Source organism: Neolamprologus brichardi, chromosome 12 (assembly GCF_056152115.1).
Source record: "Neolamprologus brichardi isolate AB-2024 chromosome 12, ASM5615211v1, whole genome shotgun sequence".
NCBI lineage: Eukaryota > Metazoa > Chordata > Actinopteri > Cichliformes > Cichlidae > Neolamprologus > Neolamprologus brichardi.
In genome coordinates, this window is record NC_142115.1 from 19175175 (window position 1) to 19300178 (window position 125004).

Sequence of the window (125004 nt, forward strand, 5' to 3'; positions counted from 1 at the left end):
ACACAAGTGGCTTCAGGAAGTTTTCTATAGCAAGTCCTCTATTTTTGACCAATTTTAAAGGAGCACTTACATTATGCATTACATTGATGTCAAATGACTATTGATAAACATGGATAACCTGGCATCCCCTTAGATTTTAGTTTATTAAATTCTCATTGATTTGTGTTACTTTCTCATATCTTATATATGATGCTGTGTGAATGTCAAAACACTTAGTTTAAGATTTTAACTAGACCTTGAGATCCATTGAATGACTTCCATCTTTTATATACAGTCTATGATATCTCAGTGTCTTTATGCCTCACATGAGCAAAACACGGAGTTGTATTCAACTAGCAGCCCATCACAATCTTCAATGAAAAACAAGACCACCACCACCCCACCCCCCCAAAAAAAGGCAAAAGACTGCATTGACACCACACTGTCATTTAATTAGATCCCTATGCAGTGTTTTATCAGTAAGCCATGCATTGGTGCATATCAGACACCTTGAAGGTTGCAGGATAATTATTTTTTTATGTTAGTAAGATGTTTTTTTTGTCATCACTCTTAACCATTTTTTGCTTTAGTTATTGAGTTATAGTGCCCTTTTCTTACGTTGCATAAATCACTGTGGCACATATTCACCCCGCTTTAAGCTGTGATAACCTCCAGCTTCATAATTACCAGACAAACTCAAGAGTAATGATTTGATCATCTAACATTTGGCAAGAAAGAGAATATGTGCATTTACCAAAATGTTCATCTGCTTCCAAAATATTTCTAATAAAAATCAAAGCCTAATACTACAAATACAAAAATCTTCATGGTGAGATTCAAACCGCAGAGCCAGACTTGTTGAAAATCAGTTTTGTTGACCTGAGTCAAGATGCACGAGTGATTGCCAATGAATATCAGTGTCTGTTTGAAGCACATCCAAAGCCACACAGACCACCAACAACAGACAGAGTCATAAATTTACAACAGATAGCCCTGCAGTCCAGGCCAACTAACTAGGAAGCCTGCCGTAACCAAGCATCCTCTCAATTTATCTCTGTTGGTGTTTTCAGAGGATGACTGTTGCTTGTGTTTATGAAGATGGATAGAGCAAGCAACATCTAAAGCACCTCCTTCCTCTCTCCTTCCCTCCTCTTCTCTTCTCCTCTGCACAGCGATGGGAGACACCATCTGGTGGTGAAACGTATCAGTGCGACTACAGTCTCCTCAAAAGCCTTCATGTCACATCCACAGGACAGAGAACAACAACAAACTCGCTGCGGTTACAGCAGAAAATGTGGCAGTTGAACAAATGCACTTTGTGTAGTAGAGAACAGGGAAGATGCAATGCTATTTTTAAGGATTTAAAGGATAAAAATCTGCCCGGTGACCCGAAGGACTCACACCTGCAGTGCTTTGCTCAGTGATCCACTTGAGAGATCAGTGCAGGAATTACTGCAGCTGAACGATGGTTCGGTGTGTGTGCGCGCTGGTGTGTGTGTGGGGTGCAAACAGAAAATAACACCAGAGACATGACAAAGTGCGTTCTGCATGGAGCCGGCCACTGTTGCCACGGTGACAGTGTGACTCAGAGCAGTTTGATTTAGGTGCCCTGTTTTGTGTGTGTGTGTGTGTGTGTGTGCATAAGCATTTTCCTGCATATACAGTATGTAAATGTTTTCATATATGGTTGCAGTTTGTGTGCTTTGTGAAAGACGGGGGGGGGGGGGGGGGGGGGACTGACTGACAAAATTTCCTCTGTGCTGAGAGTAATTTCCACCTCTCTCATGTCTCCTTGGTCACAGTTAGAGTCTTTGTTAGCAGATTGGCTCTGCCTGAGTCTTATTAATGATGCCAACACTTAGGTAATGTGCCTTTTTGATGAGAGTAGGCCACTTAATCTCACTATTTAGACTCCATCTCACACACACACACACGCCTCCCTCTCAATCCTCCTAATAAGCCTCCTCTTGTCTCCTGTAATTTGGCAGATGAGTCTATTATATGATACAGTCATATTTTATTAATGGACCCCCATAGTGAACACATACACCCCTTAGTGGATGAGATTATGTGGCGCACGGGGAGCGGTGTCTCAGTTTTAAAAAATGATTTCAACTCCTCTGTTAGTTTTCATCTGCGTCGTCCGTCTGCTGCGTTGTTAGTGTTGGGCTGGAAGGCAGAACCACAGGCATTTCTGCTGAAGCTGGCACTGTTCCTCCACACTTCATTACACTTCCATCAGCCCCGTGATAGCACGGAACAGTGCAAGCTTCAAAAGGCCGAAAACAGCAAAATAAAATACAACATTCAATTATTAACTTTAACATTTCTTGGATTTTAAAAAAAAGAGAAAGAAGATTTTTGTTCCATGTCTCTGTCTCTCGTTGTCTCTCCCACTTCTGCAGAGCTGTGCAGATAATTCATACCATATGTTTCAACAGTGCCAGGCAATTCGAGCAACAGTGGTGAAGCACGCTCATCCAAGACAAATTTTCTCCAATGCTATATTGCTTCAATGATATATTGTCTTACAAATTTGGGAGTGCATCAACTTTTCCTCTATGTGACTAAGTTCATTTAGAGTCTATGGCCACACAGAAGGCCTCTGTGTAAGTGTGCTTTGCACCAAATTGTAGTGTCATCAACCAAAGTCATGAGAAAATATTTTCTTGATATATCAAATTAAACATTTCTAGAATTCAGAATTTGGCTCAAATGCTATCAAATGTTGGTGATATTTTTAGTAGTTTATTATATACAGTTGCTAAAAGCCAATACAGAAAGAAGTGAATCTGAGAGCATTTGCATTACAGCATGCATGCATGCAATCTGCACTCTGAACGTTTTTTTCCTTCTTTCTCATTTTTTTGGGGGTGGTTGTCTAGTCCTGTTGGAAGTTATGAATAGATTAAGGTCTTTATCAGGCACTCATTCCCTTATTCTGTGATAAAGACAGGCCTGCAGTGGCTTGTCTTCTGCAAACAATGACAAGGATAAGCCATCTGATTGCTAAATTCCCAGGAAACGGTAAACCACATCTCAGCAACAATATCTGTTTGTATGTTTGTGCGTGTAATGTTATCTGACTAAACCGTCACTTTTGTGAACGCAGCCGTGCAGATTTGCACGTGTGCATCTCACATGTGAGAGTTCTTATAATAAAGACGAGTGAAGCTCTGAGGTGTCAGGAGTTACATGCTGAGAACAGACATATGATTAAAGTCACTGGACTGGAACTGAGTGGCTGCTCAATAAATGCATGGGACAATGTTTGGTTACGTACCGACATATAGAAACATTTTCAGGCAGTCATTAGATAAAAACACCTGTGCAGACGCTTCAGTCTGTCAACACAAGAGTCTGTGACAGAGAAGGATAGTTGAAAACAAGAGCTCTAGTCATTTTGATTTCTAGGCTAGGATATTATGTCCCCCTAACATTTGGATTTGTAGTTCACAGAGTATCAGTATCACCACCGTGGGAATCCCCATTACTGTTGAGCTACTGACACACTAACTCATACAAAATTCAGACTTGCACATACCAATATTATCCGCATTATAAGTTATCACAGAGTGGATTATATTACACTAATGCTAGTGGAGAACGTCAGAAACCTGGTTACTCATATGTTAATCCTCCTAGCAGTGTTAGCAACTGAACTGCAGATCAAAAAGCTTTAAATAACTCCAGGATATTTCAGAACCAGTTCCCCGCAGACACTTTTCCTTCAGTCTGTCTGCATTAGCTGGTTATTGTAGTGTAACAATGTGTGGTATGCACAGGATGTCAGCGGCAGACTTTCAAATGTCAGATTTATTAATCCCTAAGGAAATTACGTCTGTATGTATGATTAATGACAAAATACCTTCTCTCTCCGTTTAATGCCCCTCCAGCTGGCGATGCCCTAGGTGGCTGTCTAGTTAGCCTATAACAAAAAGTAGCCGCACAGGGCAACATTAATGTGCAAGCAATCACGCAACATGAAAGAAATCATCCAATGCATCCAATGTTTATGGCTACTTCTGCTCTTTTTCAGAGATTCTGGTTTTTAAGAAATGCATAGACTTTCCATAAAGGGATGCACATGCACAGGATGATAGCATATGAATCAATGAAGGTAAAATATATTTCATAAATAAGAAGAAAACATTTAACTCAGAAAATCCGGAGCACACACTTCCTGGATAAGCTGTTGTTATGTTTAAACTACAAGGGCATGTGTCAGATAATTAGACTGAAAATAATCTTAAAGGAACAGCATGGTTTAAAGCTCCAGACAAAAACCCCTCTAAACACTGAAGAACTCAGACTGCCCAGACTTCTGCTCACCCCGCAGTCCAGAATGAATGGGCGCTTTAGTGGGTGGCTCTGAGTCAGAGGATAGAGTGGTTTGTCTACCAATAAGAAGGTCGTGGTTCAATCCTTGGTTTCTTTAGTCTGCATGTAGAAGTGTCCTTGGGCGAAATAATGAACCCCAAGTTTCCCCCAATGCAATCATCTTAGTGTGAGTGCATGAAATGCTTCAAGACATAGAATAAACCACACTATGAATATATGTTTGGATTGGTGAATGTGGCTAGTGGTTAAAAAAAAAAAAAGCCCTCTGAGTGTTCAGTTAGAGTAGAAAACATCTGTATAAGTACCAGCTCACTTACCATTCAGCCCCAAAATCAAAATTTCATGGTCCAAACATGTTTTTGAGACAAAAGATGTTTTGATTTCAGGCATGAGGCCATCACCTGAAAGCAGTCACCTCTGACCACCACAACCAGTTGCTTCTTATACACATGTGTAGGTTTCATCTGCGGTTATCTAATGTTTCAAACATCCAGTTATCATCTGCAAACTGGAGCTATCGAGGGAATGTATATAAATCATTAACCAAAAAATAAGCAGAATGTTGGTTTTCCTGTAAGAAAATCTCAAAAGAAACTGAATATCGAATCAAAAAGCAGGTGTATATATTTATTGTATAGCTCCACTCACTCTCTGTCACTGATGACTCTCTAATGAAAGCGCTCTGCTGCAGTCCCAGCTGAATTGCAGCAAATTCTGCGACTGTGTTATTAATTAGGAAGTTGAACGACTCCTCTAGCCTGGCTCTGATGCAGTTCATTGAAAGCTAGTGGTAACAGCCACCTGTCAGTCAAAGCTGCAGAGGACCTGATTAAGCACAAGATTAAGCCTAAACTACATTTAAACAGTTGTTTTAATGGGGAAAATTAGCAGCAGAGACCCAGACCTGCTTTTTTTTTTTTTTTTTTTTGCTGTAAACTTAACAGTGGAGTCTCACCTGTGGAGCCAGCCTCAAGTGGCCCCTCAAGGAAGTGCAGTTTCTGACAGTTTTGCACTACCTTATTATTTTTCACCTTGGAAATTATCATGTGGGAATGAATTGTACAACTTTTGTTCCTCAATCCTGCAAAACTAGTTCTCACTGACTTTTTGGAGGATGGAAAGGAGGTCAAGGGGTTGGAAATATATGAGTGACACTGCTATAGAAAACAGTAGGTCCAGACTGACCTTTACTGCCCCAATCTGTGTAACCAGAGGTGTTTTTCCTCCCTCTTTGCCTGTTGCAGTTCCAGCCCTCCTGGGCACATTACATAACTACACTATTATTTTTCCATCCCCTGCCTCACTCTGTCTGACTGACATAGCGGGGGGAATATAGATCCAAACAAGGCAATGATAATGACTCGCTCCTTTCTTTTGATCACACTATTTGTCACATGCTCTGCTTTCTGCCTTTCTCTACTTTCTGCTATACCAAACTTTCCTTGTCTTGGTCTCATCTCTCTCATCTGTCCCACCACAAGTTGGTATGCCTTTGCACCCAATGTGGTAACGTTGCTTTCCATTAGTTCATTTCCCTTGCTTTGAGAATGCACTTGCACGCTGTGTGTACGTGTGTGTATGGACTGTCTGTGTGCATGCATACACACATGTGCGTGTGTCTCCAGAGTCTCAGAAAAGTATTATTGTAAACATATCATTTGATGGGGAGAGTGGTTCAGGTTGTTGGCCGGCTGCCCTGCTTTCATTTGGAACAGAGCTGCCAACATCTGGACTGTGTCAACACTCACTGACAGTGTTTGTGCATACGCAAGTGTGTGTGTGTCTGCGTGTGTACTGGGGTCCCTGCATCAGCCCCAGAGCTGTCAGGCATTGGATGGGGAACAGATTTGCTGAGATTAATCAAAGGTGTAGCATTAATAAAAGGAACCCTCTGTCTCCATGCCTCCATGCGGCCATTTTAAGAGCCTGGGAGAGTAGCCTTACATCCTCCAGGATGAGCAGCAGTCACAGGCAGCCTGTGCTTTTATCCCAAACAGGTAAAATATAAGATATAAATGTGAACACTCCGGAGGTGAATGCGATCTTTTGTTTATTTGTGGTTATTCTTTGGTGCTCCCTCTAGACAGTATGCTGAATTTCTTCTGGTGCCAAATGTGAAAGAAACCAAACTTTGTGGCCTCCAGCCCCCCCCCCCCCCCCCCCCCCCCACACACACACACACAAACAAATTCATCTGCAACACAAGTGTCATGTATTATTTGTTATTTATATGGTAAAAACATGCACAACCTCCCTCAATGATTTATTTAAATATAGGTCAGGATGTGCAGCCGATGCACACAGGCTCATTTCTCCTCTCTGAACTTTATCTCTGGCAAATGTTTTTTTTTTATGCTTGTGTTCTGCATGCATGTGCTTCTATATGTGTCCCCTGAATATGTGTGCATATAGAGTGTGAGAAAAGCTGCTAATCTCCTCCACAGCTGAGGCGAAAATCTCTGTCCAGCCTTCAGTCTGGGCTGCTGGCTCTGGCTAGCCATCTGATCTGTCCTCACTGGGCTGAAGATATTTGGGTGAAGCGAGCACTGATGTTATTCCTGAGCTCTGGTTAGAGCTGAGCTGGGATGTATTTGGGTTGGCTGGCTGAGGGATGAAGCCTGTTTGCCTACCGGGGCCGAAGACTCTGCAGGGGGCCCTGCCTAATCTGCTGCACCATCCGACAGCTTAATTAGTGTTTCACTGCTGCACTCACTTACAGTCTGCACACACACATTTCCTCCTTTTCCACACGCACACACACACACACACACACACTGGGGCATAGCTCATTAGTCTAATAAAGAGCCATTAGAAGGTTAAATGTGGGTCTCATTAAAGATTAGTCATTTACTACCATGCATAATAAGACTCTCTTGTGTGATTGTGTGATTCTGATAACTGCTCGTATTGCTGTGAAAGTGAAGACCACAGTCAATGTTAATTTACCATGCCATAGCCTGGGATTTGGCTCGTCTCCTGCTGAGAGTATAAACACCATGAGAAATGGATCCAGTCACTTCCAGTCAGTGTCTGAGGGCTTAAATGTCATTACATGATGGTGTCTTTATGTTGCGGCAATGCTCTACACACTGTAAATTGTTTGAGATGATTTTGACGAGCAGTGATCCAAGGAGCTTAAAGAGGAAGAAGCTTGAGAAGGATAAGCTGTATGAAGAGGGGTCTAGATTAGCTTGAATGGATTTGGAAGCCCTTGTGGTAGCTCGCACTAAAGGCTGTATTGAAATGTCAGAGATAATAATTTTAGTTCTCTTGTTCCTGAACATCCAAGTCCTAATACCGCTGCCATCTGTTTGAGAGCAGAGAAGAGGACATCCATCAGCGCAAGAGAGCGAGAAAAAGAAATGTAGAGAAAGCCGCACAGATTCATAGTTGCTCTTTCCAGCCCTCATCAAGCTTATCTGATCCAAATGGCGCTTTTGTCTTAACTTGGACTCTAATAACATTATAGTCTTGGTCACGGCCACATAAAAAACAGATGAGCATGAGGCATAAAGGGGAAAAATCAGTTTTCAAGAAGGAATTAAAATATTGGAGCTGCCAATGTTTAGACTTAGTGGATAAAGCCCCCAGGCAACTGGGGATGGAGGGGGAGAGAGCAAGAAGCTGTGAGAATGTCAAACAGCAGACGGCTTTACTGACTCAAGACTTGGATTAGCCATCTGAAGCCTTGTTTTAGGAGTTACAGTATCAGTGAACAGCCCGTGACTAACCTTCAGTGTAAGACAAAGTGTTAGCTGCATATCAATTAGAGAGATTTTCTTTGTAGACTCTAGAACTGAAAATGAGCTGTTAAACTGGCAGACAGATTTACTTTTCCACCTTTTATTTCTTCTTCTTTGCCTTCCAAGTAAGAAAAAAGAAAGAAAGACGTGTTCGCACTTGTAAAGCCTCCTGCTCCCTGTGACACTGACTTTGAAAATGCTTATGTCACACAGCTAAAGTAGAGAAGACGCGACTGTCGGCTGCTCCCGTATTCACAAGAGGTCACCACAGCGGTGGCAGTTTTTACACTGGATCCCCTTCGTGATGTGGCCCCAATGAGATTTGTGTCTCCTCCCAGGACTGAACCAGGGATCCTCTGCTTTTAAGGCAAATTTTGCTGTATTTGCTTTAATTTGTAGTTTCATTAGTTGATATACATTGCAAAGCTTTTCTATATGTCTTAACAATCAGCTCATTGATCACACCTGTCCAGTCCATCCCTTCAAAAAGGGAAAGTAAGGGACAAACAGCAGAGGGAACAGATGGGCAGGGTTGCAACCAAGGAAGGAAGGTAGGAAGGAACTAAAAAAATGATCCCAGGGCTCACAAGTCATGGAACCGCATCCTCTGGAATGAGCTACTGGCACAACAGAGAGGCTGGATCCAGGGTAGCTTGCACCTTGCAGCAACGAGAGCAACAACCAGTAATCAAAGTTTCTGCTGAGACTGTTGTAGCTGTTTATTTAATTTTTGCCTGCCAGTTTTTTTTTTGTTTTTTTTTAGAGTTGTAGTTTAGCACCTTTTAATTGAATACATTTGATCCTAGTTTATTTGGAATACTTGGAAACCATCCCCCTTTCTTGCTGTTCTTTACCCGATCAAAAAGGGACTGTCGCTTCTTTTTTACACCTACAAATAAAAAAAAAAAACCCAAAACCACAAACAAAGAAAAAAAAAAACCTGTCCTTTAACTGGAAATGCCAAAGTGTCATCCTGAGAGCAATAAGGGGAAGCTGTTCAAGGCTGTGATGTTCTGAGTAATGCAGTATTCAGCGATTTAATATTAGTTTCATTTTGGCAACCCATCTGTCTGCGTGCATGACGAGCTAATTTAACACTGTCATAACTGTTTGGAAACAAGCCCACACGAAAAGCAGGCTGATTTTTCCGTGTTTTGGTTTTTTTAAAATACAAATTGAAATGTCTGTCACCTCTTAATTAATTTTAATCGATTATTTGCAGCATTTTGGAGCAGTGCCATTGTTAACACGGATCTTCTTCGACTGTTGGCCTTGTTTGTTTTCTTTATGTGAGTGTGATGTGTGCGGATAAATTATTTTGACTGACACGATTCACTTGCAGGCAAACTTGCTAATTTACTGTCTCTCAAACAGATGTCACATCACGCCTCCTGCAGTCAGATCGTCGCGAGCGTATATCACATCTGCCCATATGTGCTTACATCGACTGTCAGAGAGTCTTTGTCGCCGGGAGTTTGACGTCTCCAGCTGACTTTCAACAACTCACAAGAGACTCATTACAACAGCATATAAAAAAGTTTTAATCATCAGCTAACTGTTTTCTGTCTCTATTAAACACAGACTATGTTCCTATTACTAAAGTGAGCTACTGGCCTAATATCATTCCCTTCATAATGCAGACACTGGTTATCTGCACCTTAGGGGGAGATGAATTGCCTGGAAAGTCTCTGCTGCAAAGATACATCTCTAACAGAATTATTTTGGCCCCTCAATCCTGCAGGCGGTATGACTGCATTTTATTTATGTTACTCACCTTCAGCAGTGAGCACAGGAAGGAATCTGCTCGTTACTGAGAGGAACAGGTCATTATTGCAATCTCACAAAGGATTTTTCACATTGAGCAACCGAGCATGTCACAGTTCCTAACATATATTGTCACAAACTACCGAGATCTAATGTTTATGGTGCACAACTCTCTCGAAAAGTGTGTGAATGTGTGTGTGTGTCTGTGTGTGTCTGAATAATATGAAAAGTTGGTTTGGCCAGGCGCCATGCAGCTGGAAGCCATCATAGAACCAATTACTTTCTGTCTTTTGCTCTCCTTTGCTCGGCCTCTTTCTCTTCTTTCCTTGCTTTGTCGTCCTCTTGATCTCTTCCTTCTGCTCCCATTTTCTCCGTCTGTCTGATTTTAATTCTTCTGCGTAGTCTTAACTCTCATTCTCCTCGCCCCGACAGATTTAACCCCTCCAGCACCACCAAAGCTCATGCCACTCATGCTTTTGTTTTACTTTTAATCCTTTCTTGCATGAAGACTACTTCACCTTCCTCACTGTTAGCTTAAATGCACTTTCTTTAGGTGTGATTCTCCTCCTGAAATGCAAAATGTTTGTGAGTCGCATGCTCCGCCAACACAGCAGACAAATTTACAGTAACATGTCGGAGCTGCAGCTCATGCCATGACGAAGGGCGTCAAGAGTGTAAACACTGATTACAGATTGTGGACTAAATGAATTGGAGGTGGGGGAGGGGGGCAGTGAAGGATGGAGGAAGTGAGAGACTTAACAGTGTAAACAAATGAGGAGTGTAATGAGGATAAAGTACCGCTGTGAACAAGCGAGCCTTTGTTTTCCCTTATACCTGCGGCTCTCCCTCGCTCTCCGGCTGTTGAACACACACACACACACACACACACACACAAACAAATGGCTGGATCATGTCTGGCTTTCTGGGAACTGCAGTTTATTAAATGTTAAAGAAAGCGAACAGCATCCAGAATAATGTTTGTTTTGTTTTTGTTTAAATGGAAACACCAAAGTACTGGTCAGAGATTTTTGGAACAACAGATGAATTCATCCAGTCATCCAAAAGTCATTTATAATTCATGTTGCATGGCTGTAGATACAGATATTTTGTGGCAGAATGCAGATTTAGTTTACTTTAACATGCTATTTTGTGTTTATTATTCACTTGACCAGTCTGAGCGCCCATAGCCTTTGTTTTTTCTTGAATTTAATTGTTCTGCAGTGTAAAACAATATACACACACTTACAGTACAACCTTGCACAAGCTTTCTCATAACTCCAGTGTGCACAGAGCTTTGGGTTTAAAGTACACAAAATATCTGCATAAGTGTTTTTCAGACTTTTTCTGGAGTGAAAACCCATTTCCATCCGAAGACAGAGTTATTGAGGTGTCCACCCCACCCCCAAATTAAGTGTCTACAAATGCTCTCATAGCTTGTGCACTGTGCGGTGATACAACACTGAAGTTGTGTTCTTGACAGAGAAGGGCTGGAGGTTTTTTATACGAAGTGTTGTCAAGTTTATTGTGCTAACTGCTTCATTCATTGCTTGTTTGCGGTCAGGTATAGTACTTTTAGCCTCAAGGCTTGTCTATGTATGATGCCACACATCAGCACAGCTAGCTCAGAGCATTGCAATTCTAAGTCTAAAATGGCAACACACTGCTCACCCAACTGTGCATTTTAGTAAAAGGTCAGCAAAGCAGAATATTCGTGGTAATCTTTCATAATCTAATCTGCCCTTAAACAACATATGCTTCTCAGACAATATCTGTGGTCACATCAAATTGTAGAGAAAAACACCACACAGCAGTATCAGTGGTATCTGATCTGCTCTACCTTTCCCACATAGATAATAAACAAGCCTTGAATGATTTCTGCAGGACTCATATTTGACCAGACATTTTTCACGGTGTATGTTATGTTTTGCAAGATTCTCAATAACCTGAAAAGCAAAATGTTTTTCTTTCTCAATCTATTTCCACATATTCTTTTTTTTTTGTATTTTACTGTCAGCATTTTAGGATTTTGAGGAGTCGTTTTGGTCATTAACCATAAAACTATAAATCAAGCAATTTATGCCATCATTTAAAAAAAACTATTTTCTGCAATTAATTGCAAATTAACTTGTTTTAACACCCTTTCCTTGACCTTCTGGCTTTGTCTCAGGCTCCCAAGTTAACTCTCAACATCAAGCCACGGATCATTAGGACTATAATATAACAGCTTTCTTCAAGTAAGAACTCATTCCCTTGCAATTCCTCAAACTATTGAGTTAATCAATAAATACAACAGTCATGCACCTAAGGCTTACTGTCACATGATGGCGCTGAAGGTGTGTTACAGGTGTGTAGGGAAGCAGGTCTCTGATACTGGACGGTTTTAGTGACAACAGCTCTAAAATTAAGATAGAGACTCTACACTCTATGAGAAGTTATAGCATGTTGTGTATATGTTAATAATGCATGCAATTAAAATGAGAAATATCTGTGCTGCAGGAGAAATCCAGTAATGCCGTTTTTAAAAACAGTCCATGCACGAGGTATCAGAGCTGATTTTTGTGCAACATGACTTTATAAAAGAAAGGACGACTTACCTGCAACCAGTGGTGGCGGTGACTTTTACAGAAATGCAGGTAGAGAGAATAACTACTATAGCTGAATAAATATTTACTATATTACCAAAGAATAATTATTATTAGCTAAACATGACAAAGTGGCGGAGGAATGTTTTCAAACCATTCCTTTAGAAAAAGAAGCAATAAAACATTAGGAGAACACCTCCCTACACATGAAACTGAATTATGAAAAGTTAAAATAATTATAATCCAGAAAAATGTTCCCCATTAGTGTTAAATAGATTAATATTACTTCTGCATAACTTTAGGGTTGAGCTCATTTATTTAAATATAAATTGACTATATAATTTAATACTATAATTTAGATTTTGTTAAATGTCCAGCATTATATTCTATAAATCATATGCCTGTGCCGTCCAGTGAGGAACATATATCTAGTAAAAAAAATTGTAAGTTTAGAAAGACAGACCTATATTTGATTTTTTTAAGGTATATTAAAATGTGTTTATTTAAAAAAAAAAAACTGCTGATTAAACATATTACATTCAGACATTCTCACAGATGCTAATTTAAAACTGTTGGCTAAGCCTACACCTGCTCTACTTGCCTGTTTTATTAAATGGGACACGGTCAGAGCTGCTGTCCCCACGCTGTCATGGTTATAATTATCCTTGTTGATGGCCAAGCACGTTAGCAAAAGGAAAACTCATTTGTTATAATGTTAAATCATTGAAGCTTGTTTAGTTGCTAATAGTAGCAGAGTTTCCATATTAGGCGCAGATTGTAACTGATCTCAGAGCAGCAAAAGCTGAGCAGCTTATTTATTCTACATAAATGTTATCCAGCCAGTCACTACATGGTAAAATTTAAAAGGGACATAAATACTAATTGTACTTTCTGTGGGGATCATCCAGAAACTGTGACACATCTTTTTTGGTACTGTTCTCTTACACAGAGATTCTGGAAAGGAATTTAGCAGGTTTGTTATTGTCCATATTTTAAGGAAGTTTTCTTTACGATGGGAAAATGTTTTATTCTGTTTCTTTAAGTTCCCCAAGAAGTATGATAAATGTTTTTTTATGATAAATTTGTCCAAAGACATGCAGTTTGTGGGGATAGGTTAATTGGATAATCCAAATTGCCACTAGGTGTGAGTGTGTGAGTGAATGTGAGTGCGAATGGTTGTCTGTCCCTGTGTGTTGGCCCTGTGACAGACTGGCGACCTGTCCAGGGTGTACCCTGCCTCTCGCCCTATGACAGCTGGGATAGGCTCCAGCGCCCCCCGCGACCCTGAAAAGGATAAGCGGAAGCGAATGGATGGATGGATGGATGGAAATTTGTTAATACTTTTAGCTAAATTTTTTATCCATAAATGTAAGCTTACTAACAAAACACCATATTTCTGTCATTTTTTTAAGGATGTGGAAATGTACATACAATCAATATCATACTCCACCAACAAAAAGGCTCTCAAAACAATATATGTATGTGAATTTTTGCGTGTATTCTTATAATTGTTTCTCTTTTCTTTTACCCCTGGCTTTTTGTGTTCATGTTCTGTTGTTTTGTATACTTCATCTGTTAGTATGTTGTATACTCATTGTTTGTTAAATAAAGTTAAAAAAAAGAAAAGAAAAAAAAAGTGTACTTCAAATGCATACTCCAAATGCGCCGTCTATTTCCCCAAATATCAGGTGTGGTCTGGTGCACGCTTTGTGGTCCCATATATCCCACAATTCATAGCGCGGCGGTGGGTGTGGATAATTTTGCCGCAAAATACGGCAGAAGGGAGCTGCCGAAGAGTGAACTGTCAAAAGTAAGTACTGAATATGATGTCACTTATTTATGTGCGAATGTTTAATAACGAAGAACATTAAAACATTACTGTTGTGTGACATTAGTGATGTTTGCACTTTCAGCGTTAACTTGGTTGTAAAGCCTATATATATATATATATATATACACATATATATATTAGAGATGGACCGATCCGATATTACGTATCGGTATCAGTCCGATACTGACCCAAATTACTGGATCGGATATCGGCGAGAAATAAAAAAAATGTAATCCGATCCGTTAAATATCAAAAAAGCACCTCACAAAGCTTGCTACACGGCGTAACTCGGCTCATAACCGTAGCACTCGCAGCAGTATACGTCACGTGATAGAGCCGCTGTGTGTATTTGTAGCCTTGCTAGCAAACCAGCATTTCATCTCCGAGGAAGTTTTCCCAGAGAGAAGTAAAGCAAGTGTGTAAGTTCATCTCTGAATGTTTGTAAAGCATTCCCACCTTAAGCTTAACAACAGATATATGGAGCGACTGCCTCTCTCTCTCTCTCTCCTGCTGCTACTTCAATGTGAAACTGCTTAATGATCAGCTGATCGGCTTTTCTGTCGAGAGTCCGTCTCTCTTCTTAGTTTTTGGCCCACTTCTCACCAGAAAGAGGAAACCAGCGGCTGAACAACAGCAGCACGTTTAACCTTGATAAGCTGTTGTTAGAATTTATTTAATATTACTTTCTAGACCAGGATCGTTTTCTACGTAGCTGACGGCTGGTAACTGTGCAGGGGCGGATCTAGCAAAGTTTAGCCAGGGGGGCCGATAGGGCATGAACAGGGAAAAGGGGGCACAAAGACATACTTTTCTTTCTTGTTCTCATTTAAAATATCTAGCTTTTAATAAATAATTATCTGACTCTTACACCCAAAGTTTTAATCTGATGTAAAATATATAGAAGTCCATTACTGTATATAGTAACTGTTAAGTCTAATATACCCTAGTAAGCTATAGTACTTTTTCCTTTGGGAAGATACCATATGTGCAGTCTGCAATTCTGTTGAAGAAAGATGTTGAATCTATTTAATTATTCTTGAAAAATAATTTCTTTCTGTGCATTTTTCCCCCTGCATCAAATTAAATTTGATTACATCGATTAAGCATCATGAGCTGGAGGGTGGGGGGTGGTTCCCTATTTTTTTTTTTGCTGGGAGTTTGCAACCCTATTAGTTAGGTTGCTTGATATTTCTGCTAAGTACTCTTTAAAATACTAGAATAGGGAGGATGGAGCAGGTTTACGTTTATTAGATTGATCAGTATTGCTGAACTATGAAATATTTTGGGCGTAGTGTATTTTTTACATACAGGTATAACAGAATAGCTTTAGTGTTGTTATTTATTTAAACTTGAGTATAAACTTATACAAAATGCAGCAAGATATTAAAAAAAAACGTTTTATTGATTAAAAAACACACTATATCGGATTCATATCGGTATCGGCAGATATCCAAATTTATGATATTGGTATCGGTATCGGACATAAAAAAGTGGTATCGTGCCATCTCTAATATATATATATGGTGCATAAGAAGGTGCATAAGAAATACAGCAAGCTGTCCATACCTGAGGCCTTGGAAACTGCCAAGCAAAGACTCACAGCCTTGGCCAGCCGCTTGAGGAGGTACACCAGAGAGATAGAAGGCAGAAGAATAAACCAGCTGTTCTCCACAGAACCAGCAAAGGTGTACTCTCAGTGGCAAGGGAACAATAATAAGAGAACAGCACCACCAAGGCTGGAGACGGAGCAATACTGGAGAAGGACGCAACCCATAACGGCAATGCTCAGTGGCTAGTGGATCTGAGGGCAGACCATAGCGACCTCCCTGAACAGGGTCCAGTAACCATCACAGTGGCAGATATCCAAGAAAGGGTCTCCAGTATGAAGAGTTGGACAGCACCAGGGCCCGACATGGTTCACGCCTACTGGCTAAAGAAGCTGACTGCACTCCATGAGCGTCTGGCAGCACAAATGAACCAGCTGCTAGTTAACGAGGGACACGGTAATGGCTAACCTGATCCCCAAGGACGGTCCTGATCCCCAAGGACCCCAAGAAGGGACCAGTCCCCTCGAACTACCGACCAATAACCTGCCTCAGTACTACATGGAAGCTCCTGTCAGGCATCATATCGGCTAAGATGAACAGGCACATGGGTCAATACATGAGCGGGACACAGAAAGGAATTGGCAAGAATACCAGAGACGCAAAACACCAGCTACTGGTAGACAGAACAGTCAGCCGAGACTGCAAGACCAGACTAACCAACCTGTGCACTGCCTGGATTGATTACAAGAAGGCCTATGACTCAATGCCCCACAGCTGGATACTGGAATGCCTAGAATTGTACAAGATCAATGGGACCCTAAGAGCCTTCATCAGGAACTCAATGGGGATGTGGCGTACAACACTAGAGGCAAACTCCAAGCCCATAGCACAAGTCACCATCAAGTGCGGGATCTACCAAGGAGATGCTCTGTCCCCACTGCTGTTCTGCATAGGCCTGAACCCCCTCAGTGAGATCATTAACAAGACTGGCTACGGATACCGACTACGGAACGGAGCAGTTGTCAGCCACCTTCTGTACATGGATGACATCAAGCTGTATGCCAAGAGTGAACGAGACATCGATTCACTGATCCACACTACCAGGCTATACAGCAATGACATTGGAATGTCGTTCGGGCTGGAGAAGTGTAGTCGGATGGTAACAAAGAGAGGGAAGGTAGTCAGAACTGAGGGGATTGAACTACCAGAAGGCAACATTGCAGACATAGAGGACAGTTACAAGTACCTGGGGATCCCGCAGGCGAATGGGAACCATGAAGAGGCCGCTAGGAAAGCTGCAACCACCAAGTACCTGCAGAGGGTCAGGCAAGTCCTGAGGAGTCAGTTGAACGGTAAGAACAAGATCCGGGCCATCAACACGTACGCCCTGCCCGTGATCAGGTACCCTGCTGGGGTAATAGGCTGGCCAAAGGAGGAGATAGAAGCCACTGACATAAAGACAAGAAAGCTCCTTACCATGCATGGAGTGTTTCACCCCAAGTCCAGCACCCTGAGGCTGTACGCTAAGCGGAAGGAAGGGGGTCGGGGACTGGTGAGTGTCAGCACCACAGTCCAGGATGAGACAACGAACATCCAAGAATACATCACGAAGATGGCCCCAACTGACAGCGTGCTCAGTGAATACCTCAGGCAGCAGAAACCCAAGAAAGAGGAGGGAGACGAGGAACCATCATGGAAGGACAGGCCCCTGCACGGTATGTACCACCGGCAGATCGAGGAGGTGGCTGATATCCAGAAATCCTACCAGTGGCTGGACAAAGCTGGACTGAAAGATAGCACAGAGGCACTAATCATGGCAGCACAAGAACAAGCTCTGAGTACAAGATCCATAGAGGCTGGGGTCTATCACACCAGGCAAGACCCCAGGTGCAGGCTGTGTAAAGATGCCCCAGAGACAATCCAGCACATAACAGCAGGGTGCAAGATGCTAGCAGGCAAGGCATACATGGAACGCCATAACCAAGTGGCCGGCATAGTGTACAGGAACATCTGTGCCGAGTATAACCTGGAAGTCCCGAGGTCAAAATGGGAAATGCCCCCAAGGGTGGTGGAGAATGACCGAGCTAAGATCCTGTGGGACTTCCAGATACAGACGGACAAAATGGTGGTGGCTAACCAACCGGACATAGTGGTGGTAGACAAACAGAAGAAGACGGCCGTAGTGATCGATGTAGCGGTTCCGAATGACAGCAATATCAGGAAGAAGGAACACGAGAAGCTGGAGAAATACCAAGGGCTCAGAGAAGAGCTCGAGAGGATGTGGAGGGTGAAGGTATCGGTGGTCCCCGTGGTAATCGGAGCACTAGGTGCGGTGACTCCCAAGCTAGGCGAGTGGCTCCAGCAGATCCCGGGAATAACATCGGAGATCTCTGTCCAGAAGAGCGCAGTCCTGGGAACAGCTAAGATACTGCGCAGGACCCTCAAGCTCCCAGGCCTCTGGTAGAGGACCCGAGCTTGAAGGATTGACCGCCCGCAGGGGCGTGCTGGGTGTTTTTTTTTTTTTTTTTATATATATAATCATAATAATCTGACAATACTATAATATTGGCCATATTGTATGTACACTACCACAGTGAGATGATTTTAGTCTCATGAACAACATTAGCTAATTGTTATTTACTAACTAATCTTGAAATGACTGTTCAGTACAGAAATGAAGCCCAACAATCATGTTTTACAGTCCCGTGGTCTCAGCCTCAGATACTCAACTAATCAAAGTGATGTCATGACAAAAATGAATGACCAACAAAACATTTTTCTCCTTCATTTCTGTCACACAAAGCTGTATGTAACGTTTCTCGCGGTTAGTATCATGGTTGCTAGGCAACCTGAATTATTTGTGCCACTCCAAAAAATAATTTCTGTCCACTATGAGATAAAGGAGAACAACAGCCTGATACCTGCAGGCCTGACAACAGGAGATGTATCACTCCTGTAACACCTGTAACATTCAGCAGTCGCCTCATTGTTCTGACAATAGTATTTAGCAAGGAAACCAAACATTGCATATATTTTTATCGTAACTCTGGTTTTACGTGACCTATCAACACAATTTAAAAACTGGAATAAAGTCCACACTTTTTCCGTCCATTGTTTGTACACGTTGTCATAAACGTGGCTTCACTCCACATCAGCCACGCCGCTTTGCTAGCTAAAACACCGGTGTCGGCACATAAGGACGCTGTCATAGCCTGTCAGCGACATTGATTAGCTGCGTATATACGAATGTAAATCGCATTATTGGCTGGACTATGGGATAAGGTGGCATCGTTCTAATCCCATGCGGAGCAGCCAGTCACTTACTGACTAACACTGCAAAACAGAATTGTTAAAGTATTAATCTTAATTTCAATTCAGGTTAGATTTCTTTTTGTGCGCAACGCAGATGTTCTGTGCGCAGAGACCGTGCCAGCAGTGCTCAATTGCGCACGTGCGCAGCTTAGACGGAACATTGGACACAGCCCCTGTTTCCTGTCAAAGACCTGTTTATCCATGATGCACGGGCAAACCACCAGAAACAAGATGCTGCTCAGTTTGCCTAGCTCCAATAATTGTTAACACGAGATGGACACAAGACCTCAGAGACAAAGACAACAACACTTTGCTATAAGATTGAAATAAGCACAGACTTCAGCAAGGACGGATGCACATATTCATTGACAGGTGAGGAGCTGTAAGACAGTGCTGTCTGAGATGAAAGGAGAGGGATCACTTTACTTTAGTATGTTTTAATTGACGTCTATAAAACGTACCAAAGCACTGCTTGTGTAACGATGTAAAAGAATGAATATGGTTTTGTTGTTGTTAAATTCCTGTTAAACTTGGGATCGCAACCATGGGTTTATTTCGAAACTTTTATTTTGAAAATCCGCAGCGGAAGTCTGCTACTGGTAAACGGTAGGGGTGCAACGATACAACAAAATTCACGGTTCGGTTCGGTTCGATACTTTGGTGTCACGGTTCGATATTTTTTCGATACAAAAAAAATGTTCATGCCTTTTTATTAATTTGTCATTTATTAAATTTTCACGGCACATTCTACACCACATCTCTGTGCGTTCATCATTTGTTTGAAGCCAGCTCACCTCCTGCAACCACTTTTCCGAGAATACGCGCTTCTTTTGTGGTTCGGACTCCTTCTGACATTTCTTTGGAGGTGGAGGAACATCACAGTAATTGCTTAAAGGAGCTTCTTCGACATCTTTAAGAGTTCTAAACAAATGTCTGTCCTCTTCCTTAAAATCTTATGTACGCAAACACGCGTTGCAACTTCTTATCTTGTGCGGGTTTTTATTTTGACAGCGAATGCGCACCTGCGGACCACTTATGTGCAGCCCTGGTTATTTAGCTCGTCATATTGCAGCCACAGAAATTCTTTTGTCCATGAAACCATAAAGCTGCACTTTCTTTTTGCCTTATAGTCTGATTTGTCATAACCTTTCCGTTTTGTCACTTCTTCACCCTGACCTGTCTTATTTGGCTCAGCAGAACTAAAATATATATCCTGCTGCTTTTACACACGCACTAACATAATGCTCAGCGATTCTCTGCGCGATCAACCTCTCACATGTTTAAGCTGCAGGAGATTTCACTTGTCATGTTTGCATAGTAAGCTAACGATTGATAAGACGATGTCAGAGGAATTGGTGCGCAAATTATCATCACTCACCAATCAGTACTGTCGCTTTCTATACACAGTTCACGCGATTGCAAAGTGAAAGCAAAAAACAAGCGCAAATTCAAACGCGATTTCAGTATGTCACATATTGACAGTGGCCGATGCCAATGACATAATTACCCAGCTACATTTCCGAAAGAATGCAAAAGCATTGACATATATTTTTCCTTCCTACGATAGGCCGACGGGCAGGGCAGAGATAGATTTTGGTAGCCCGACTGGAAAAAAGCCCCAGGACGTCGGGCTAGCGATTTTGCGAGCCCTGTATCTGATTGAGGAATCACTCATCTTTGGAAAAGAGAGTTTATTACAGAGGAATGGCTCTTTCCAAAATAAAAGCTATACTATACGCTTCTTCTGGGCTATATTCTCAGCAGCATATTAAACATATCAGGTCCCCATAAGGAGAATCATGTGCTAACGGCTGTCTAAATGACTCGGGTAAAGTTTGTAGCATGCGTGCTTGTTTTTGTCTGCTTCCACTTGTCTTTGCACTAGGATGATGTCGGAGTAAATGTGCAGTCATATTGGTTGTGTTCTCACTAGTGCTGTCAGCGTTAATCTGAAATGACGTTAAGGTCACAACACGGCAAATCTCCGTTAACGAGCTACCGCGGATCGCCTCATGAGTGGGGCTGGAAGACGTCAACACATTAACGAGCTAACTGCGCTAACACACTAGTTCCCACCAATTGAGCATTGCTGGCACATCCAACATACTGTTTTACTTTTGTCCATGACGTGCTTACCTTCAGGGTCATACGTCACATGAAAACCAAAATAGTTCCAAACGCCAGATCTGAATGAGGGTGGGGGAGGTTCAATTTGCCATGTTGCAACGAGCTTAACTTCTGTCTAGCTAGCTTGCCCTGCGCTCAGTGAATCTGTGTTCGACTACTCCGCCTAGGCTGCACTGTCGAGCGCAGATCCACTGAGCGCTCAACACAGACAGCATCGTCAGAAGGAAAGTTGATAAAATAAATTAAAAATGTTGTATCGTTCGATACATATGCATACCGAACCGAAAGCACTGTATCGAACGGTTCGATATCGATACGAGTATCGTTGCACCCCTAGTAAACGGGCTTTCCCTAAGCTTATCCGTTAGTAGCAATGATGCTTTTGCTGTGGTAAGTCCTTCCTCAGTCCGCCCTGACTGAACATGAGTTTAAAACATATTTGAAAATCCTCATTGAAGTTAACATGGCAGTGCATTAACAGCATGAACTGCCCATACTGTAGCATCTGAGTAGATTTCAGTTTTATGATCTTGTTTTGCAATTAACGGGTTAGACGGTAGGAAAAATGGACACGCTGAGCTAGCGGCTAACAGCTAGAGGAGACTGTCGTGTCTAATAACTTTGAAACTTCTTTTGATAGTTTGGGCGGAATCCTGTTGCTGGAAACCCATGGTTATGCATGTTCCCATGTTATTGCAGGTATGTGTATTTTGAAACATGTATTTGGTTGAGCTGCAGGCTAATTCTGTTTAAGAAATACTGCTTGTTAAGTTTTGCCCAGTAGATGGCAGCATTGTTCCATTTACTATTGTACATGAAAGGAAATTTGGCTTTGGTCTGGAAGTTTATTTATATTTACATGACCGTGCATTTAAGTGAATTAATTTCTCTTTTGTTACCTAAACCACAATGCAGTAATGTTTTTATTTTATTTTCCGTAATAAGTTTTGTTGCCATTTTATTTTTCAATCAATATTTGTTTTTTATGTATTTTAAGAAAACTGAGAGTTCCACTATACGATCATTAGCTTATCGTTAGTAGCAATGAAGCTTTTGCTGTGTTTGGGCGGAATCCTGTTGCTGGAAACCCATGGTTATCCATGTTCCCATGTTATTGCAGAGACCCACAAAAAGGGGAATAAACCACGCCTGAGCTCTACCCATCTCGAGTCTAGAGAGTTTTACTCATGCAGCACCGGAGATAGAGACTGAGGGGGGGTTACATTGGTGCCGTGAGCCGTCAATCAACTGTTTGGACGGTGGACTCCTCTCAGCAACGTGGGGCCAGTTTCAGCGCTGCACATTTGTGATTTATTGTTGTTCTTTCTGGCACATCTTTTTTTAAAGGAACAAATATAGCATTTTTGTTTTATTCTAGTCGCTGTGATGGACATCACAGAGGAGGGATCGAGTACTCCTAATGTTGTTGGTAGGGGTAGGGGGTTGTTATGTTCCCCTTTGCGTTTGCATTATGACACTCCTGTTAGTGGGCGTGGTTTTATTAGAGGGGATAGTCAGAGGATCCCAGGGTCCCAGTCTAGTGAAGGGGTTGTTGTCCCTCCCCCTAGCCCTGTGTCACACGTCTCAGAACAACAGTTCACCTTCTCCTAACCCAGATACTATTGCCACGGAGATTGTGAGTCAGATGGGGGATGTGATCCAGTTGGTTGGTCAGAGGGTAGCGCAGAGTATCTTAACCCAGCTCAGCCCGTCTGCTAGTACCCCTTTATCTGCACCTACTGCCACATCTTTCCATGCTGTGTCGTCTACACCTGCTGTTGATGCTGCGCATGTGCAGTTTGTGTCCCACAGGAAGCTTAAGGACCCACCATGCTTCAGAGGGGATGGTTCTGATCTCATTTCTGTGAGAGAGTGGGAGGATCTGATGAGAGCCTTTATAAAGCTGGGGAGTCTGAGATCTGAAGAACAAGCTGAAGAGATCCTTGTTCATTTGAGAGGCAAGGCTAAGGATGTGGTCCAGGTTGGCATTAGAAACAGTGTCGTAGATGTCACACGTGATCCTGAGGCTATTTATGGAATCCTGAGGAGACACTTTGACTCTGCTCAGTGCTCACCTCTTCCACTGGCAGACTTCTACACCACTCTCCCAGAGAAAGGTGAAAGTGCACAGGCTGCACCGTGCTGTTGATCTTGCTGTTGAGCGCCTGAAGGAACGAGGACAGGCGTTGGGTAGCCCCAGCACTGAGGTCACCCGAATGTTCATCAAAAACTGTCCCTCTCCTGAGCTTGCCATGATCTTTAGATCAAAGACAATTGATAGATGGACGGCCCACGAGGTCCAGGAAATCCTATGTGAATCCCACTCGGGAGGAACGTTGAATTCAAGCAGCATGACAACTGGGAGAGTTGCAATGAATGCACAGCAGATATCAGCAGCATTGCCTGCCCAGCCAACAGAGAAACACATTCAGCCACAGTCGACAGATTCAGCTACTTTGGAGCGGCTCATAGGCATGCTTGAGAAGGTTCTTCTGCAAGGATCCTTTCAGCCTGGTGTGACCACGCGGCCTAATTCCAGACGTTCCAGGATTGAGGGCCTACATGATAAACCCTGCTCCGTCTGTCATGATATGTCTCACACAGCTTTTATGCACTGCCGAGATCACAAACTCTGTTTTCTGTGCCACTCCCCTGACCACGCTAGGTGTGCTTGTCCTAGATCCTTGTCGTCTTCTGTCCCTCGACGGTCGGAAAACTAGTTGATCCACATTTGAGGGAGGAAGGTGTGGATCATCTGAGTGACTCTCCCATCTGCGACAGTGATGACCTGGAATCCATGTATGAATCTCTGTGTTCTGCTTCGCCACCTGGTATGACAGTTGTCTTCCAAATGACGCAAAGAATTAAGAAATCTGACAGTTTGTTTTACACAACTGTGGAAACTGTGGGTGGAGTTTCACTGAGAGCCATGATCGACAGTGGCTCTATGTCGTGCTCTATTAGTGAGGCTGCTGCTACGCGGCTTTTACAGTCCTGCCCTGATCTGAAGCTTGAACCAGCTAATGACATTGTTGTTGTTGGTGCTGGGGGTCACCAGTTCCAACCAAAAGCAGTTTGTGATTTGGAAGTGACTATTTATGGTTTCAAGCTGCTCATCCCCATGCTGGTTATTCCAGGCCAAAGTGATGACATGATTATTGGCAGTAACGCTATTAAGTCGTTGATTCATGTGATGAAGAATACGGATGAGTATTGGAGGCTTCTATCTATTTCAGGTGATGTCACCAATGATGACTGTAGCCAGTTTTTATCCATGCTTTCCAATGTTGAGCGTTGGAGGGGCGGGGCGGTGCCTGATAAGATTGGCACAGTGAAGTTGAGACAGCGTGTTACGCTGGAACCTCTTCAGGAACACCTCGTGTGGGGTAAATTACCTCCCTCTTCACCTCTATCAGCAGGCTGCACTGTTATTGTTGAGCCTACACAGTCAAGATGTAGACCCAGAGACATCCTGGTTGGCCGTTCCATCTCATCACTGTGGGGTGACAAATGGGTTCCCCTCAAGCTGATTAACCCCAGCAACAAGCGTGTGACTTTGAGGAAGAACTGTAAAATCGCTGATGTCTACCCTTGTATCACAGTTGAAGAGCTGTCTCCTCCTGAAAAGATCATGGCTAACAGCCACTCTGTTGAACAGGGTTCTGTGCCTATAAGGTCTGTTGAACAAAGGAAGGAACTCTTGCACAGACTAGGACTACAAGACTTGGACTTAGACAGTTGTGAGGTGTCTGACAGATGGAAAGATCAGCTTCTGCAGCTTGTGGAAAAGTATGAGTCTATCTTTTCTAAGGATAAAATGGACTGTGGAGAAGCTACCGATTTTGTCCACAAAATACACCTTGTGGATGAGAGGCCTTTTCGTTTGCCTTATCGCAGGGTACCGCCGAGTCAGTATGAGAAGCTGAGAACTGCTCTGAATGAGATGGAAGAAAGGGACATAATCCGGAAGTCAAACAGTGAGTACGCATCGCCGCTGGTCTTGGTGTGGAAGAAGGATGGCAGCCTGCGCATTTGCACTGATTTCAGATGGCTCAATGCAAAAACTGCTAAAGACGCGCACCCGCTGCCCCACCAAGCCAACGCCCTGGCTGCTCTCAGTGGAAATGTTTTCTTTTCGACAATGGATTTGACCTCTGGATTTTACAATGTGCCTCTCTACGAGCCTCACAAGAAATACACAGCATTCTCCTCACCCTTTGGTCTCCATGAGTACAACCGGATGCCTCAGGGCTTGTCGAACAGTCCGGCAACCTTCATGCGAATGATGACGTCGATCTTTGGTGACGAGAATTTCAGCAGCTTGCTTTGTTACTTGGACGACTTGATGGTGTTTGCGCCTGACGAGGTGACCGCCCTTCAACGTCTTGAGATGGTCTTCTCTCGGTTGAGGAGTCACAACCTTAAGCTGGCCCCTAAGAAATGCCATCTTCTTAAGAGGTCAGTTAAATTTCTTGGACATGTCGTTTGTGCGGATGGTGTGAGAACTGATCCAGACAAGGTTAACACCATTACCAACATTAGGGAGGAACAGCTTATGGAGAGCGATGGTGTGACTCCCTCCCAGAAGAAGATCCGGTCCTTCTTAGGAATGATCCTTTATTACCAACATTTCATTCCTGATTGTTCTGCGAAGGCCAAGCCCCTGTTCAGGTTGCTTTCAGGACGACAGGCAATTCCCCATGGGAGGAAAGGAAGGAAGCCCAGGAAGCGACCCTCTGCCAAACCATCTCTGACACCAAGTGACTGGACATCAGCGTGTCGCACATCACTTCAAACGCTCAAGATGGAACTGGCTAATGTTGTCACCCTTGCTCATTCAAACTTTAATGAGCCTTTCATCCTTGCAGTTGATGCCTCCTTTGATGGCATCGGGGCAGTGCTCTCACAAGTTTCTCCTGGCGAGACAGTGGCTCGACCTGTTGCCTTTGCCAGCAAGACATTGTCACGGTCTCAGATGAACTACCCAGCACACAGACTAGAGTTCTTGGCGCTTAAATGGGCCGTGTGTGACAAGTTCAGCCACTGGCTAAAAGGAAGGCACTTCACGGCTTGGACAGACAATAATCCCTTGTCCTACATCTTGACAAAGCCACGTTTAGATGCTTGCGAGCAGAGATGGGTGGCGAAGCTCGCGGCATATGATTTTGATCTAAAGTATGTGCCAGGGGTTAAAAATACGGTGGCTGATGCTTTAAGCCGTGAGCCATTTGTCGAGTCATGTATTGGTCATCGTTTGCTGAAAGAGCCTTATGTTGCTCTACTAGATGAGGTCAACGGGGTTGTGAGAGGTACTGTGCAGGATGCTTTTCGGCTGACTAACAATTGCCACATTGTTCAGGACACAGAGCCAGACTCACCAGACTCTGTTTCTGAGTGTGACCATCAGAGCGAGAGGGGTTCGATCGATGCTGATGAGGTGTCAGCTGTGCTGAGTGCGCAGTGTGACCCTGGTTTGACCAATGTCAATCCACCTTTATCACAGCTTCCTGAGGAGGATCCTGTCGTTCCTCTCCCACAAAGCCAGCTCTCAAGTCTTCAACAACAAGATCAGGCAATAAACAGAGTCCTTTTCTATGTGCGAAGAAAAAGGAAGGCTGCTGGGCGAGAAGCAGCTTTAGAACCAGGTGGCGTTGGTGGGCTTCTCAGGCAGTGGAAGAAGCTTAAAGTACAGAACGGCATCCTGTACAGGGTGATAAAGCATCACCGCTTGAGCAAGAAGATTTTCCAGTTTGTTGTTCCTGATAGCCTGAAGGTTCAAGTCCTCCTCAGCCTTCATGATAATGCAGGCCATCAGGGCCAGGCACGAACACTTTCCCTCGCCCGTGAGAGGTTTTTCTGGGTCGGGATGGAGAAAGACATAACCAACCATGTTCGACAGTGTGAGAGATGTGTGGTTGGAAAAACACCTGAACCTCATGCTTGTGCACCACTGGAAAACATCCAGACGTCAGAGCCAATGGAACTAGTGTGCATAGACTTTTGGACCGCTGAGCTCAGTGATAATAAGAAGGTGGATGTTCTGGTCGTAACTGACCATTTCTCCAAATTGGCACATGCTTTCCCCTGTCGAAACCAGTCTGCAAAACATGTAGCGCGCAGGTTGTGGGATGATTTCTTTTGTGTTTATGGCTTTCCTAGGAGGATTCATTCGGATCAGGGATCAAATTTTGAAAGCAGACTGTTGAAGGACCTCTTAGAGATGGCAGGTGTGCAGAAATCGCATACTACGCCATACCATCCTATGGGCAATGGGGTCACTGAACGGTTCAACAGGACACTTGGGAATATGCTGAGGACTCTCCCTCCAACAGCCAAGGCTAGGTGGCCTCAGATGTTACGCACTCTCACGTTCTGCTACAATTGCACGACTGGTTTGGCCCCCTTTTATGTCATTTTTGGGCGAGTTCCACGCCTTCCTGTTGACATAATGTTCCAACATGTGCTGCAAAATGATGATGTGATCAGCCACCATGAGTTTGTCTCACGGTTGCGGAAAGACCTGTTTGATGCCTCACAGATTGCCCAGAACCATGCTTTGCATGAGCAAGCGCGCCATGCCAGACTCTACAACCGTAAAGTCAAAGGCTCACCTCTGGCTGTAGGTGATAGAGTGTTGTTGGCCAATCGTGGTGAAAGGGGAAAAAGAAAGTTAGCCGACAAGTGGGATTCCACGCCTTATGATGTTGTGTCAGTTAGGTCTGGGATCAATGTGTACAGGATAAGAGAGAGCCATACAGGCAAGGAAAAAGTTGTACACAGAAACCTCCTTCTCCCTGTTAACTTCCTGGGCTTAGGTGTGGAGGGGAGCCCCGCCTCCCTTGTTGACTTGGGCAGAGGGAATCTGAATAATGGAGATGACCAAGGGTCTGTGAAGTCAACACAGATGGATCATCATGACAGGACACTGGACTGGCTACTGAAAACGCCGGAGATACAGGGTCTCGCTGATGATGAGCCGGTGGAAGTTGAAGGTTCCCTCAACGTGAGACGCCATTCTCTCTGCAATGTGGACCCCAGCAGTGGTTCTATCACAGCGGAGGACCCACCCCCTGAAGTTAACGCTGAAGTGTTTGAAAACTCCATTAGTGAGTCCCCCTTGCCTGCTCCCGTGATCAGTGATGCTGCTCTCCATTCAGGGGGGCTTGGATGGGCTAGCTACCACTAGGTATGGGAGGAGTGTTAGGCCTCCCAAGAGACTGATTTGTGAGATGGCGGTGCAGAAAGTTGAGGAAACTTCTTCTGTTTCAGGGTCAGTTTTTGCATTTCTGACTAGTATGTTTTAGATTTAAGGGAATTAACTTGGTTTCATGTATCTTTTGACCTATTTTTTTTGTGGTCCAGGATGTGATTTTGGGGTATTATTTTGTGTGCTCTTATATGTGATGTTAAGGAGGTGTAGATGGCATCTTCTCTAGTCTGTTGAAGGTATTGGGCTTGGTACCACCCAATGTCTTGACACTTTTATATAAAAGGATTCTGTATCGACGACGATTAATATTAGTGTATTGATTTCACCCCGAAGCACCTGCTGTTCATAGTTTCTTTTGTTTCTGGCCTTTGATACTCCTTTGAACTGGCTTGGAGTTTAACAGAATTTAAGGGGGGTGTATGTAACGATGTAAAAGAATGAATATGGTTTTGTTGTTGTTAAATTCCTGTTAAACTTGGGATCGCAACCATGGGTTTATTTCGAAACTTTTATTTTGAAAATCCGCTGCGGAAGTCTGCTACTGGTAAACGGGCTTTCCCTAAGCTTATCCGTTAATAGGAATGATGCTTTTGCTGTGGTAAGTCCTTCCTCAGTCCGCCCTGACTGAACATGAGTTTAAAACATATTTGAAAATCCTCATTGAAGTTAACATGGCAGTGCATTAACAGCATGAACTGCCCATACTGTAGCATCTGAGTAGATTTCAGTTTTATGATCTTGTTTTGCAATTAACGGGTTAGACGGTAGGAAAAATGGACACGCTGAGCTAGCGGCTAACAGCTAGAGGAGACTGTCGTGTCTAATAACTTTGAAACTTCTTTTGATAGTTTGGGCGGAATCCTGTTGCTGGAAACCCATGGTTATGCATGTTCCCATGTTATTGCAGGTATGTGTATTTTGAAACATGTATTTGGTTGAGCTGCAGGCTAATTCTGTTTAAGAAATACTGCTTGTTAAGTTTTGCCCAGTAGATGGCAGCATTGTTCCATTTACTATTGTACATGAAAGGAAATTTGGCTTTGGTCTGGAAGTTTATTTATATTTACATGACCGTGCATTTAAGTGAATTAATTTCTCTTTTGTTACCTAAACCACAATGCAGTAATGTTTTTATTTTATTTTCCGTAATAAGTTTTGTTGCCATTTTATTTTTCAATCAATATTTGTTTTTTATTTATTTTAAGAAAACTGAGAGTTCCACTATACGATCATTAGCTTATCGTTAGTAGCAATGAAGCTTTTGCTGTGTTTGGGTGGAATCCTGTTGCTGGAAACCCATGGTTATCCATGTTCCCATGTTATTGCAGAGACCCACAAAAAGGGGAATAAACCACACCTGAGCTCTACCCATCTCGAGTCCAGAGAGTTTTACTCATGCAGCACCGGAGATAGAGACTGAGGGGGGTTACACTTGCCTAGCTTGTTCTCATGAAACGTCAATACAAAGAAGTAAATAATAAATTGAATATAAATAATATTTTTACAGTCTGGTAAATGAGTATTTGACATCCTGAGGATGAAAACTGATAACTGTATTGGTTTCGCCTTGATAAAAACAGTCAGTATGAAACGCAGGATTTTAAATGTTTTTTGTTTTTTTTTTAAAAAAATCTGGCTTCACAATATGCCTTTTTCCCCCCCTGACTCTCCTGAGGAGGCAAAGGAGCTTACATATTTGACCATTTTTGTCCTGTTATGTCTTTTTAGCACAGCACAAATATGTCAGGAATGCAGAAAGTGCTGAGAAGTTGTTGTCATGAACATATACACACACTTGCACATTTTTCAAGTGAGTGTTGCACCATAAGAATTAGAGGTGTTTTTCACTTTAGAGCACATTGTACAGACTTGCAATTATTCGTAGCAAAACTGTTTTCTTGGCTAGTTCGACTTGGAGAGAACTCATGCAGACACGGAGAGAACATGTAAAAACCCAGGACCTTCATGCTGTGAAGCAACAATGCTAACTACTGCAGCTGTCAGCATTGTTTCTGTTCATTGAAGTTTCTGGACATTCATTTGTCTTCTCTTAAAGTCCCATCACAGCATTTCAATCAGGTCACCCCTCCATCACTGTGTTTGACAGCTGGTAGGAGGTGTTTGTGCTGATATGCTGTTTGGTTTTGCATACTGTGCCTCTCGGCATTATGGGCAAACGTTTTCACTCCAAATCTATATTGTACCAGAATTCTTGTGGTTTCCTCAGATGCTACTTTGCAAACCTAAGCCCTGCTGTCATCTTCTTTTTAGAAAGAAGATGTCTTGTTTTTTTTTAAATTGTACAGTCCTGAACTTTTAACATTTAAGATAAAAATCAGGGTCCATAGAGTCAAAAATGTGACTCCTGGATTTATTAAAATTTCTCTGAGCATTGTGCGATCTGACCTTGAGGTGAATTTGCTGTTCATTCTTGGGAAGATTATGGCAGAGTGAGCCAGAGCAGCAAAGTGCCAAAACGGTTTTTATAGATGTGCTCACACTTGCTGCTGATCAGTTAATCAAGTTTGATTAGCAGCTCATGGCTGCTACTTACCCACTTAATTCTTATGGAAACAGCCAGGCTTTTTCAAATGATTGTAGATAACACCAAATAACAGTTAAAGTTAGGATGGGTGGGTGTAAGCGAGTGAGTGAGTGAATGGCCTGTTTGTGTGTGTGTGTGTGGGTGTGTGGGTGGGTGGGTGTGTTTTTCTGCGTGTATGAGAGAGTGTGCATGGCTGTTGGACGTGGTCATAGAGAGAGGGGTTCACCCTCCCAGCTGCTGCCCCCACTGGGATGCAGGTGCTTGTTGGTTCCAGGGCGCATGGCTGTCGTGGTCATTGACCTGCTCCCTTGTGGTCCAGGGTGGCTTGGATCTCTTCCATATCAGGGGGGGGGTGGCTCTGCAGGGTACTGGGCTGCCTGACACCCCGGGACCCTGATCTCGGATTGCACTGGTATGGCCGGCCTCTAGTGGAGATTGCTACCCATGGCCGCTGGTCTTCTGGGAGTCCCACCCTTTGGTTGTGGCCGCACCATCTGGGGATTCCTTCCTTCTCCTGCTGGGATGGGCGCACAGATGACACCAAGATATGTGGCCGCAGGTCTTCGGGTCATCCGCAGCACCCAAGGCTACCGGTTCTCCTGGATCCATGTCTGTCTGCCTCTGCAGCTTCACAGCTTTTTTTTTCAAATACATTTCATGACAAAGACACAAGCACACTCACACTCTACTCTCTCTCTGTCTCTCTCACTCACACACACACCCCACAGTAACTTTGTTGATTTATGTACATCTGCATTTTCAAATTGTTGTGTTCCAGGTGTTGTTTATTTTTCTTACAGGTGCGGCTGATGGTGATATATTGTGCATTTCTATTTGTACTCCGTCCTTTTATTACATCTTCTCCTACCCCCTCCTTTTTTTTCTCCTTGTCTGTCTTGCCTTGGACATTGTCATACTGTATACTGCATATAATGTAATAACTGAAACAACACAAAGAGAAATGAAGAAATAAACAGATAAAAGAAACACCTGAACAAAAGAAGCCTATAGAGAATTTATAGAGCTGATCTTAGAAAAGCAAAATGTTTGGCACAACAGTGCATTCAGATCGTAATTGTGATTGCAGAAGCTGCCAGAAAGCACAAGATTTAAAAACAAAATTACAAAATAAATAGAAATAACCTTTAAGTTTGAAGTTGCATCACTTTATACAAGCTGACAGAACCAATAGAGACCTGCGATAATATTTTATAAAGTATGAATATGGCTGTTTATGTTAGTCCTCTGTTTAGTCATAATTTAAAAACTGCCATACCTCTCACCATGAAATAACACTTACATACCTTTTAAAGGGAATTCTTCTCAATTCTTCTCAGCCATCAAGAGTCTGTTTTGTCGCTACAACTCTACTATTTGGCTTAATTTCCTTCCAAAGCATTGCAAATAAAAGGGACAGCGGGTTAGCAAAAGACTGAAGCCCTGTTCATGCTTACTATTAAAATGCATTTTCAGCGATCTGATCATGAGTGAACAGCTCTCACTAAACAAAAGAAAAACAAATCGAACAAGCATCACACAAAGAATGTCTCCTTGTGCTGAAGGGGCCACTCATGAAAAGGGGGCAAAATAGTAACAAGTAACACTCTCATGCACACACAAACACACACAGATGGAGATGTGGCCGGGCGTCGGGCCAGACGCTCCGAGAGAAGGAAACTCACATTCTTGTGATGAGGAGTCATCAAGTATCAGGTTCCATAGACTCTGGCTGAGGCTGGAGCCCCCTCACCACCTCAGTGCACACACACACACACACACACACACACACACACAGAGCGGGACATAGGATAAGTCAAAGAAAATAATAAGAAGAGATAAACACACGCAAACACAGCCCACACCATTGTGTGTAGATAAAAATGCGCAAAAATCATGAACTGCTGCTTCTTGTAACCTTTTAAGACCTGTCTGTAGAGACATTAGGATAAAATGGTAGGTTTAGTTCTAATAGAGAAATGTTTATTTTTCTCTTTGAGTGTTTATACAATTTAAAAAAAAAAAAGTTAAACAGGTTGAATGAATGCAGAGGAATGTGCCGGGTTGTTGCAATGTGAAGCATCCAGGTCAAATAATCATTATGGAAGGTGGAGGTAGAGTAACGAAGGACTGATGTGTAATTCAACCTGGTTCCACTAGATGTCAATGTCACTCTGTCTTTTGCTTTAATCAGCCACCAGGTTGAATTCTTTAAGTGTGTAGTGTGAGTGTTTCTCATTAAATGAGTCCTTTTATAAAAGATTTTGTACACAGTTAGGTAAAAAGTAAAAGATTTGGGGGATAGTTTGGTACTGTGCATGGATTTGGATGATGTCTAACATGTGCTATTTAGTTGTATTTTAATCTCAGAAACAGCAAATTTTGACACTTTTTTTTAATAATTCAAGTATTTATTAGATTTTGCATTTTATAACAGCAAATACAAAGATGCAGCAACCAAAAGCAAGAAGCAAACAAACAAAACAAAACTAAAACAGTGAGGTTTTAACATATGTTGTATTAAGCTCAAATGTCCAAGTCAGGTAGACATGTAGGTGCAAAAATTGTCCCACTGTTCCACCGCAGCTTCCGTCACATGATGTAACTTTCCCAACATCTTTTTGCACGCAACATTCCCAATCATTCTTTCTTTCCACATTTTCAGCGTTGGAGTATGGGAGTCCTTCCAGTGTTCCAAAATGACACGGGCACATGTTACCAATGCAGTACTTAACACTCTAAACTGGTGTTTATTTAATTGCGGCACCTCTCCTTTGTCTCTTAGCAGACATAATTTAGGTGATCTGGGCAGGTTACAAAGTGTCCACCCCTGCAAATAATTCAGTACAGTGTTCCAAACTGGAAAAACCAGCGGGTATTCCCAGAGGGCATGTATCAGAGTACCTTTGGCTTGTTGCCATTTCCAACACAAGTCATCTCTACCAATGCCCATTCTATACAGCCTTGAAGGAATATAATAGTATCTGTTAAGAATTTTGTATTGAATTAATTTCCCCCTGGCTTCCCTAATGTATAATCCATTGTTCGACAATATAGAATCCCATGTACCTTCATCCATTGTATGCCCTAGATCCCTTTCCCATGCTTTTTTCAGGCTCTTATTTATATTATTTTTAATCCATGGGCAAATATTATACCATTTCGCAGCTGTGCACAAAAATGGGGGTAGTAGCATAAAATTCTCTATCGGGTTACTTTCACATGTTATTGTAACTCCTCCTTTTAAACAGTTTCTTATTTGCAAATACTTCCAGAAATGACTGTTACCCTCTAAACGAAACTTATTTTTAATATCCTCATACGACATGAAAACTCCCCCTTCAAATAGGTCACTAACAGTTCTGATACCTCTTCTTAGCCATTGTGTCCAGTAAACAGTCTGTTTACCAATTTTAATTTTAGGATTATACCACAAGGGGGCATACTTCTGTACATATGGCACAAGTTTATATTTCTTATGCCCCTCCAACCATACCATTTTCGAAAATTTCAAAATAGGTTTTTGCGTCCTACAGTGATTATTCACTTTTTGTGATAAAGTATCAATTGGTGTGAATGGAGATGTAAGCTCTTGTTCTATTAAAATCCAATCTATATTATTTTTCCCTGCCCAATGTTTGCCTAATATATCCATTTCAAAAGAGATGCTATAATACTCTATATTGGGCAGGGCTAGCCCCCCTTCTTTCTTAGGTTGGGACAGTCGATTAATGTTAATACGGGGTTTACCACCGTTCCAAAGAAAATCTTTTATCATATTATTGTAGCTTTGCAACATCCGTCGCGGGATACACATAGGCAGCATTCCTTTATAATAGTTGATGAGTGGTGCCACAACCATTTTAACTGTGTTCACTTTTCCCCACAATGTCAAATTTAGTTTACTCCATTTACCCAAGTTTTTATTGATCTTGTTTAATCATTTTCCCATACTGTTAGCCATAATATCCTCAATATTGGGGTTCAATTCAATTCCAAGATATTTCATTCCCTTGTCCACCCACTTAAAGTTAAAGCCCGATATTGAGTTATGACTGCAAGCCCGGGAAACTGGCATCGCCTCTGATTTATGCCAATTAATTTTGTACCCCAAAAACATTGAGTATGTATTAATCACCTCTAATAGTTTTGTGATAGAATTAGTTGGGTCTTGGTTTAATACCAGCACATCATCTGCATACAGGAATAATTTGTGTTCTCTGCCTCCCCCAAATACACCTTTAATCTCTGCATTTTCTCTGATTTGAATAGCTAATGGCTCTAAAAATATTATAAATAGCAATGGGCTTAAATTGCATCCTTGACGTGTTGATCTGGAAATACTAAAAGAAGGAGAAAGTACCCCATTTGTAAATACAGCTGCTTCTGGACCAGAGTACATGGTTCTAATTCATCTGCAAAAGTTGTCACCTATTCCAAACTTTTCCAGGGCTGTGAACAGAAAGTTCCACTCCACCCTATCAAAAGCTTTCTGTGCATCTAAAGATATAGCCAATACAGGATTTGTGTTATTTCTATTCAGCCACAGCAGGTGTAGTAATCTCATATTATCAGAAGCAGATCTATTTTTGATAAACCCTACTTGATCTTGATTAATAATTTGTGGTATTACAGCCTCCAACCTTGTTGCTAAAACTTTGGATAGAATTTTGCAATCCACATTGATTAAACTTATCGGTCTGTAATTACCTGGATCAGTTAAATCCTTGTCGCCTTTTGGAATTAGTGATATTACTGCCTGATTAAAACTTGCAGGGAGTCGTCCAAATTCAAAGGTTTCATGTAATACTTCAGTTAGAAAAGGACATAGCAAATCTATAAATTTATGGTAAAATTCTGCTGGGAATCCATCTATTCCTGGTGACTTCCCAGCTTTCATTGCACGGATAGCTTCTTTTACTTCTACCTCAGTTAGTGGAGTTTCCAATTTGTTCCTACCCTCTTATGAGATTTTTGGTATTTTCATTTTATCAAAGTATGTACTCAGCAGATCCATACTTACTTTGTTATTGGACGTGTATAAATCTTGATAAAATATATTTTTTAAAGTTTTTATCTTTTCCTATTTTTCTTAGAACTATAGCCTATGCACTTTCCACGAATAAATGCCTTCAAAGCATCCCATACAATGATCAGCCTGTCCGTAGATCCAACATTCACCTCTAAAAAATATCTTATATCCTCTTTTAGGGTTGATACAAATTTTTCATCCTGCAATATGCTTGAGTTTAGTCTCCACCTACCCGTTCTGTTCTTTTCAACATTTAGATTTATGTGCAATTCTACTGGTGCGTGATCTGTTAAAGCAATCACACCTATGTCACAGTTTACTACTAAATGGACACATGATTTAGAAATCAAAAAATAATCTATTTGGGAATATGTCTTATGCGAATGAGAGTAAAAGGTGTATTCTCTTTCCATAGGGTGAAACAGCCTCCAAATATCTACCACACTGAGATCTTCTTTTAAAGCATCTATCGCTGTCCCAGTTCTAGTACTTGAAGTTGCATTAATGGCACTTCTATCAATATATTCGTCCATCACATTATTAAAGTCTCCATCTAACAAGATGGGGCATAAATATTGCACAGAACAACCTGAACTCCATTAATGAGAGCCTGCAGAGCTAACACTCGCCCATCTTCATCCCGGCTTTCCTTCAATAATACAAAGTTTAGTCTTTTATTAATAAGTATCATGACACCACGACTCTTGCTTGATATTGAGTTATGAAATACTTTCCCAACCCAATCCCTTTTTAATTTCAATGCTTCATTTTCATTCACAAAATGCGTCTCCTGGATGTATGCAATATCAGCATTATGAGACTTGAGGTAGCTAAGCACTTTTTTTCTTTTGACTGGTGTGCCACAGCCATTTATATTCCATGACACAATATTAACGTCCACATTCCCCATGACTATGCCATGTTAAGGTATCTATAAGCCTTATATCTTCCAACCCATATACATAAGTTTAAACAAGAACAGTACCTCACCTATAGAATCTCTACCAAAAAAAATAAAAAATAAAAAAACAACAAACATAACAAAAGAAATAGCGCCATCCAAAAAAGGAACATGACAGCGCAAAAGACCTGTGGGCAAAACCGTCTCTGGTCCGTGATGGTCCCGTGGACAGTGAACTGCTGTCCTCCTGCTGTCCCGTCGACACCCCAGGGAGCCCACCCCCGTCTTATGAAATTATTAACGATGCGCTCCCATACACGTAATTTAGCTTACTAACCCCTTACTCCACCACTTCCTGAAAGTTCTTACACACAAATTTCTCTGCCTCCTCAACGCTGTCAAAGCTCTTCTGCTGGCTTTTCCATGTTAATTGAAGTTTTTCTGGATGTGCCAGGGTGTGCTTTATCTGATGCTGCAATAGCTTCTTCATTACTGGGGAGAAAAGCTTCCTCTGCGCCGCTCGCTCCGTGGTCATATCTTCATAAAATGACAAGCGGCAGTTCTCCCACAGTATTCCTTTCTTCTGCTTAGCAGTCATGAGAACTTTTTGTCGTGCAGTGTAACGGAGAAATCTCACCAGCACGATTCGAGGTGGCTGACCAGGTCCCGGGCGTGGTCTCGTACTTCTGTGGCATCTTTCCAGCTCATATTCCTCCCCTCGTAGACCTAGGCCATCCGCAAGTATCTTCATCACATAATCATTTATGCTGCCACCACTTTCCAGACCCTCTTCCAGACCGATAAGCGAACATTCTTTCTGCGGTTTCTGTTTTCCTGGTCATCTACTTGGGCCCAAAGTTGTTCAAGCTTTTTAGCGTTTTTGCCATTATCTTCTGTTATGCTCCTCATTTTGTCTTCCACATCTGAAATGCGGCCCTCATCTTCGGTCATCCGTATTTGAATTGCACTTATAGCGTTTTTAAATTCCACCATGTCTGACTTGATGTGAGATACATCGGCCGCAACACTAGTTAGGATAGTTCCAAGCTTAGTCATTTCGGCAAACAGGCCGCTTATATCCATCTTTGGCCCTTCTTCTTGGCTAGCAGGGCTAACCTTGGCACTGCTAGCATTACTTTCCCCCGCCGCCACCGTGGAGATTCGGGTTTGCATGCTCTTCTTCTTAGTTCCTGTGGCCATGTCTCAATAAATTCGAGGACACTGATCTAGCAAGTCACCGCAGTGAGGAAATATATTATTTGGGAGCGTTTAACCTTGTTTTAAAACTAATGTAGGGTCGACGGGGGTCAGAGACTCTCTATGGCGCGGCCATTCCCAAACGCTCCATCCGCGAATTTTGACACTTTAATATCTTTCGAGTTCAGTTTTAGTTTTAGTTTAGGTTTCCATTATCGAGTGACAAAGACAGATTACCATTACATTTTGAATTGGCGTCTGGTCCCTAAGTTGCGTGTTTATTTCCTATACATAAAGACGTGTACCACAAGTCGACTGTCCTGTAAATCTGAAATCATGCTGACCTGCTTGTCACAGCCCACTGAAGCCGTTACAGTACATTCAATAACACGGAAAGGTCCTGAAACGACAGATGAGATACTGATGGAGAACAGGGTGATCTATCTACTGCTGACACAGATTCCTGTAATGTCACCTTACTCATTCAATATGAACATTTAGTCTACTGAGTAAACTCAATGAGCTCAGAGCTGGAAAAACATTGAGCTACTTTAACATGGTGGGAAATAGTAGAAGCAGCTGTGGGTGGACTGGCCAGAGTTTCACAGTTTTTTTTTTTGTTGTTGTTGTTTTTGGCATTAGATTAGAAGATTAGCCTATATCAGAAATCAAACCATACCACCATAAATAAAGTACCAAACGAGCATTTGAATAACCATTCCTGGAAAGTTCTAGTGTGTTCTGCTTTGACCAAAATATTTTGCCAAACCCGTTTGTTCTTCATTTACGCCCTCATCTTCAAACTCATCTTTCACCTCCAGCAATGCGTAAAACTCTGCGGCGGCAATCAGGGCTGCTAATCATCTCTGCAATTACATCATAATTGTGTTTAATGACAAAATAAATGCTGAAGGAACAAACAAACCAATCTTCAGTTCTATCATTCATCTTTAAGTATATGTGTGTCAGCTGGTCGTGGTAATGCTACTTGGATACACGGTGACGGCGCTAAAGTGAAGCACAGTGGAAGTCATGCTGTGCTTCTGTTTTTTAAATTTACGAGCTCCTATGTGTGGTATGGCCTATTGCCAGTCATTCGGGAAGGTGGAGTACATTTTCCTGAGAAGGGTTTTTAAAGTGACTTAAAACAGTTTTGTTTTTTTTATTGTGGAAATGTTAGAGTTTTTCTTCCTTTGGAATTGAGTTCTGTTTCTAAGCGTGTCCAGGAAGATATGAGTGAGGCGGCGACTATCACTGCTGAATTCCAATGATTCCTGCAGAGGATGCACGTCAGATGAAGAGGTGGATGTGAGGGAGAGATGAGGTGGAGTTTTCTTTAGAGCCCGTAACTACAGTATAAAAGCCTTCAGCTGAAGGAGCTCTAGAGCAGCTCTAGAGAAGTTGGCAGCCGTCTCTGCCTCTGCCTTTTCTGGGACAAATGCCTGGACCGAACTGCACAAAGGTAGGGGCACTGGTGTTTAGCAAAGCCTCTGGAAGTCCAGCAGGGCAGTTAATTTTTTAACTTTTTAACTTTAAGATTTTTCTTTATGAGATTAACAAATATCTGTGGAAGATTAGAGGTCTAGTGTTAGCTCAGTCTATTTCATTAATTATAAGACAAAATTGATCACAAACTCTTGAACAGAATGTAAAATATAGCAATGTAAAGGCACTTTTATTGCCAAAAGAACAACGAATCATGTGGTAAAAAGTAATAAAATGTCACGGCTGCCGAGGCGAGCCGTGACAGAGAACCCAAAATGCAGGCGATGACTGATAATTCGAGTGATGTTTATTTACAGGGTGTTGTAGTGGCAAACAGGCAGTGAGGGATGACAAGGAACTAAACAAACCTAAACTGGAAAAACTAAATAAACCTAAGAACACACAAAACGGGGAGAGAGGCAGACGAGGAACAGGACACCGTGGAACACAGAGGAACCAGCAACAGGCAGGAGAACACACAGGGCTTAAATACACACAGCAGTAATCAGGGGATGAGAGACAGGAGGGCAACACACCTGGAAGAAGTCAGAGGTGACGGGACAGGGGAAACGTAAAGTGAACACACTGACACGAGACAGGGACCTTGAGAATAAAACAGGAAACTCAGACACAGAACCAGACAAGACACTGAACTAACTAAACAGACAGATTCACAAACAGACAGTGTGACACCATAAACAGACAGAACACAGAATTGGGAACAGGGTAAGCAAAGAACAGAAACCTAACAAACGGTAAATCATAACAGAATACATACTCAGGATAAACAAAAGCATAAAGAAACACAAAACACTGAGTCGGCAGACTCAGGACCATGACAGTACCCCCCCTCCCCCCCCCCCCCCCCAAACTAAAATCCCAGATAGTCATGTTCAGGGGGGCGACCCGGAGGCCGACAGTGCAGGAGGCCAAAACAGTTCAGTTCCGGAGGCCGACCGTGTGAAAGGCAGCGGGGCAGGTCCGGGGGCCAACCGTGCAGACGGCAACGGCGTGGAAACAGTTCTGGGGACCGACTGTGCAGACGGCAGCGGCAATGCAAGTCTGGAGGCCGGCCACGCGGAAGGCAGTGGCGGCGTTCAGGAGGTCGTCCATAGTGGCGATGATGCCCAACAAGGGGCCTGGCAGACAACCGACGATGTCGAGGCGGAGTCTGGACCAGGCGAAGCAGAAGATGAAGCGGAGGCTGGACCAGGCGAGGCTGAGGCTGACACGGAGGCTGGACCAGGCGACGCTGAAGCTGACAAGGAGGCTGCTGCAGGCGACGCTGAAGCTGACGAGGAGGCTGATGCAGGCGACGCTGATGCAGGCGACGCTGATGCAGGCGACGCTGATGCAGGCGACGCTGATGCAGGCGACGCTGAAGCTGACGCGGAGGCTGACGTGCAGGCGACGCTGAAGCTGACGCGGAGGCTGACGTGCAGGCGACGCTGAAGCTGATGCGGAGGCTGATGCGGAGGCTGATGCAGGCGACGCTGAAGCTGATGCGGGAGCTGGACCAGGCAACGGCGTGGGTGATGCGGGAGCTGGACCAGGCGACGGCGTGGGTGATGCGGGAGCTGGACCAGGCAACCAGCAGGCACACGGGCCTCTGGCAAACACATAGCAGACTGCAGCTGCGCTTAGCATTGACTCTGCTCAGGCAGCGACAGCCGGGTGCAGTCCTCAGCTGGCTTCTTAACTTCCAGGGGTCCAGAGTCAGCTAGGGGCTGAAACCCAGCCTCTGGGGAGGCCCTGGAGTGCATCACAGTCTCAGAACTGGCCAGTAGTGGTGTGCGATACTGCATATTTTGGTATCGATCCGATACCAAGTAAATTCGGGCCAGTATCGCCGATACCAATAGCGTTACTTTTCAATAAATAAAGTGGATGCCTCATTGAATTGCTAAATCGCAATTAATTTTTTTAATGACCTTAAGTGTTTTTTGTGATTTTTCCTTTTGTATTATTAATTACTTAAAACTCAGGACATAATTAGGAAAAATAATTTATTTATAATTAAATAAAAAATGCTTTAATATTGTGGCGGGCCGTGGTCTGCGATGCTGCTGCAGATGAGATGGACTCACCTTCACTGCATCTACAATCATGCCTCACCGGCTTAAAACCTGTGCGCTGCTTGTGCTGTTGTTGTTTTTGGTGTTGATGTGTACAGCTGGCAGCAGGAGGGCTGCAGCCGTTGAATGTAGGCTACTGTTACAGCAACCGGGTGATCACTGTAAGGGTGGACTTAGCTTGGGCTTAGGGTAGCTTGTTGTACAGGAGGAGTAGGTGAAGATGATGGCTGAATAGGTGGCTGAGCTGAGGACGACTGAAGTAAAGGTTGAGACAATAATGGTGGTAAAGTTGGAGACTGAACTGATGATAAGGCTAATGATTCTTCTGCCAACTGAGCTGTAGCATAGTCTGTAGTAAGTCTGGCTATGACTGTAACTGAGCTATGGGTAGTGAGACTGACTGTGGAGGAGGTGGCGACTGGGCTTCAGGCCGGGCGGCTAACAGAGCTTCAGGCCGGGCGGCTAACTGAATAAACACAGCCCCAGAATTAACAGTCCCAAAGTCTGGTGAAACAGAAAGAGTGTCTTTCTCACTCACCGCAGTTCTGAAGTCCCACCATCCAGCTGTGGGGTGAGGCGCCTACGACTAGGGATAGGTATCGTTTAGGTTTTATCCGATACCAGTACCAAACTGGTACTTTTGAAACGGTGCCGGTGCTCGAACCGGTGCTTAAAGAATGGAGAACACAAAAGTGGTCCAAAAACCTCTCATGTTTAACTATTTTTTTGTAAAAAGATAACAATGTTAGCCTTTTCTGCAGCTATAGGGGATTTATGGTATCACTCTTGGCTGGAAGCAGTGCTTAAACAATGGAAAAAACAAACTTTATCCAAAAACCTCTCATGTTTAGCTGTTTCTTTCTTTTTCTTTGGTCATTTTAGCCTTTTTGGGTGAAGGGAGTACCTGCCATCAAACAAGAAGTCAGCCGCATGTAGCTACGACTGTTTGCTAGTTCACCTTATATGCATTAATGTAATAACGTGGTTAGCCTACTCAACGTAAATTACACACGAACAACATTAAGCTAGTCAGGCAGAGAAGAACGGCTGCTGCTGCCATCATCATCGGTCATCATGTGCTAGACTGGCAGGGCTAGGGGCCAGTGTTGCCAACTCCTCAGTAAGGAAAATCACTATTGGTTGTCCTAAAAGTCGCTAGAAGTCGCTAAATGATGTCATCACCTAATTTGCATAACTGGTCATGCTAATGTAATTGTAACCTACGCTGCTGGAGAGAGAAATAACATCGTGGACGAGACATAAAGTGAGCAAAAAACGTCCTAAATGCATTTGGAATTTATTTAGAACTACAAATTAAATTTCTTTTAGCAATTATTGTTTTTTTATAATGTCTTACACGTCTTTTTTTAGCGACTTTTTTTTTTAGAAAAAAAGTCGCTAGGGGGTCTGAAAACTCGCTAAATATAGCGACAAAGTCGCTAAGTTGGCAACACTGCTAGGGGCCAGGACTCTACTCTTCGGGTTTTGGGGGGGATGTTGCTAACTCCGGGTCCGATAACAGGCAACCCACGCGCAGTAGACGTGCGCGATGTGAAGTCTCGCAGCAAGCTATCAAATACGGCGCATTTCTCGGCTTTTAACAAAATGCTATACGTCGCCAGGTGTTTCATCAGATTCGAGGAGTTACCTCTATTGAACAGTATCACCTTAAAGCACTTGTTGCAGGCTGCTGAGTTTGCATCTTTTGCTGTGAAGTACAGCCAGACTTTGACCGCTTCGCTTTGGGCATTTTTAATCTTTAGCTCTGCTCTAAAAGAACGTACGTACCTGGGCCCGCCTACTACGCTCGCAAAGGTAAAATGATTGGCTGGAATCCAAAGTATATGACATCTCAGGAAAAAAAAAAGCACCGAAATGTGTGCTGCTTTTCGGTCTGGTTACTACCGTTTATGTCAGAACCGGTACCCATCCCTACCTACGACGCAAACGTTGCTTCCTCCTCGGAGATCGCTTCAACGGGCCGGGTAACTCCACATCCGGCAGTCCGGACCGCATATCCTCCGTTGGGCTGAGCAGACGAGCTGTAGGGGGGTGAAGGTGCAGCTCGTTCAGAAAGAAATTCTGAACAAGTGGGTGGAGTGAGCGGAATCCCTTCTCCTCATGCTCCAGCCATAAATTAATTAAACTGTCCACAGAATAAATAATATCCTCCTGGAGCCTCCCGGAGCAAAATTGATCACAAACTCTTGAACAGAATGTAAAATATAGCAATGTAAAGGCACTTTTATTACCAAAAGAACAACGAATCATGTGGTAAAAAGTAACAAAATGTCACGGCTGCCGAGGCGAGTCGTGTGGTGTTGGAGGAAAGGAGGCCTCAAAATGCAGGCGATGACTGATGATTCAAGTGATGTTTATTTACAGGGTGGTGTAGTGGCAAACAGGCAGTGAGGGATGACAAGGAACTAAACAAACCTAAACTGGAAAAACTAAATAAACCTGAGAACACACGAAACGGGGAGAGAGGCAGACGAGGAACAGGACACCGTGGAACACAAACGAACCAGCAACAGGCAGGAGAACACACAGGGCTTAAATACACACAGCAGTAATTAGGGGATGAGAGACAGGAGGGCAACACACCTGGAAGAAGTCAGAGGTGACGGGACAGGGGAAACGTAAACTGAACACACTCACACGAGACAGGGACCTTCAGAATAAAACAGGAAACTCAGACACAGAACCAGACAAGACACTGAACTAACTAAACAGACAGATTCACAAACAGACAGTGTGACACCATAAACAGACAGAACACAGAATTGGGAACAGGGTAAGCACAGAACAGAAACCTAACAAACGGTAAATCATAACAGAATACATACTCAGGATAAACAAAAGCATAAAGAAACACAAAACACTGAGTTGGCAGACTCAGGACCATGACACAAAAGTAAAGACACTGCAAAAAAAGTACTGTAATTCCCTCCAGTAACACTCAAGTTTAAATACAAATTTAAAATAAAGGGTTAAAAGGGCTGCATTTAATCGAGCATGTAAGGAAAGAAGGCATTGATATATATTAAAATTTCCTAAGATATGAGATTGCATTTTTCTTTTTTTCTTTTTTACATGTTTTGATAGAACAAAGGTACAGACACAGTAATGAATCATTTATTGTCCCTCAGGGGATATTTCAAATGCCACACTTAATAATGATGTAGAATGACTTTGAAGCACAGAAACGTGACCGCTACCAATATACCAGTAATCATACTGAAAAACAAAACACATTCACGTGGGGTCAGTATGTATACCTATGGTGTACCTTGTTATATATAAATGGAGGAAGACTGTGTTTGCTCCTGAGTAACAGCTACATCTCTGCACTGTCAGGAAGTTCAGAAGATTACCAGCAGCTCCAGTTCTGACGTGCTGTCCTCCAGTGTTTCTGCCACCACCTTCACTGTTAGTCAGTATTCATATTTCACCTCAACTTATCATGACTCAAACTGTAATTCTGAAATTAATTACTGAACATACTGCTGACTTCAGGAGCTCCAGCCCCTGATGGCACACCCTGACTTACCGTCTCAGAATGGGAACTCCCAGGAGGACAGGCAAGAGGACCGAGTGCAACCTGCAAGAGCAACAGCCCTGCAGAAAGCCAGGGCCCGCTTCCTCAAAGGAGTGTCCTACTTCTCTGGAGACATGGAGGTGTTTGGAAAATGGATGGAAAGTAGGTTAACATCAGCAGCTTACTTCAAATTTAAAGTTTGGAACTAAATAGAAAGTAGTTTTGCCAACAGTGCAGGTGGTATAACAACCTGGGACATAAGATAGTTGTGTTAAGTAAAAAAAAATTTGGTCATGCTATTTTATAGAAAACTTTCTCACTGCTAATGCCGCCTTTTCATAGGAGCGTGCATGAGTCAGTTAATCAGCGTGTGGGTGTTGAAACTGGTAGGATTACCCAGTTAGCTTCTAAAATAGTGAAAAATACCAACTGGCATAACTGAAGTACTTAAATCAGAAAACATCAATAAAGCACTACCATGAAATTCCATGTATGACAGTATTCCCCAGCAGTGACAAAAATCATGACGGGAACTTGAAAATGTGCCCTTGAGACAAGCAGCACTATCGAGTTTAATGTGTAACTACAGACAATGTGTAACTATTTCCCTCCATACATGTGAGAGTTTGCATTGAAGAAGATGATTATGTTAGTAACCCTTTCACAGCCTTTGAAGATGTGAAGTGTTTGCTGGCAGTCAAATATCTCTCACTGTCGCATCTTTCAGAGCAGTTCTTCCTGCTGCGGCTGCTGGATTGGGTCTTGCGTGGCGCGGCCCAGGTGATGTTTGTCAACAACCCCCTGAGTGGCCTCGTCATTTTTGCCGGCCTCATCCTGCAGAACTACTGGTGGGCCCTAAATGGCTTTGTGGGCACACTCTTTGCAACCATTTCTGCTCTCCTATTGCAACAGAACAGGTGTGAGCACTCAGGTGTTTTTTTTCCCCCCCTAACTGATGCTATCTTTAAATACTGTCAGTCTTAATGCCAGAAGGTGGGCCGAGAAGTCATTCTTGATGATTATCTGCTTGGCAGTAAAAGAAAATTTATCATTTGGCTTGAGCTAGAAAAAAAAATGATTCAAAAAACTTTCCTTCAGGGGTGCAATAGCTGCAGGGCTGTACGGCTACAACGGGATACTGGTGGGTCTGCTGATGGCCGTGTTCTCTAACGCAGGAAACTGGTACTGGTGGCTTCTTCTGCCGAACATCTTTATGTCCATGATGTGGTAAGACCGAGAAATGGTGAAAGCCAATCATGAATCATGAATGCCATCCGTTGTCATTTTCTGTGTCATAATAGGTTACGTATTGTTCTGAGACATTGTAATAAAAGCAAACAAACGAATGAATAAATACATAATACAAATTATTTGCTGTAGTTAAGTAGACAAAAGAGACCATATCAGTCATATACAGATCTGTCATCTCTGCTGCTAAAAGCTGGAAATGTGTAAAAAGAATGATTGATCTACATCGATGAGTCATAACAATAAAACCACAGGATGTCTGGGTGCCTCCTGTAGTATTTAGCACTGGGATATTAAGAGCACTCCCTGGTATTATGGATCGGGCTTGTTCCAGGGCATCACGTTTGATCAGAGTGCAAAATCTTTGTCTACTCTTCAAAGCATTCCTGAGTAGTTTCTATAATGCAGTGGGGTGCATTGTTCTGCAGTGGGAGGGTGTTCCTGTCAGGGTGTGCTCCATCTACAACAATATTTTGGTGGGCAATATAAAGGCCAGGACCCAAGGTTTTTCCAGAAGAACAATATAGGTGTTATTTATGCTGCCTTTCCGTGATTTTAACATTAGCGCAGACTGGTGTGATTGAACATAGATGTACTTGGGTCATTTTGTAAATGTGAGTTAAATGTGGAGCAGATTTCTGATGTGATGCCTTTTCATGTCCAGCCCCATTGTGTCCAGCGCCCTGGCATCTATCAACAGTCGTTGGGATCTTCCTGTTTTCACCCTGCCCTTTAACATCCTGGTGTGTCTCCACATGGTCGCCACCGGCCACTACAACAACTACTTCTCCCAAGTCCTCATTCAGCCACGCTCGGAGCTGCCCAACATCACGTGGGCTGAGCTTGACGTAGCAAAGGTAGCTGAAAGGAAATGATGACATGCAGATTTCGCAGCCTTTTTAACTTCAGAAGTCATGGTCTTGTAGCCGAGGTTTTAGCACATCCTTTCAGCTAACAGGTTAAAATAATGTGGACCTATGTTGTTAACTATATATGCAACTTTAAGTTGTTCACAAGTTAAATACAGCTGCACATCCAATAAAGCGGGCTTTACATTTCTGCCTGTACACTTTCAGCTCTTCATGTCAGTGCCAGTAGGAATAGGCCAGGTCTATGGCTGTGACAACCCTTGGACTGGAGGCATCTTCATCATCTCCCTCTTTATCTCCTCCCCCATCACCTGTGCTCATGCTGTCCTGGGATCTGCAGTGGGAATGGTTTCAGGTGAGAGGATGTTGTCACAGTGTCTAACCAGGCAGCCGATATTGTAAAAAAAAAAAAAGGACATGCCATGTAAAACTTGTTGGGTTTCACTCTATTAAGGCATCATTTTTTGTTTTGTTTTTTTTACATATTGAAGGAATGAAATCTAGACACTATCAGTATATAGTAACTCCAAGATGGCCTGCAAAAAAAAAATGCTGGTGCAAAATGATCAGGAGGGTTTTAATTTACTAAGATAAACCAATCTTTGGGTGAACTCTTCTCTGGTAACAGTAACTAAATATTTTGCAGGTCTGGCCCTGGCGGCTCCATTTGGAGACATTTACTTTGGCCTCTGGGGGTACAACTGTGTGTTAGCCTGCATCGCTATTGGAGGAATGTTTTATGCTCTCACCTGGCAAGTGCATCTGCTTGCTGTCACATGTGGTGAGTAAAAAAAATTATAAAAATGCATTCTCTTATCTGCAAAATAAGGCCAAATGACAAGCAACCATGTGCAACCTTATCAAACAAAGGCTGTTATTTGTAATCACACTTTATCATTTACGTCAAACAATTTTTCCCTCCTCCTCTGCAGCTTTTTTCTGTGCATACCTTGGCTCAGCCATCGCCAACATCATGTCCAGGGTAAGTACATTTTATTCTCACTCCTATTTTTATACAAACTGTTAAAAAAAACATTAAAATATGTTTCACAACTGTTTTTTTTTAATCCACAGTTTGGTCTTCCAGCCTGCACCTGGCCTTTCTGCCTGTCTGCCCTGACTTTCCTTCTCTTAACCACGGGGACCGAAAGGATCTTTAAGCTGCCACTGGCCAAAGTGACGTACCCTGAGAAAAACCTGAGATTCTTCTGGAAGCTGAAGAAGCAGGAAAAGATGGAGAAGGCTGAAAAAGAGAGGAGAGAGAGAGAGGAGCAGTAGAGAGCTATTGAGGAAGAAGTGATAATAAATGAGAAAGAGCAACTTAAGATAGAGCTAGAAAGAATGGAGCAAGGGGAAACAGAAAATGAGGCTCAAGAGGTTAAAAATGACTCGACGGAAGTTGAAGTACCTTAGACAGCCGAGGGACCTGGAGATGAAAGAAACACGGAAAATGATTTGATCGAGGTCACGCTCACTGATTATCTTTGAAGCTAGATTTATGTATGAGCAATGTATGAGTAAATATGTGGTAAATTTCATTCAGAGATAATGTATGTTTGAATATTCTGGTGGTTCTTTGCAAAGTTTATACAAATATGTGTGGTTTTATATATTTAAAATACCTTTTTGTGTGTGTGTGTTTCATTCAGTGCTTAATAAAAACAGAAAAAAACGCCCTAAAGTCACATCAAATATACTCAGGTTTCGCATCGGTCAATCCCCAACTGGCGAAATACATTGGTCAAGTAATAAAGCTGTTAAAAAGAAGGACTTCTTAGTTATTTTTCTCCTTTTTTAATATAATGTAAAGAAGTTCACCCACCTTCATTTCAAGCTGTTAAGACTACCATGATCTAGATGACTGAAAATCTATGCAGACATAAAAAAGCTGTTTTTCATACAACAGTTGTTGGAGTTCAGCTTTTTAGAGCAGTGTGTTTGATCAGTTTGAGCTGTACTCCAGCGTTTCGTGATAAGAACTACTCTCTTATCACAAAAAACTTCCTCTGCTCTCTTAAAGCTTAATGGCGTTATCTAGGTTTGAGTTAAATATCCACATTAATGTTAGTTTCAGAGCATGTAAAGGCTACGCTGATCTCCAGGGTTCACGGCAGATTTGTGGATTTGCTGTTATCTCGTGTCTGCTTATGTATTTGGGTTACATAATGAGCTTTAAGCATTCCAGAGCTTAATGAAGCTTGCAGTTCCTGCGTTGGACTGTTGTACTTGGACAGTATAATCTCCATTGATCTAAGGACGCAGCATGTTGCACTTAAACCTGATTTAAATGACAGAGGTACTGGTGCAGCTGGTTATAACCCTGGTAAAATGTGAATCTGTTAATGCAAAACCCATGTAGGATTGCTGGTTGGGCCAGTCAAAGCAATAAATAAGTAAATTATTAATTTCCTGACACTATTAAGACTAGACTAATTGAAGGTGGTTTATTAATATCCTTATGGGGGGAAAAAGGGAGGGGAAAAGTCAGCTGCAAAATATAACAGAAAAAGGTGGACACACTCATAAAAAGTGTCGTAAAACTGATCCATGGTGGTAAATAGCTTCCAATGAGGAAGTTATATTGGAAGTAATAACTTCCAATGAGGAAGTTATTTACCACATAATAAGGTCGCAAAATTTAAGTAGTATGTTAAACTACAGTCAAGGTAAAGAGAAGTATGCCCTCAGTTAAGTTTTAACTTATTTTCAGAATATGAGAAAAATAACCTGGTCTTCCAGACAAATGACCTTGCATTTGACTCTGGAGTACTTTGATAGGAAGAGGCGCTCATGGTCAACTCAGTGACTCCAAGGTGTCCAGATCCATGCTTGATAGTTGCAGATATGGTGCGTTTCGTCTTCACCAAACACGGTCTCATCTGTCCAAAGGACATTGTTCTGTGATGATGAGATTTCTTTTTAGAGAGAAAATGCATTCTCATGGCAACCCTTCCAAAACAGCCTTTTTCTAAAAGAATAAACTGTCTGCTACTTAATCTTCTTAATTTCTATGGAAGTAATAAGGCTATACCACTGCTGTGTTTTCACTTGCTTGAGGTTGTATTTACCCAATTACATTTTTTTTATTTAATTTTACTTTTGTATTATTATTTTTGCTTTGATAGTAAAACCCTGCAATTTATTGAAGGTGTACTTTCGTTTAACCTGAGATTCTGTAACTTTAACCTTTCTAGAAGCTTCTGGTGCGTTCTTCCTTGAGCCAAGAATGTGAGATCAAAAATAAAGATAGTTCTTAAAAAAACATCAGATAGCTGTAGGTATGTATGCCTACTCGGATCCTTTCAGCAGTCGGTCCAGAACACTGATAACAAAAGAGCCAAGTCCCTTATCTCAAATTCAGTGGAGCCAAATATGAGACGAACAAAACCATCTCAGGAAGATTTGACTGGATTGTTTTCTGTTAAATATTTGTGATTTCAAGTAATGTTTTACATCATGGCGTGATTGCACTGTCACTTTAAAAAAAATCTTGTGGAGTCTCAATCAGCTTAGTATTTTAACAGTTGTTTGTTTGTCATTTCTTTTCTTTGCTTTTGTCTAAAGATAATGTTTTTTATTTTGCAAAAGTAACTACTATTAGAATGAGTTACTCTACATAAAGTGAAACTATCTAGAGGTGACTGAGAGTGTTTGTGATGCGGGTTTTGAAAAACAGCCCTGTGACTTTGTAATTACATAATTTTATATGATGTGGAACATGATTACTGTGACCTGAAATGACTGCGCTTGCTCATCTAATCTACTGAATATTTCTACAACATTTCCGGGTGTCTTTTAGTTGACAAATGAGTGTTTGTCAGTGTAATTGCACGGCATGATCTGAACATTAAAATCGTTTTATTTTAATGCACCGTTAACATGGCATGCACAAAAATGTATTTGCTTACCAAAAAAGAATCTTTACACCACATTATTAGGTACGCCTGTTCAGCTGCAATTTGAAGAAAATATCTAGTCACCCGATTATATAGCAGCATCTGCATGCAGGCATTTAGACATGGTCAAGATGATCTGCCGATGTTCAAAATAAGCAACAAAAAGAAGAAGAAAGGTGATTTAAGTGACTTTGAACATGCCATAGTTGTTGCTGCTAGACTGTAATTCAGTAATTCAGAAACTGCTGATCTACCCAGCCACCTGTGGGTTTTACAGAGAATGGCCTAAAAAAGAGAAAATATACACTGAGTGGCAGTTCTCTGCATAAAAATATTTTTATGCCAGAGGTCAGAGATGAATGGCAAGACTGGTTTGAGCTGATCAGAAGGAAAAAGTAAGTCAGATAAAACCAAGTATGCAGAAGAGCATCTCTGAATGTCAAACTCTGAAGCAGATGGGCTAGAGCAGCAGAAGACCACACCAGGTGTTGCTGCTGCAACATTCAGCTGGCAGGGTCACAATTTAGTGTAAACAACATGAAAGGATGAATCCATACTGCTTTGTATCAACAGTTCAGGCTGCTGATGGTGGTGCGATGGTGTGGGGGATCGTTTCTTGGCACAAATTGGATCCCTTTTGGATACCAAACGAGGATCGTTTTTAAACCCATAGCCCTACACTTCACCAATCTTCTGATGGCTGATTATATCATTCCAACTGAGCACCTTAGGGACGTGGTGGAACAGGATATTCTCATTATGAATGTGCAGCTGACCAATCTGCAGCAACTATGTGATGGTATCATCTTAATATGGACCAAAGTCTCAAAAGGAATGCTCCCTGTTGAATCTATGCTATCTTTGATTAAAGCAGTTCTGTCATTTTTATTGTTCAGTTTATTGAAAGGCTTTTAACATTTTATTTCATCTGCCTGTTCAGGGTAAAACCTCCCACAGCATCTGCTAACACCTTCTCATAAAAACGGATTATAATTGCACCCTGACCATGTGTGTCATCTGAGTTCAGGAAGCTGCTCTCAGATCACTGCTTCCTTGTACTCTAGTGTAGAACAAAGAAATGCTAAAAATCCTTCATTCCCTCGGCTATAACACCTTCTTTGTTCAATTTTAGTTCATTTTATTCAATTTAATTATTGTATTGTTATTTTTTATTCTTTTTTAAACATTATTGTTTGTTGAGCTTTGCCTTGACATGCTACAGTATTTATTGCTTGGTGTTTAAGGACTCTAGATTATTTGAGTAAGTTGTGCAGGTAACCTCCAAGCAAATTGCCTTTCTTTGGGATTAATAAAGTTATCTGAATCTGAAAATGGGGTTCAATCCAGTACTAGCAAGCTCTACCTAGTGACTGAGTGAAATATAGAATAGTTTTGTCTCTGTTACTCTACCTTATTAAATGTGCTAATTTGCCATTTAGAAATACAACAATTTAGACTGATATGAAGAGCGGCAGTTTGGCAGGACTGCAGAACCCACTGTGTTGTTAGTGTCACCTGAGACAGGTCTGCACAGAAACTACACAGTGTTCTGTCAATTATGTAATGTGAGGCATGTTCACTATCTAACATCTGTGTAGCACAAAAGTTATCAAAAGAGCTGACGCAGCCGTGGAAAACTAGTTACATAATTGTCAATGAAAATCCCCAGATACCAACATAAAGCTTCACATGTACAGTTCTTCATGAAAAACAACATATCACCATTATTCAGCAGTGATCTGACACCAAAAATGGCAGTTTAGACAAACACCCACATTAGATGACGAGTCTTTGCTATTGTCTCACTGAATGAGGACCTGCAACACCTGCATCCCCGTTTGGTGACATTTTACATTCTCAAAAGCTTTCAGCTACTTTCAGCATCTCTGCTGCTTTGATTTCCTCACCAACTGTCACTCAGCACTGGATCCTCACAGGGCTGCATTCTCAGCCCCTTGCAGTTTGCCCTGCACACATATGACTGTACACCAATCCAACCAACCAACACCATCTTCAAGTATGCCGATGACACCATCGTAGTTGGGCCCATCTCTGATGGAGATGAGACAGCATACAAGGTGGAGGTAGAGAATTTGTCCTGCTGGTGCTCAGAAAATGGCCTGAAGCTAAACGTCCGCAAAATGAAAGAACTCATGGCAACACCGTGGCCCTGGTAAAGAAGGCACAGCAGCACCTGCACCACCTGCACCGCTTCTGTGTCGATTCAGATCAAGTCATTTCTTCGCACTAATTACAAGCACTTCGCAACCCTTTCCTTTTAATGTGTGCTTTTTCTATTGTTTTGTGTATATTCCTATTGTTTTGTACATATACATATAATTTTGCATATATTCCTGTGGTTTGCTATTTATTCCTTCAGTATTACTATTTATATTTTATTCCTGCACAGTTGCTGTGGAACACTCACAAATTCATTGTACATATACAATGACAATAAAGAGATATTTGTGAGAGGATAAGGCTCACTTGTTAAACATAAAAACAGTAGCAGTCACAAATTCATTCAAATTCTTCAGAAAAGAGCAACTGAGAAGAAAAACAAATAGATGCAGGTATTAAAGAACAGAAGTTTGGATAATTAGCAATAGTTTGAACGTGTCTGCTTGATAGACATCTGATCAGTTCGTTGTGTTGCACACGTCACTCACATTTCCGCATTCATAGATCATACAAGAGATCAGAGTTTATGTAATGTTTTCTCGTGAGTTATGTAATGTTTCGAAGTGCTGATTGAACTTATGTAACGCTGATCCGGTGACTGCGTCAGCCTCTCCTTGTCCTCAGTTGGGCGTCATAGGTCACAAGATTGCTGTGCTTTTGAAAGAAAATGAAACATATGTGGTCATGTGACCTGATAGTTATCTTTGGTCTGCATCTGTGCATATGTTGAGTAAACAGAATGAGATGCTTTGATTGCACTTTATGTATCAAAACATCAAAAAAAAAAAAAAAGTCACCTGGCCCGCCTGGGTCTTAAATTAGATTAACACAACCTCAAACGAGCAACATTTTTACAGTGCTATTTTTTACATTATTTAATAAGCCAAAATGCAAAAGCAGTGTGTGAAACAAATAAGTGCGACCTCAGTGCTTCCATAGACATCGGGAGGGTAAAAAGCATCTAGGTTGAGCGTATCAACTGCCTCTATAAAAGCTTTTTCAGATGTGTGTTAACACAACGCCCAGAAAGAGATCAGAAGTGAACTTAGTGAAACAATTGTTGCTGCCCATCAATCTGAGGAGGGTTACAAGGCCATTTCCAAATATATAGATATAAGAAAGATTTTTCACAAGTGAAAAACATTCAAGACAATTTGCAGCCTTCCCAGCAGTGGCGTTCCAGCAAATTCACCCTAACGTCAGGCCTTACAATGCTCAGAGCAACTACATCTCACATTCTACAGGCCATACTTAGTATGTTAAATGTTAAAGTTCATGACTGTGCAATTAGAAAACGACTGAACGAGTCTGACTTGTTTAAAAGGGTTGCCATGACAAAGCTTATTTTGTCTAAAAAAGGACATGACAGCGTGACCTAGGTTCACAGAGTTGCATAAGAAAAAAACAACGAGACTTCTGGAACAATTTTCCTCCTATAGAGGTGACCAACTTGGAGAGGTTTTTCCTACATGCACCGCAGCAATGTTGGTGAACCCAAACACAGCGTGTCAGCACAAAAACCTCATACTAAATATCAGCATGGTGGTGGAGGAATGATGATTTGGGCTTATTCTCCAGCCTCAGGATCTTGGCACTTTGCAGTTGACCATAAACTCCTCAGTATACCAAAATATTCTAGAGTCAAATGTTTGGTCATGTGTCTGACAGCTCAATTCCAACAACACCATGAGCCAGTCAAAGCTCGCAAACCTCAATGAATGAAGCAACGTTGTGTAGAAGAGTGGGCCAAAAATCCTCCACAATAATGTGAGACACTGACAAAGTCATACAGAAAACAATTACCACAAGTAATCGCTGCCAAAAATGGTTTTACACACCACTAAACAACTGGGTGCACTTTTTGTGTCTTTGGGCTTGTTGGATGGATGGAAATAATGACACAGTGTGTGACATGTGTTCACCTGAAGTTGCATTTGTCTAATTGTTAGACTTGGTAATGGATGGATCATTTTTCATTATGTTCTGATATATAAAACCACAAAAACGACAGAAGCTGCATTTTATTTTTAACCATGACTGTATAACACAGAAATACTTCAAATCTAAAACTTTGCAGTAATAGCTGTTTTGTTTAAAACACTTAAGCTTCTTTTCATTTGTGGTATGAGTACTGCTGCATAGAGAACAAACTGGAACACTAGTAGCTTCAACACAAGCACTGTAGGTATGCAGATTTTACAGTCATGTGACCTGATTAACCTCAATCCTATCAAATTGGGTACACTGTCAAACCCGCATTTCACGTGTTCTTTATACTACCCTAAAATAAAATAAAAATACCTATAATTTGCGAGTTTGGGACCTATCCAGTTCAATCGGTATCACACAGTATATCGATATGCAAGGTACACCAAGCTTCGAAGAATGCTTGATTTAAAATAAAAATGACAACTGAAGTTTGAATGGCTGGATTTCTGCCAGTTCTTTTATACATGGAGCCAAACAACCAAACAGTCCTGCTTTACCTTCCCACTGTAAGGATCGGGCATCTGGGTTTTACATGAATACATCCAAACATAGTCAGTACCAGTATCAATCAATCTCGGACTGTAAGAGCATGAATTAGGGCCAGTAGAAACATTTACAGCAGAGCTATGATGGCCTCTGGTGGTGCAGCGGAGAAGTATCATTGATGACTTCCGGTTGTTTAAAGCTTCCAGGTTTCCAGGCTGCTCTAGTGCCTGCTGTTTTCATACTGCCATTTGTCTGCACATCAGAGAACATTCACTGACTCAGAAACCAATTAGATCAATGTTCTGCTCATCCACAAACCGTTCCTGGTCGCCGGGCAGACTTTAAGTTTGATTGTAAACAGATCTTATACTTTTCTTAATACTGAGCGAGCTTTAGTGTGATTTTATATTCTATTTGGATCTGTCCCTACATAACCCTAAACTGTGAGATTCTCTTTTACTTAAGTCATGTACGTAAGACTCAATGGTGCAAACTTATTTCATAGAGTTACTTTAATTAAATTCACTACGGCTGTCAGTGATGGTCTGAAGAGGCGTATTCACAGAAGGATGCACAGACCTCTTCAGGCTAGGCACCAGCACCCTGTCTGCCATTAGGTTTCAGGATGAAATCTTTTGATTGTCATAAAAACTTCTGAGTATCATTTGGTTTTGGTTGTTTGACTTTATGTAATGATTTGGTATCCTTTCATTACTAACACATTACCCGGTCCATATTTGCATAGATATTCAGCATGCTTTTCTTTTTAACCACTGAGATCTGATGTGTTTTCGAAGTGTTTCTTAAACGTTTTTGAGCAGTATATAAACTATACAAACCTTTTGGAGGAAGAAAAAAAACCTTTATTATTTATATTTTTATTCAAATGAAGAGCAACAAAATGATAAAAGCATCTACAGCATTTCATTAATGTGCAACAAAAACAAAGACAGTCTGACTGGCTTTACTGCACATGTGGTCCTCTACTGTAGCCCTATCATCACATACTATGATTGCCAGGACTCTGACAGAAAATGAGACATGAAAATCAAACTCTCCGGCTGATGTAACAAGACAGTAAGGCCTTTCTAAACAGACAAAGGAAAATGAGCCAAAATCATCAGGAGGATAAAAATGCAAGGATTCCAAAATATTTCTGTAAAGTCATTATAGATATAATGGAATAAATAAAGGGGGAAACTTTACTGGTAAAATGTAACCAAATCGGTACCATCTCGGTTCTTCACAGTGCTCCGTACACCATCATTCTTACCTATTCACAGGAAAAGTTGCATTCTCCGAAATAAAAAAGACCACCATTACCAGCAACTGTGCACAGACGCCTTCGTAACAACGGTCTGTACTACTGTTTGGACATTGGGTTTTTTTGTGGGGTTTTTTACATCAATGGAACAAACAATATTATGACCACCAAAAAAGAGATGCAGGCCTCCTGAATGTAATGATGATCACATTTCACCTGCCAATCATGGAAAGCAATAGAGTGAATAAGTACCGCTTTGGCTGAGGGTACAGCTGTACTTAAATAACATCTTGTTGCAAAACTGGAGGAGCTATCTCAAGACAATAAATAGTGAACATACAGAGGTGGTTAACACTGGACCAACTTTAAACTTTCTGCATTCCTATTTTTGGCTGACAAGTAACAGCTTACTGAGCAAACTATCAACATGGATTGTTCTTCTGTATACTTTGGATACTTAAATATGCACATTAGCCCTTAAAAACACAACATTCATGAGCAAATGACCTCCAGGTGTTGTCTCAAATCAAGAGATGCAGTAAAACACTCTAAGCAAGACTCCTGATCAGGTAGATGTGTACAGTTCCTCTTTTTACACGCACACACACGCGCGCACGCGCACACACACACACACACACACGCACACGCACACGCACACGCTAAATTTTAAAACGTTTAAAGTTAAGATGCTTAAAACGGTACATCCAAAACTGCAAGGGAAAAGGCTTTGGGGTTGAGCATATTTACACTATAATTACAACTTTACAAGCGCATAGAGCCAAAGAGTGAGTCTGTAAAGTGACTTCATTGCAGGCAAGTGATCCAAATTAAAAAATAAAAAAAAAAGCTTGTTGATTAAAGCTTGGCTGGGATTAAAGTTGGAGGAGAAAGAAAGGAAGGAAGAAATGAATGTTTAGCTCCAGTGTGCACTGCCTGCTCTCACCTAAGACACAATGGCTATTATTTTAAACCTGCACTATTTTTTGTACATCATCTACAGTACACAGTGGGATATTTTTTTCAGTACATTCATTCAATACCAACACACTGGCATCTACTCATCAACGAACAAATCTTGAAGCCCAACCATGACTAGTATAGCAAACACTTGGGATCGCATGAATAATTAGTACAGGCTGACAGGTAGATATTCTTCCAACAAAAAGACACGTGGTTACTTTAACTGTAAGGGTAATCCCATCTATCAAGTAACATTAATTTAAATTCATCATTGCTGAGAAATCCCTGACAGCTGCATCTTCACATACACAGTAATATTGACATTAATCATACGATTGAGTTTATTTTAAAGTGGCCATTTTACAGCTCATGATGAAAGGTGCCTGAGAGGTGGTTGGGCCAAAGGAGTGTGGGTGAAAGCATGATTGTCTGCTCAGGCGTGAGGTTTAGATGAGAACTGCGGAAGAGGTTTGGTCAACAGCATAAAACATGAGGAGTGTGTATTGCATCTGACGACCCCCTGTCACAATCACACACACACAATCAGAGCCACCCTGAGCTATCATGTACAACTTACAGGACCAATCTCAAAAATTAATAAAACCTGTCCAACCAGCTAGAGCACAACCACTGATTAGCGCTCTGGTCTGGATGAGGGGAGGTAAAGGACACAGTCCTAAGATAGTGCAAATACTGTTGTTGTCTCAAAGAAACAGCCCAGTTGCTTGTTACTGGGGTGGAGACTTGTTGGAGCATCTGTGTTACAGCCATCTTCGGAGTGTAGGCAGGTTCCTGTCCATCCAGCGCTGATTCAGCTTTATGGTTTCCAAAGCTTCCTGTACGCTCCTCATCTGAGAGCCACGCTCCTTCAGACCAGAGAAGAAAGCCTGCACCTATAAGACATCAAAACACACAAGCTCAGCTCACGAAACAAGTACACTGAGAGTCAAACAAATGCATTCTCATAAGAAATGACTTAAGGACATACTTTATTAAGTTGTGCCTGTGTGGAGGACTGGAAGGTAACAGATTTGATGATTGTCTGGATGGCAAAGGAGCCAATAGGGAACCTGCAGCCCAAAAGACAAAATTGTTGAATTTTCAGGTGAAATTATCTCAAAATGCTTTACCAGAGGAAACTCTGAGACTAACTTACTTCTCTATGAGGCGGTCCCAGTTCTCTTGTATGAAGTCCCAGGCAAACAAACAACCAGCAAAGCTCTGACACATAGTGCTGATAACCAAAGGCAACTCCTGAGTCTGAATGAGACTTCCGCTCAGACCAGACAACAGAATCCTAGAAAGAAACCAAGCGTGTCAAAATGACCCTGATTGTAACCACACAGCGTGGGGATCAAACAATCTTTAGTATAAAGAAGTACATTTTGAAAGCTTTAAGTTGGGATAGAGGAGAATTTTAAAAAACTGAAGCCATAAACCAAAGTGTAATGCTCTTTGCCACTCTCCCTTAAAAATGTGCCAGAAAACAGAACATAGTATTACTTCAAAATAACTGGGACGTCTGTGGTCATTACAATTCCCAGATCAAAGTGAAAATGCACAAAATCTTCATTTGCTGACTTCTTGTTGAAATCTAGAAACATTTTTTTATACTTTCACTCCTGTATACTAATGCTGGTATTATCACAAAAGGCTTAACAATACATTCTATTGAAAATTCAGGGGAGTTAATGACTTTACTGTAAAGCCATCCAGTGGGTCGAATTGGACCCTTTGGTGTTTGACACACGTTTGACACCACTGCCGTACATCTCAAAGGTTTATAACTATTATATTAAAAGGTTTTAAAACAAATAACTTCTAATATACAAATCTCAACCTTTTAATAACAATATTTTCACGACTTGTTAAATATCCATGATAAATAAATGCAGATGTACAGAGAGACAGGGCAGTGTCTGCAGTCTAGCAGATGCTGCGATTCACCAGTCACATCAATCTATGATCTATGTCCCTGCTCTCGCTTATGATCACAAGCTCTGAGTAGTGACCAAAAGAATAAGACCGATGCAAGCAGCAGAAATGATCTTTCTTTGAAGGCTGCCTGGGCTCTTCCATGGAGACAGGACTCAGTGTAGAGCTGCTACTCCTCTGTTTTGAAAGATGCCAGCAGAGGTGGCTAGGATCCCTTCTGGGCCCCTTTTGGATGAGATGTTTTGTGCCTGTCCTACCAGTAAGAGCCCCTGGGGCAGACCAAGGACATGCTGGAGAGATTACATCTGGGAGCAACTGAGTTTACACCAGAAGAGCTGGTGGAGCAAGGTCTGTGCTTCTCTGCGTAGGCTGCTGTTTATTCACACCCGCATGGATGGAAATAAATGGATGGACTTACTGAAAAAGACATCAGCTACATTCTAACATAATCTAGCATCCCCAAAATACAGTCTAATCAACTTATTGAAGATCAGTTTATTTAGATGTGTGGGGCACCATTATACATTACAGTATAATGATGCCCCAAACGCAGAATAAGTTTGAAGTAATTTAATAACAGTTTTCCACCTGCTGAGTCAGTAAACATCAAGACTGCTTATGCCAGAAACAAAAAAACAAACTATAAATACTTCGCAGGGTCAGTAACAATTTTTACATGTAAACTACAGTAATATAACTACAGCACTGACAAGGTGAGTAACTGTGAGTCCTTGAGTATGTCAAACTTTTGCTCTGGTGGAATCAAGTGAAGTCATTTTGGCATCGCAGGACTTTGACTTGCAGATGAAATTAATCGGCGGGGAAACGGAGTGTAGACTTTGTTAAAACAGCGCATAATTAACAAATGCAAAAACAAAAAAAAACTTACTGTACTAAACGTTGTGGGTTCTGAGTGGATGCTAGGCCCTTTAGCATTTTCCGCTTCTCTGAATCGTACGTGGCATGCGCATATATGTTGAAAAGAGCGTCCCAGGTTTCATCAGACTGGCCAGCCACTGTAAATACAGTCTGCTGCAGATCACCGGGAATCCTATGACAATAAATACAAAAGAAACAGACTTTTACTTTTGCTACTCAATTCTAATTTTCTGATTCCATTAGGTCCCATCACCTTCCATAGAGATTGAAAATGTGGCGTAAAACCGCAAAGGATTCTGGGTACAAGTGGCAAGCGGTACTAGCGCACGCAGGCTTTCGCATGAAAACAGTCACACAGTGATAAAAAGAAACACAAAGAATGGCAAGATGCTGTTGTATTATTAACTGCAATAGCCGGTCGCATAACAGCCACGGGAAGCCGACGGGTAAAGAGATCGGTTGTTATTGGATTACGTCGTGGAAGAGAAATTGTTTAAGCCATGTTTCCGAAGTAACAACGAGCCGACGGATGGCCTGGATTGCAGCCATTCGAAGACCAAATATAACGTCCCAGAACACATGTTAGTCTGCTCCAAGCATTTCTACAAAAGTAAGTCTTCTGTTGTAGTTATTACGTAATTTATCATAACATAATTGTTGATGTAGGTTACAAATAAGTCTTATATTGATTTGAATTGAATTCGTTGCGCTATGCTGCTTTGTTCAATGTGGCTTTGCGGGCTAATGTTTGTTGTGTTTTGTAGGAAAACCAGCCTACAAAATGCTGGAATGCGATCCAGACTGGGCACCCTCTATCAACCTGAGTCATACTGAGTTTAAAGCTGCTACAACAGCCAGATTTGATCGGTTAAAAGAGAGAGCTCAAAACAGCCATGAAAAGTCCCAAATATATGTGCCCAAGTGTTGTATTGAAGCAATCAAGTGATGAATAACTGTTTTCCAGTATGTTGTTTTGATATGTTTTTTTGGCATTGTTGATTTGTTTTTCAGCAAAGCAGCTAATAAAGCATTATGGAATACAATGGTTGTGTCTTTCCTGTAAGATTCTATAATAGAATGAAACAATAATGCCAGTTATAAATAAAGACAATGAATTGAATGAATTCTTATTTTATTTCTATTAGATCTGAAAATGTTGTGTAATACTACAACCTGAAACGACAAATAGATTGTGTTGGCCTGTACAGGACATAAAGAAAAAATGTAACAGCTGTGAAATGATATAGTCCAAATCACCAAAGTAAACTGGACCTGGGTTTGTTGCAGGGATTTGAAGTTTTTAAACATTTTGTGAGTGCATACACTCACACTTAGGACCATATAATAATAAATATGTGCGTGATGAAAGTCGGGCAGCACACTAACATCCTTACTCCACTCTGTATGCTCGTATGGGTCTGACCCTTTCACTCCTTAGATTTATTTCCTCGTACTTTTTTTTGCCTTTTCGTCAAGTCTGTCTTTGTACGGACCTGCCGTGTTCACCGTCGTTTTGTACACAACAGTTTTGGGGGAAAATAAAATGCAAGTAGGGATTAAAACCGCAGAATTAATGATTACCGGTGCTGGAAATACTAGCTCTTGATGCAGTGTTTTGATTTTGTTGCCACTCCTACCCACAATGCAATGCGCGAAAGCCACGTGGTCGGTCAATCTCCATTTATAAAATGATGTTTGACTAATACTGTTCACCGTGTTACCAGCTTGAAACGAAGCAGAGTAAGACAATGAAATGTTTGTTGTGCTCTGGACGTACCTGAGGCTACCATTTGACTGCATGTACTTTTTGAACAGGGACGTGGCCTGCTGGATGCAGTTTTCATCATTCAGACTACAGGCCATCTCCAGCAGAGCAGAGCGCAGCTCCTGTTTGGACACATTCTCTTCTTCTTCCCATGTTTGATTGGCCATCAGATTACGAAATTTGATCATAATAAAATTCTGTCAAAAAACAAACAAACGAAACAAACCCCAAAACAAAACACATTCATTAGCATGATAAAGCCAAAACGCAGATGAACTAGGAAAAAGACATGCTCTGACCTTATCAAAGATACGTTATGTGTCAAATCAAAGTCTGATTTTTTTAACAAATTAAAGTTTTATCACGTAATATGACGTAAAAAAAAAAAAGAAGAATTAATGTTAAAAGATGTAGATTAATAGTAAAATTAAAGAACGTTATACTGGCCGTTTTGTGAAATGTAACAATTGTGTCAATCGTGTTGAAGTCACTGCTGCTAGAAGAAGCAGGAGGAATTGTGAAGTGTACAGGGCTATACTCTCTGCTCAGATCCAGAGAAATGCGGCAAAACTGATCAGAAAACTCTTAACAGTATAAATGGATGACAAACCAAAGGTACATTGCAAAATCAGTCCAAGAAAAACGAGACATTCTTCAATGGCCAAGACATTCACCTGATCTCAATCAAATAGAACAACTTTTCAGTCAAACTGAAAAAGAAGACAGAGCGACCCACAAATAACCAGCGGCTGAAGGTGGCTGCAGTAAAGGCTTAGCAGAACATCTTAAGGGAGAAAACACACCAACTGGGGATACCTGTGAGTCCTAGACTTCAGGCAGGACTGCAAAGGACTTTTAGCCAAGTATTGAAAACTATCCTTAGATACAGTTAATGTAAAGTGTTTTTTTAAACCCCCTGAATTAAAGATTCAAGTCTGCACTTCAATCACATCTTGGCAGTTTGATTTAAAATCCACTGTTTGGGAGTCAGAAGCAAAACTTTAAAAATTCTGTCTTTACTGAAAATCGAATTTCTTGGGTGTGAGTTCAATACCTTCATGCGGGATGCAAGATTAGACTCCTGTCTTTTTTCAAGCTGTCGGTAGATATTATTGAGCTGTAAAAGGGCCTCTGTCACAGGAGAAGTCTCAGTGTCCGCTGAGACATATTTCAGTAGATTTAGGACCTGCCGGAAGGGCACACGTCCCAATCTAGTGACGACACGGGACAAATGAGGAACAGCGTAGCATCAAAGTGAAGCAGAAGAAATTAAAAAAAGACTTTCATCACTAAATACAATTAAAAGACTTTGATACCTGGAGAGAGCAAAGATGTTATGTATAAGTGAAGCACGGTCCTCGTGTGTAAGAACGCCGACATTTGAGATCAAAGCTTGAGTAAGAACAGACCAGCCATCCTTTCCGTAGTCCACTATGTAGAAGCCTGTATTTTTGTAGTTCAACTTCAGCCAAGTTACATTTTTTGACAGCTTAAATGTGTCTGAAAATACAAAAAAACAAACAAACCCCAAAACAAAAACAAAAAAAACATGAATACACTTAAAACTTTTCATTCTAGAGCAGCTCAGCCAAGAACAATTAGAATAGGTTTCTGTTTTAGTCTTTTACCTGATTTATTTTTCAGAGTGAAAACTTGTCTGCACTCAGGGGCCAAACTACAGCTGTCGTTCACGTACGTCACTGGAATATTCCACAAGCTAAACAGAGTGCACACTACAGTTAGCACGGTGGTGTCCTTATGATTTATGTGTGTCTGTCTGTGTGTGTGGTAATGTGTAACCCACCTTGACGTATGCGTGGTATTGTCAGATGTGAGCAAGAAGTGCTCCTGTGTGAGTGTCACCTGGTTTCCCATGAGGTTTACAGTGACCAGTGGGAAGCCTTTCTGTGATGTCCATGATGTCATCATCTGCGATACATTCATGTGGTGCGTGGACTTATCGGTCTGAGGATAGGAAGGGGAATATTTGATCTGTGTGTGCAGCCAAATGTCACGCTTTCATTTTTTCCCCACACATGAGAATTAGTGTAGAAGGGGACTCATTGTTTGCAGCTATATTCTCAAAATTTGTGGAAACAATTACAATTTCTAGTATCCAAATGGCAACAAAGTGTACACTACTCACAGAATCTATCCAAAAACATCTATTTGATGAACAGATCAAAGATAAACTCTAAACTATGAGAGACTTGTTGATCAAGTTGTTAGCATTGTGGCAGACAATAAGATGACTAAACAGATGAAAGCATCAACTTTAACTGAGATCATTAGGTTGAAACACTCTTGTCACAATTATATAGTCTTTGCGTCTGTCTTGTGCTCTGCCATCAAAACGGAATAAGCAAGAGAACAAGCAAGGGAACTATTCTATGTAGAGCATATTAGCTACATTTGAATTATAGGTTGACTGCAATACCTCAGCAAAGAGTAAACAGAATAAAAATATCTATTTAAAAAAAGAAGTTCTAAATAATCTCCACTATGAGACTATTTACCAAGTTAGAAAACAAGTTAATATAACATATCTATATTTAACAGGGCTATTTTCAAAAGGCCTTATAAGAGCCTACTCAGGACTCATATGTAATCATCTGTATCTTGCATAGTTGCAATGCTATCCACTAACAAAATCTTTCCTTATATGCAAAGACGTAAACAATGTAAGTACAGATAAAGCACTTGTAGTTGCTGCTACAGTAGATTAGAGCCCAGCAGGCATTATCTATTTACTATTTTGATATCAGCAAGTATAATGTTGATAGATGACAAGTAAAAAAAGTAAAGCAGGGACATGAGAAACACTCTTTAACCAGGTTATGAGTGTTGGTGTTACATAGTTTGTTCACCAGAGGGCACTATGCATCTTCCTTTTGGTAACATGGGTGTTTGGAACTAGGATACATCCTGGTGACTAATTTTCTAGCCGTTTAAATGAGAGAGAAAAACTTTGTTTACTCAACGAGCCCAAAGGTCAGAACCTTCTTACAAATATTTCATTTGTATTTTAAGGGCTATATGAACCCATTAATCATATTTCTTGTTAGAAAATCATGTTTTAAATGTTGCTTAAAGGTGCGGCACTTTACATTCTGTGTAATGTTGTAAATCTGCACAATATCAGATTAACATACAGCCTTTGGCTAGCCATAGCAGAACTAGCAGCAGTAGCCTCAGTTTCTTCCTGTCTAGCTTCTACACTCCAGTTTACTCCAGTTTATTCTGGCAAAGCCAACCTACAGCTGCTCATGCTTTACTATAAAGTACTACAGATAAGCGCAGGCAGCACTCTGGCAGCCATCTGTTTTATTTTCCCCTCGTTCATTTACAATTTCCTTTCACGGACACAGAGAGAGGTGTGTGCAGCCAACTGTAAAGGCTGCAGTCTGACAGTGCCCAGTGGTTGTGTAACATCTTTGACAATATCTTACGTTTAAAAAAATAAGAATGCTACATATAACCAACTCCTATTTCTAGCAGCAACGTTTGAACTTCTAGTCAAATAGTCATGCACATCTCTTAACACAACAACCAGCTGATCCAAGCAGATTTAGGGAGAGTGTAAATGAGTAAATAAATAGGTGTTGTGTGACAGAAAGAAAAAAATCTGATTTTTAAATCAACAAATATTGGTATTGGTCTTAAAAATACTGTATTGGTCAGGCTCTATGGTAAATTTTACCAAGGCTACATTTTGCCACAACCACACTTCACAAAGGGAAAAAATAACCACCCACTGTGTCAGTAAAAACACACATATGCATGAACATAAAATACACAACACTAATACCTGTGTGAGGCTGTTCCAGAGGTCATCAGTGTCTGTATTTAATCCACTGAACTGTTTGAGATATTCAATGATACCCTTTCTGAACTGTTGATCTCCAGGGAAGGAAGCATTCAGCATTAGAAGAATGGATGCACCCTGGAAGACAAAGAATAATAAACTAGCAATAAACTATCAAGAATTCATGTGAGGGTCACTATTTCCTTAAATAAACAGCTAGAAATCAAAGTTAAGTGAATTAATGAACAGCATATGATGTACTTATAAGTCAGAGTTTACCTTTTCATAAGAGACAGAGTCAAACATCTCCTCTACTTGTTCTGTTGTATTAACATCTGTCGACACAGCGTGCGAGGAATTTAGTGCATCTTTGTCTAGGGCTCTGAACCGCACTGAGAGGAATAAATTACCCTGCAAACAAACAGGACATACTGCATATGTAGGAGCACACAACATTATCTGATTTAAAACTATGACAAATAATTTGGCAAGCTATACGGCAGAACGCACAGTTTCCAGGTCAGGCGACACTTCCTGCAGTGACATGTACTCCATGTAAGTGGCAAAGCCTTCGTTGAGCCACAGGTCATTCCACCATCTCATAGTCACCAGGTTTCCAAACCACTGCAAAACAAAAAAAACATTGGACATGTGAAAATATTCACTGTTTCTTTTCACAGATACAAACACAAACAAAAGTACCTGATGAGCAAGCTCATGTGCTATGACAGAAGCCACCACTTGTTTTTCCAGGAGAGAAGACTTTTTGCCCACTAACAAAGTGGTTTCCCGAAAAGTGATTAGCCCCCAGTTCTCCATGGCTCCTGCCAGGAAGTCAGGAATAGCTACCAAGTCTGACAACAGAGAAAGACAGCATATGGGGTTGTGTAAAAACGGGACAGGGCGAGAACAGTTACATAGGATAAAGCACAGAGTGTGTATAATTAAATATCCATTGGTTTACTCACCTAGTTTTTTGAGAGGGTAATTAATGTCAAAGAAGTTATTGTAAAACTCCAGCAGTTTAGAGGTTATGGTCAGAGCATACTCAGTGTGCCCATTTTTCTCTGGTACAGAGTAGACTGACACCTAACACAAACAATAAAAGGTATTTATATGTATACACACACATATATATATATATATATATATATATATAGTTTATCAACAACAGCACAGCCTCACTGAAAAATACATTTAAAAAAAAATATTTGCAGAGGCTGAACTGAAACAGAAAAATATTTCTCTGCTAGACCTACCTGGGTTTCTGAAACATTTTTGGTGTTAGGGGTGAAGTCAGCAACGATGAAGGCCACCAGGTAAGTGCTCATGTTAATACTGGTCTTTTCAAACTCATCCTGCACAAGGCCATTGGAGAGATTTGTGGATTTTGCCTGAAATACACAAAACAAGGATGTATTGAAGTCCTCTGCAATAAATCAGTATTGTTGACTTATTGTGGATGAATACAGCAGTGCAGCACACCATCTGGTAGTATTGACTGTACCCCCACCATGACCTGAGAAGCCATAGTGGTTACAAGAATTACAAAGTCTTCAGGACAGGATATTATTATATTTATGCTTTGTAAACTGTGGTTACATAGTGACAAAGCACAATTGTAGGTTTACTGCAACTGACAGTATCTTAAGAAATCGAAACTCTGTGAACTCTGTAATACAGTGGACAAACCCATCATGTAAGCCTCCTCAGAAGAAAGCATATTTCATTTTGTACATCCAAGCGGGTATGTAACAGCTGGCATTAATTTAAAATTGTCACCATTCGGCATCTGTACAAAAAAAGAAGAATCACTTCTTCAAAAGCCAAACCTATTAGGATGTTAAACTCTCATGCTACTGTAACCAAATGTAATTCAAACCTTGTGTCAGTTTTAACACATTTAAATCTAGTCAGATACTGCCAAAAATAACAAATGAACAAGTGAATTAAAATAATTCAGTAGAATGTTTCAACCATTAGTATCATAATGCAAAACTCATTCATTTTAAATTACCTTGGGCATGTTTGAAAGAGTCATGTAGGTTTTTTTTCTGCTGATTTTAATCAGGAATGTAGCTTTGAAAGCTGGTTCATCAAAACAAGGGAAGGCCTTCCTGGCCGACAGCGGCTCAAACTGTGTTGCTGCTAGGACCCTGGGGAAAAGAGGGGATGAACATGACCATGCTGGAAATGTTTAAACTCCATAAAACATTTTCTTTCTGCATTTGTTATTTTTAAAGCACTCATTTGTTAGACTGTGGCGATGAGCTGAGCTGACTCCATAGTCTGTACTTATGGCAGAACCAATTCAATTGTTCCTATATAGCACCAATTCACAACAATAGTCGCATTAATGCGAAGTATATTTTAACTGTAAGACCCTACAGTATTAGAAAAAAACTACAACAAGACATCCCCATGTGAGCAAACGCTTGACAACAGTAGGAAAGAAAAAAACCCTTTTAACAGGAAGAAACCTCCAGCAGAACCAGGCTCGGGAAATGTCAACCATCTGCCACTCCAAGTTGAGAGTGAAGGGAAATGGTAGACAGCAGAGAGAAACAGGTCAAAAGAAAAACTATAAGAGAAAAGGCTGGAGTTTTATAAGTACTAATGATTAAATGCACTAGTAGTGTATAAACACACAGGGAGTGAAAAGAAATGAGTGAAGATGAACTTGTCAGTGCATCATGGGAAGCCCCCAGTAGCCTACGCTTAGTACAGTATGAGTCAGGGTCATTTGACCCAGGCTTGACTGTAATCTTTATCAAAAAAGAAAGCTTTGAACCTAATCTTAAAACCTAAAAGTAGAGTGGGAGAAGCCGTCTTTCTCTTCAAGTACAAACTGGGTGCTGGTTCCAAAATACACGGACCTGATCGATGAAGCCTCCGATTCTACTTTTAAAAACTGTAGGAACCAAAATTAAACCTTGAATCTGAAAGCAAAGTGCTCTAATGAGATGATATGGTCCTAAGAGGTCTTAAAGATAAGATGGGACCTGATTATTCAAGATTTTGTATATAAGGAGAAAAATTTAAAATTAAATTCTGGTGCCAATAAGAGAAATACAGTCTTTCTTTCTAGTCTCACGGCAGCATTTAGAATCAAATGAAGGGTTTTCATTGACTTTTAAGGACAGCCTGATAACAATGCATTACAACAGTCCAGCCAGAAGTAATAAATGCATAAACTAGTTTTTCAGCATCATTCTGACAGGATGATTCTAATTTTAAAGATCTTGTGCACATGAATGAAGGCAGTTCTATATATTTGCTTGATGTGCACGCTGAAGGACATATCCTGGTCAAAATGACTCCAAGATGACTCACAGTGTTACTAAAGGTAACACTATGGTCCCAGCACAGAACTCCACGACTAACTAATTGGAAATCTATCCAACAGATATGACTCGGACCACTGCAGCACAGTTCCTCTAATACAAACAGTATGTTCTAATATCTGTAGTAAAATCTTGTGGTCAGTGGTAGCAAACACTGTACTGAGGTCTAACAGGACAAACGCAGATATGAGTTCATTGGTTCATTGCCAAAGGCCATTAGAAGATGTTTCATAACCTTCACTAATACTGTTTCAGTGCTATGATGCACTCTCAATCTTGACTGATTAACTAGTCTAGTTAACTAGTCTTTCAAGATTCTTTGAACTAAAAGGAAGATTAAAAACAGTCTATAATTAGTTACAACAGCTGAAACAAATAAGAAGTTTTTTAAGTAATGCCTTAATTACCGCCACCTTAAAAGCTTGTGGTAAGTAGCCTGCTAATAAACAGACAATGAGCAAGGGGTACCTTTTGTTTCCATCCTCATCAATGTAGGAGCTGTTGTAGAAACCATCATATGCGTTTGAGAAGTTGGCAGAATATTCCATTGTCAAAACACAGTACTGGCCTGCTTTCAGCTCCTCTGAGAAATTAACAGCTAACTGCTGTCTGGGTTTGTATTCCAGTACAGTCACATCACTGGCCTGCCCATCACCCAACTGGAAGAGAGAAAGTGTTAGTCACAGACTAGCAGACAAAAAAAAAGTAAATAATTTATTCATCAGAACACAAAAAATTCTCTTCAAACCCACTTTGAAGGTTGCTTTGGTAATGTTGATATTAGCACCATGGAATACAATGCGGTTTGTGCTGTGAAGTATAGACATGTTGATAACAGTTCTGCCCGTGAAGGTCATTTTGTCGAGGTCGGGGTTCAGGGTGAGGTCATAGCTGAGAGGTTTTATGCTTTGAGGGAGTCGGAGCTGTGCCCATGGAAACAATTCACCATTTGTGGAGATGGGGTAGACTGGCTCCATGGGATTGGTCTTGTTTGGCTTACGACAACCTGCCTGCAGAGGATAGAGAGTTGGAGTGAGCAATGAATGTGTGACTGAGCATGGAGAAAAATAAAATGTTTTTGCTCTAAAGTTGATATTCTTGAAGACTAATTAATATTTTCCTTACTTTGGTAAAGGTGCAGCCAGGTAGGAAGTAGAATACCATGGTCACTGAGGCCACTATCACGAGGAATAACACACATACAACTATGGTACGTGATGAGGGTCGTGAACATGACCTGAAATCAAAGAGAGATTAACATTAGTCACACTAACTCATCTTAAATATGAAGAGGATCTCTCTGCTAACTCGATTGTCAAGTTTTGGTTAATGCGAGCTTTCATAACCGGCATTTAGACAGCGAGTATAAAAATGATCATCTTTCAGTATGAGACAGTTTGCCGGTGAAAGTTGAAGCCTCCACATGCGAAAGTTTATTATTATGTGACAGGATGTGGTATCTGAATACAGCTTTTTTTAACATTTACCTTATGTAGTCAATAACAGGACTTTGAGGTTAACCTGCACAATTATTTTAACTATGACTGTTGCTATATTTAATGGTGACTTTTTTGATCCAGAAGCACAACTCAAATTTAGACCATCTTAGCCTGTGTTGTCATTGCTGTCATTTCAATCTTGGCACAATGCCATAATATAGTTTTAAATCAAAACTGGAATTGTAGCCACAAGGTTTCTGACAGGACTCCTAACAACAGTAGTGTCAGAGCATGTCTCTTCATAAATATATATTTGTTTTTCAACAGTACTAACAACTCTGCTGGGCAAACAGGGACTACCAATGTTGTTGTACATGCTGTACTTTTATCTTCCGACTCACTAAGTCAAAATTTGTTTTCCAAAAATACTCAGATCATATAATAATACTAAAGTATTTATGAAGCCCTATATGCCACAGAGAAAAAATCATTTTTTAAGTAAACTTGCTGCACATTATCCCATATGATGAACCCTACTTTACCTTGGTGGTGCCTGTCTGGTGTAAGGAGAAGAGTTGGATCTGTGAGCAGAGCTTCGGTTCATAAAAGACATGCCCAACAAACGTGCTGAAGACTCGCAGTCCTCCTCATCGTCATCCATGTCGTTTTCCCCCAGGCCTCGCACAAGTAACCGTGAACTACGGGGTTCATATGTCACTTCATCTGGATCAAGAGCAGGAAACGTCTGGAGAGAGCATATCCAGTAGGTTCTATTATCCTCTGGTTAAATCATGCAGATTCCTATTCACTGTATAGACTTTCCATGTAAGTTAGTTAGCACGGGGTAAAATGTCCTATGTAGAGGGGGTGACGAGACTGAGTGCAGAGGAATGAATGATAAAAACAATACAGATAAGAGAAGGGTCCAGATAACAGATAATGAAAGAAGATGTGTTTTAATAATGATTGTAGCTGTCCTTTCTGCAGCTGCAAAAGGATTGAGGAGCTTTAAGAGAGGATTTGGTGACTATTAGAGAATGAGAAAGTGTAAAGACTTTATCTATAAGGCTGTATGATGCAGCATCACTGCGGTGACTGAAAACTAAAACTGCATATGAAGTATTACCATGATGAAGAGATAGCATTGTCAGACAGAAGCAGCTTACAAATACTTGCCCCAATTCGCTCACATTATCAACCCTGACATACTGACATACCGGAAAGGCTGTGGAGTCTTTGGCTAAATCCACAACATCGGGCTCTTCTTCAAACATGCTGTTCTCAATCATGTTCCTCGGCAGGCTGGCACGCTCTGTTTCACAAAGAGGAAGAGAAATCAGACAGATGCTGCTCAGAAAAAAGGGAAATGATTGAAAGGAGAGAGATGTAACAGAATAAAGATAAATTATATAGAATTACAGAGTAGCAGAAACGACTATCTGGCACAAAGAGCAATGTTGTCACTGAATGCGCTTTCAACACAAAGCCACGTTTCATAAAGTGCTCACAGAGTTTTTGCAATTTCCCGTTAGAACACCTTCAGTATTTCCTGCTTCTTTTATCTACACAGAACAGGTTTATCAGGTTGTTGAAAGACTAAACTGCAGACATTACAAACCTGGAATAACTTCTTCTTCACAGGGAAAAGAAGTGAATAAAGTCCCCAAATAGGAAAACGCTAAAGCAAAGACTACTCATCACTAGACCATGTCACATGCAGTTTTTAAAGGCATGCATTTCCTCAAACTAACCTGCATATGCAACTTTATGACAAGAGAAGGCCTTGTTTTACAAACTTTAAGTCACTGCCTGGAAGCCAGACTCTCCCCACAGTAATTCCTGAAACAATCAGAGGCATGTTCAACTTCCTAATTCAATAACTAAAGTATTAAAATGCTGAACTGTGCAACTCTGCAGTTTCAGCCCCACAGTCCATTCATGGTTTTACAGCCTAAACAGTTTTCACTTTCCATTTCATGGCTGTAAGTGGAAAGCACAGAAAGACACTGAACACCTGAAGTGTTTACTCAAAAACAACTACAGCAAACAAAGATGAGCTTTAACTCCCAAAGAAAGTCAGCAGACCAGAAATGTCAGAGGTGAATTATTTTGCTCCTTGTGTGCTCGGTACAGTGTTTCTGATATGACAGCGTGGGTCGACAGTCTCTCTGTCTAGACCACACTGCTGCATGATGAATATCTATAAATAGGTTAGGAGCTAAGCAATGGGCAAAGTGGAAGGTCTACAAGGGTTTATAAGAATAGCAGCGACTAAACACGTTAAACAGATATTTCATATGAGCAAAATGACATTCTCAGAAGAGAGAAGTGGTTATGGTGATGGTTATGATTAAGCAGGATAAATGTAAAACACCCACAGGTCTGAGTGTAAATACACTAAAGCAGTTTATCTGCAAACTGGGGTTTTCCTGTTTATGCAAAACAGGTACAAACCCAACAGCAGACTCACAGAACTACAACTAAATATGTCCCTGTGTTTGGCAGGTGTGTCCCCAAGTAATAAAACACAGAAAACACACTGCAAAATGGCTCACTGTTTAAAGTTTATAGGAAGGGAGAATCTGTAAACGTTTTAACATCATTATCTGATGAAGATGTGATTGCGAAATACAAGTTTGGTCTCAGAAAATCACAAAGTCACAATCAAACCTCCTTACATGCACGCAAAGATACACAAAATCAGGAAGTCAAACTACAGTGATTTTTCTGCTGCTACTTTCCTCTGAGCTGTTATAGTGTGTACACAGCCTTCTCTTTTGTTTGCTCTAATAAAACAATGCACGTCATGGGACCATAACAGAGGTTATAAACAACATGAGCGGCTGGGAGCGTGACTTATCGGCGCTCCACGTCAGGAGAAAACACAGCAGCTATCAAACCAAGCACACTTAAATCGAGCAAACAGTGCTGCTATGCTGTTACAGATAACTTGAAACGTAACAGGGTGCTTTGTTAACACAACCTCTGTTCTTAAGCTGTTAGAAATGTGTTTCATTATCTTTATTTCAGTTAAAATATTTAAGCAGCCCACTGATTGATGCATATGGGGAAATGAAACTCGTATGCAAATGTAAGTGTCATGTCATGGTAGGACTATCAACAATCAACAAGATCGATTCTGAGAGTAAAATTAAGGAAATTACGCAGCAAAGACAAAGCTGCTTTATTACAGTTTTTAAAAGTCAATCGCAGCATGTGTCCTCGGGTGAATGTCACTCCCAGCCAAATGTCCCGACAGTTATTAGCTGGCCTGCTGCTGTTAGCTTGCTCTTTTACTGTACCTTCTGCCCGTGTCTACTTACCTGAACTGTTACTGTCAAACAAATCCATGGTAAGATATCTCAAAAGATCTTGTCCCGTCCAAAACAAAAAAAATGGGAAACCTCTGCACTCTCAAAGACGCTAGACAGCCAAGATGATTTTATCGCTGGCAACAACCTACCGCAGGCTCCCTGACACCACACTAGCGGTAGCTAACTACGTAGTAGCTAGCCTGAAACTAGCCAACTTCTGACAATTGTAACCGACTGAAATACATTCAGTTAGCTAACGTTAGCCGCTTTCCATAACTTTATCGCCCATAGCTGTTTATTCAAGTTAAAAAGCGAGTAAGGGGCGGTTGTCCTTAACTAATACACCTTGAGCTAAAAACACATGAACTACTCTTGCTCGCTAAAACGCTCGGCAAACAACAAACACACGAGCAAATGATACTTTTCCTCCTCTCCGATCAGTTGTTGACGACCTCCGTCAAATTACAATAGTCATATCTGATTGGATGTTCCCACCGGGAGGCGGGGCCACGTGCACTACGGATGAATGCGCTCCAACAAAAATAGTTTGGTTATCCTGAGAGGACGACGTTCGTGTATGTGGTAAATACAGCGTTTTTATATTCTATTTTTGATGTGTATGCATGTTTATGTAAAGTGGGGGAAATAATTATTTCATTCCCTGCTGACTTCCAAAGAGATGACCAGTGCCTACATTTTATAATAGTTTCATTTTAATCGCGAGAGACATAATATCAAACTATAATCAAGAAAAACAGATACAAATTATACGTTGATTTTCATGTCATTGAGGGGACTGTCTGATCCCAAGCAAAACAAACCCTTCTTGACAAGCACAGCAGTAAGATGTTTTTTGGAGTTGGTCACCAGGTTTGTTCCCTCTCCTTTAGGGTTCTTGGTTGCTGTTTTTCAGCTCCCTTCACAGATTTTCTGTAGGACTGAGGTCTAGAGACTGTCTAGGCAACAGCATGATCATAATTTGCTTCTTCTTTAGCCACTCCTTTGTGGACTTGGTGGTATGTTTTGTTTTGGTTTTATCATCCACGACCCATCTTTAGTATTCTGGCTGAGGGAAGGAGGTTTTCATCCAGTACATGGCACCGTCCATCAATCCTTCATTGTAGTTAAGTTGTCCTGTACCCTTAGCAGAAATGGCCCCAAGCCTTCTCTGGATCATTTAGATGTTCACTGGCAAACTTAAGACGGTCTGTACTGTGCCCTCTTGAGCAGGGAGACCTTGCAGGCACTGCAAGATTTCAGTCCATTACAGTGTAGTGTGTTACAGACAGTGTTCTCTGTGACTGTGGTCCCAACTGCCTTCAGATCATTAACAAGCTCCACGTTTTGGACTATGTGTGTGTTTTTGTTGTTTTAGTATAATAACAACAAATAAAGATTTATGATAGGACAGAACTTAAATAGGAAGTTACGATGATGATTATTAGTTACTAAACAGTGGCGATGTGGTGGGAATAATAAGCTTATACTCCTTTATTCTCTCCCCTTGTTTTTGTCGTCAATCTATTTAAATTGTTTTACTTTAATTTACAGCCTAAACCCTAATAATAGGCATTAAGTATTTATACCAAGACCCAAACATAATATAGACGTACACAAGCTACACTCAAGACATAAAGGATATGTTTTAGTTTATGCAACAAAAACGCAGATACAGGAGGTACAACAAACTCTTTTATTGTCCATGTAGTGAACCGTGTTGGAATCTGGCCATTTGTATAGATGTGGTCAGGGTGAAACTATTACTTACACTGTGGTGGCACTGTTGTGCATTCTTTTTCTCATGTGTGAAAATGTGGGGAAAACAATCTTCATTTAATTGCTTTTTCATGACATGGCTGTAATGTTTTCTTTCCACATGAGGGCATAATAAAAAATCTTGAAAATTTACAAAGTTTATTTCTTTTTATGTTGTCGATATATATAAAAAATTACAGCTTAAAGCAAACAAGTCATTGCATTTGATTTAAATACTGAGGAGCATAGCTGTGCATTAACTGTTGTGTTTAATAATTTGATTTTTGTAAGTACTCATTTAACTGTTCGTGTTTAACTTCAAACCCGTTTGTTTTGATGTTTGTGAATGTGTAACAAGGCTTCTGTTTCATTATATGACTCCTTTAGTTTACTGGCTTCTGCTCATTGTTCTTGTTCAGGCCTTAGTAACACATAAAGAATATGGTAAAGCCAGGAACTGTGCAGTGCATTGGGGGGCAGGAAGAACTCCATTCCTTAAAACATAATTTAACTACTGTTTGCTTTTAATAAGAGTCCGATCTTAGCTATATTTTTCCAGTTTATTTATTTATTTACTAAATCTGACAAACTTGTTTAACTCGTTTCCTCTTTTGGTTTACTGTCATGTGACCTATCTTTCTCAAATTCTGCAGACTTGCCCCTTCTGACGCTGACATTGCTTTTTTCGTTGTTTGTTTTTTTACCAGCTTCTCAAATTTTACTTGCGTGTGGCTGATGTCAAAGTCTGTTTGTGTGAGAACAACTGTAGTGAAAAACTGAAAAAATATATAGTCCCAACTCAATGTGAATTCTGATTATATTTGTGGCTCCCTAATGACTTCATCACTGGTTGCAGTGAGTAGTCAGACTTTTATCTGTTGTAGCTGTTGCCACCCCTGGCCACCCATGGGCTCCACCCCTGATGGTGAAGAATCCATTTATGCTGTGTTTCTTGCCTCTTTGGAATGAATCTCTTTGTTTCACACACACTAAAAATAACACAAAACTTATTCTTATACAAACCATTACCACTTAGCTGCCAGTAATTTTTAGTTCTTGTTTTAATGAACAAATTCCCTGAAATTCACATGTTTTGTATTTACAAGTCTGTCAACCCTTCAGTGATTTCAAGCATATACATTTCTGAATAAAAAACAAATTAAAAAAAACACTGTGAGATAGTCCCTCTGTGGTATGTTAAAGCCACCACCTTTGTCCCTGCTGTCTTTTACTGCATCTGCTCATTCAGCCATTTTCTGAGCGTCTCCAGGTTCCGCTGAACCCAGCGGACATTTTTCAGTACATTGTCCAGGGCAATCTGAGTAGCTCTCAGCTGAGAAGCCTGTTCTTTGATGGACTCAAAGAATGACTGCACCTGGGGGCAAAAACACAACTATTTAAGTGAAAACAGACAAAAAGTTCAAAGAAATCTACTCGTTCAGTTATAACTGCAACAAGGCTAGCACATATTAGTTATTTGACCTCTCAGAATAGCAATACACAGTACCAGCGTCTGGGTAGTTGTGACTGGAACTATACTTTCTTTTTAACATTTAACATTTAGCTTCTAACTTTCTTTCTTTCTTTCCTTTGGGCATTGGAGTACAAATTCAAATACAAAATATAGGATTCTCTATTATAAAATACTGTTTGACATGTTTTAAATGCTTGGCCACAATACTTAGATTTTCTTTAAGTGCTTTGACGTACCACGAGGCATGTTTAGAAATAAATATTAAACATATAATCAACTTTTGAAAAACACTGCGAAGGTGAGCTAAATATTATGTCAGTATATTGCTGAGTATCTAAACTTCTTTGTGGAATATAAACCACGTTATTTACCTCAGTGAGTTCTTCTGGAGAGGAAAACTGACTTGTGGTGCCAATGATGATGTTTCTAATGCAAAATGAGCCCAGCTGGAACCTGCAGACCAGAAAGACAACAGACAAGAAGGTCAAGACAAATATATCTGAATATCCAGACTGTGGTGCTTGTATGATATGGTACTTTTAAACACTACAACGCAAATCTAAATTACAAGGCCAGTTTGAGGGGAAAAAAAGATTTCACTGAATATGCTATAGTTAAAAATAGCATTAAAAACTGCATTTATATGGCACGCTTTTTAGGACAGTCTCTGTTATACTGACTTCTGAACCAGTGTGTCCCAGTTCTTTTTCACAAAGTCCCATGCAAGGTAATGTCCTTTCGGATTTCTGGCTACCATTAGTATGAGAGTGGACAGATCCTGGGATCGAATCACCTTTCCCTCCAAACCCAGCTCCAGCAGGCTGTAACAAAAACACAAACATGAACACAAAGACTACTAACTATAATTTTCAATTTACCATACACTTCAATAAGTAGGCTCAGACTTTGAGGTTACTAATCCATACATGCCTCCATGTTTACCACAAGGTGGCAGCATTTCTGCTATATTTTCCAACAACAGCATGAAGACAACATACCCTTCAAGTTTGCTGGTGTCTTTGCTGCTGGTCAAAGCATACAGGATCTTGTGCTTTTGTGCCTCAGAGAGGGAAATCTTGTATGTGTGTAAGAGCGAGGGCCAGCCGTGGTCATCCTGAGCTCCAACTGAATACACAGTCTCTGCCACATCAGTGGGCAGGCTGAAGTAAACACAAACACAGACGTGCATATTAGGGATATGGTGACATATCAGATTATATGAGCTCTCTTAGCACAGGAAAGAGCAGTTGTTTATGTGAATCATATATGTGGTTGCTGACTGTGAATGAGTGTTGAAGTGTAGTTTAGATATACTTGAGGGTTCCGTTGGACTGGAGCCAGTCGCTGAAGTGCTGACGTGCCCGCTTCACACAGGGAGGGTCATCCAAGTGACAAGCCAGTGACAGGACCTCAGTCCTAAGACGTCGCTCTGATACAGTGCCGCTGTCACTCCACGTCTGCTGGTCGATGACGGCACGGAAAAATCGCAAGATGTATGCCTGTAGAAACACAGGACAACAGAAACAACAACTCACATTAAACTAAGGCCATAATGACATAAAAACATCAAACTGTGTCCTGCATTCTTACCCCCAGGTTATGTGTTAAAACTGACTCATCTCTTTTCTCAACCAGATGGTAAAAAGCTTCTAGATATCCCAGTCCTTGGAGGAGAGGCACTGTGTGCGTTTCCAGTAGCAGATAACCGATTAAGTCTAAGGCTTTATTGAGCGGCAGATGACCAGCGCTTTAGAAGAAATAAATATAAAGAGAAGATTATTGTTTTCTATTTTGCTTTTAGTAATCAAAGCTGTTTTCTTATACAGAAACCTCTTGCTAGCTCACGTAAACCACAAACAGTTACACACACAAACATATACTTACGTGACCAACTGAAAGGCGTTGTGTATCAAATGAGTTCTGTCTTTGTAGCTCAGAGCAGTGTGGTTTTCCCTCAGCAGTTTAGTCATCACATCCCAGCCACCATCCTCATAATGAACCATGTAATAGCCCGTCATATCGGAGTTTACCTTAACCCAGCTGGCTTCCTCTCCTATATGTATACTATCTGAATAAAACATATACAGTAAAAGATGGAGCAAAGATCAAGATAATGGCAAAGAAAAGTGAAAACTTTTTATTCAGCTTTATTCAATTTTATATTCCCCTCTTACCTGTAGGTGATGTCATCAGGTGTCTGTGGATGATGCTGGAACTGTCTGTCTTATATGTCAGAGGAATATGCCAAAGGAAACTATACAAAAAAGAAATTTATACTCACAAAAGATACAAATCCTTCATCCATGACCATAAAGACATGGTAGTAATACATAGAGGAGTTACATGTAGAGTAAGTAACATAACAATGTGTTAAATAGTAGAAAATTTTAGAAAAGCATGTGCATATTTACCCCTTCTGCAAAGTGGACCACTGAGGGTCAGAGGGCAGCACTGTCCTCAGGAATCTGTCCTGTCTAAGCAGCAGACGAGCCCCCTTCCTCGTCACAGTTACCAGAGGGATACCTTTCTGCAGAGTCCACGTGTTCATCATGGCTGTTAGGTTCAAATGTTCCCCAGCAAACAGGTACTGTAGGAGACAGTCCACTGAAATTAACATGCAACCACAGTCTTATAAACTTAGTGACATTTATATGAGGTAAGCAGTGAAGACGACCCAGTGAGTTTATTTTTAAATGTTTGCTCACTGCATTTTTGGAGGCCTGGCTACTGCTGTAACAGTGTTTCCCTGAGATGAAGTCCTCCTCTGAGCAGGTCTGAAAAACAGAATGAAAGTGATGATTTTATGCTGCCTTTTCTTATAAAGGTCACATTAAATTTATGTTATAATCAGTGGTGAGCATTTTAAAGTAACAAACTACTGTAATCACATTACCTTAATCAGCAATGCAGTAATGTAACACATTACTGTACTAAATTCAGCAGTTGCATTACAGTTATAATTATTTTGTTGCTTGCGCTACACAGATTCTTCACTTTTCTGCATGCTGGGCAAATAGAAAGGAAAAGACAAACAGATGTGCATTTTTTCTTCCTGAATTTTTCTACAGTCAGCTGATTTAAATTTGTGTGCAGGATGAGGAAAATTTTGGAGTGGTCTACGGCTTTTGAGCGAGGAGAAATTGACATTACTTTTATTTTTATTCAAAGAAAGGACAAGAGTGCAATGGTGAAATACCAACTGCGTCCAAGACAGAAAGAACTGCTTTATAGTGCTAACAGACCTTCGGCTCTTTGGAACCCAGAGCGATGTTAAGGCCGAATGCATGCTGACCCCAGTCCAGCAGCCAGAGCCGAAAGTCCACAGGTAACAAAACCAGTAATGAACAGAAAGGCTTGTAACATTGTAACCTCTGTTGCTACTTGTAAATGTCACTACAGTAAATTCATCTTGGCATTCGCTTTAAGAACTCTTTCGGCTGGTTTTCAGCTTTGCTTTGTGTTGTCGTTGTTTTGTGTTCATTCAGGAAAACTAAAAGAAAGCTCTTGTGTGTATACTCATTAGGATCGGGATTTGTCTTGGTGTGTGGGACTGTAGCCTAAGAATTATATCGCTAACCAGTAATTATGTGACAATGCATTTCAGGTCATTTTACAGAGAAACATGAAAATAATGTAATGTAATGAGTAGTGTAACAATTTATTTTCTTCTGTGAGTAATTAGATAAAGTAACAAAGTAACAAGCGATGTTTATTAAATTACTTTTTTGAGTAACAATCCCAACACGGGTTATAATACACTACACATTTTCTGGATTTACTTCCTATTATTTTTCTGCCATGCCAGACTGTTTTGCCCTATTTAGTTGTGTTTAATGGGGCGACCGTGGCTCAGGGGGTTGGGAAGCGCATCTGTAACCGGAAGGTCGCCGGTTTGATCCCCGGGCTCTCTGTCGTTGTGTCCTTGGGCAAGACACTTTACCCTACCGCCCACTGGTGATGGCCAGAGGGGCCGATGGCGCGATATGGCAGCCTTGCTTCTGTCAGTCTGCCCCAGGGCAGCTGTGGCTACAACTGTAGCTGCCTCCACCAGTGTGTGAATGTGAGAGTGAATGAATAGTGGCATTGTAAAGCGCTTTGGGTGCCTTGAAAAGCGCTATATAAATCCAATCCATTATTAATATCATCACCTGTCAGATTGTTTGTCCTTAATTTTTCCACCTCTTGTTTCTGGTCTTTCTTGAGCTGCTTTTTGATTCCTACCTTGTTTTTTTCTAACCAATTAGACTTTCTGTATCTCAGCTTTTTTTTGTTTATTTTTCTTTCCTTGTAAATTTGGGACCTCTCTCTAGCATATCCTGACATGTATTTCATTTAATTTTTGGATGTGATTGTTATAATGGGATTTTAAATTTGCTTGACATTGATAATCCATTACAGTGTACACTGTGATTGCTTTTTTTTTTTGTCTCTTGTTATTTTTGCCTGGAAAGGCAATGAATTCTTTTTTTTCAGTCAGTCTGCACTCATTACAGCTTTACCAGGCACAGACAAAACACTGACTGCAGTAACAACAGATTTAATGTTCACTCTGTTTATTACTTTAGCTACTCTAAGCAACTTTAAAGTCTGAGCTAATCGATTTTTGCACCATGAAATGGAAAACCTTAGCTGTTTGGAACAAAAACAAATAACAACAAATCTATAACACTGCTGTTACCAGAAGTTTAAAATGCTTATTTGTAAAACCTACATTTTTATGGGCTACATTAAAAAAAAAACTAAAGACTATCATCTGATGGAGTCCCAGCTGTTACAGAAACCATTATAAGGGTAGTGTATTATTACTCAACAAACATCTGAGACAGAGTCACGTACTCTGGGTCCCAGTATTGTCTCCTCTCCTCTACTTCATCCTGCCTCTTCTCAGCGATTATGGTTAAGACTACAAATCTTTTTATACTGAAACCTTTAAGCTTGTCTCTGCAACTAGAAAAAAAAAAATCCTTTTATATATTGAAATTCTGGATTCTCATCCCAAAATTTCAAGTCAATAACCCAAAGTTTAAAGTTATTTTCTCAATTCAATTTGGAGTTACTTTCTTAAAAGTTAGTGTTTGTATGTCAAGTGTTGTGTTAACATAACATAACTGTGGATCTGTCACGATCTGCTCTTTCTGGTGTATTTCCCTCACAAATGAAAATAGCAAAAGTTATTCCAATCCATAAAAACGGAGAGAGAAGTCAGTTTACCAATTATAGGCCAATATCACTGCTCCCACAGTTCTCAAAAATTTTAGAAAAGTTATTTGTTAATAGACTTGATAAATATATTGAGAAGCATAATCTCCTAAGTCAGTGGTTCCCAAACCTTTTTTGCTGGGCCCCCCTTGTTTTACAAGAAAAATGTTCGCGCCCCCCCTCGCGCGCGCACGTGCGCGCGCACGCGCACGCACGAACACATCCTCCAACCACACACACCCATATTTTGCTCCATTGCGGTTTATTTCACACCTCAAACATTTAGTAAACAATTAAGCAAATACAAGTAATCTGCAATAAATTACAGGTAGTAAGAAAATAAACTACTAAGTCTTTTACGCTACGTCCACACCTACACGGGTATTTTTGAAAATGCAGCTGTTTCATCCACACGTAAACGGCGTTTCGAATCACTCTGCAAAATGGGTTCAAAAACATAAATAACTGTTGGATGCTGTTTGTCCGTGATTTGAACCGGGGGAACAAATTGTGGCAGGATCAGCCTGATGTTATTTGTATCCCGCTGTAACTTTACTGTATAAAGAGCTAACATCTCCAAAATGTCAGGAGTAGTTAGTCATTACAACAAGTGTTTGTGAACTACAAATCAAGAATGTGGGATCCTGTTTGTCTGTGATTTATACAGCCCAGCGCTGCTCCCAACAAAGGGAAAACCAATTCTGCAGGAGAGACCAACCTCTGCACTTGTGCAGGTGAAACCAAAGGGCAGATATGCTTCACCATATTTTCTAGTCTTTGGCTTAGAATGAAGTTGGTTTGGAAACATATTCAGCTATGCTTCATCTCCTGCTTTGCGTTTGTGTGGGCGCCCGTGCTAGCAGTGTCCAAGCGTTGTTGTTGTTTTTTTTTTTTTCCCTTTTCATGCCGCGCCCCCCCTGCAATGGCTCTGCGCCCCCCCTAGGGGGCGGGCCCCACACTTTGGGAACGTCTGTCCTAAGTGATAACCAATATGGCTTTAGAGTGAAAAGGTCCACTTCGATGGCAGTGATGGAACTTGTAGAAGGGATATCTAATGCTATAGATAATAAGGAATATACTGTTGGTGTTTTTATAGACTTAAAAAAGGCGTTTGATACGATTGATCATTCTATATTAATGAATAAACTAGAGAGATATGGCATAAGAGGGTTAGCATACAAGTGGATGAAAAGTTACCTGGATGACAGATATCAATATGTCGAATTCAATAATGTAAAATCTAAGCAGTTGAAGGTAACTTGTGGTGTTCCTCAGGGCTCTGTGCTGGGCCCTAAATTATTTATATTATACATAAATGACATATGTAGCATTTCCAAACTGTTAAAATGTGTATTGTTTGCTGATGATACCACTCTGTATTGCTCAGGTAAAAACCTAGAACAGCTTCTGACTACAGCGGAAAAGGAGTTAAATATATTAAAAAACTGGTTTGATGTAAATAAGTTATCATTAAATATAAAGAAAACAAAATTGATTATTTTTGGCACTAGACAAATGAAAAATGTATCTAAAATCAGGGTTAATGGAATTGAAATTGAAAGAGTGTACGAAAATAAATTTCTTGGAGTGATAATTGATGATAAGCTGAGTTGGAAGTCTCATATAAACCATGTGAAAACAAAAATGTCAAAAACCATTGCTATTCTCTATAAAACAAAGCATGTCCTGAACAAAAAATCATTATACACACTCTATTGTACTCTGTTGCTTCCATATATGACTTACTGTCTGGAGATATGGGGTAATGCATATAAAACGAACACTCTTCCTATTTTCAAGTTGCAAAAAAGAGCTATAAGAATTATAAACCAATCAAACTATATAGAACCAACTAACATTTTGTTTATTAATCTGAATACCCTGAAATTTTATGATTTAGTTGAATATAAAATGGCACAGATAATGTATAAAGCACAAAATAACTTGCTTTGCCCCAGTACTCAGAAGCTGTTCAAAGTCAGAGAGAGTCAATATGACTTAAGGGGAACAGATTTCTTTAAAAAAAACAAGATAAGGACAAATATAAAGCAGAGATGTGTTTCTGTTAGAGGAGTTAACCTGTGGAATAGTTATGACAGTGATTTAAAAAGGTGTAGTTCATTTTCCTTGTTTAAAAATATGTTTAAAAATAGAGTATTAGAAAAATATATATATCAAGAATGAAAAGAGCAAAGAAAAACAAAAACAAAAAACAAAAAAAACCTCTTGATTCTTTTGCTTTGATGTAGTTACTTACTAAGGTGGAAAGTTTTTTGTTTTTTTGTTTTTTTCTTGTTTGTTTGTTTGTTTGTTTTGTTTTTGCTTTGTTTTATTATTTGCTTCGAGCCCTGTGTACAGGAGCTGCATGCTAAAAGATCTTTTGTTAAAAGGGTTGGCGTAATAAGCAAATGCTTCAGCCAATACCTTTTGATTAGCCTTGTCTCATGCTTTCTTGCTTTGTGGTAGATCTTTGTTCTGTCTTCACTGAGATATTTGAATGCTAATCAATAAAAAAATCAATCATCAATCATCATGATAACGTCAAGATGACAAACTATCATAAAAAGGTGAGTACTTCAGAAATAAAAGGACAAGCAGAAGCTTTCGATGAATATCTGTTCTATCTACCTGTAATAAAACTCTTATGTCGCCTTTTTAGTTTCATCATCTACTAAAATAGTTTGGACCACATATGGGGAAAAAAAGCCAAATAATGTAAAATATATCTCTGTCAGGCTGCGTGTTACTTTGACCATCTCTCATAATTTACACAAAAGAAAACGGTGCCTTTTGACACAGTTAGTGTAATATAGGTTCTTACGTTGGCCAGACTGTCCCACAGATCCTGATTGTGTGCATTTTTGTAGCTGTACTTGCGGAGGTATCGCACGATCCCTCTCTGAAACACTTCATCTGTCAGAAAGTGTCGCAGCATGTGCAGGACACAAGCGCCCTGGTAAGAAAGAGAGAAAAGGTTGGGACAAGTCCTGGAGGCTCAAAGGAGTGTTTACATCAAGCAAAAGGAAAAAAAAAGGTTTTGAAAAGATTTTCTGTCATAGAAACATTTTGAAACATGCAAAGACAAAGACATACTTTGTCATAAGAGACTGTGTCAAACATCTCTTTGATCTGAGTGGGGTTCTCTGCTGGGCTAGATATTGGCCGAGAGGAGTTCAATGAATCGTGACCCACAGCTGCAAAGCAGGTGTGCAGCAGATATTCCTCCTGCAAGAGTGAGCACACAATATGAATATTAATCTTCTTTCTCGGGTTTAATATTAATCTGTCAATCAATGATTAAAGCACATACCACTTTGAGGTCCGGGTAAGTGGCTTCCACAGAAATGTACTCCATGTATCTGGCAAATCCTTCATTCAGCCAGATATCGTTCCACCACTCCATGGTCACCAGGTTGCCAAACCACTGCCAGCAAGAATTATAATTTTGACTCTTTCTGTAATAAAGTGATTGCCTGACAGCATTTAAACCTGCATGTCATTACTGTATGCATACACTGTCATAGTCCCACCTGATGGGCGAGCTCATGGCCAATGACCATTGTAACCCAGAGTTTATCAGAAACAGAGGATGTAAGGGGGTCGTAGAGAAGACTGGTCTCTCTGTAGGTGGTCAGACCCCAGTTTTCCATAGCACCAGACTGGAAGTCTGGAATGGCTATCAGATCTGAATGAAGAGCATATGGATAAGGATACTTATAGCTTATATTTCTGGCTTTGTTCTCAAAGCAAAAAAAAATAAATTACCTTGTTTGGGTAAAGGATAGCGGATGTTGAAAAACTCCTCATAGAAGTCTAGCATTTTAACAGCAACCTCCAGGGCGTAGTGGGTTTGTTGCCACTTCTCTGGGGCTGCATAGATGGAAACCTGCAGTGAAAACACAAGAAACAGGCACTTAGACTGAGAAAGTAAGGAGGAAATGAAGGCATTTCATACGAGACATTATCATGTAGACCACACCTGCACCCCAGAGGATGTTGTTCCAGTGACAGACTTAAAGTCACAAATGACAAACGCCACGAGGTAAGTACTCATCTGTACACTTGGAGCAAACTGGTCCTCAAGCAAGTCGCCGCTGACTTCAACTGTTTTGATCTGAAAACCACAAAGACTCAATTGAAGTGCTTTTGTTTTGTTTTGTTTTCATTTGAACATTTGTGACCACTGGCACATATGCAACACTTACTACTGGCATGTTGGACAAAGAAATGTACTCGGGACGTCTCCTAATTCGTACAGAGAAATTGGCTTTGAAGCTTGGCTCATCGAAACAAGGGAATGCCATTCGAGCACTCGTAGGCTCAAAGTGAGTTGAAGCCAAGGTTCTAAGAATAGATATTATCAGATTTTCAGTAAAGACACTTGTAGGTATGTGTAAGATAGCTTACAATCCATGCTGTGGAATAGTACACCTGGTCTCACCTGGTCTCTCCTGTACTGGTTCTGTAGGTGCTCTTATAGAAGCCATAGAAACCTTCTGCAAGTTCTGCTCCAAACTCAATATACAGGAAATACTTCTGCCCACTGCTGAGCACTCTGGGAGAAAAAATGCCTATCTGCTCATGGGAAGGGTTATGAAGAACTGGGAGGACCTGGAACAGAAGGAGATTGATGGGTCTGATGTAGGCCACAATGACAAATGAGCTGATGTGCATTCACAACTACCTGTTCTGATAGATGAGCGAGGTTCTGGTCTAATATGGTGGCTTTGGAGATCTGAAGACCCTTGCTGTGTAATACGACCCAGTTTGTATTGTTCTGCACATCAATCTGAATCTGCACTGAGCCAGTGAAACTTAGACTTGTGAGGTTGGGGTGCAGGAGGAGGTGATAGTGAAGAGGAATGATGTACCTGAGATAAATTAAGACATTGACAAATATCCATCACCTTTCTTGTTATTGATTCATTTATTTTAATACAATAGCGAGTGCAGAACTTACTTTGGTAGGCGAAGACGACTCCAGGGGAAGGACAGGTTATCGATACTCAGAGATGGTTCCCCTGCAGGATGAGCAGGAGGGCTTGAAACCTGTTGTGAACTCTCGGTGGGCTGAGACCCAACCAGAGACGCACTAAAGAGGGACAGCACCAACAGCCTGGCAGAGACCATTGCAGACTAAATGAATTTCTACAACCGATTAGAAAGATGCCAAACTCTGACGTGACAGGTTGACAGATAGCGTTAATATCACTCTATCATATCCTGAACACAGGGAAAAAATAAGAGGGCGCTGAAGTGACTGTCAGACGATGATATTGAGGAAGCAAAAGCAAGAACAGCAAGCTCTTGGGACTTCTTTCCTTAAACCTGAAAGACACAAATGAAAGATCATGAACACATGAGTCTCTTGGAAGAACCCTTTATTCTTCTTCTTATCTGTAGAGGTCTAAGTCCTCCTTCCAAATATGGCAAATGGTTTCAAAGTTGCATGCTGTAAAATTTGGACAAACTTTAATTTTTCAACACAGCAGGACTTCACTTGGAACCCCTGGTCTGATGTTAATTTCTCTTCATCGCACAGCGAAGCAGCAATTAGAGAAAGGGCTTACAGTAATGGTGTTATACTGAAGCACGCTGCTGGATGTTAGGCTACAACATGTCTTGTCCTGAAGGAGAATCCAACATGTGACAAAAAAGCCACATGACTTTCCATGTGGACAAAACAAAATAAGGACACAGCTATAACTGTAAGGTGACAACAGCTGCAGGAGCTGCAGTTCAAATCGGGTTACCGAGACATTAGTTGTGCTGTACCATAGTGAAAAGATAAGGCTGCTTGCTGCAACCTCTGAGCTCACCAGAAATGCACCAGACGGTGGAAGAGTGTTTAAATGTTGGAGTGTGCTAAAAAAAGCCCCGTCTAAAGTCTGCTTCAGATGTAAAGTTTTAAAGAAATGTCAAAATGCGTTACCTCAGTCATTTTAGCTTCATCATGCTTCCTTTAAGGCCCTGCTGTAACTTTCACTTTCCCTTTTAAGTTTCCACCCACTAGTGATGACACAAAACTCTTTGTGTGCGTGCGTATGTGTGCGTATGTGTGCGTGTGTGCGTATCATATGTGTGTGTGTGTGTGTGTGTGTGTGTGTGTGTGTGTGTGTGTGTGTGTGTGTGTGTGTGTGCGTGTGTGTGTGCGTGTGTGTGTGCAGGTGTAACCTACAAGAGTGTTGTCTAATGTTCTGGGTTTGGTGATATTATCAGTTTCTCACCTCAGATCTAACAGCTGCGAGCAGGTGTGTCTCTCCAGTTACTGCAGCTACTCTCTGCTGCTGTCCGAAATGTCCCGTTCTCTGTCCTGTCCTCTGCTTTGTCCTTTCTCTGTAAATGCAGATGGTGCTTTACATGTGCAAAGCTCACACAGTCCTCCTGTCTCTTTCTCTCTGTCCCTGTGTCTGTGTGTGCATGTGTTTGGGTTTTGTGCAGGCATTTGGGTGGGGGCAAGGGGGTTCCATTGTTAGTATAAGGTCACAACAATGAGACATGTGAGTCCCCCACAATGCAATGCTCCTGCCAAAGCCAAATGGCATGCCCCCATTTAGCACACACATACACAAGCCACACAAACACATACACTAACGCACAGAACGATCAGTAATCATAAAAGTCACTCTAACTGAAGCTGACATGACTGAGCCATCCAGGGGTCTCTTTTACCTTCCTATCATCTATTTGTGGACAGGTAAGAAGTTTAAATATATTTTGAAATATATCTTTTGAATCAATATGAAAGAATAATTAGTCTTAAATGATCACATGAATCATAAATGTCCACAACACTGACTTTAAAGAAGGATTTCTAGGAGTTTGGTTTTAAGAGCTCTCCTCTGTAACTGTTGCAAGTCAATAAAAGTTAGTTTAATTATTCACACAGAAAATAGCAGGTAGGAATTAATTAATATTAGCTCCTGGAGTTACTACATCAAATTCAGAAATACATGTAGTACATATAAACATATCACCACTTTGATTATAAAACATATATGTGTGATAAGAGCTCAGCAACGAGAATAATTCATCACTGCAAAGATTCGCACACATCCCTCGCACACAACTTACCTCTGTTTTTGATTTTTTTATTTGATCTTCTGTGCTCCACCTGAATCAGGAGGGGTAGAGGGTGATGTGCTGGCTTCACTGGCACCTCCAGTTCACCTGTCAGGGGAGAGGCTTGGTTGGACCCTGCTGGTGTGCATTGTGAATGACTTTAGGAGAGGCCACTTGGAGGTCAGCTGGAGCTCAGCGTCAGAGGGTCACATGCCCACCACGCCATACAGCATCGCGTTAACCAGGAAGCACCATGTCCCCAATGTGGTGGCTGTTATCACTGTGACAACCAGAGACTGGCCATCATACAGTTGCTCAGTAAGTCGCAAGAGACACTCAAAAAGCAAGAGGAGACGCCGCATCACCTCATCAGGTAAAGATGAGTTCATGTGACCATATCTGTAAATTTGGAGCTGGAATTTCACATTTTATCTTTTCAGATCATCAAGACAAACTGTGCTATGAAGAAGAAAAAATTAAAGGTAAAACTTTGTTGTTGCTCAAAAATGAAAAAAAAAAAAAAAAACGCAATAAATTGACACATGAGGATATCTTATATTGGTCTGCATGGTTTGCTCTCAGGCATTGATGTGTGGACAAACACAGTGATTATCCTGGTTATGAGGCTGCTTCTCATGAAGATCCTCACCTTTGACACGCTGATGACCATTTATGTTGTTATTAAGTGGTAAGTACCATCATGCAGTACACAGATGTACCTTTGCATGCAGGCATGTCATTGATTATTATAAGTCTGTAAATCTTCTTGTATTTCTATGAGTGTAATTCATTTGATTTTATTTAATTATGTAAGTCTGAACGGAGTATTTGACTTTTCAGATCGATGGAAATGGGTTTCTCATGCAACATATGACCTTGACAAGGAAACTAACCTAGAGAGGATAACTGTTTCTGGTCTGAAGTCTTCATAGAGGAGTTTTCTTCACTAGAAGATAATGAGTATGTTCCCACTCATGTGGTTTATTTTAAGGACATGGTTTGACGGATTAAACGGGAAATGATCCATTGCCAGGATGACAGGAGTATGCTGTAACGCTTAAAGACGCGCCTTTTTCAGCCTTTTCACAGAGACATCCAGGTGTCGCTGCCTTTGGCAGTTGAAAACAGATCGTGTTTGTGAGGCCAAACCTGTTATCTGATCAAAAGCTAACCACAGACAGATGGCTTAATGCTTCTGTTAAATGTGTGTATGGGCTTCTGTGGGAAGGTGTGTGTACAGTCTCGCTCTTATTTAACTCTAAACTCCTGTGGGTGAATTTCAGCTCAAAGTTTGTTCATTTTTTTGTTTGTTTGTTTACTCATTAATACTGTTTTACTTTATTAGTATGTTCATTTTTCTTTTTATATTCCTGTGAATGTAAAATTAATAGACAGTAAAATCGAACTGTGTTGACTTTCATGTTTGTTCGCTTTGTTAAATAAAACACTCACACAGTTTATTTCCTTTTTTTTTTCCTTTTTTTGAGAGCCTTGAGTAACACACTGACATATCAACAGATCACCACTAGGTGGCAGTACAATCACATCTGACATTTTTTAAATTATTATTTAACAGCAAGAATATGGAGCTTAACTTCCTCTACGGGGCACTACGTTCATAAATAAGTTAAGTATTTCAACATTGATCAGTCACTCTTCACTCACACATGTTGTAAGAGACCACAATGCCAAAAAAAACCCCAAAAAACTGAGATGAACCAATATCGTCAAACAAACTTGGCGTAATTACAAAGAATGTTACATGTTCAAAAGGCTCACAGGCTTTTTTTAAAGGTAGAAACTTCTACCAGGTATCAAATTCTTAAAACACAACGCTGATGCAGAAAACACAGCCTAGCGTGATAAGGTTTCTTCAGTAATTTGCACTGTTTTCTCTCCAGTATTTTACATGTATCCCAACAAGGAGCAGCTTGTCAGTTCCAACAAAACCAATCTACAGTAGTAAGTTTAAAAACTAGGGAGAAAAAGACTCCGAGAGGGTGGAGGGTGCTGGTTTGGTGTTGAGTTTTGATTTTCGCTGCACAAGAAACAAAAAAAAGGAAAAAAAATATCTGTCTTTGGCTCAAATTATACGAATAATAAAAAAAAGTAGACTGAGTAAAAAACACGAGCCTGTAAAGTCACAGCGTCTTGGCAAAAAGGCGGGACTTCTTCTAACGCGAATCAGCTGAAATGAAAACACTTTGACACGTTAAAAGAAAAACACTGAAGCACCCACAAACACACAGACTCACACAAGCAGTCAAAGTCAGGCATGAGAAAAACAAAGTAGTACTGATGGCATTTGCTGTGACGAGTTTCAAAATACATTCAACAGAACAGCTCACATTACTTAAAATAAAATGCTGAAGCAAATCAGCTAGTACTTGTTGCACTTAAAAATAAATGACATCTCCTATTGTTCTACTTACTTTTACTGTGAAAGGATCCAAAACCAAATCACAGAGCTCCAAAGTTTGAGCTGGTTTTAATGGAGGACATGAAGTGAAAGAAAACAAAAAAAAACACTGATGTGGATTTGTGGAAAAAATTAAAATAAAGTGCATTTGTTAAAACAAACCTCATTCAAAAAAATCACATCAAATGGCACAAAAACAAACTTGACTCCATTACACTGTGCACTGAAGACAAAATGAACTATTTACAGTCAATTTAAACACACAGAGACATTTGTGTCATTGTCAGGTGCGTTCTATCCAAAGCTGAAGACAGATTGTAGAAGCCGTCGTGCCGTCTTGTTTATTTTATTTTGCATTTTTTACCTCCAGAGAGCTGATTCTCTTATAGTTAGTGACACCAGCATGTCCTGCGTCCACTGGGAGGTCTTTCACCTTTAAAAAAACATTAAAGTCCTAATAACTGTTCAGGCTGCTGGTTCCTCACTGCAAGAAACAGGTGCCAGTGTTAAGTATCAGTGCTCAGCAAAAAACTTCCAAACCATTTATTTGTAGTGCACACACATACCCAGACCTACACACATGCAGGCGCACACAAAGACTCCCACTATTACATCAACACAGTGCTCAGAAAACATGGCAGGAGCAGGGCAAGCCGTTTGAAATTTTGAGAATCAAAGTGTAAAGAGGAGGTGGCAAAACTGCGGGGGTAGATCCTCCAGCTGTCCCGGTGTGGATGGAGACTCTCCATATCCTTCTGCGCACTGTATGCTGCCACTGTGAAGTTAGCATCCCCGGTGGTCAGGAGGTCAAACACACAGGAGTGGAAGTAAATGTCCTCTACCTCCAGTTGCTCCCTGCACCGCTCCCTCGCCCCCTCCACACCAAAGACCTGCGTGGAGCCGTAGGCGGATGTTTGTGTCTGTGAGGAGTAGCTTGGCCGACGTAGCTGCTGAAGCTGCAGGCCAAGCGCAGGAGGGGAGACGGGCAGGGGAAGATGCCCCGCTTGGTCGATGCGCTCTGCGCTGGGGCAGCCGTTCAGGCAGAGCTGCAGGTCCTGGGTGGCATCGTAGGCCTGAGCCAGCTCCTCTGGGATCCGCACTGCCAGGGTCAAGTAGCGCCCCAGTTGGCGAACAATTACAGTCACGCCGATGTAGCCAGCGTGCAGCTCCACGTGGCGCCCTGGGCTGCGCTCGGAGATCCACAGAGCCCGGACCTTCCTGCTTGCTCCGTCTGCACCAGCAGAATTGTGCATGGGGTCGCCACTGCTCACGGTTCCATCATCAAAGGCAGCCGGAAGGTTGTCCGTGACGGCCTGGTAGACCCTCTGGTCCGTACAGCCCTCGTAGGGTTTGAAGATGATGGTGATCTATAAAGCAGCAGAGCATCAGGTAACTTAGAGGAACACTTCAAATGTGTTCAGTTTACAGTTATTGAGACATTTCATTCATTTCATTTTACATGATAGACACAATTGTAATCAAAAAGATGAATAGAGCAAGTAAATTCAAAGTAAATTAATCACCAACTAATTTAATAATTTCCTAATGAATTTCAGTGGCTTTTGGAGCCTGTCAATGAAATATCTTTAGCAAGCAGACTGCTAGTTGAACAAAACAGAAAATATGAATATAGCTGCACTTTGGTTGATCAGGAAGACAGAAAATCCTAATAATATAAATCATAAAAATAATAATAAGCAGCAGTTCCAACTATCTGGTTAGTTTAAACCTTTTAAACAAATGTACTCTGGTGTTTGATACATTTCCCTTTTTTGTGTTGTAACTGAACATCCTGGGGTTCCTAAAATTAAAGAGCCAATTTATTCAGTTTAGTTCATTTTATGCACTAAACTGTTAATAATTGAATCAAGAAAAAAACAATCTCATGACAAGCAGAAGAAATTTCCATCTGTCTGTTTTTCACAAATATCAACACTCACCCACTGCACAGGTCACCAACTCTCATCAGGCTACATTTGAGAAATGACTTAATGACTTTTTAACAAGTTGTAATTTGACACAGCTATGCAAACATGCTGACACATGCACGCACACGAACACACAGGCTGGCAGAAACACACACACACACACACACACACACACACACACACACACACACACACACACACACACACACACACACACACACAGGGATCCAGTGGTGAGTGGAAGCTGGAAGTGGTAGATGCAGGGTGTGGTGTGAGCATTACGGTTAGCACTAGCATCATAGTTCCGGTGAATGGCTGCTTTGTTCATATGACAGCCGTGAGGAATGAGACCTGGCAGGCCATTAAGCCTGGAGGGCCGTTAATGTGTGTGAAAGAGTGTGTATGTGTGCGTGTCTGTGTCCGTAATAATCGTGACTAATAACTTGCCCCACCTCTGACACAAGGTCAAACCTACAGCTCCAAAGTGTAGCAGCTGTACTATTTGCTTAATGCGTGTGTGTTTCTGCGAGTGTGTGCGTGACTAAGTGTATGCACGGGTGTGTATGTCCTTTAATAATTAAAGCTATCGACTGTGCTAGAAAGTGCAGATGATCGCGGGGAAACAACATTGCTTCTTTAACACCACAAAGATCACCTTGTGTGGCTCGTCATCCATTTAGTGGCGTGTGCCTGCGTGTGTACTTGTGAGTGAGCGTCTTCTGCACTGTGTCCTCTAAGACACACAGTGCCGTAAGCAGAGCGCAAGGAGTGCCACTCGTGAACTTATGAGACACACGCACAAGTGCTTGCAGACACACATATAAGTAAACAGTGGGTCCTTTCACACATCTCATTCCATGTTATTAAAGGTCAGGCTGTACGCAGCCATTAACCAAGTTAGGTTTCTAACACTGCTTCAGTCACAAGAGTTAAGAGTCACAAGATCGAGGCTGTTTGCCTTACACCTGTGAGTCTATGGGAGCGAGAAACACTCAGCATGAGAGTCAAGGAGAGCATGTTTTCCAGTTTGACTTTGATAAGATTTCTTATTCTGACGTGCATAAAAGTAGCTTGGACGTCATTATGGAAACCCAAACAAGAGATATATAACTAGACTGTTAACCCTGCTTGCACTTGTAAGAGTGTTTCAGCTTCAAAAATGGAAAAATAAGAGCCCAAAAGCCAGTTTCCGGTTCCTTACCTTATTGGTTGCTGTTGCACTGGAGCCAGGAACCACAGGAACATTAGTGACCTGCACTGAAAGGTAGTCGTTATCAATAAGAGGCCATGCTCCCTCCACTTTACAAGTCTGGAAGCTGTCCTTGAATGTCCTCAGGTGGGGGTCACCAAAGAGCCCACAAAACAGGTACCCAGCCCGAGAGTGGCCGTGGCTGTGAGTATGTGAGTGTGAGTGAGCGTGTGCATGGGATTGCGTGTGGGCGTGCTGAGTGCGGCTGTGATAGTTGCATGGCTCAAAGGGAATCTCGGGGTGTGTGGGAGAAGTGGGGCCATCTCTGGAGCAGTTTCTCTGGCTCATTAGGTCTGAGATGCCCAGAACAGCCGAGTGGAAGACCAGGTTTCCACGGCAGGCCTTTGCTGTCCTCTGAGTGCAGGCCGAGTACGCACGCAAAGCCTTGCAAAATTCAGTGTGAAAGCCATCCACCACAGGGTTCAGGTGGGAGGTCAGGGAGACAAAGTCGGTGGTGCACTTCTGGATACGACACTGAGGTGTGGCCACCTGGCACTGACCTGAAGAGGACACAGAGATAGAGTCTGGAATATTAATATATAATACACACATGTCTGATAATTTAGGCGTGAACTAGACATAGTTATGTCTCAGTGGAAGTGAAAAGGTTGTGCAATCACACAAGACTACCAAGGTTACGTGTGAAGAAAGCTTGGATTTTACGCACGCAATGATATGAGTCTTTTTACAGTCTAATAAAAACCTAATAAAACTAGAAAAAGAACCAGCTGTTGATTGAAAGTCTGGATCAATCATCAGTGCCGCTCTGTGAGCATAATAAACCTGAAGTGTAATAAACCAAAGAGCAACTGGAGAGAGGGAAGACGAAGCATGTTTTACCACAAGCAGTGAGATAAAAGTGCCCATACAGCCAAGGAGCACACAGCATATAGAGCATTATAGACAAAGGGAACAGGGCAAAGCAGCTGTGCTGTGAATACAAACACAACACAGTGACTTTTTGAAGCTAATAATCTTCGTCAGCAAGGTGCTGAATAATTGTGTTAGTGATCCTGGGCGGCTTCTGCAGAGGAAAAACATAATCAAAAATGCACCTCGTGTAGCCATCAGAAACAGATTTCCCTGATGTTTTATCTTTTTCTGCGTTTCTAAATGTAACGAGGGTCAAAGTCGCCTTTTATATCATAGATCATCGGAGAGAGAGAGAAAGATAGAGCGAGAAAGAGATTAGAGACCAGACCTAATGCATTAGTCACAACGTGCTCCAATTAGATTAGGCCAGAGAGAGAGAGGCTCTGCAGTGTATGAGCAGCTACACACACACACACACACACACACAGCAATAGCTATCTTAGAAAGAATGCTGCTTGTACTTCCGTTAACCACACACAGTCGGTGATCTTTAGATGATGGTCTCTTAATGGCCAAGAAAAGGCCGAAAGTGCAAGAGTTTTTACAGAAACGATCACTCAAACGTTACTCCATCACTTAACCAGCTGGCAGCACACGTCCGCTATTCTCTGTCGATTTATCTGATTTTAGAGCATGAAGGAGTGTGATGCCACCAAATGGGGGCAGTAAAGCTCTGAATTTTGCTATTCGGGGTGCAGGTACGGACCCTGACTCACACCGCGCTTTAGAATCTTTCTCCTAACTGTTAAATACTGACACCAACCCACAGACACACACACACACACACACACACACACACAGGCTGCCTCCTATGCCAACCACCGCTGCACAGACAGGTCTGAGTACTGAGGACACATTGTGTCTTTGACTGGTGCACCAACAGCCTCCTTCTTTCCCTCCAATCTAGCCTGCAGTACCCAAATGCGACTCCCAATCTAATCAGAGCACTTTGTTCTCTTTCAGAAGTTATCAGGATCATGAGCTGCTGCACAAAAAGCACTTATTCACTAATATTTTCTCCGAAGGATAACTTAGCGAGAAGCAAGCTGACCCTCTGACGGCAGGGCTCTGGCATTAAACCAATCGATCTGCAAAACCTTACTGACGGAAAGCTTCTGTTGAAGTTTACACCACTGTGTCGGTCCCATGCTGACCCTGCACTCTGACCTCTCGGAAATAAAAACTAGGATTTCCATATGATGCTTAATAATGTTTGTAATATTTACACGTTACATATTAAAACACAATTTTCTTATTTGCTTCTGAAAACATTCATGTGATCTCCTTTGTAAACAGTTTCTCTAAATTAGCATATTTTTTGCCAAGTAAAGCCGAGGTGATGAATACTCCGGTGGCTGGCAAATACTATTAAGAGGAGAATACACAACTCCTCGTGTGTTTAAAATTGCCTTCAACATTGCTCCTTATCCTCTGTCTTCCTCGCATTCAATATAATCCCACAGGACTTGAATCTTCTTCTCTCTCATATCTTCAGTTTTCTCTCTTTTTTTTCTCCTTTGTAGCTTCAATCACTTGCCTCCTTCAGCACTATTCTGCTTTCAGCCCCCTCAGCCTCATTCCCTGGCCAGCCTCACCTCCTTACTGCCTCTCTTCCTGAGGCACCTTCTCTACCATCAGACAGAGGTCATAAGATCAACCAGCTGAATCTCAATGGCTCGGTTTAGAATTTTTTTTTTTTTTGCCTCCCAATCTCGCTGCCTTCAACTCCTTTGATCTCTGGAGATCAGGAAAGGATCTACTGGGATCATTTCTCAACCAAGGGAATAGCTCCAGAAGTGCTTATTGATCACCTTGTTGTGTGCACTCTCTCACACGCTGAGCTCAAATCACACAAACACCCTTTCCATAGCTTTAAGCTGCAAAGCTTTACAGGAGCTCACTCCAGCGTGCACTCTCTCTGTCGTCGGCCAGACACTGTGAACAATAGTCAACAATTCAGACCCTCCTTCCTCCCTGCCTAAACAGACACATGGGGCTGACAACAAAGAAATGTATCTAAAATACCCCAAAACATGTACAAGTTTTAACAAATAAAACATTCTGTTTGGCTCGACAAATTAAAAAAAGAACAAACAAAAAAACACATTCTTTCCAGGTGACGCACGTGCAACATAGGTGCCAAGAGGGTCTTTAATGTGAAGTGGGTCTCTCTCTGTGTTCCCATTTTGTCCGACTGCCTGCGCTGTGTTAAACTAATTACTGGAGGTGTGACTGCTCTACAGACAGCCGACCCCCTGCACAGACAAAAACACTCAGACTCAGCCAGATTTGATTTTTTTTAATGTATTTTTTGCTGCCTTTTTGCACCAAATGTAAAATGCTTCTGTATCTTTACGAGACAGAAAATGACCAGCAAACAGTTTCACAAAAAAGTAAAGACCTCTGCAAAGCCACAGAAAACAGAAGTATGTCAAAACTGTCACATTTGAGTTTAGTGTCAGAAATCCTTGCAGACACCTTGTTAACGTCCAGTTAACAGGCTTTTCATTTATTAAATTCATTGGGGTTTTTTGTTGTTGTTGTTTTTCTAACAAGCCTTGGATCATTGTAGGGGTTTTAAAAGATAAACATCCACAAATATAAAGAGAAATATGTTGGACATTGAAGAATATGTTCTCAAATTAGATTATCTGATCCCGTTTCTTACAATAGACATTATTAATCAGCATCAGCTCAACATTACATGTTTATTTAGGTTTGGCCAGATTTAAATCACAGCACAACTTCTTTTTACATTTTATGATGTGCAGCGGTGGAATAGATTGTTTTGTTTGTTTGTTTTTTCTGTAAATGAGTGCACTAAAAGAATTGGTTTATATGGACAAGAAGAGAGGTAGCTCGCTCCTGCCTTCTCTCCCCCTCCTCCATGAGCCATTAAGAGGCAGACAGGAGAATGACGGCCCAGGAGAGAGGAGAAACTCGATCCGTGCTCAGACTGCTGCACTGCCGCTTTAGAGAGAGCCATTGTCAGGCAGCACTGGGCCCAACACAAGGATCAACCGCACAGTGATTACAAATGCTTAATAACTAACAAAGTGTTTCAATCACCATCAAGTGATGGCGACTGAAAAGAAATGTTGTTACTATGGTTATAGCTGATGGAGTCCGCAGTAATTAGTTCATCACTGAATATGAAAGTAGATAAATTACAGATCAGTTGCTACTGTGACCCAAAGAGACTGGGTGTTGCAGTGTTGCAAGTGTGATTAGTTACCTATGTGAGCACCGCAGCACAGAGCGATGATCAGCAGTAGAAGCGGCCGGAAGCGGCGCACCATAGACGGGGAGGTGAGGCGCTCAGCCCCGCGGCAACAGCATCCGGCTCTCCCCATCCCCGTCCATGCAGGGCCAGGAGGGGAGAGTGGACAGACCTCCAGAGGGCGAGGACGGGTGGTGTCCAGGCCTTCTCACTACTTCTTCTGCCCCTTCTTCTTCACTCTTCTCTCCTTCCTCTCCTCCACGGGTGCGCAGGGGCATTAAAACACAGCTGCTCCGCGGAATGCAGGGCGGAGGGGGAGGTGGAAAGGCACAGAGAGGAAAGAAAATACAAAGTACAACCAGAAGTCACTTCGTCGACACTTTTACTTTTTTCTCTCCTATACAAATCCAAACCCCACGTGATTGGAGTGCGCTCCCGCTGCAAGCCGGACTTTTGCCTTGATTACGATCACTCTCCTCTCTCGTCCAGAACACGCACAATCATATCCCTCCCTCCCTCACCGGCCAGGCGGAGGTTTCTCCTGCTCTCCTCCCATTTCACTTTCTCCTCCTCCTCCTCTCCCACCCCAGCAAATCAATAGAGAATCAACCAAACCCTGCTGGCGGAAAACCCGCCTATACCACATTGATAGAGAGAGAGAGAGAGAGAGAGAGAGAGAGAGAGAGAGTATATAAAATAGGACAAAAACAAATAAATAAAAATCTGATAAAAGTTATGAAGTCTAGGTAAAGCAGCACTGTATAAACTAAAATAATAATGAGCTTATTGATTTATTCAATTCACTATTTAATTGCGCACGAACAGCAAGAACATTGGAACAAAACACAAAAGGACGTCGAACATTTGACGATGAACAAAAATGTTATTCAGAAAAAAATCTTAACTCATGTTTAAAATGTAAAAGGAATAGAAATACTAATGCAAACATGTTGCAAAAATAAGCAATTAGTGACGTCAAGCAAACAACGTCAAATAAGTTTGCTAGACTTTTAACCTTTTCCTTCCTTGCAGCAGTTTCCTTTCACTCTCCGCATTTGCAACAAACTGAAAGATACATAAAATGTAAGTATTCGGTTATGTGAGAAGGGAGGCTATTCAGTAGCTGTGGAAATGTTAACGGATTTTACAAGGTGTAATTAGAATGGCATTCATTCACAGGTAAATACGCCTCTTAAGAGTAATAATAAAATCACGTTTTATATTTTAGTACTGATAGGATTTATATCATTATTAGTACTTCTACAGTTTGCACAAATACAGATAAGTGCAAACAATTTCCCTTTTATTTTGTATGTCTATTGTTTCTCAAATCCCACATCAAATAAGTGTTTAAAAATTAACCACATTACACTCGAAATTCTCCAAAAGCATACCTCTTAATCTCATAAGACATATCCAGCCTACTCTATTCGTTCCCCATGGCTATGATAGAAATCATAAATCATATAAATCCAATTATTAAACTCGGGGATATACAGTATTGTGCAAAAGTCTGTCTCTATATTTTTCCAGGCTTTTTTGTGATTTTTTATAAAGTGGTCTTGAGCAATGCTTCTCCAGGCTTTCTAAAGATCTTTCACAGTTTTGATTTGTTTTGGACATTTTCTGCTTTTTTACTTATTTTCACTTATTTTCAGGTATAGTCCTTACACCTGATCATTTGTTTGTTTGTTTGTTAAGCAACTTAACACTGACCTATGAATCATTCAAGCACAAACTGGTATCTAACACCAGTGTAGTGTCTACACTTAAACTGTAACTTTAGACACTTGGAAACTAGCAGTTCGATTCAAAAACACAGCATTTGTTTTAATTTCTTTATTTGACATGATGTGCTGTGTGTCCTTAAATTTGGGGATTTTTTTTAATGAAACTGCACAAGTGAAAGACCTTATAAATGATCTTCAGCAGACGAAAAGTATCTAAAGTCATGTCTTTAAGAAACAGGAACAAATCCAGCAAAGACCTGATACAGGACCTGACAGATGCATCTGACCCTGCACGCCATCCATCTACTGTTTGCTTAAGTCTCATCAGAAATGGATTCAGTGGAAGGGTGGCTGTCAAGAAGCTATTCTTAAGAAAGGGAAACCGAGAGAAAAGGCTGAGGTATGCCAAATTACACAAAAACTAAAGACTCAAGGCCTTTGCACAGTATTGTAATTAATAATTAATTAATCAGTGAAATTAGCTGGATATTTTATTCAGTCTGTATTCACTGACACAGTGGCTTAGTCCATGCTTGAGTTTTTATTTTGTGCTTCCTAAGAATTAAACAAACTGAATGGAAAAACATGTAGCGTACATTAAACTTGATTTAATAAGTTTGTATCCTTCCTTACTGTATTGGAAAAAATAAAAAACAGACACAGAACTAAACACAATGCCCAGATGACGTCTGTAACACACCGTCCAAACATGTTCCCACCAAAACCATCGTAATGCTGTAAAGTAAAAAGAACAAAACTGCCGAAAGTTCAGGAGGGAGTGTAAAAAGAGATAATGACAGCCACTAAATATATGCAAAGTAACTTGTGCCTTGCTATCTTTATTGTTCCAGCTGTAATTCATGAATGAATAACTTTCTGAAGGTTGTGGATTTAAGATCTTTAATAGCAACAAAAAAAGAAAAAAAAATTGAAACTGAGCCAAGCCTGCTTTTTCACGTAAAGTTTACAGTTTACAGTTTACAAGCACCGAAGCATCTACAGTTAGATAATTTTTTACTAAGTCTGCAAATCTACCCTGTGTTTGTTCTCTGTCCGTACGTGCAGGGCTTCCTGGTGTAATCTTCTATTATCTATTACGTTCTGCCAAACTCTACAACCCTGGCTTCAACCTGTTTATATGGATGCGAGTATAAGCAAGCACTCATCAAATAACCCTGCTCTGTGGCTACTTTATGTGCTGTGTGTCAGAGCAGCTGTAGCATGAATTCACTCACGGCCACTCTGAATGCGTCTCTAAACTAAACACAGAAGTCATGAAGATTTTACAGTGAGTGTGGTCAGGGCAGATAATGTGTGTCTGATTTTTATAACGTGCACGCTGCTGGTGAGGAAGGCTGTCTGAGATGACCGAGGAGATCTTGTAACATATTGCTTTGCAGTATGTGTATGTTCATACTTTTTAACTAATTTTGGCATACTACACAAAAGCATATGTATCTATGTGTAGTACGTGCATGCATATTTAAAGAAAAATTAAAGGGGAAAAAACAATGTAAAGTGTAAGAAGAAAAGCTTGAATTCACCTTGGAGTTGAGTCCAGAAGTCATACATTTCTGAGTCTCTGATCTTCCAAAAGATATTTTCTCATTTGATGTTTTGATGATGGTGGTTGAGAGAGCTAGTTTAAAATATCCCATAGGTGCTCATTTCGACTGAGATGTGATGAGTGTGATACATAAACAGCATTTAATTGACTTGATTTCCATCAATATCAAATCGTTTAGTGACCCCCCTCATGTCTGGTGGATGGGGTTATTGTCACTATGAAAGAGACCACTCTTACCAGGAGAGACATATTACATCATAAGATAAGACCAGTGTTGGGTAAGTTACTTTAAAATAGTAACTTAGTTACATTACTAGTTACTTCTATCAAAAGAAACTCAGTTACTTCAAGTTACTCGTTACTTTCAAAGTAACTAGTTACTAGGGAAAGTAACTTTGGTTTTACTTAGAATTCTCTTGTTAATGTGTTGCTTCCACAACTTTGCCAGTCTTCTAGCTTGCTTACTAGCCACAAGTGCACTGTGCCACCTACCAATAGAAAGGAGAAGATAATGTGCATATTTCCACGAGAGAAATCCCATGCCTGGACCGTCATTGACCGCTGCCATGATTCTAGCCTACGTCACAGCGTCATGTGTGCCTTTTACATCCAACACAAAAACTGCAGTCGTGATGCTTTGATTGTACTCAACTTACTGTACTGTAACTCGGAAATTCTGCCTTCTGAATAGGAAGATGTAGGTAACACCAAACTGCAGATGAGCTGCATACAGGGCTGGACGGGGACAAAAAATCGGCCCGGGCATTTTGACTAGAGACTGGCCCACCATTATAGGAAAAATCATAAAGCCTTTGAATGAAAACAAACGCTGTTGTGACAGTGATGTACACTGTTTTGATGGTATATATGCATCAATCGTTTGTTGTAAGATTGAGATAATTATTTTTTAAAAGCTAGACATTTTAAATGAGAATAAGAAAGAAAAGTATTTCTTTGTGCCCACCTCTCCGTGTTAATGCCCTACCTGGCCCCCCTGGCAAAACTTTCCTAGATCCGCACCTGCACAGTTACCAGCTGTCAACTACCTAAAAAGGATCCTGGGGTTATCTGTCTCTCAGAAAAAGTTCATAACTTCCCTTCAACTCATTTATGTCACCTAAAAGGTAAACCTGTTTCTCCATCACCTGTTCAGCTCTGATGATTCAGTAAGGACATCTCCTGGTTTCATCTTCATGTTTCCCTCTCACCAGATAACCAAACCGATATCATGACCAGCAGCTTTTTTTGCAGCTGTGGCTCCAGCAAACATCAGCTGATACTAGAAATTAATATTAAATCAATTCTAACAACAGCTGATCAAGCTTAAAAGTGCTGCTGTTGTTTAGCGCGACATCGGCTGGTTTCCTATTTCTGGCGCAAAGTGGGCGATAAACAAACATGAGAGCCGATCAGCTGATCATTGATCAGTTTTCATGATTGAAGTAGAAACGGGAGAGGGAGGGGGGAGAATGAAAGAAGAAGAGGCAGCTGTGCAGCGTAAAGACAGAATAACTCCAGCTTTGTGCCTTTTTCATTGTAGCTGAATTACGGGACAAACTGTTCCTTTTCGCCTCAATAAGAAACGCGTAATATTTTCTCTGAATACCAGACGGGACGGTTGGCAACTCTAATAACTTATGAACAAAATAAAGTTCAACATCATTAACTTCATAGCACCCACCCAGCTGTATAGAAACTCCGTCATGCTAGCTAGTACGCAGTATGGAAAAAGTCAGAATAACGAAAATAAACTCCACCTAAACTTGGTTTATATCTGACCCAGATAGACTACAGGTCACAACTTCTTACCTGAAGTTCAGTTCACACTTGGACCGGCGGCCGCCTCGGGTCTCTTTTCCTTCTGCGTCCCCTTTCCCTCATCCACCTGCTGCCTCCACCACTTGCTAATGTTACAGAATCTGTGGTGGAAGCTCCGCGATAGCCACCACACGAAGTAACGAGTAACGACCCTATCTAAATCCCAGTAACGACTAACGCGTTCCTGATTTTGGCATAATAACTAGTTACCGTGCTCGTTACCACAATAATAACGTAGTTACTGTAACGCGTTACTTAATAACGCGTTAGTCCCAACACTGGATAAGACTGTTATGATCACTCATAACAGTCTTGCACTGATTTGTATCGAACCTTAACTCTTAGGGGACAAGTGGACGCAGATCAGCAGTGAATTTTAGCAGTACCACAAGATCCCTGTGATATAGAAGTCTCAAACAGAGACTTTTGAGCAGGAGGTGTTATCACATGGTTTCATGATCACTGACATTGACATTTATTAGTGGTAGTGTTTTAAGGTACTTTATGGTAATTCAAGTATTGCTGTTGTGATGCTATTTTATACCTCTACTCCACTATATTTAGAAGCAAACGGCACTTTTCCACCATCCACCCACTTTCTTCTGCTTATCCGTTTCAGGGTTGCAGTTGCCCTCATCAAAACTGTCATAGCGTGAGGTCACAGTCTGTCACAACGGAGAAACACTAGTTAAGCAGACATACATCTTTTATCAGAAGCTAGAGTATTCAGGGAGAATCCACTCAGGCATGGGAAGAACATGCAAACTTCCTACAGACGGACCCCAGTCTGCAGATTTGAACCAAGGACCTTAAGTACTGTGAGGCAACTGCCCTAACCACTGCACACCACTGTACAAATCCTAAATAGTTACTTTCAAGAATAAAAATGACTTACAAAATATAACACATTAGATTTAGATTGAACTGCCCAAGACCATAAGCAGCTTAAAACAGAAAGAAAAATGTTGGCTAATCTATTTAAGTTAGCTGTTAAGTTGCTGGCTATAATATATAAATAAATAATTCCATAAAATTATTTTAAAACTTAAAAACATCTATAGCCCATATATACCTTGGTACATTAGACAGCGCTCCTCGTTACCATCAAAACACCAAATGAGGTGAATTCTTTTGGAAGACTGGTGTTCATCCTGCCAGCAGAGCCTGGCTAAAACTGTTTTAGGGCTCCTACTGGTCCAACATCCTGCTAAGACCCATAATGTTATTTAACTGTAATTTCCCACCCAGCTGTACATCCTGGATACCTATTATGACAGAAATTAAACAAGCAGTGTTTTTGACAGTAGAACAGCCTCCTGACTGGCCGGTCCGTCTGTGATGCACCTCTCAGCAGGATGAAGCACGCAAGGTGAACATTTCATTTATGCTGACACACGGAGCACAGACTGGTTAATTCAATTACATGTGCGCATATCTGGTGCTTTTCATCTAAGACCAGTGTTGGGGAGTAACGGAATACATGTACCGCCGTTACGTATTTAAAATACAAAATATGAGTAACTGTATTCCGTTACAGTTACCGTTTAAAAAGGTGGTATTTAGAATACAGTTACTTTGTTGAAATAAATGGATTACACGGCGGTACTTTCCTGTTTCATATTGTTTCGGGTCAGGACTGTTTGGGTTTTGTTTGACAGCTACGTTCTGTTGCTCCAGGCGGCAGCGTTACGGTTGCCATGGTTACATGGTGACGCTCTCTCTCTCTGTGTGTGTTTCCTGGGTGAGAGAGCGCCTGTTGTTGTTGTTGTGCTAAGCTAATAGGCAGAATGCTACAGGTATAGCTCTAAAGAATGTAGCATCATAGGCAGTGTAGTCTGTGCTGCAGGGAGAATGGACTGCCATACACGTTATGTGTCTGTGAGCGAGGGAGGGAGAAAAAGGAAAAGTACGAGCTGTCATCGAGCAAAAACGGGAGCTGGAAGCATGTAAATATAATAATAACCACTGCAGCCAAGAAGAGAGCCTGACGAGCCCAGTTGTAAGTAAGCTATTAAGACTCGACTGTACACCGTGTTCGTGTTTTCCTCCAAAAACAATAAGTTCTGTTGGAGCAGCCTTTCAACGCCTCTCTCTGTCTCTCGCTAGCAAAGTTGACCCAGACAACAAAGTAAAGCTAGTTTTCGGCTACGAGCCCGACACAGAACCCACCGTATTAGCCAGAGGTCCCTTTACTACGGTTCAGAGCCGCGGACCTTCAGTAACAGTAATAAATCACAGCAATAGTACGTTCATGTAGTTGTAAACAGCATGATAATATATTAAGTAATCCAAAGTATTCAGAATACGTTACTCTCATTGAGTAACGTAACGGAATACGTTACAGAATACATTTTGGGGCATGTATTCTGTATTCTGTAATGGAATACATTTAAAAAGTAACCTTCCCAACACTGTCTAAGACTAATTTCACATTTAATTCTAATGACCCATCTGCCATACACACACACACACACACACACACACACACACACACACACACACACACACACGCACTTGTTTTCAAATCTTCCAGAAATGGACTCCATATAATACTTAAAATCACATTTTGAACCTCAAAATTGCCTTTAAATGAATGAGGAGCAGGATTTGGTCCCCACTAATATAGTAGCATACCAATTTTTGGTCCTCACAAAGATGTTTAAACAAGTACACACACACACACACACACACAAAACACAGGATCCTATTCATAAACATTAATTCTATATTCTGTACTAATTCATTTAATCAATTACACCACAGCTGAGACCAGAGATCTGAGCACACCAAAATTAACTCACCCCCCTCCACACACACACACACACACACACACACACACACACACACACACACACACACACACACACACACACACACACACACAGACACACACACACACACTTTGTCCAGTAACACATGCATTCACACACCCGTCCATGAATGCATGTGTTACATACAAAGGCCATCTGTTTCCAAACTTCCAGCTTGTCTTCACCTCCACACCTCTGCCTCCCATCTCCACTTCTGCCTTTCTCCACCTCCGCCTGTACCTCTCTACTGCAAACAGCCTATCATTCAACAGCTCGCACCACTCACCATAATACACCTGTGTGTTCATGTGTGAGTGTGCCAGAGTGTGTAAGCCTTGACAGCTCGCATTGTTGCAAACGCATCAAAGGCACGATATCAAATTACTCCCACACTTGTGCATTTTTTAAAGCCATCAATGTAAAATTAAACCCTTATTTTCAAAACTCAACAGTTTAAAGTGAAAAGCTCATGTTTTCAGCACACACACACACAAAAATACAGCTGTATATTATAAATATATTATCGATTATTTTTTGTGTTTTACCTGCAGGGTGTTGCTGTGCACGTTATCTTGAAACACATACGTTACATGGCAGCATCAGAATGATGAAACTCTAAGTACTTGCATGCATAAATTCGCCCATTTACACAAACATATCATCTACATATGATTTAAATCTTACATTCAAACATGAGATCATAGGCTGGAGTGGAGCAGCCAGGGATTGAACCACCAGCCTTCTAACTAATGGTTGATCTGCTCTACAGTCTGAGCCAGTTTAGAAAAGCCGAATAGCATTTTAAATGAGTTGGAATATTTACATGTTTTGAAGGGGTTAGGAGGCTATTATAAAGTCAAATGTGGAAGCGGAATCAAGTGTATTATAATTTGTGTGAGGGCATCACGCTCTTTTATTAAAAACAACAACAGTGTCACACAGTGAAATGATCAAATGATGCCATGAAAACACTGTGAAATACAATCAGACAGCATTATGTAAAAACAAAAACAAAATTGGACTTAATCACATTCCACCACTTCACCGTACGCAGCATTGTAATAAACTGTGCCCTTCTCATTCTCTGTGCCAGCCACCAAAGCACACACACAAAAGCTCCACACACCTGATTCCTGACTCATAGATGTGTGGTAAAGGTAAGAGGAGCGCACAGGTGTGTGTGTGTGTTTGTATTCCTGATGTGAGACGATAACAAAGCAGATAAAATCCAGCTATCAAAGCCTCTCGTAACGCAAGTGGAAACCAAATCCTTTAATAGCCTTTTTGATAGCTGTTTCTCTCCCAGGCCGAACTCATGTTGTGTTTTACCTGAGTTGGCCTTATCAGACCATCCTGTGTCTGCCCACTCACAAAAAAAAGAAAAGGCAAATGAGGCTGAGGGTGGTTTCAGGTGCCTCAATGCAGAAAGTGTCAGAGTGGAGAAAAGCAAGAACTGTTATCGTGGGGTAAGTTTATCTTTTTAAAATGCTGAAGAGAAATGTAACGTCATCAGAGAACTCAGATCAGCGGGAGGGAATTCCTTTAATGGAGGCCAGAGTGGGAGATTATCACATTGATGCTTCTCTCCTTACACTCTCAGCCCCGGCCTCTTTATCCCCGCACAGTCCGTTGATGTGTATTGACTGAGTGGCATTAGCATAAAACCAAAATAAAAAACCTGCCTTCCGTTCTCTCGCTCTCTCTTCATGCTTTCTCTGTGCTTTCTCTTTTGGGAGAGTTACCCTACCTGCATAAGTACAGCTTTAAGATACATTTACTTTATTAGCATTTTTTAAAACTTCCTTATTTTGTATATATAAAATATTACGCCATTGTGGCATTGATCAATCTATTAAAAATGTAAAGATAAGATAGCTTCACTATTGAAATGTGGTTTAGATTTGAAGCATGCCTCACCTCCCCACACCCCTTTTGTTTTGCAACTGTTCATACTCATAATGGAAGTGGTGATGATGGTAGTAATCATGGACATATGATTATTTATCATTTATGATCGCAATTTTATATGAGCAACATGAAAGAATAAATCCATTCTGCCTTATATCGATGGCTTAGACTGCTGGTGGTGGTGTCATTTTCTTGGCACGCTTTGGCCCCCTTACTACAAACCAAGTATTGCTTCAATGCAACAGCCTACCCAGGTATTGCTGCTGACCAAGTTGATCTCTTTATGACCACAATGTATCAATCTTTGGATGGCTGCTTTTAGCAGGAATACGGATCATGTCAAAAAGGTCCAATCATTTCAACCCGATTTCTTGAAGCTGACAGTGAGTTAACTGAACTCAAACAGCCTCCACAGTTCCTGGATCTCTATGCAATAGAGCACTTTTTGGATGTGGTGTAATGAGAGATTCCTATTACAGATGTGCAGCTGACGAATCTGCAGCAACTGTGTGACTCTATCGTGTAAATATGGACCAAAATCTCTGAGGGATGTTTCGAGCACCTTTTTGTATCTTCCAACCCCCTACTGTAACTAATACTGTAACTAATCAAATTACTGGTGGGAATATAATATGTGGAATGAAATAATGTCCTAAAATGCATAAGCACACTAATAGATAGCATGGCTTTCATATTACAAGTCTGTGGATGCCACTCTTAGATGGCAAAGATATTTTTAGACCAAGTTATAAGTTCTTAGGGATGTAAATATTTCCTCAACTACTGCTGCTGCTTAGTTTGTGTTCATTAAAGCTCAAATCTATATATCAGCATTTTAGCCCAGATTAATTTTAGATCAAAACAAACACTGGCGTTCGAAATATGGACTTTCTAAACACTCGTGTTATCAAATGTTTTCCTGCTCCACTGGGACACGAGCCTGTTCTAGTGATTTTTCATTTTTTTTCTTGCCACAAATGGAGTAAGAAAGATATCATGGATAAACCTCAGATAAACAAACAAGAGAGTTTTGTCCAATTCACACATTCTTTTTTCTGTTTTCTTCATCATTTTCTCTCTTCCTTTCACTCATCTATCATTTCATCCTTTGTGTAAAAACATCTGAAGCCACGCAGCTGCATCAGACGACGCGGTGACAATGAAGCCTCTGTTTTCTCTGGGCAAAAACACGCACATTTGCACACGCAGAGCAGTGAAGAGGAAACAGCTGAGGGATGTAATAGGGCAGATGAGGATCATGGGGTTGCAGTTTGGTTTGGGTCAGGGTGAATGTTTGGCAGCTGCGAGACAAAGACGCGCTATTTAAACTGCCTCTCTCTCGCCTCCAGCTCGCTCTGCAGCTAAACTTGTTTTGTCAGTCGGTTTGCCAGCTCGCATTGACTTAAAAAAGCAGAGGCCTTGTGATTCTTGAGCAATCATTTCAGGATAAAGAGACACGCTTTTGTGCACACCAGCGCAGCGCTTCCAAAAACTGGGAAATTTTAAAGCCTGTGAATCTAATCATAGTGATAATTGTTCTACTACTTTGATCCCGTTACACACCCATACACACAAGCATATCACTCATCTATCTCCCTGTCTCACACACACACACACGCATCCAAGTTTCTTTGATGGGTTTCCACACATGAATATAAATGTGCAACACTGAAGCTTCTCAGATATGTTGAGTCTTGTGGTTACAGATGGTCAGCTTACACCTACTGCTGGGCCGTGCACATCATCGAGTGGTAGACACTAACCTCCATCAACACACACACGTACAGAGAGAAAAGACATGGGCATCTATAAATCACTCACACACCCAAGCCATATGCTCATACCTGTCTGTAGCCCAAACACAGGTGAGCCCCTCACATTCCAGCAGCTCGTAACCTGACGGAGATATAAGAGAGAGAGGGTGAGAGGGTGGAAAAGCCTGGTCTCTTTCCTTTATCCAGCTGTGAGTGCCTCCCTCTCTTCTCCTCCCATCTCTTCCCCTTGGGATAGAGTGCTCACAAAGTGGCAGATGGGTGGGATGCATTATGCATAGACTATTTGGGGGTTGGAAGGGTTCTGTGTGTGTGTGTGTGTGTGTCTGTGTGTGTGTGTCTGCGCGAGTAGTCAGTCCATGGGGAGTAGGCTGCGGAGTCATTATAGATCTAATGGTTGTGTTTTAGATGCTGCACTGTGCCAATCTCATTTGAAGTGCAAAAGCCAAATGAGTGTGAAGCGTTTCATTACTCATGCTCTGTGTGCGCTCACTTCCCCTCAGTTTGAGTGAGACAACAGATCAGCAACGCTGTCACAACTTCCTGACTGACATTTTGGAGCAGTCTATGTAAATATACATGTGTGCACATTCGCGTGTGTGCTTTGAGGGACATTTAAGGTGGATGTTGGAGCAACTGGATTGGGTTCTTTTGTTCTCCACAGTCATGGATCTTCTGCCTCCTTGCCCATGTAGACCTCATGTAGACATTATTTCCCTAATTACTGTGATTACCACACGATGAGGCCAATGTATCATAATGCTGTGTAATTATGCAATCAATTGTGAACTAACAAGGCCTCCTCAGGCATAGGTAATGGATTTTAGGCAGACAAGCTGAGCTGAGGCATGACTAATAAACCACTGGTACTTATAATTAAAAGCTTTTCTAGAAGGAGGTTCCCTCTCACACATGGCAGAAGTTTGAATAGCATTTGGCAATGACGAGAGAGAAATTCAGCAATTTGTCACACCCCCATCAACATCAAGGTCTCTCTTGGGCCATTTACTTCTGTGGGAGTCAATGAGGAGAGTATAAGGTGGACACTCAGAAGAGAAGAAGGGAGCTTGTTAGCTGATGGAGGCAGAACCGGGTGCAGCAAGAGAGGCAGCACCAATTTAAGCAGACAAACAGCAAGAGGAAGGAGGGGTGGGGAGGGGGGGGGGGGGGTGCAAGAAGGTAGAAAACTGAGCGAGAGAACAATGGAGACAAGACAGAACAAGAGAGAGCTAGCAGGTAGTGGGTCTCTGGAGATTCATTAGGCTTGTCAGAAATTCTGGCTGTGAATATGCTTGCACAGCAAGCTCCTCGGTGGGTACACACAAACATACAAAAATACACACACCGGGTGAGTTGCTAGAGGTGTACGAAGCTCTCATCTGCTGACAGTCAGGGATGAAAGCTGGATTGGGATGGTGGGATTTGGATTCACACTGTGAAGACAGCAGGCTGCATGTCTCCAAATGGCTGCAGCGGGAATTAACATATTCCAACTGGTATTAAGTTTTGTGCTTTGTGGCATCTCAAATGACGAGTGAAATATTTATTTTGTGTAAATGTGACCTGTTATCAGAGGTGTCTTCTTTTTTGGGGGGGAGGGGGTAATGGTGAACACAACATTAGCTTGTGCATCAGATAAAGTAAATTGTCTGTGTTATTTAGGAAAGCTGTCACACCCTCTCTTTGTGCTTCAGTATCCTCTAATACTGCACGCTTGTTTGAGGACGGTTTGAGTATGACTTGTTAAAATGCTGCTGAGTGAAACAGAAACAGATTGAAACAGCAGGTAACAAAGGCTGCTCGAACAGAAACCAATTTCTACACGAGAGACTGTGCTCCTCACTTTTTCCTTTTGCTGAAATCAACGTGCGTATTATGGTTGTTTGTTTAAGGTGAAAAGCTTAGGATTAAAAATGACTAACGGATGATGAAATCACCTGAAATGTGTGATGCAAGCTTTGCAAGTTGGAGAGTCCTTTGTGTGAATGTGTGCTTATGATTACATGCATATGCATGTTCTTCTTGGCACAAGAGTGCTGTGTGTCTGGGCTTTGGGCAGAGTGTAAATCCCAGCATTTACTGTAGGAGGAAGACAGAATCAGTGTCTGAATCCCCAGCTGTTCTCGGAGCCATTTCTCAGCCTAACCGATCACAAAGAAATATTTACTGTACACACACAAAAGCACTTTTAGACTTTTAGGCGCAAAGACACATGCAGAGCTTGCTGACAATTATTACAATTTCCAGTGCACAAAGTGCCAGCTGCCAGATGCAGCAGAGACAGAGAGGATCCTAGCGAGAGGTTGAGAAAAGCTCCACACCAGCAGCTGGAAACTAGATGACTGTTCCATGTGTTCATGTCTCGCTGGAGATCCATAAAGTTTGACCAGTGCAGCCTGGGACCCATCCTGTGTGTTGTGTGCTCTAAATGAGAGAGACTGAAGGAGGGAAAAAGCCAGAGGCAGAGACGCACCTGCATGTATTCATCAGTTTCAGGCAGGTATTGTGTTTCCTCTACATGTGGCTCACGCTATACACCACATAATATTTTATACCATTTTCTGTCAGCCTTACTAGCACGGTGCTGCCAGTGGGCACATATAAATAGTCTTTTACTCTCTGAAAAAGACATTTTTTTTCATATAGGCACTGACACCATAGTTACACTATTTGTTTTCTTCTCGGTTTCTGTTGAAATGATGAGACTGCTACAGGGCATCTCTTTCTCTCCCCTCCTCCAGAGGAGACTCAGCTGTGGGCTCGGGATCATGGGACTATGTTTCCGTGACAACGAGACATCATCATTGAATGCTGATGCTAAAATAACAGACTGAATAATTTAGACTGATCCATTTTTAAACAGCATGTCAATTCACATCACTGGCCACAGACACCACTTTTGGCACCCCGCAGACAGGCCCACCCAGGCCGAGCGAAGGGTGGGGAGCGATGTCCGAAACGCATTTGAATGCCCCACTGTCCTTAAAAACAGTCAACAAGGTCAGTGCTGACTGTTGATTTTTTTTTGTTTAATTAATATTTGAATAAAAAATGAACATTCTGATACAGTAAAGCCGGGTTTAGACAATACTGAGATTCTGGCTGGATACTTGACTTGCTTTAAGAGCTATGGGGAACGCCTGTCATGAAAACCGAAGCAGAAACAAATGTGTCCTTTCTTCTAGCCATTAAGATTGTTGTTCAATCTAAAATTCTGTCTGCCCATGATTATGTTGATATTGTCTGAACAATGAAACTGGAAAAAATGGATTTAACTGCTTTAAATTGAATGAGCTACATGAGGCTATAAAGCTAACACCTCCTGTTTCACTGGAACATTTTAAGGTTAAATTTGTATCAGCAATCAAATTAACATGTATATTGTGTCTTACTGTTTACCGCCTTTAAAATATTTAGTAATAATAATAACATTTTTTTTCTAATTAATGGCCTCTATAAACAATGTGTGACTTCCATATCATTAATCTGACTTGAGGTCTCATTTTTCAGAACTTGTTTAGTTGTTTGGTGTTTATGTCAAGACAGATGAAAGCAGGCCAGTTTAATGAAAGGAGCAAATGGCTCCATGATCAAAGCTCAAAAGACGTCATCCATCAGGGATAATTTTCACGTCTGATTTCCTCATTTAAATCCATCTTTAAAAAAAGACACATAAATTAGCATTGAGGACTGACCATTTATCAGGATGAAGCATTGGGGCAAAATGATAATAAGCCGGTTTAATTAATTGAGACAGATTTGAAACGCATGTTATATCACAAAGTAAAATCTGGACTAAATGAGAGCTTACTGCCTGGGGAGGGCAGCGGATTTTTTGAAATAAAAGCTGAAGTTTCAGTTCATGTATTTTTATAAAATCATACATCATTTTGAATATTGGCCCACAGTTTCATGTTGCATTTTATTACATTACTTATTATCATGTATTTGGGCAGAAATGACACCAACCACGAGCGCTCAGACTTTTTCTTGAGAAAAAACACATGGTTAGCCTTTCAGTTCATAAATTTCCACAAATATAACTGAAGCCAAAACAAAAATGGACACATGCATGTTCACACGTCACCCACAGCTTTCGCTGATTGCTTATTCAGATGGAACCTCGGCCTGAGACCCAAATATCTGCACACATGATTTATCCTGCTGTCCTCAAGGCCTGAGTGTTGAGAAATATTCAGACACCATTGTGTCTGCACATGGTTGCGAGAGTGTATATTTTTGTAGAGCTGCAGGATGCACGTGCATGTGTGTGCGCATGTGTGTTCTCCCGTTATTTTACAAGCTCATTCACAACCACACACACGCCCAGTCACCAGGGGGCTAAACAGAATAATGGAGCAGGGCAGGCAATCGGCCTTGCAGGTGTCTCCCTTCTCTCTGTAGCTTTATGTTTGTGCAGCATCTCATTATCTTCGCTTTTCAAAATCATAAATGTAGTCCACGTCTTGAAAACAATGGAAAAACCCACGACTGTGGGTTTAAGAAGAGTGAAACTGACACGGAAATGACATCATGAGAAGCTTACGACCATGTGAATTAGAAAAACAAAAACAAAGAAACATACTGATTATATGTTTTTGTTCTCTCCCTGCAATATTCAGTACAGATTATTCTTTCTAGTGATTGAACAAATTTTGGTAAAATTTCCAGTGTCAGTTCTACTGATCAGTATTTGCATAAAAATGCCCCCAGTTTTTATGCTTTCTTTGTTTTCTTTTTCTTTGTTTTTTTCCTTCTCACTCTGTATTTTGAATTTGACCTCCTTCTTCTGGGGTTTTGGGGAAAAAAATCCCCCTGATGTACCCTGTCATCTTTTCAGACACACTGAGACACACGGATACACAAATTCTTCGCTCACCCCACCAACCTTCAGGCGGTGCACCTGGGTACAGCTCTCACACTCACACATGCAAACACACACCGATGTAACACACATTCACGTTCCCCCGCGTACGAATCCATGGTGCACACAATAAACAAAACTAAAAACTGCTTGGGCAGTATGCAGACCCTAAGCTTTGTTGTCAGGTGGTCTCCCATTAGGTCTTATAACAGCTACAACACCATGACCACCTGCAAAATTACACACACAAATACACGCAGCGTGAAAACCACTCAGAGATACACAGCGGGATTGATCTCCTTCGGTGGTATTGATTAGCCTACCCCCAACTCAGACCAGAAGATACCAGCTGTGTCAAGCCATTTACTTCCTGAAGCTCTCTGTCTCCTGCGTGGAACATGAAAATAATGGTGCTGTGAGCTTCTTCTCTCAGAGAAATTGTGCTGGCTGCAAAAGGGCAAGAAGTCCACAGGGAAACGGTTACCTCAGATGAAAGTCGCTCTGAGCCATTTTTAACCCCTGCCCTGGTCCTACTGGATGTCTGTGTGTGCGCACTGATGTGTGCACACATTACACCATACACAACTTGAACTGTGGTTGGTTTGCAAGTGCATAGTAGGAATTGTATACACTCATGCATGGAGACACTGGGAGCAGCATGAAGGAAACTCTATATTTATTTTATAGTTTTGCAGTATTTTATTGTGGAAAAGTTATGTTACATTATTGATAAAAACATGAATTTGTCTCTTTTGCAAAGCTACAAGCTGAAGTCTTGGTGTATTATTACCACGCAAGGCTTTTTAATCTTTAATATGTTTTGTTTTTTTCTGTCTTTGTCTGTTTCAGCAACTTATCTTCTGAAATCATTTGTTCTCTCTATGATCAGATTATGGCACTGCAGCTAAAATCGGGACAATGAAAAAACCGACAAAAGATTAAAAACTGGATTGACAAAGGGAAAGATGAAAATTGGATTTTATCAAATTCAAAACAAACAAAAAAATTCTTTGAAAAGAAAACTTTTAGAAATTATTTATGCACCTTGGAGAAAATTCAGATGTATAAAGGAAGCCTGCATTATGAAAGCGATGAATCATCTACTGTGTCAAATTTGAAGCTGAGTAATTGTTAGATTTTAAAGTGATGATTCCAATCGTATGACTCATATTTCAAAATAGGATATTATTTCCTGTAATTTCGAGCAGTGCAGTGTGCTTTCCTCCGTATCCCTGCAAATAAATTATTCATTTTACTGAACTACTTTAAATAACCATGTGAAAAAAATACAAAAAGCCAATACCGAAGTCCACAAATTGCCCAATAGATTTCCTGCTGTGCAGTAAGAACTCTACTGGAGTAAACGCTGCTCCAACCCAGCTTCAGTTTGGAAGAAAATGCACATAAATGCATGCATTTCATCAGGGAACATGTACTGTAAATCAAATGAGGTCACCTGTGGCCCTGCAAGAATTTGTGTGTATTAGGGGAGCATTCAGAGCTATCAACAAACCCATTTATCACGCCATGCCTTGAAGCCAGTGCTGTGCATTGAACTCATTCATGTTTTCAGAGAAAGGTTAACTGAACAAACAGAGTCTGCAACTGAAGAATATGACGTGAGTCTTGTTCGCTCAAGCAGCGCTGAATGGGTGCCATGAAGTGTGTGCTTTGAATGCAGTGACTGAAAGCAACATTACAGCTTGTTTGCTCGGCTGCTGCCAGTAGCTGTCCACATCATGCACCCACCAGCAGTACTGCTGAAGGGAGTCCACATGTACAGTCATGAAAAAGAAAGCTAAGTACACCTTAACTGCTTCCACAGGAATTAAGATGGTAAGTAGCAGCCAGGCCCCGCTAATTACATGGAGTCGATTTAATGATCATCAGCAAGTGTGACCACCTCAAAAAAGCAGAGGTATTGGGAAGCTGCTGCTCTGGAGCATTCAGGTCTGTGTTAACATAATGTCAGAGGTGAGAATTGATGAAGTACAAAAACTTTGTTTCTGTGCTCAAGTATAACTTTCAGGTATCTATACTTTGAGTATTTCTTTTCCTAACAACTTTTTTCCCCCACTCCCTACATATTCTGGACAAATATCTGTACTTTCTACTCATTACACTTTCAATACAGGCTCATTAGCAGTATAATTTATAGCGTTTATACTCAGGGATCAGAGTGGGCTGGAATGAGTGCAGGTGTCTGTAAGTTGTGGTCTCGATACTTTAGCATTTAGCTAGCCCTGCCCAAGAGGAGTGAACGTTAAGGAAATACGTTTTTTTTCCCGATGCAACGTTTTTATCAGCTCAACAAACATCAGCAAACACAGAAACTGTTTATGTGCAGTCTGTTGCAAAGTGTTCTGGTAACTAAAGGGCCAGGTGCTGTATTTAACAGGGAGAGAACAAAGTGCAAGTTAAGGTCCAGTGTTGCCAACTCCTCAGTAAGGAAAATCGCTATTGGCTGTCCTAGAAGTCGCTAGAAGTCGCTAAATGACGTCATCGCCTAATTTGCATAATTGGTCATGCTCGTAAACTACGCTGTAGGAGAGAGAAGTAGCACCATGGACGAGACATAAAGTGAGTGAAAAACATCCTAAATGCATTTAGGCATTTATATTTACAACTACAAGTTACATTTCTTTTAGCAATTATTGTTTTAATATCATAATTCCCACCCTCCTCCTTTATCCGGGCTTGGGACCGGCAAAAGTGCCCCAAAATAGGCACTCTGGCGGAGTTACTTTTTTTTTTTTTTTTTGGCTTTTTTTTTGGGCTTTTTTTTTTTTTCCTTTTTAACCACACAAGAATAAAGGTAAAAGAAGAACATTTTTAACCATCATGTTGTTAACAAACTATATTAGCAATCTAAATGGACCAAAAACAGACAGTAGAAATAAACAGTGGCAATGCGAAAAAATGCTGGGGACTGATTGGGTTTGTTTGTTTGTTTTTCCAGACATCCAGGATGTGCTGGCTCACAGAAAGAGTGGGTCTTCCTCATTTTTGTCAAGATTCTCTACTGCAGGTTCAGCAACTGTAGCACTTGACTTAAATGAGTATGCAGCTGATGTGCCAAAAAGCTGCAAAACATTGTCAGGCAGCTGGTGCTCATAGCAAGCCTCACCAGACAGCTTCAGTCCATATCGGATGTACAGGATGGAGTTAAGGCTCTGCAAGGACATCCGATTTCTCAGTTTGCTTTTTACCACACTCATCTGGCTGAATACTCTCTCAACTTCAGCATTTGAGTGTGGCAAGGACAACACAGACACAGCAGCCTTTGCAAGTTCTTGAAATGGGTTGATATCAGCTGCATCCCTGTACTTCCAAATCTCACTCCAGAAGTCCATTGTGTTTTTTGTCTCATTCCATTTACTAAGATGGATGGTACGCCATTGATGGACCATCTTATCTATCACTTCAGGGGAGAAGCCAAGGAGTTTAGCAATTTTTTCTATTTCTCCAGGGCTCTTGTTGTGCTTTAGAGTTTCCTCCACATTGAAAACTGACATGTACTGCAATGCTTCAATATTGTCCGGCAGTCTCACCCTCAACTCATTAGTAAGGGATATGGTAAAGGCTACACACCGCTTTCTGACATTTTTTTCATCCTCAGGCGCAAGGTGCAACTCAGCTGCTTTCGACTCAAAAAGGTAACCAAGGTATGGTTTGGAATTGATGTATCCCTCTATTGGCTCTTTGAGTACATCAACATTTGCCAGTGGATTCAGCACCCTGCTGCTCACAGACTTGATCAGGCTAACCAAGCTGTAAAGTAGTTTAAGAGGATCTACCTGTTCTCCTTCAAAAGCCTTGATGGCGGTCTGTACCTCTCCCAGCACTGACTTCAGAAAAGTCATGTACAATATATTTTGAGGGTCAGTGTACATGGAGTATAAAACTTCAGCCATGTAGCAGTGTTCACTGGACTTGGTGACTGCAAAATGCAGCCTAAGCTCATCCCACTGGTCCAAAATGCGTGAAACCACAGGTTCAATGGAGAGCCAACGTGTGGCACACACCTTGGTTATCTGTAAAGGTTTCTCCCCACAGTTGATAGTCTCATAAATGGCCTTGTAGGCCTCCCTGCGCTTTGGAGACACTGAAAACCAGTTATAAGTCTCTCGTACCAAGTACTCCACACTACGGGGTATGGTGTCATTGGAAGCATGACTTACAGCAAGCTGCAGAGAGTGGCATACACAGCGAATAAGAACAAGATCTTTGAGGCCATACTCCTCCTTCAGCACTTTATGGACCCCATTGTTAATCCCTGTCATCACAGATGCATTGTCGGTTCCTACCCCCAAGAGATTGTCTTTTTTAAGACAACACTTCTCAAGGAAACCCACAACAACACGAGCTATAGATCTGGCATCTCCTCCCTCCAACTCAACAAGCCCTAGAAAAGTGGACACAATTGTCTGCTTGGTGTCACTAAAGTACCTTATAACAACCCCCAGATACTTAGAAACACTTATATCTGTGGACTCATCGAGGAGGAGGCTGAAACGCTGATCACCCACATCTGCAACCAACTTTTTCAGAAAGTATGGTGCCAGAACACCATTAATCATTTCTGTGCACTTTGTCCTGTGCATTTTGAAATGGGTGACAGCAGTGGAGTCTGAGAAAGCAGCTCTACATGCCTCTCCAATATGATCACATGCCAGCATGGAACAGTGTTCAGCAATAGCTAATGCCATGGTGGCTTCGGCCTTTTTTGAAGAGTCTGTTTTTTTAGTAAGAAACGGCAGTTTCATTTGGGTGGAACTGTTATAATGCTTTGCCTTTTGAGTATGTTTTTGTGTTAGCATGTGTTTTTTCACATCACTCAGTTTGGCATAGAAATCCGTCTTGCAATACAGGCAGTATGCACGTGTATCATCTCCAATAAACTGCTTCAACCAGCCCTTAAATTCAGGGTTTAATTCCCACTCTTTCCTGTATTTTTGAGTGTACAGTTTAGACTGAGACATGATGAGCTAGCTAGCTAGTAGTTTAGCTTATGTCACAGAGAGGCACACACACGATGGAGGAAATGAGCAAGTGACTATGTTGGAATGATGTTTTAGTGCACTGATTTATTTTAGACAAAGAAAAATGAACATTTACCGCTGCTCCCTAGGGCGGGAACAGCGGCTTCGCTCATGCGCGATTCATTTGCAGTTTGTACGCGTAAGGGTGAACAACGTCTGCTCTGACAGCTACTGGGGGCGACTGCTGCGTGAGGACTATCCACCGCCTGTGAGCGCTTTGACTTGGGCGATGTGCCCACGGAAGCACCGGCTGCTTGTTGACAGTAAGAGCGATACGTGGTTTCATGTCAAAAAGTCGTCATAAGTCTCCAATAACACCAGCAAAAGTCGCCAGATTTGTCGCTAGTCGCTTTTTAGAAAAAAAGTCGCTAAGGGGGTCTGAAAACTCGCTAAATATAGCGACAAAATCGCTAAGTTGGCAACACTGTTAAGGTCAGCTTTCGTGAACAGAATTTTGATCCTGTTTTTCTTCCTTTCATCTGATTGGTCAATGTCATGTCAATCACAAATTTAACTATCCAATCAGAGAACAGATGGGTTTGGCTGCTGGAGGGGCGCTTTTTTTAACTACAGGTCCTTGAAGGGTAATACAGTTTGAAGCTGGAGGATCTCTATATAAATATCTAGAAGCTATGTCCCCTAACTTTCAGCAGCTGTTGAAAGGATAAAGTTGTGGTATATCAGCGGTTAGAAATACCATTATTACTTTAGGATTAGTTTAACACAAAGTCAGGGCTGACCTGGGACCATTGCTGTGAGTCACAGTGCTCAGCATAAAGGTCCTTTCACATAGGACCCAGGATGTGCTGCTAATGCTAACTAAAAGCAAAGGATCCAGAATTTGTTGCGCTGGCTGCTGAGCTCTGTGTAGTGATGGTAAATTCGATTCTTTTTACTGAATCGAGTTTTAATGTGTCACTCACCAAAGTGAATCGAATTTCTTGAGTCATTTGAGTCATTGAGTCAGTTGACCAGAGAGTGCAAAAATGTATATTTTCACTCAAACTTAATTTGTTTCTCTTTTCATGTAAATCCTACTGCTAAGATGAATGATTGTACAAGAAAACAATTATTTTATAGAGCAAAAAAGAGCAAAATAAAATTCTAAAGGGAACATTTATTAATTTTTATTTTATTTTATTAGTATTTTCCTTAAATGTGTCAAATATATATTTTCTCATCTAAATGTCCACTGAGCTGTGAGCCAGGGGACGGTAATGCGCCTTAACATTGGTTGTCAACCAAGAAGAAGAAGCTGTGAGCCAGGAGGGAGGGGGTGAGTGAGTGAGTGATTCGTCTGTGCCACGGGTCGGCAACCTGCGGCTCCGGAGCCGCATGCGGCTCTTTAGTCCTTATAGTGCGGCTCCGCGTGGTTTGGGAAAATAAATTAGAAGTATTTAGCTGAAGTGTAATTTATTTATGTTAGTACTTTTTTTTAACTTGTAGTTCTAAATTGGAAGGTTATTGTGATATTGAAATATAAAAATACAATTATATTCTATTATTTTTTCATCGCTCAAAATAAACGTCACACTCGCGGAAGCCGGTGTACCTGCCGAAACGCCGTGCATTTATCGAGACTTTCAACCCCAGGTAGGCCAATTATGGACCTTCGGATCCACATTATGTCAGCAGCTGTTCTCCACCATGAACTATGTTAAAAACAAACACCGCTCATGCCTCACAGATGACAGCTTACACTTCTACACTCCTGCTTAAAGATAAAACTCACTTTGTACAGCCCCGATTTGCAGACGCTGTGTGCAGAGGTTCAGGAGCAGAAGTTCCATTGTAAACATATCACGGCAGACCCGACGCTGTTTGCATGAACACGCTTTTCAGCATCTCTTTATTGACCACTTTTCACACACAGTTGCTGTACGCATACAGTCGGCTGTAGCTTTGCAGCTCACAGCCCGACACATACCAACACAACAGCATAGATAGCACAGACGTTAAGGTGGCGAGGCGTGATTGCGGGTGCCGCTCCCCTGCAGCAGCGCTGCAGACCACGCCCCGCCACACACATTAACCAGGTAAAATACATATTTAGGCAGAATTTTGCAAATATCTATTTTTCTTCTTCTTTTAGCAGCATAGTGCTTTTTTTCCAATTATTTTTTAAAAGTCAGGTCAAGGCTCCAAAAGCCCAAAGGCGATATAAGGGTGGCGGCTCACAACAGTTTTTGTTTGCTGGATCATTTTAGTTCAGCTGGGTGTCTTTCCTTTTGTTATATTTCTTTAAGAGTTCAAAATGTGTTAATTTTGAACTCGCTGCGGGTGACCGTGGCTCAGGGGGTTGGGAACCGTATCTGTAACCGGAAGGTCGCCAGTTCGATCCCCGGGCTCTCTGTCTTGGTTGTTGTGTCCTTGGGTAAGACACTTTACCCTACTGCCTACTGGTGTTGGCCAGAGGGGCCGATGGTGCGATATGGCAGCCTCGCTTCTGTCAGTCTGCCCCAGGGCAGCTGTGGCTACACCATAGCTTGCCTCCACCAGTGTGTGAATGAATAGTGGCATTGTAAAGTGCCTTGAAAAGCGCTATATAAATCCAATCCATTATTAATTACATAAATAAAATGTAATTTTCTCTGTAGCACTTCAAGGATTTCATAAGCAACACACCTTAGTTGTTCGCATAAAGGTAAAAAACAATATAAACAGTCTTATCTTCATTTTAGATGTCAAAAAGTATTTGAGGCTCCCAGTGTTTTCGTTTGCGTGGAAACCGGGTCTTTGGATGTGAAAAGGTTGCTGACCCCTGGTCTATGCTACGATTCAGCACAGGAAGGGAGGGGGTAAGTGAATGAGTGATTCGTACTCATTTGAGCTGTGAACCAGGAGGGAGGGGGTGAGTGAGTCCTGAGTGATTCGCTTACGCTATGATTCAGCACAGCAAGGGAGGGGGTGAGTAACTCCAATGTGCTGTTAGCTGAGCAATGCTACTGTGAACCGAGGAGCTATTGTCTTGATGTGAGCTTCTACTCAGGGTTTTTTCTTCCAGTTCAGAGAAGAAACGTTTTTGTTAAGAAACTGGCTGTTATTTTTTCCCCCACAATTTTAATTATAAGCTAGATATATTTCTACTAATGGAATTAGTTTGCTAACAGCAACAGGGATGAGTCAGTGAGTCAGTTGCGCTTGTGAATTATGATTCACGAGTCAGTAAAGTGATTCTTGAGCATTGAACGATTCGTTCACGAATCGCACCTTACTAGCTCTGTGAGTTTTTGCAGCAGCTCTACCTGTACTAGATGCACCTGCTCCTTGTTGTTTCTATCTCGGACTTTATGTCCTCTACAACAGTGGTCCGCAACCTTTTTTGCGCCACGGACCGGTTTATGCCCGACAATATTTTCACGGACCGGCCTTTAAGGTGTCGCAGATAAATACAACAAAATAAAACTAGTACCGGTACCGAAAAAAAAGAAGATTTATTCATAACACACATGAAAAGACCCAGGAAAACTGAGTTAACGATAAAAACAATAACAAAATAACGCTGAAAACTGATAAAAACCCTGAAAACCATACATTTCAGACCTGAGCCTCAACTCTCGCGGCCCGGTACCAAACGACTCACGGACCGGTACCAGGCCGAGGCCCGGGGGTTGGGGACCGCTGCTCTACAAGAGTTTCTGTTTTTTTGCTAGTTCTTCAAATGTTCAATAAAAACATGTATGCTAATTCATAACGAAGAAAGCTTTGTAACTATCCTCACTAGTGAAGACTGT

The 125004-nt window shown here is 41.2% G+C and overlaps 5 protein-coding genes across 7 annotated transcripts; 2 read left to right on the forward strand and 3 right to left on the reverse strand.

Annotated features, from left to right (window-relative positions):
• The first annotated feature begins 39515 nt into the window (after positions 1 to 39515).
• Positions 39516 to 49049, forward strand: slc14a2 (solute carrier family 14 member 2). Its single transcript, XM_035905203.2, has 10 exons — positions 39516 to 39570; positions 45026 to 45097; positions 45185 to 45368; positions 45934 to 46123; positions 46305 to 46433; positions 47119 to 47311; positions 47531 to 47678; positions 47970 to 48104; positions 48256 to 48305; positions 48398 to 49049. Exons 1-10 carry the CDS (start codon positions 39547 to 39549, stop codon positions 48599 to 48601), a joined length of 1329 nt encoding a protein of 442 aa, XP_035761096.2. The 5' UTR covers positions 39516 to 39546; the 3' UTR covers positions 48602 to 49049.
• Positions 49050 to 56737: 7688 nt separating this feature from the next.
• Positions 56738 to 75041, reverse strand: lnpep (leucyl/cystinyl aminopeptidase). Of its 2 annotated transcripts, XM_006784166.3 has the most exons (22): positions 74590 to 75041; positions 72484 to 72578; positions 71809 to 72011; positions 70953 to 71064; positions 70580 to 70837; positions 70296 to 70486; positions 68501 to 68639; positions 67743 to 67877; positions 67452 to 67572; positions 67186 to 67337; positions 66994 to 67107; positions 66763 to 66894; positions 66487 to 66621; positions 64483 to 64643; positions 64307 to 64395; positions 63995 to 64178; positions 63733 to 63889; positions 62691 to 62875; positions 60924 to 61085; positions 59256 to 59396; positions 59088 to 59169; positions 56738 to 58992 (listed from the first exon to the last, which is right to left on the reverse strand). In XM_006784166.3, exons 1-22 carry the CDS (start codon positions 74615 to 74617, stop codon positions 58861 to 58863), a joined length of 3108 nt encoding a protein of 1035 aa, XP_006784229.2. In that variant the 5' UTR covers positions 74618 to 75041; the 3' UTR covers positions 56738 to 58860. The 2 variants fall into 2 exon arrangements, with proteins under 2 accessions (XP_006784229.2, XP_087705217.1); XM_087849091.1 differs by having other exon boundaries at positions 66994 to 67337.
• A 2377-nt stretch (positions 75042 to 77418) lies between these two features.
• Positions 77419 to 88994, reverse strand: erap2 (endoplasmic reticulum aminopeptidase 2). Its single transcript, XM_035905200.2, has 21 exons — positions 88941 to 88994; positions 87969 to 88336; positions 87693 to 87879; positions 87450 to 87619; positions 87214 to 87352; positions 86988 to 87122; positions 86774 to 86894; positions 86539 to 86693; positions 86319 to 86432; positions 86102 to 86233; positions 85830 to 85961; positions 80515 to 80583; positions 80221 to 80396; positions 79984 to 80063; positions 79694 to 79877; positions 79400 to 79556; positions 79124 to 79308; positions 78808 to 78969; positions 78490 to 78630; positions 78181 to 78262; positions 77419 to 77710 (listed from the first exon to the last, which is right to left on the reverse strand). The coding sequence occupies exons 2-21, from the start codon at positions 88136 to 88138 to the stop codon at positions 77564 to 77566; spliced, it is 2838 nt and encodes a 945-aa protein (XP_035761093.1). The 5' UTR covers positions 88139 to 88336; positions 88941 to 88994; the 3' UTR covers positions 77419 to 77563.
• Positions 88995 to 89581: 587 nt separating this feature from the next.
• LOC148100217 (uncharacterized) lies at positions 89582 to 91341 on the forward strand. The gene is made up of 5 exons (XM_087849092.1): positions 89582 to 89705; positions 90132 to 90443; positions 90511 to 90552; positions 90653 to 90758; positions 90911 to 91341. Coding segments are annotated over exons 1-5 (516 nt in total). The 5' UTR covers positions 89582 to 89650; the 3' UTR covers positions 90912 to 91341.
• Positions 91342 to 92660: 1319 nt separating this feature from the next.
• On the reverse strand, positions 92661 to 111520 carry rgmb (repulsive guidance molecule BMP co-receptor b). Of its 2 annotated transcripts, XM_035905204.2 has the most exons (4): positions 111437 to 111520; positions 99775 to 100047; positions 95619 to 96166; positions 92661 to 93856 (listed from the first exon to the last, which is right to left on the reverse strand). In XM_035905204.2, exons 2-4 carry the CDS (start codon positions 99890 to 99892, stop codon positions 93098 to 93100), a joined length of 1425 nt encoding a protein of 474 aa, XP_035761097.2. In that variant the 5' UTR covers positions 99893 to 100047; positions 111437 to 111520; the 3' UTR covers positions 92661 to 93097. The 2 variants fall into 2 exon arrangements, with proteins under 2 accessions (XP_035761097.2, XP_006784231.2); XM_006784168.3 differs by lacking the exon at positions 111437 to 111520 and having other exon boundaries at positions 99775 to 100338.
• Between the last annotated feature and the right edge of the window lie 13484 nt (positions 111521 to 125004).

Excerpts from the sequence above, each read along its gene's own strand:
- erap2 (XM_035905200.2), bottom strand. The coding sequence starts at position 88,138 with ATGGTCTCTGCCAGGCTGTTGGTGCTGTCCCTCTTTAGTGCGTCTCTG. Across the intron at positions 79,309-79,399 it reads TTTTAACACATAACCTGGGG|GCATACATCTTGCGATTTTT; the intron begins GTAAGAATGCAG and ends GTGTTTCTACAG. Across the intron at positions 78,263-78,489 it reads TGGGACACACTGGTTCAGAA|GTTCCAGCTGGGCTCATTTT; the intron begins GTCAGTATAACA and ends TCTGGTCTGCAG.
- lnpep (XM_087849091.1), bottom strand. The coding sequence starts at position 74,617 with ATGGATTTGTTTGACAGTAACAGTTCAG. Across the intron at positions 71,065-71,808 it reads ACCAGACAGGCACCACCAAG|GTCATGTTCACGACCCTCAT; the intron begins GTAAAGTAGGGT and ends CTTTGATTTCAG. Across the intron at positions 66,622-66,762 it reads ACTCTGTCTCTTATGAAAAG|GGTGCATCCATTCTTCTAAT; the intron begins GTAAACTCTGAC and ends TTTGTCTTCCAG.
- LOC148100217 (XM_087849092.1), top strand. The coding sequence starts at position 89,651 with ATGACTGAGCCATCCAGGGGTCTCTTTTACCTTCCTATCATCTATTTG. Across the intron at positions 90,444-90,510 it reads ACGCCGCATCACCTCATCAG|ATCATCAAGACAAACTGTGC; the intron begins GTAAAGATGAGT and ends TTATCTTTTCAG. Across the intron at positions 90,553-90,652 it reads TGAAGAAGAAAAAATTAAAG|GCATTGATGTGTGGACAAAC; the intron begins GTAAAACTTTGT and ends GTTTGCTCTCAG.
- rgmb (XM_035905204.2), bottom strand. The coding sequence starts at position 99,892 with ATGGGGAGAGCCGGATGCTGTTGCCGCGGGGCTGAGCGCCTCACCTCC. Across the intron at positions 96,167-99,774 it reads GTGCTGCGGTGCTCACATAG|GTCAGTGCCAGGTGGCCACA; the intron begins GTAACTAATCAC and ends TGTCCTCTTCAG. Across the intron at positions 93,857-95,618 it reads GTGCAACAGCAACCAATAAG|ATCACCATCATCTTCAAACC; the intron begins GTAAGGAACCGG and ends GCTGCTTTATAG.
- slc14a2 (XM_035905203.2), top strand. The coding sequence starts at position 39,547 with ATGCCTGGACCGAACTGCACAAAG. Across the intron at positions 46,124-46,304 it reads CTCCTATTGCAACAGAACAG|GGGTGCAATAGCTGCAGGGC; the intron begins GTGTGAGCACTC and ends ACTTTCCTTCAG. Across the intron at positions 47,312-47,530 it reads CTGAGCTTGACGTAGCAAAG|CTCTTCATGTCAGTGCCAGT; the intron begins GTAGCTGAAAGG and ends GTACACTTTCAG.